Raw genomic sequence first — 144179 nt, 5'->3', positions numbered from 1 at the left:
TGCTTTATTATGTCTCACTGTATCGGAATGTAATTTGTAACCATAGGTTTGTTTTGGTTGGTGGTTTTTTGGTTTTTTTTTTTAACCCTGCAATTGCTGGGCCTGTTTCCTCAGACTTGCATAGTCTTCTGCAGGGCACAGCCAAGCAGCAAGCCTTAGAGATGTAAATCCTTCAAAGCGGTGATGCTCTGGCAGCAGAAATCTGGTTATCTTCTTAGCAGTAGTATCTACAGTCTGTTAATGCTGCCCTGCAACAAGTGATACTTAACAGGAGAGAAACACAGCCAGTGTGAGTAAGAACATCCGGATTCAACCCATCACTGGCAGTGGTTGTCTGCAAAGGGACATCTGCCCTTTACAGTGACCTTGCTTTCTTCTCTGAATAAGTTTCTGTCCTAGCATATATCTATGCTTTCAGTAAAGGGTTCAAAATAAGCTGGAATACCTGTCACAGCATTATAGTAATCTGCCTAGGCCAGTTTAGGTTCCTTCTTGAGCTTGCTAATACAGTTATGTTGATTTTTGGCACTGTAGTATGAACATGTTTTCTGCGCTCTTTGCAATGGCTGGATTCTTTCTCCTCTAGCTTCTAGTCACCTTTTCCCCACTGCAAATAAACCCTTTCTGACAATTAGCTTGTTTAGCTGTCTGTCTGTTGGAAATGAGTTTTGAAAACTGGTTTGTCTGAAGAAGTATCCATCTTTGTCCATCTGAATCGGTGATCTTTGGTGCTTGGGGATTCTTGTGGTGTTAGAGTACCAATTCAACCAAACACAGCCATGTAGAAAAGGAGATAAAGAATAAAACTCACAGGAAATATAGATGAACAGAATTTATTAGCCTACTTGAAACCTGGCCATAAAGCTGGGACAAAGTCTCTTATTACACACAGACACTTTTTTCTTTATGTACTTAGTGTGTCTATTTTGTAGATAAGAAAGGATTTTACATCAACACTTAGGCATGGAAGAAGAAATTAAAAATGTTTGTGAAGACCTCAAATGCAGCTTCTTTTTTGATCTAAATCAGTTTCACTTCAACAACTGCTGGAGTCTCATTGAATCAGAAACACCAGAATCTCATTGCATCAAATGGCTAATCAGGGGAACCTTTTCACAGTCATTTTTATTATGGCAGTTAGCTCTTTATAGGCTCTTCAGAGAGGCTAACTACATGCTCATGTAATTAGAGAGAAGGTGCTCAACATTGAAAGCTGAAATCACTCAAACTTAATCAGAGATGAGGGATTATGGTTGAGAAGTTTGGATTGTTCTAACATTAACTAATTTGTCAAAGAAAATGCTAACTGTCCTGTGCTCATTTCCTTGATGAGTTTGAATGATGGTGTTGTAATTCACTGTGCTACCTTATGTTTAATTAGTTTAACTTGTCTGGATTTCTTTGGTATTTATGGATGTCTTTGCTATCATTTAACTCAAGCATATTTTTTTCCCTCTAGTCTTTCCAAAAGATATGGCTTGAGAGAAATTCTAATGAGTCCCAGTGATTTGTAATAGTCCCAGCACTCTGTAGTTAGTGCTTCTGCTTTCCTGACCTTCAAATGGGCTCTCAGAATGAAATAGTTTCCCTACCAGTTCATGGTTTTTTTCATTGTGAATAAAGAAAAACATTTAAATTTAGTTAGTTTTCCTCCTCAAGGTCGAGTCTCTTTTGTCTCATTTCCCATCCAGAACAGACTCTTTTTTTTATGGTCATGATAAAGGGAAAATTATGTTAGCTTATATGTGCATAATTGTGAGATAATGTTGTCAGGTTGCTTGTAGTGGATGCTTGTATGTAAATACAAGCTATTGGAGTTAGAGTCAGTAGGAAGCCTTTATTTTAGGGTTACTGCACTCCTTGCCTTCATATTGCCAAAATTTAACTATGTTGACAGAAACTTTTTCCATGGCTGATCTCTGTTCTAGCTTGGCTTTATTTTGAAAGCTGATGGAAAGCTCTCCACTGGTTCCTGTCTTGAACCCTTATTTTGGTTGCGTGAAATAAGGACAACTATTTATTTTTGCCCCCCTGTGTCAATTTGTTTCTATTTGAAGTTTTTGACAAAAGTTCTGTCATCCAATATTGGTTTGCGTTCTTAATATCTAGAAGTAATCAGAAGGAAGATTTATTTGACTGGCAGACAGTTACACAAGTCTATTCTTTCTAGAATTCTATCTAGTTGTTCACACCTTGGATACTACTCAATGGAGTAATAGTTTGTCTTAGGTGACAGTGGTTTGGTTTGAACCATTCATTCAACTTCAGTTAAGGTGCATGTTGGAAAATATTATTGCTGCATATGAAAAATATGTAATTTTCATTACCAATAAAACACATGGAAATATGCACATGTAAAAGATGAAGGTTACAAAGCAAAATGAGAATTAAGAAATACTGTAAGTGGAAAGCTCAGGCCACAGGGCTCCATCATGTGTAACAATTACTTGGGAAGACAAAACACCATAACTCTGAACATCCCCCTTTCGTTCTTCTTCCCCCAGCTGCTTATTAATGAGCGTGGCGTCATATGGTATGGAACATCCCTTCGGTCAGTTGGGGTCAGCTGTCCTGGTCGTGTCCCCTCCCAACCTCTTGCCCACCCCCAGCCTACTCACTGGCAGGGCAGTGTGAGAAGCAGAAAGGGCCTTGACCCTGTGTAAGCACTGCTCAGCAATAACTAAAACATCCCTGTATTATCAACACTGTTTCCAGCACAAATCCAAAACATAGCCCCATACTAGCTACTATGAAGAAAATTAACTCTGTCCCAGCCAAAACCAGCACATTCTCCACCCCTTATTCCATACCATGTACATCATGCTCAGGTCCCACATTATCCAATACATCCTCATTAACCACCACCCCCTTCCCATTCTTTGATACAATACACAGGTATCATTCCCTTAGTCTATGGACCACCCCTGTGAAATGTCTGTAAAAGGTCCATAAACATCCACAAATGTCCACAAAATGTCCATTGGGTTCATTTACTCCGTGACTTTGGGCTCCATCTGTGATGGTGGTCACTCAGGACAGGAGAGGTGGTGTGTTGTATGGAGTTATTGGGCACCAAAGCCAGCTCAGGTCGGGTCACTGCTGCACTTGCACTGCTTCTTGTAAGGCTTGTCCTCCATTGGTTCAGGTGGTTCCTGCTATGGTAATTCTTATAACATGCAACTCAAATCCCGGGTTACAACAATTTAAAGGTATTTCCATTACAATCTCCACCCCTGGTCCCTTTGGACCAGACCATTGGGTTTAACACTGCAATGGACTCCTCCCCTTGCCCCTGCTCCGGCTTGGACTTATCCACAGACTGCAGCCCCTTAGGGATTTGCCTGCTCCAAGTGGAGCCTTATCCATGAGCCACAGTCTCTCCAGGGGCATTCCTGCTGCAGCATAGACTTATCCACAGCCACAGTCACTTAGAGGTGCACCTGTTCCAGCATGGCCTTCTCTATGGGCCACAATGCCTTCAGGGATATACTTGCTCCAGCATGGCCTTACCCACAGCCACAGTCTCTTCAGAAGTAAACCTGCTCCAACATGGCCTTACCCATGGCTGCAGTCCCTCCAGGGGAGTGCCTGCTCTGTTGTGGGCTTACCCATGGCCACACGCTTTGAGGTGCTCCAGCATGACCTCATGCACAGCCACAGATGCTTCGAGGTGTGCCTTCTCCAGCGTGGACTTATCCTTGGGCCACAATCCCTTCAGATGTATACCTGCTGCGGCACAGACATAACCACATCCACAGACGCTTCGAGATGTACTTGCTCTGGCATGGGCTTATCCACGTCCACAGACGCTTCGGGGTGTCCTGCTCCTGCATGGACTCATCCACAGGTCACAGTCCCTTCGACTCGAGTTCACACTGGAGTTCCAGCCTGTCCAGTACAGCAGCACAGAAACAGCAGTGATGCCCTGGCCATCGGCTATCCCAGGCGCATGGCAATTGCTGTTATCAAAACGTTCCCAGGCACAGCAGAGTAAGATGATAAGCAGTACAGCAAGCAGCAAAAGCAAAAAGCAGCCACTAACGAGCACTAGACTCTAATATACATTAAGGCAAGCAAGTGCCATGGCAAGCACAGAAGCCTGGCAATTAATAGCTAAACAGCAATAACAGCTATAAATTCCATCTAGCACATTCCAATTAAATCCGTCATTATCTCGAATCCTTCGAGACCCACGTTGGGTGCCAAAAAGGACTGTTGTGGTTTAACCCCAGCTAGCAACTAAGCACCACACAGCCGCTTGCTCACTCCCCCTCCAGTGAGATGAGGGAGAGAATCGGAAGGGTAAAAGTGAGAAAACTCATGGGTTGAGATAAAGACAGTTTAATAGGTAAAGCAAAAGCCGCGCGCACAAGCAAAGCAAAACAAGGCATTCATTTACTACTTCCCATCGGCAGGCAGGTGTTCAGCCATCTCCAGGAAAGCAGGGCTCCATCACGCGTAACGGTTACTTGGGAAGACAAACGCCACCACTCTGAACGTCCCCCCCTTCCTTCTTCTTCCCCCAGTTTATATACTGAGCATGATGTCATATGGTATGGAATAGCCCTTTGGCCAGTCTGGGTCAGCTGTCCTGGCTGTGCCCCCTCCCAGCTTCTTTTGCACCTGGCAGAGCATGGGAAGCTGAAAAGTCCTTGACTAGTGTAAATTCTACTCAGCAAGAACAAAAACATCAGTGTATTAACAACATGATTCTCATCCTAAAGCCAATACACAGCACTATGCTAGCTACTAGGAAGAAAAATAACTCTATCCCAGATGAAACCAGGACATTATGATTCTATAAGACAGCAGAAGAGGTTTTTGAGAAAGGGAAGAAAATAGTCCAAATCCTTCTGGAGGCTGGCTTTGCCATAAAACAAAGTAAGGTCAAGCGACCTGCACAGGAGATCCAGTTTTTAGGAAGAAAAATGGCAAGATGGACGTCGTCAGATCCCAATGGATGTAATCAACAAAATAACAGCCATGTCTCCACCAACCAGCAAAAAAGAAGCACAAACTTTCTTGGGCGTTGTGGGTTTTTGGAGAATACATATTCCAAATTACAGTCTGATCATAAGCCCTCTCTATCAAGTGACCCAGAAGAAGAACGATTTCAAATGGGGCCCTGAGCAACGACAAGCCTTTGAACAAATTAAACAGGAGATAGTCCATGCAGTAGCCCTTGGGCCAGTCCGGGCAGGACAAGATGTACAAAAATGTGCTCTACACTGCAGCTGGGGAGAACGGCCCTACCTGGAGCCTCTGGCAGAAAGCACCAGGGGAGACTCGAGGTCGACCCCTAGGGTTTTGGAGGGATACAGAGGATCCAAGGCCCACTATACTCCAACTGAAAAAGAGATATTGGCGGCATATGAAGGGGTTCGAGCCCCTTTGGAAGTGGTTGGTACTGAAGCACAGCTCCTCCTGGCACCCCGACTGCCAGTGCTGGGCTGGATGTTCAAAGGGAGGATCCCCTCTACACATCAGGCAACTGATGCTACGTGGAGTAAAGTGGGTTGCACTAATCACAAAACAGGCTCGAATAGGAAACCCCAGTCGCCCAGGAATCTTGGAAGTGATCATGGACTGGCCAGAAGGCAAAGATTTCGGAATATCGCCAGAGGAGGAGGTGACGCATGCTGAGGAGGCCCCACTGTATAATAAACTGCCAGAAAATGAGAAGCAATATGCCCTGTTCACTGATGGGTCCTGTCGTCTTGTGGGGAAGCATTGGAGGTGGAAAGCTGCTGTATGGAATCCTGTATGACAAGTTGCAGAAACTGCTGAAGGAGAAGGTGAATGGAGTCAGTTTGCAGAGGTGAAAGCCATCCAGCTGGCTTTAGATATTGCTGAATGAGAAAAGTGGCCAATGCTCTATCTCTGTACTGACTCATGGATGGTGGCAAATTCCCTGTGGGGGTGGTTACAGCAATGGAAGCAGAGGCAAACCATCTGGGCTGCTGCATTGTGGCAGGATATTGCTGCCTGGAGAGAGAACCTGGTTGTAAAAGTACGTCACATAGATGCTCACGTACCCAAGAGTCGGGCCACTGAAGAACATCTAAACAACCAGCAGGTGGATCAGGCTGCTAAGATTGAAGTGGCTCAGGTGGATCTGGACTGGCAACATAAGGGTGAATTATTTCTAGTTCAGTGGGCCCATGACACCTCAGGCCATCAAGGAAGAGATGCAACATATAGATGGGCTCGTGATCGAGGGGTGGACCTGACCATGGACACTATTGCACAAGTCATCCATGAATGCGAGACATGCGCTGCAATCAAGTGAGCCAAGTGGTTCAAGCCTCTCTGGTATGGAGGTCGATGGCTGAAATATCAATATGGGGAGGCCTGGCAGATTGATTATATCACACTCCCACAAACCCACCAAGGCAAGTGCCATGTGCTTACAATGGTGGAAGCAACTACCAGATGGCTGGAAACATATCCCGTGCCCCATGCCACCGCCCGGAACACTATCCTGGGCCTTGAAAAGCAAGTCCTATGGTGACATGGCACCCCAGAAAGAATTGAGTCAGACAACGGGACTCATTTCCGAAACAGCCTCATAGGCACCTGGGCCAAAGAGCATGGCATTGAGTGGGTATATCACATCCCCTATCATGCACCAGCCTCCGGGAAAATCGAATGATACAATGGTCTGTTAAAGACTACACTGAGAGCAATGGGTGGTGGGACATTCTAACATTGGGATACACATTTAGCAAAGGCCACCTGGTTAGTCAACACTAGAGGATCTGCCAGTCGAGCTGGCCCTGCCCAATCATAACTATTACATACTGTAGAGGGGGATAAAGTCCCTGTAGTGCACCTAAAAAATATGACGGGGAAGACAGTCTGGGTTACTCCTGCCTCAGGCAAAGGAAAACCCATTTGTGAGATTGCTTTTGCTCAAGGACCTGGGTGCATTTGGTGGATGATGCGGGAGGATGGGGAAGTCCGATGTGTACCTCAAGGGGATTTGATTTTGGGTGAGAATAGCCAATGAACTGAATTGTATAATGTTAATTGCTATATAATGCTGTATGTCATCACTTCTATGGTGGCTATATGCCATATCAACAGTATTACAGTAAGAATCACTGAAACTAATGAAGAATGAACTTTGAGGAAACCGAGCAAAGTGCAGCGGTAACGAAACCAGAACTGGCTTCAGCATACAATAATTCAACACCACACACCATCTCTCCTGCCCTGAAAGACTGTTATGACAGATGAAGCTCAAAGTCATGGACTAAATGAACTCAGTGGATGTTTTAGAGGGATGGCCCATAGACTTAGGGAATGATATCTGTGTGTATATCTCAAAAGACTGGAAAAGTGGTGGTGATTAATTGGAATGTATTGGAAAATGTAAGACCTGGGCATGATGTAGATGGTATGGAATAAGGGGTGAATACTGTCCTGGTTTCAGCTGGGATAGAGTTAATTTTCTTCCTAGTAGCTGGTATAGTGCTGTGTTTTGGATTTAGGATGAGAATAATGTTGATAACACGCTGATGTTTTAGTTGTTGCTAAGTAGTGCTTACACCAGTCAAGGACTTTTCAGCTTCCCATGCTCTGCCAGGTGCACAAGAAGCTGGGAGGGGGCACAGCCAGGACAGCTGACCCAGACTGGCCAAAGGGCTATTCCATACCGTATGACATCATGCTCAGTATATAAACTGGGGAGAGTTGGCCGGGGGGCAGCGATCGCTGCTTGGGGACGTGCTGGGCATCGGTCGGTTGGTGGTGAGCAATTGTATAGTGTATCACTTGCTTTGTATATTATTATTGTATTATTATATTATTATTACTACAGCTACTATTCTATTTAATTTTACTTCAATTATTAAACTGTTCTTATCTCAACCCATGAGTTTTCTGACTTTCACTCTTCCAATTCTCTCCCCCATCTCACCTGGGTGGGGGGAGTGAGCGAGCGGCTGTGTGGTGCTTAGTTGCTGGCTGGGGTTAAACCACGACACTAACCATTCTATTTTTAAAAGCTTAGACAAGACCTTTGTATAGACATGGAACAGTTTGGCTACTTGATGAAGCTTCAACTCTGTATCAGGAAGTAGCATCTCACACTCAGAAACCTTATGTTACCTCTACCATGTTTCAAGCCTCTCAGTGAGTCCAAGACAGTTATGGGTAAGGATCATAAGCAAAACTGATCACTTTCTTTGTCCTTTGGAGCCTTTTCACCACTCCGAAAAGAAAATCTATCCCCCTTCCATTCCTGCAAAAAGCATATTTAGTCATTAAGACAGTAGGGATCATTTTCATATTTGTTTTGGCAACAGATTGCATTTTCAACTCTAATATCTTAAACAAGCCACTAGCAAATATATGCATCCTTGTTGTAGGTGATGCAGGCAGAGAGGGCTGGAACCTGGTATATAACTTAAATATCAGCCTAATTTCTTGGTCGTGACAGTAGGGCACTATGTTCAGCAGAAATATGTATTAATCTTTATTAGCAACTGAGCATGCAGTTTGAGTGACTACCATACTGAAATATGTTACTGATCTCGAAGGAAGGTCCATGAAGTTTGGAGTTATGCTATCCATTTGTATAACTTTGATAAAACCAGCTTCCTGATCCTGAATATAATGCAGTTTCAGAATAATCTGAGCACCTTGAAAATGTTCCAAATGTGCTACACAAAACATGATTCTGCAGTTGAGTGTCTATGTTCCTTGTTGAATTCTTTTGACATCACATGGATACTGCATAAGGTCAAACTTCTCCTTTAGGACTTTGGTTGATGTTGTGGTAAAGATAAGTGTATCCTTTGTCTACATTTTATGTCTGCTCTCTGGTTAAACCACAGACAGAAGGTAACACTAGACCACCATTTGAAAACCATTAATGTGGAGTGATTGTTCTGATCCTGCAATTCTAACACCAGCAATTGTTGCAAACTGGGTTTTATATATAAGGCACACATAGTATTTCTAAATAGTTCTTTTGTTACCATTGTTCTGTATGGTGTTGGAAAGCAAGAATTCATTATAAAAAAGGTAGAGAAGGAAATAACCCATACTTTGGAGAAATCTGGTTTTAAACAGGTTAGGGCTGTAACCCATTTCCCCCCACCCTAATGGAAGCATTTTGCCTGCCTCCATTCTGTAGCTCCATATCTGTCCCATTACCGTTCTCATGTTTCAGCACTCATCCTTCACATCTCATCAGTCTCATAGGTCTATCCTTCACTAGTTTGCCACATGGAGGAGCCTGCCTACTTCTGCACACAGACCTGCACATCACACTGGTTTGGTTGTTTGCTGTGGCACTGTGCAGTGATCTAGCAGCTTTTTAGATATCTGACAGTTCAAATCAAATGCCCACCATATATGCACAAAGCATCCCTATAGTGCATATGTTGTAACATTCAGTGAGGCCCATGTTAGTCATGCTGTCTGCAACATAGATCTCACTCACATATCAGCTGTTCTGGAATAGTAAAGAGACTGTTTTGGAAGCACCTATCAACAAAACTTGACTAAAAAAGCCGAGAAAATGGAAAATTCTACATGAGTTTTTGTTGAAATTTCATTTTCAGCTAATCTTTCAAAATGTAGTAAAAAAGTAATTGCACAGGCACAATATGTATAAACTTTCCAGCCAATTCTAGACAGGTTCTCACAGGGCTGGTATTTGCCTTGTACCTGCAGGAAATATTTCTGCTCTAAGTGTGTTTCTATCTATCTACTTTGCCTATGGGGTAGAACTAAAAATAGTTATCAAAGACAGTTTGTTAAGGCAAAATTGATTGCTTCAGCCTTACCCCTGAGTGTTCACATGCAGCAAAATTAACCATTTTTTTCTCTTCTTTTCCCAATAGAAGTCACTCAGCTCTCCACTGTTCATTCATCAGGGATCTATTTTGTGCTGGTTCTTAGACAATTCTATATAAAACAAAACATCTTTGTGAATCTACAACATCTTGATCTTTCAGGTGAAGCTTTACAATGACATTTATATAAGACCATGCATAACTTTCAACTAAACCCTTAAACTATCATTCTGTCTGAAAACTGAGGGTACATCTTAACCATTGACAGCAGCATTGTCTGGAATCACCAAAGCCAGCATTAACAATGATAGTCCAGATAGCAAAAGCAGCCTAATTTCAACAATTCATCTGGATTCATCTGGAGCAAGGTTATAAATGAGTCAGCACTGAACTCCATATTCCTGACATGAGCTTGCTTGGTTCACAAGTATTTGTCATAGAACTTCTTACCTACAGTACAGTGCAATTAGCTGAGATTACCTTAATGTAAACAATTTTCATGCAACCATGATTTCCCCCCATGTCACTCCTTTCTTCCTCTGCCTTGATTTTCAGCACTGACACACAATCAAAACAAAAAGTGTTCTCACTGGTGTAAATGTACAGTCAGTAGCACTTCAAACTAGTGTAATTTTCTACTTTCAGGAGCCCCACAATTCAAGATCTCTATTTTCTAGTGGCAGATCTCCAAACACTTTCCCATTCAATAAAACATGCTTCAACAAAGAATGGAGCACAGCCCAAGCCAGCTTTCCATAAGTTTTGCTTGTAATAGTTTAAGAAATTATCCTGTGGTAAACATTAAGCATCAACTTTTGCTCTTAAAAATCAAACCAAATCATCTTGAAGACATTTTCTTGGCTCAAGAAAGTTTAGGCCACCAAGCGTGTTCTGGGTTAGTGTCCTGGTTTCAGCTGGGATAGAGTTAATTTTCTTCTTAGTAGCTGGTATAGTGCTATGTTTTGAGTTTAGGATGAGAACAATGTTGCTGTTTTGGTTCTTGCTAAGTAGTGCTAAGCTGTTGCTAAATAGTTGCTAAATAGTTGCTAAGTAGTGCTCACACTGGTCAAGGACTTTTCAGCTTCCCATGCTTTGCCGGGTGTAGGGGGGGGGGGGTGTGCGCTGGGAGGGGGCACAGCCAGGACAGCTGACCCAGACTGGCCAAAGGGCTATTCCATACCATATGACGTCACGCTCAGTATATAAGCTGAGGGAAGAAGTAGGAAGGGGGGGGATGTTTGGCGCGATGGCGTTAGTCTTCCCAAGTAACCGTTACGCATGATGGAGCCCTGCTTTCCTGAGGATAGCTGAACACCTGCCTGCCGATGGGAAGTAGTGAATGAATTCCTTGTTTTGCTTTGTTTGTGTGCGCACGGCTTTTGCTTTACCTATTTAACTGTTCTATTTCATTTTACTTCAATTATTAAACTGTTCTTATCTCAACCCACGAGTTTTCTCACTTTCACTCTTCTGATTCTCTCCCCCATCCCACCGGTGGGGGGGAGTGACCAAGCGGCTGTGTGGTGCTTAGTTGCTGGCTAGGGTTAAACCACGACAGTTAGAAGCACAGACTATAAAACGGCCTTTAATTTGGCAGGAATGGTAAAGAAAGATCAACACCATTAAACATTAAAGTATTTTTCTTATATAAATTCTTTGGCAAAAGAGCAACTGTATTACTCAGAATCGAACTAATCCTGTGTTGATTAAGTTTGGTTTCAGACTTAACTATACATTAATAGTTAAACTTCATTGAAGAACTTAATTTTAGAGAGACACTTATGGATATATTATCTAAAATAAATGAAAAATATCCTGAGGAATCATACACTTCGAAAAAATGTGATTTCAATAGTCTTGGAACTGTTTCCAAAATTGCAAAGTATTTTTCATGGGAAAAGAGAATTTAAGGGATAGTTAAACAAAAAGAAGAGTAACGATTATGCAGCGATTAGAATTGAGTCTTACACCAAAGATCCATAGGAGGCCAGGTAAGGAGAAAGAGGAATGAAGTAACTTTGTGCACAGTATTTGCGTACAAAACTGTGTATGCTAAAACGCATAGTTTACAAGAATGCTCTTTCTGTTCCACATTGTTTTCCATCAGATGAAGCAAGCCAAATGTTTTTGGTGCTGCCCTTACCCAATTACACTGGGCTGAAGAAACTTTTACCTCCTATTATCATTTGGCCAGAACAGATGCTTCTGTAGAAAGCAGTTCAAAAGAGCGGGGATAAGGGTTTGGGTTTTTCTCTCTTCTGCTCAGCCAACCTCAGACAAGTCACATTAGTATACAAGTATATATTAATGATACAAAAATTCACGGATGCTTCTTCTCACAGTCTGAATCCCCCCAAGGGAGAAACGGAGTATTCAGAGAGTCCCTGAAATGAAACTCAATAGCAACGAAGTTACTATTAAGCAGGTATTCTTTATTGCAGCCCTGGGCAGCACTGGGGATTTCTCCACCATAAGTGCTCCACCGATTTGGTGGACTTTCAGAGATTATACACTATAAAATCCTACATATTCACAGGATTTCTGAGAAATCATTTACATAAACATGAGATTTCCTGGAACTCATTAACATATGCAAATGTCCAATCCGCATGCGCAGTCATCTCCCATGGTGGTCTTCAGGTGGTCTTTGGGGGTCTTCAGATGAAGGCTCATAGTCTTCTTCACTGTGTTCGCTGATTGACCTTTGCTTCTGCGCAAACTCAGTCCTAGGATCACATAAACGGTGTCCTTCAGGGCTGTTGTCGTCATTCTTTTGTGACCTCCTATCTTCCATGCATTTGTTCTCCCAAGGCCCAGTTGTCTGAGATGGGATTATCCTGGAGCCCCCTTATCTTACAACCATTCTAACTACTCCCTAAGTCACAAAGGCCTTTCTTTTGTTTAGTTAAGTGACTAAGATATTTAAATATCCTCCTTGCCCCTAGGCTTTTCAGGAGGCATTTTGATGCAGTGGCTTTGTCTATCTTGGCTTTAACCCTTTCAGTCTTGCATGTCTCCTCACCTCAACATGCTCTGATTCTTTGCTCTTAGTGTTTGTAATTAGTACCTATCACTTGGTGTTCCACATGCACCTGCAGAGAGTTACTGGTTGCTCCCCTGCCTTTGGTAAAAGGGAACTTTTTGGAGGAACAAGTTAGGAGGCTTCTTTTAAATATTTACTCTTTAGTAACAATTAATTTCTATATCTAGAAATTAGGTTCACATACCTAATTACTGACAAGGCCTGTCATTCTTCAAACAGTTTTTGTTCATATCCTATGATATGGTCTGACATAAAATGGAAAAAAACAAGGGTCACATGATTTATGCTACTTCAGCAAAGGATCAAAGCTTGTTTTATGGCTTATAATTAATTAACCAATTCTAATCTAATGTAAAAAAAAGCTACTGTAAATACGGAAAGAACTTTGCAGCAAGCCAGTGTTTTATGGAAATGGACACCTATTTTGCAATAAATGATACTGTTTCTAGAAAACAAAATTTTTCATTTCTGTAGTGCAAGAGCATACTTAACCTGGAGGTGGATGTAAATTAATTTTCCTGTCCTGAAAAACATTTTGAATTTCAATAATATATCTCCTTTGCCATCTTTTTTTCTGCATGATGAAACGAAGACCTTTGGAAGATTTTCATGAACATGACAGAAGGAGTGCATCCAGCCAAAGGGGTAACAGTTCTTTTGGACAGTAACATAGCCATGAATGCCCTCAGCTGGTACACAGAGAATGAAGCCAAGGCATGGCTTTGCCTGATCCCATGTGCCAAATTTCTGAAGAAACTCCCAAAGTAGGCCACAGTAGGCCAGCTATGCCTACCAGAGCTGTTCATTAACTATTCAGTAACCAAGAGAAAGAATGATTCAATATGCCAAAGGTGAATTTTCCTGCAACACTGGGGAACCAGATCTCTGTTTTAAGAGATGCCTGACAATTCAAATGCAGCAAAGAACAAAGAAAATGCTCTTACAATCCCATAGCTTAGTGTAGTAACCTCCATCCTGGAAAGATGACAGCTGAGGTTTCTATGCCAGATAAAAGAGTGACTTGAACTTCTGTCACTCACAGCCTAAATTAATGTTGTAAGTACTGGTCTGCCTACCCAGAGTAATGGGCACAGCAGTTTTGGCCAGAGATGCCTCCAGAGCGCTGAGAGTTTTCAGAGGAGGTTAACAGGAACTCGCCATTTTAATGATTTGTCATCTTCTGAAAAACAATGCATTTTATCACAAAGTTACCAACTACCTCAGGAGACTCAGCTAGAATTCCTGCTTCCAGCAGGTGCTCCACTTGGAGGACTAGGAAGGCAGCAACCCACCAGGCTTGGCTACACTGCAGAAGTGGGGCAGCCACAAAGGTCGTTCTCTGGAAGGATCACTCACCCAGGCTGTGCAAAGGGCAGGTCTGGTGGAGCAGATGCTTGTGCAGCCAGATACACCCTCTGGAGCCGGTGCGCAGTGGCCAGTACACTGCCAACCACGCCTGACAGGTTGTCCTCAGGTAGTCCTTGGGCTTTTCACAGATGATAGGCAGAGCTCCTTCTGCTCCTGGACACTTTGAAGACTGTCTGTGGGCAGAAGAAACACAGACATAGCTTGCATCTCTACTGATGCTTAAATTAAAAACTTCTCCACCTCAAGAAAACAATTTCAACATGACGAGTTCTTTCAATGTGAAAACAATTCTGTATGATGATCTGCATGGTCTCCCCAGTACAATGAGTCTCAGCTCTGACGTGCCTCCACACTAGAAGGTTCAATTTGACTCAGTTATGTTTAAGTGCTGCATATGAAGTGTGTCAAGTTTAGAACGTTTTTTCCTATTGTGCTCATCTCTGCAGGATGTGCTTGTGTGACACAAATACCAGTACATATACTTCCTGATAGATTAGTCATCTTTGTGCAGATGTTCAATCCGGTTGTTAATTGAACAAGACTTTATTTATTTTCATATCAGTTCACTTCCATCAGGAAATACTCAGTTGTTTTTTTTCCCCACTTCTCTGCATTGTAAACAATATACTTACACTCATTTTATCAGTACATCTATTTCTTTGAGAGTTTGAGAACTCTGTGTGTACTATCTCTCTCACTATTGGCAGGTCAGCTGCTCGTTGGTTTCACAAGAACATTTTTTAACACTGCAATAGCCCACAACAAGAGGAGAATAGAAAATACAGCAAAAGCAGATTTATCTTAAGCCTGGGAAAAAAAGTTATGCTCCTAATAGCACCCAAGATCCTACTTTGGTCTATCACAAATATCACTACAAAGCATATGTCCAAGTCAGTATGGCATAAGTCTTACCAAACCAACATTTTCATCCTTGTTCAGCCACAAGTAAAATGGAAACTAGGCCTTTTACAGTCTAAACTCTGGCCAAATACAAAGTAGTATTGGGAATATATTTCCAAATGCATCATATTTCCTTGGAAACATGGAAATTTGGGTTTGATGATTTGGAGTATCATTAGAACTGCTGGTGCAACCAGACTGACAGGTCTGCAGGTCACCTGGCCACTGTGTCAGTCTGCCTGCTTGCCTGCCAGCCACTCAGCCGGACAGCCAAGGGGCAGCTCTGCCAGCCCTTGATCTCCCAGACACCCAGAGCTGCTCAGTCCCCAAGCACTGGGGCTCTGCAGACACCCCTTTCTGTTGGCGTCTATAGGGCAAACTGGATTTTGATTCCTTTTCAAGAACCACATTGAAGACCACTCTCACTGTGAGAATCAAGCTTCTCTCAGACTAAATTTACTCTGATGTCACAGTATTGGCAACCAACAGGTTATTCTGGGTTTAGGACTGATATAATGGGAATGTATGGCATAGCCAGACTGCTGGGCGAAGCTGGGAATAGATTTAAATTAAGATATAAATGTTACAGAGTAGATGCACACAATCTGCCCTCCTTCCTTTACCTATCCATGCACATGCTTACTACTTTCATCTGCTCAAATAAACTGATTTGCAGAAGAGACAGGACTTGGATGGGTTCTCAACATAAATTCTCAAAGAGGGAAAGGGACACCAACCAAAATGATCACATTGTGCCATATTTGGTAATTATATATCTGCTGCCTTAGAATAAACATTCCCCAAATACTGCCCATAATACAATTTACTCTGTCAAAAAAACATCTGAGCTCCTGCCAAAAATAATTTACAAGGCTATCAATCAGCTCCTAACATCTCCCCCAGATCTCTCCCTAACAGGCTTTTATGCCAGGACATGGGACTAAGGCAAAATTTACTGGTGTATTTCATAATCATAGAATCACAGAATCATAGAATCGTTAAGGTTGGAAAAGACCCTTGAGATCACCGAGTCCAACCGTTAACCTAGCACTACCAAGTCTACCACTAAACTATGTCCTCAAGCACCACGTCTACCCGTCTTTTAAATACCTCCAGGGATGGGGACTCAACCACTTCCCTGGGCAGCCTGGTCCAATGCCCGACTACCCTTTTGGTGAAGAAGTTTTTCCTAATATCCAACCTAAACTTCCCCTGGTGCAGCTTGAGGCCGTTTCCTCTTGTCCTATCACTTGTTACTTGGGAGAAAAGACTGACCCCCACCTCGCTACAACCTCCTTTCAGGTAGTTGTAGAGAGCAATAAGGTCTCCCCTCAGCCTCCTCTTCTCCAGACTAAACAACCCCAGCTCCCTGAGCTGCTCCTCATAAGACTTATTCTCTAGACCCTTCACCAGCTTCATTGCCCTTCTCTGGACACGCTCCAGCACCTCAATGTCCTTCTTGTAGTGAGGGGCCCAAAACTGAATTTCTTACCTGGGCAGGTCATAACATGCAATAAGATCATAAAAGCCATTGCTGGAGGAAAAATGCCTTGAAAGTTTTATTACAATCTTGTATAAAGAAATGTGGTTCCCCAGCTCACCACACATCTTTAAGCTTCCAGTGTCACATTACAAATTAAATGAGTGTTAATGTTGACACTGGTATATTTCTTATTTTTACTTTTAGAGTCAATACAGTGTGGAAAGTGCAAAAAATATTGCTTCAAATAAAGCATCACCACTATTAAACACCCAGAGGGGACTATCTCTTCTGTCTAGATAGAGATGGAGCCATATACTGCCTGCTGGACTTCTAAGATTTGATACTATTGATGATTTTTAAAATACCTCTGCTGTGCTTCAAATTAAAAAAATAAAAAAAAGGAATAAATGGAAATATCCTGAAATGGTTTAGGCCAGGTCCTTCAGATTGAAATAATCTGATCCCCTGCCAAAAACCTACATCTGCTCTATATGAAGCCATTGAGAGAGTGGACAAGAAGTGACTGGATACAGCAAAACCGGAGACCTGCAAGTTGTGGAGATTCAAGAGCACCTTGAAACACTCCTCAGAAAGGCAGGAAGGGGAAACGTGGTTTCTCCTTCCATAGTCTCTGTACTGGGGCTTTTTCTTCTGGGCAGGTATGATCTGGCATCGCACCAGTATAAGGGTCTGCTTTTAAAACGTGAAGTTCTACACCTTCAATAAAAACTTTTACAAAATCATAAGGATAGAGACTGTGCCAGAGAACTGCAGATGGCACCAGGCAGGTTTAAGAAGAACAATGATACATAGTGATGCTGTGATCAAGCTCTGAGGCTGTGACAGCCTGAGCTGGTGCAGCCTATGACCCAATGACAAGGCAATAAAGTGGCCACCCAGGAGCAATGCAAAACCCATGTCAAAATGGCCTTGCAGATAGAATAGAATAGAATAGAATAGAATAGAATAGAATAGAATAGAATAGAATAGAATAGAATAGAATAGAATAGAATAGAACAGAACAGAACAGAACAGAACAGAACAGAACAGAACAGAACAGGAAATGAGGTTGTTTAGCCTGGAGAAAAGGAGGCTCAGGGGAGACCTTATCACTCTCTACAACTACCTGAAAGGAGGTTGTGGCAAGGTGGGTGTCGGTCTCTTTTCCCACATAACATAACAAGTGATAGGACAAGAGGAAACGGCCTCAAGTTATGCCAGGGGAGGTTTAGATTGGATATTAGGAAAAATTTCTTCACTGAAAGGGTTATCAAGCACTGGAACAGGCTGCCCGGGGAAGTGGTTGAGTCCCCATCCCTGGAGGTATTTAAAAGACGGGTAGACGTGGCTCTTAGGGCCATGGTTTAGTGGTGGACTTGGTAGTGTTAGGTTTATGGTTGGCATCGATCTTAAAGGTCTTTTCCAACCTAAATGATTCTATGAATACCTTAACATCCTTCTTAAATTGAGGGGCCCAGAACTGCAAACAGTACTCTAGGTGAGGCTGCACCAACACTGAATACAGCAGGATAATCACCTCTTTGGACCAGCTGGTTATACTGTGTTTAATGCACGCCAGGATGCAGTTTGCCCTCTTGGCTGCCAGGGCACACTGCTGACTCATATTGAGCCTACTATCGATCAGCAACCCCAGATCCCTTTCTGCAGGGCTGCTCTCCAGCCTCTCCTCTCCCAATCTATACTTGTGTCCAGCGTTACTCAGTCCCAGGTGCAGAATCCAGCACTTGGACTTGTTAAATTTCATGCCATTGATGATTGCCCAGTGCTCCAATCTATCTAGATCCCTCTGCAAGGCCTCTTGTCCCACAAGAGAGTCAACAGCACCTCCCAGTTTGGTATCAGCAAACTTGCTAATGGTGCATTCAACTCCTGCATTCAGATCGTTGATAAAAATATTGAACAGAACCAGCCCTAGGATTGAGCCCTGAGGAACACCGCTGGTGACTGGTCGCCAGCCAGACGTAGCTCCATTCACTACAACCCTTTGAGCCCTGACATTCAGCCAGTTCTTCGCCCAGCGCAGTGAACCCACTCATCCCACAGTTGGACAACTTGTCCAGAAGGATGCTGTGAGGGACAGTATCAAAAGCCTTACTAAAATCCAGAAAAACTACATCTACCACCTTCCCTTCATCCACTAGGCAGGTGACCTTATCATAGAAGGATATCAAATTAAACAAGTCTTTCCCTTTGTGAACCCATGTTGACTGCGCCTGATGATTGCACTGTCCTTTAAATGCCTTTCAGTAGTATCCAGTATAATCTTCTCCATAATTTTTCCAGGAACTGAGGTTAGACTGACAGGTCTGTAGTTCCCTGGGTCTTCCCTCACGCCCTTCTTGTAAATTGGAATAACATTGGCTAGCTTCCAGTCAGCAGGGACCTCCGCAGACTCCCAAGACCTTTGGTAGATGATCAAGAGAGGTCCTGCCATAACATCTGCTAGCTCCTTCAGTACTCTGGGATGAACCCCATCAGGCCCCATGGACTTGTGAACATTCAGCTGATACAGCTGGTCCCTTACAATTTCAGTGTCCACAAATGGAAAGTCACTGCTCCCACACTCGTGGTCCTCCGACTCAGGGGACCAGGCAGCCCAAGGTCTACCAGTATTATTAAAGACTGTGGCAAAAAAAGCATTGAATGCCTCTGCTTTTTCTTCATACCTATTTGTCAGGTGACCATCTTCATCAAGTATCGGTCCAATGTTTTCCTTAGAACTCCTCTTGCTATTAAGGTACTTAAAAAAGCCCTTCTTGTTGTCTGACACAACACTGGCCAGTTTCAACTCTAATTGAGCTTTGGCCTTTTGTGTCTTCTCCCTGCATATATGAACCACGGCTCTGTAATCCTCCTGCGAAGCCTGACCTCGCTTCTAGAGGTCATACAATTTCTTTTTCCTCCTGAGCTCCACGAGGAGTTCCCCATTCAGCTAAGCTTGTCTTCTGCCCTGCTTGCTTGACTTTCAACACAATGGGATTGCCTGCTCCTGTGCTTCTAAAAGGTGGTTCTTAAAAACTGACCAGCACTCGTGGACTCCTAAGGCCTCAAAAGCAGATTCCCAGGTATCACATCCCACCTGGGGAGGAGGGGAGAGGAGTGACAAAGATTCGCAAATCCTCTCGGTGTGGATTAAGGTGGGCCAACACTCAAGGTCCGTACACAAACAGCAGCTTTAATAGAAAGCTTCTATAGAGACAAATATTAAGTACAAATATTTGATACCCGCCAACCCTCTCACAGTTATATTCACCCCAGCTATGCAGTTTTACAGAAAATCAAGGTAGGCTATGCAGTACTTGACTTCAGTTTAACAACTTTAACAACTTAATCACCTTAGGAAAAGTGAAACAAAGAGAGAGGGGGGGGGGGGGGGAGAGGGGGGGGAAGAGAGAGAGAATCACCAGTCCTGGATCCAGCGTTGGTCCTGCCAACAAGGGTATTTCAGTGAGGGAAGAAGATTCTTATAGAGATGTTAATTCTGCACAGGGTGCTCGGTGAGAATAATTCCACAAATCACACATGCACAAGCATGAGCACGAACGTAAACACGAGTACCGGTACACACACGAGCGCACAACACACACAAACTACAGCACATTTATCAGCTACATGATTAGTATAAACCCACCTAAATTTACACTTACTGGTTAGTGATTAACATTTCGTACGCTATTGGTTTACTGTATTTAAATTAGCCTCGCTTGCTATGTGAATTAGCACGCATGCTCCTTTCAGGTGGGGGGGGGGCAAGTCTTTTCGGTCCTGAATTGAGTCGGTGGTCGTGATCTCACCTCGCCACATTTACCTTTCACCTACTTTCTGCAGTTTTATCTTCTCTGGCCACTGTCCAGTCTTTGGTGCCAAGATGGTCACTTTTGTCGGCTTGTTAGCTCTTCTTCAAGGTCAGAGCCGTTAGTTTTCCACAATTTGCTATCTTTTAGCTCCCTCCCAAATTCCTTTCCCAAGGCACAAGTGGTTAGTAGTTTTGCTAATTGGAAAATTACATCAGCGACCAGTCAAAACCAAGAGGAGTGATACCAGGACTGTCCCCCAGGCAGTAGGTGTGTGTGGGGGGAATAAGACGCTTCACAGACCACGGGGAATGGGGCCGAGGCAAGGCCGCCCTGTCTCCACAGGGCTCCCTCCCTCACCCCCACTCCAGGGTACTGTCCGGTCCTGGGTCCTAGCGACCGTCACTCTGCATTGTGGTTTTAGCACCAGGCTGTTTGAGACATCTTGTTGTTTTACATTAGCAGTTCTCTACACCAGGGTACTCTGCTAAATAGCTCCCTGAATAGCTTAAAGTTTGCTCTCCTGAAGTCCAGGCTAGCAACTCAGCTGTCTTTTTTTCTCATTACACTGAAAATTTTAAACTCAACCATTTCACGATCACTGTGGCCAAGCTGAACCGCTCATGTCTGTCTCTCAGCTGGGTAAATTTGCTCAGCAGTGGTGCCATACCACTTCTCCAAACTGCTTCCCATTCCCCAGCTTAGGCTATTTCCACTATCATCTCATATGTCTCTGCTGAGTTGTGGAGAAGCCCCCAGTGCTTCTTCAGCAGGGAAAGCAAGCTGAGAAGACAGGGAAATATCCCATATGCAACCAAGGGTCAAATTCTTCCTGAATTGTTTACAGTCAGCTAACATCAGGGAAAAATCTGTCACTCTTTCCATCCAAACTGTTTTTTATAATGTTGCTGAGAAGCACATCTAGCCGTTACATAACAAATGGTCTTTTCCATCATTAAAAAGCGTATTTAAAAAACACAGCAAAGCTCCTTTCTGGATATATTATTACACAAGCATGCAATTTGTTTTTCAAAAGCTAAGAGATAAACTAGATTACTTCCTACATATTTTTGAAAGTCATAGGCTTATCAGCATAAGACTAATCAAAAGAAAGAAAAGAAGTTTGTAATATTTTGAAAAGTGCACAATGTGTCAGTGAGGCGGGTAGTTTCTTATGCACAAGTTTGCCAAAGCACAGGCTGCAGTTACCAGGGAAGACAAAACAAACTCCAAACAGAAAAGCATGTCTAGTTAGTAAATTGCATTATTAATAGGAACAGCACTGGAATAGCAGGCAGAACTCCATGTACAATGTTGCTTGGGAAGTCACAGCAGTTCCCACCAGAGCGCTCTTCTGTTTTAAAGTATTATGCCAGGACAGCAGTCAAATGCAGTTTTGTAAGGAATTAGGATGAGCTAATATTAGAATATTAGTTGTTTGCATTGCAGGGCATGTGTAACCAGACAAACGTAGACAGATGCAAGTCCATTTTCCCATGTTCTAAATTGGATAGCTGTGGTCCAGGTCTGGTCTGTTCAGCCAGATCTAGTCCAAATGATGTACAGCCATGTTAGCATCAACCCTTTCCCAATTAATATAGCCTGCTCCTTTGCATAGAATCATAGAATCGTTAAGGTTGGAAAGGACCTCTGAGATCATCGAGCCCAACCGTTAACCTAACTGCCAGTTCCACCTCTAAACCATGTCCCTAAGCACCACATCCACACATTTTTTGAATACTTCCAGGGACTGTGATTGTACCACTTCCCTGGGCAGTCTGTTCCAATGCCTAACCACTCTCTCTGTGAAGAAATTTTTCCTAATATCTAATCTAAATCTGCTCTGCATATTGCTTATAAGCTCCTTGCTTAATACCAAAGATCTTTTTTGAGGTAGATCTTCACTCATCTGGATTGGGAGCATTTACTTGCAAGTATTCCCCTTACTTGGGATACATGCTTTGGATAGTTTTTGTGCCTTTGACTTAGAGAAATTACAGCCACCTTTTACATTCATATCTTAGAAGTCCTCAGTATAGTCAGCCCAAACTAGATCCTTTTGAAATCAAGAACTTCTGTTGCAGATATATTTTTGTTTATCTTTCCATGAATCTACTCATGATCCAAGATATTACTCCCTAGCTTGCTGTTCTAGCCTATCACTATTCACCTGAAGTAATTTAAATGCATTGCTTTAATGATGAGGCTATCAGAGAAGAGCAGGAATGTGGCTTTAAATGTCCTTGCTGGGGAACAGATGTCATAATTTGTAGTGGCAGGTTTTTTTCTCTCCAATACTACCCCATCACATCAATCTACCTTTCTGTCTTTCCTGGTCAGTACTATTCAGGGCTGATTTTCCAGCTATAATAACAGTTTCACTAGGCTATTATGTCTTTGGTGCCTTTTCAGAGTTAATGAATTATTTTTCAGTTAATTCAAATTCCTTCTTTTTTCCTTTCATATCCCTGCACTAGTAAACATTTTGGTTCTTACTGACTACACCCAATTTTCTATTCTGAATTGGTACACATTTCTTTCTTAACTGCAGCATTTTCCAAGAAATGTGATATTAGCATTTCTTTTTCTTTACTGTGCATTCTGCTGTCCCTCAATATTTCTCTGTCTCATGCCAAATCCTCCTTTACTCAGTCTTCCCATTCCTGTATTTAATGCCATCGGTGAAGTTTATAGAAGCAATCTACTTGCTTCCACCATTTCTTTCAAAACTCTCCTTTTCTGTTCCAGACAGTCCAGGATGACTGGTTTCTGGGCAGCGTTCTTCACCAACTCTTTAATTTTTTACCGTATGCCAGGAGTTTTGCCTGACAGCAGGAATTCCTGGAGGAATTCTGGTTAACTGGAATAAAACAACTGTGGAGATACAGAACTGAATGGTAAACTACTCTGTGTGGAAGGAAAAAGATTAGAACATTGTGAAATATCCCAGTTTAAGATTAGGTATGGATCTCAATACATTATTTTCTTTAAAGGTACATATATAATCTGGTGGTTTGTTATGTGTCTTTTTCTTCCATAAGACTATAGAAAGATTCCTGATTTGTACTCCATGCAAAAAAAAAAAAAAAAAATCCTATCCTACAGTGACAGGCAATGGTGAGAAAAGTTTTTGTCCACAATCTAAGTTCTGCCAAGATAATATCATGGCACTGGACAATGCGGATCTACACAATGTGACCATTCTTCCTCTTTCTTTGATCAGAAATAAAATAATTGGATTTCAACCACCATGATTAGAATTTAATGTTAGCATCGCTACATAAACACAGTGGGAACTATTTGCTTTTTTTCTTTCTGTTATTTTGGACTATCTACAGAACTGAGCACATGCTTAATTTTTAGCTCATGTTCTGAATATCCTCACAATACAGATGAAAGATGATTTCCCAGCCATTCCACATTCCTAGCAAAATCATCCATATAACGGACCCTCTCTGCAGACCAACTAAATCACCCTCTGTCTGTACAAATGTGATTCACTTTTTCTTCTGTTTTCTCAGCGTGCAAGTATTCTGGTCCCCACACTGAGTGCACAGATCAGGCAGAGCTCACTCAGGCTCTTATGTAAAAGGAGCTGCCTGCGAGGGGACAGCTCGTGAGTGATTGTGGAGGGGAATTGCCTCTGGGAACATGGTCTGTGGAGAAGGGGACTCACTGCAGTGTGGCCAGGGGAATGACAAGCCTCTCCGCCAAGACTGTTATTCCTGACTACTGGAACAAATCTTTGGGGCTTTGTCACTGAGTCTATGTTTAAGCACTATTTGAGCAAATCTATTTTGAATTGGAAACTGGACCCATTCCTAGTCCATCTTTGTAACCCAGGTTACAAAGATATGCCAAAGATACACTTACCCACCCCAGGAGTACCAGATACAGATTAGGAAGAGCACAGGATGTTTTAACCTCATGGTTACGTAGCAGGCTTTCAAACGCATCTCTCTTTAAATATTTGTCATATAGCACAATCTAATTCCTGTACCCAGAGACAATGAATATGCAGCTTAGATCATTAACAGCAAAATCCATCTTGCAGCTGAAAGGCAATTAGGTATTTCTGGATCATTCCACCCTTTAACTTTGCCAAGATAAACACGTCACAGTGGGGAAATCCATACGTTGTTTACACTGTATAGAACGCACCTCTTTGGCTGAGCAGGACCACTGGAAAGATATGATTGTCAAGATAAATCTATTTAAAATGAACAGAGTGGTATATTTTCATTCTTTTCATCTTTTTCTATCTATCATATCAAGCATCTATGTTATACTGAGCAAGGAAATGTGACATTATTAAAAAATAGAAGTTTCCACTTTTATGGTTACGATTTTATGTACTAAGAGAAATTAAAATAAGACCATTATTGAAAAAGTTTTCTGTTTGTAAGCATACTTTGTTTAATTGAACTCACTGACATTAAGTCCTCTTTCTTAGAGGAATAGTATTCATGTAGGCATAATACCATCACCATAAAAAGTAAATGGAGTCACACATCTGTGTTGTTTCTTTTTTCAGTTGACATGTCACCCTAAATCAAGTGGACAGAAAACATTGAAGGCTTTTTCCTTTCTCCCCACAATTAATTGACTTAATACAGCAAAGCATCAATGCAGAGACCTGCATGAATTTTAGATTGGGCAAATCCTTGTGAAGTTAAGAGGTGCACAGCTCTGCACTGGGGCAGAATTACTCTGTGCGTTGGTGCAGGCTGACAGTGACAGGCTGAATAGCAGACCCACTCAAAACAACATGGGGACTGAGCAAAGCCCTAAGCAACCTGTGACTTTTCTATGGAAAAGGAAATAAAATATTTGTTGGCTATATCACCTCAGTGAGGTTCGCATACATACTTTTTGTGCAGATGCCAGAAAGTACAATAAGTGTTTACGCAAAGGTTTTTTCACAGTCTCACTTCTAACAGTAGTTATACGGAGTTTCTATATTTTTTAGGTTCCTTCTGCTTAGGGTTAATGAGGTTTTAATATCAATCTCTATGACAGAAAGACAGAACTGAGTATTTTTCCTTCATTTATTGGGACAAACAAAAGTGACTATGGCAGAATCTGACAGCTTTGCCAGGGCTCTCAGACTTTCTTCAATGAAATGCATCAGTCAATTCTACTTATTTCTCTGATTCATCCTTATCTTTCACACACATTTCAATATTCCAATCTCATATCATTAAAAGATGAAAAAGCTTAGCAAAAGTTTATTTTTCGATAAGTACTTCTGACTCAATGAAAATCTCTTAGCCAAACATCTAGCTTGAATGGAATGATATCATCTCTGTACTTGACATGTTTTTGCTATTAGTTTGAAGTATTTCTATCATGACAGAAAATACAGTAAAATTCCATTACTGCAAACCAAATCCTCAGGTCCTTTCTTAATTGTTATCTGACAATGAGTGTGACTAAGTGCAAAATGATAAAAATCCTCAGGAATTTAAAAGTTATATTTATTTAAATAATAGAGTATAAGTTATTGTTAATGTACCGCACTGTATTTTATCTGTGCATGCATTTTATTTGTGGAGTATATGTATGTAACAATGCGGCAAAAGCTCAGATTCATGTGATTATACTATTTACTTATTACTGTTGTTACTTAGTAATAAAGATGGTGCAAAGAATCCACTTTTACTGCTTTGCAAATCTGTAAATAATTGTCGTGGTTTAACCCCAGCCAGCAACTATGAACCACACAGCCGCTCACTCACTCCCCCCCAGTGGGGTGGGGGAGAGAATTGGAAGGGTGAAAGTCAGACAACTCCTGGGTTGAGATAAGAACAGTTTAATAATTGAAGTAAAATGAAATAGAATGATAGTAGTAGTGGTAGTAATAATAATAATAATATAATACAATAATAATGTACCAAGCAAGTGATATACGACACAATTGCTCACCACCCCCTGACTGATGCCCAGCCTGTTCCCGAGCAGCAATCCCTTCCCCCCCCCCGGCCAACTCACCCCAGTTATATACTGAGCATGACGTCATATGGTGTGGAATAGCCCTGTGGCCAATGTGGGTCAGGCCCCCTGGCTGTGCCCCCTCCCAGCTTCTTGTACGCCATGCAGAGCATGGGAAGCTGAAAAGTCCTTGACTGGTGTAAGCACTACTTAGCAACAACTAAAACATCAGTGTGTTATCAACATTATTCTCATCCTAAATCCAAAACACAGCACTATACCAGCTACTAGGAAGAAAATTAACTCTATCCCAGCTGAAACCAGGACAATAATATAATGTAATTTAGTTCTCATTGCTTCTATCTTATGGTATGCATGCATTTTTTTTTTTTAATTGTCCCAATTCAGTGGCTAATGCATTACTTGGTTCAAAGAGGGGAATATTCTGAAAAAAGTATTTTCTTAATCTTTCTTTAAACAAAAGGGGGTATGGAGACTGAAATATAACTAATCCTTGCTATGCATTTGAGACAGTGAATGTTGAGAGTTTATGATCTCCAGTGTGTAACAGAGAATTTAATGGTGTCTTATCTTTCCATTCCTCCTTTTTATCCAAGATGAACATGAAGAAGTATTACTGTACATACAAACTATGTCCAGTAAACAATAAGAAATATTGTTAGACCTACAAATCCAGGAACAATACAGCAAAAACATATCAGCACTTTACATGCACACACAGATCTCCCTTTGATCTCTAGAACACTTCGGTAACATCGCCTGTCCTACACTGAAATACCCATTCATTACATCAGTCCCAGGCTACAGTCCAAGAGTTGTATTAGGACACACTGTGAATGATGGAGCAGGTATGCAGAGTTAGAAGCTACCTTAACTTTGTTTTCTCATAAAACATCTTGAAACTTATTCCACTTCACACATCTGAATTTGGCCATTGCTCTTTCACTTATTGACTTAATACACAAGGGATTGAGCCCTGGCTGTAGGAGTTTGAGGCACATTGCCCATACAGATTTTTCAGGTTTGAAGGAAATTTTTTGACATGTCACATTTCCCTACCGTGGGTATATCTTGAAATAAACCCCCATGTAGCGTTTCAGTAGACCCCAAGTCCACATGATGTGGTTTCTTAGGAGGTCCCCTCTACTACAGTACCTCTAGCTACTGGTCCAAATACTGAAGTCAAAGCTGCTTATTAATATGGCCACTGGCTTACAAAAGAGCTTCTATTCAGTGGTGGCACATTTGACACATCCATGCAAGCTACAGCATTTACCCTTTCCAGCATCACAGCACAAATGGCTGTAGCATCCCCAGTGGCCTGATGGGGATTTGAACACAGCAACAGCAGCCTTAAAGGAAGCCATTCATGGGATGGAAAAGAAGGAATCTAGCTGTTTGCACAGTTGATTCCCCAGCTGTGGACCAGGCCAGCTACCTACTAGCTTCAACTTAATATTCCTTCTCACACTGTAGAGACACTGCAGAAGTGCACAAGGCTCAGGAGCACCCAGAGAAGCACAGGGAAGCTCAGACACAAAGCTGAGGAAATACCCTCCAGTGGGAAGGCAGCAGCCGGCAATGGAGCTGTCTGGACATGCTGCTTCATACCATTTACCGGAGAGCACTGACATTCAAGATTCCCACTTTGATGTCAGTCCCACATTTGGAGATGATCCCAAAGGAAAAAGCAGCTGAAAACAACACACTATCCAGGCTTAGCTAAATATGGCAGCTGGTAGGTGAATTCTGCTCTCTGCTAACATTGGTGAAATCCTCTTCTCCTCTACAAACAGTCCTCTTTGATGAGTTAGTTTGGGTTTTATAGCTGCTATACAAGTGTAAAGTTTAAACCTTTATGTTTGTCGTGGTTTAACCCCAGCCGGCAACTAAGCACCACACAGCCGCTCGCTCACTGCCCCCCACCGGTGGGATGGGGGAGAGAATCAGAAGAGTGAAAGGGAGAAAACTCGTGGGTTGAGATAAGAACAGTTTAATAATTGAAGTAAAATGAAATAGAACAATTAAATAGGTAAAGCAAAAGCTGCGCGCACAAGCAAAGCAAAACAAGGAATTAATTCACTACTTCCCATCGGCAGGCAGGTGTTCAGCCATCTCCAGGAAAGCAGGGCTCCATCACGCGTAACGGTTACTTGTGAAGACAAACGCCATTACGCCCAATGTCCCACCCTTCCTTCTTCTTCCCCCAGCTTATATACTGAGCATGACGTCATATGGTATGGAATAACCCTTTGGCCAGTCTGGGTCAGCTGTCCTGGCTGTGCTCCCTCCCAGCGCCCACCCCCCCACCCCGTGCACCCGGCAGAGCATGGGAAGCTGAAAAGTCCTTGACCAGTGTGAGCACTACTTAGCAACTATTTAGCAACAGCTTAGCACTACTTAGCAAGAACCAAAGCATCAGTGTATCATCAACATTGTTCTCATCCTAAACCCAAAACACAGCCCCATACCGGCTACCAAGAAGAAAATTAACTCTATCCCAGCTGAAACCAGGACAATGTTTAACCTGAAATGACATTTATAGCTGGGAGCAGCTGCATAAACTCTGTTTACTTGCCACTCCTACAATAATGCATTCGTTCTGCAACTGCTGCTCTTCTGTTAATGCCCTTTTGTCCACCTGAGAGTTAAAAGAATATCCAGACACCTGCACCACAGGTACGTTGACTCAGTCCAAGCACAGGCAACATGGGGAGAAAATACTACTCGCCATAGTACGTCAGCTTTTGAGTGCCACAAGGCAAGGCTGGAAGCAACAGCATCCCAAGAGAGGCATCTAGGAGAAGCAACAGCTCCTAACTCCCAAATCCAGTGGGAGTTTCAAGCTGCTGTTTTGAAAAAAGGAAAAGTACACTGATAGCATGATCACCTTGATTCTTTGCTATGCTGCCTCTCCCAGCCCCATCTAACTTTTAATCACATGCTTCACTTCTAAGTCACGAAAAAAAACCAAAAAACAACATAATCTAGCAACCCCTAAGAAGACTGCCTGCATTGGCCTGGTGGCCCATGCATTGCCATCATTCTGCAGTACACCAACACTTTCCAGAACCATAAACCTCATAATACTTCCAGGCACAAAGGGAGAGTTCCGGGGCAATAAAATCTTCCTCAGACTCTGCAAAGGGAACCTGTTAAAAAAAACATCAAGTGACTTCAGAAAAAATTTGCTCAACCTTTGAGGAAAGTCATTCAATCACACAGGACATATTGCTAAGTGCTTTCATCAATTCTTTCAACTCACGTGCTAATTATCTCACTTTCTCTGGGGTTCTGTGGTACTGAATGTTTCCCACTCAAGTAATGCAGTAAACCTATTCCCTCTGCAGCTCAACTTCCCCATTTCAAGGGTGTTGAAAACTAATCTCTGTTCTTCAGTGTGTGCATGAGTTCTGCTTTTGGCTTTCTGATGTTTCCATCCCTGCTGGGTACTGTGAAACATTTTCTTCTAGCTCTTTCCCTGTCAGTTTGGCTATTGCATTAAACTGTTATTATTAAACCACTAATAACACAGCTGTTAAATTATTAACAGATATCTTGATTTCTTTTTACTCTTTGAACCTGTCCCATACTGTCCCATTTGCCTTTCTGAGCTGTTTAAGGATGATATGGGGGTTATTTACAAAACAGGCCCGCTAATATTTGCATGCACCAATGCAGAGCTCCACTGCACATCTGGCCCTGTGTCAGCCTGAATCCAAAATCAGAGCAGACCCTGGAAACAAGCCTTCCTGGCCATCACAGACCTGCCAAAGACAGGCACAGCTTTCCTGTGGCACTTCAGCAGCATGAGCAGACAGCTGCAGGAATTAAAACATTTGAAGCAAAGCCCTCAAAACAGCATAGAGGCATCTCCTCCACAGAGATAAATAAGAAATTGCCAGGGGAAATGTGCAATCCCAAAGTGGGACAGCATTTAAGGAGGACAAACTGCAGGCAGATGGCTGTGGTACAGATAGTGTGAGGGCAATCAATAAAGACCAAATCCTCCAACTTACTCCCAGAAGAATGAAGACCAATAAAGAGCCTATAGGTAGCAGCCTGGGGAAGCCACAAGGTGGCCAGACTGGACTGAAGTATATCTGTCAGCTCTTGGGACAGTGGAGAGATTTCTCACACTGTTTGGAATGGCTAACTTAAAGGGTCCAGGCTCTTCCTACTAGCTTATGTAAACCAGAAATCATAGAATCGTTAAGGTTGGAAAAGACCCTTAAGATCATCGAGTCCAACCGTTAACCTATCACTGCCGAGTCCACCACTAAACCATGTCCTCAAGCACCACGTCTACCCATCTTTTAAATACCTCCAGGGATGGAGACTCAACCACTTCCCTGGGCAGCCTGGTCCAGAGCCTCACTACCCTTTCGGTGAAGAAGATTTTCCTAATATCCAACCTAAACTTCCCCTGGCGCAGCTTGAGGCCGTTTCCTCTCATCCTATCACTTGCTACTTGGGAAAAGAGACTGACCCCCACCTCGCTACAACCTCCTTTCAGGTAGCTGCAGAGAGCAATAAGGTCTCCCCTCAGCCTCCTCTTCTCCACACTAAACAACCCCAGCTCCCTGAGCTGCTCCTCATAAGACCTGTTCTCTAGACCCTTCACCATTTTTGTTTCCCTTCTCTGGACACGCTCCAGCACCTCAGTGTCCTTCTTGTAGTGAGGGGCCCAAAAATGAACACAGTACTCGAGGTGCGGCCCCACCAGGGCCGAGTACAGGGGCACTATCACCTCCCTGGTCCTGCTGGCCACACTATTCCTGATACAAGCCAGGATGCCATTGGCCCTCTTGACCACCTGGGCACACGGCTGTCAACCAACACCCCCAGGTCCTTTTCTGCCAGGCAGCTCTCCAGCCACTCCTCCCCCAGCCTGTAGCGTTGCATGGGGTTGTTGTGACCCAAGTGCAGGACCCAGCACTTAGCCTTGTTGAACCTCATACAATTGGCCTCAGCCCACTGATCCAGCCTGTCCAGGTCCCTCTGTAGCGCCTTCCTATCCTCCAGCAGATCGACACTCCCACCCAACTTGGTGTCATCTGCAAACTTACTGAGGGTGCACTCAATCCCCTCATGCAGATCATCAATGAAGATATTGAACAGGACTGGCCCCAACACTGAGCCCTGGGGAACACCACTCGTGACCGGCCGCCAACTGGATTTGACTCCATTCACCACCACTCTCTGGGCTCGGCCATCCAGCCGGTTTTTAACCCAGTGCAGAGTGCACTTATCCAAGCCGTGAGCAACCAGCTTCTCCAGGAGAATGCTGTGGGAGACAGTGTCAAAGGCCTTACTAAAGTCCAAGTAGACAACATCCACAGCCTTCCCCTCATCCACTAAGCGGGTCACCTTGTCATAGAACGAGACCAGGTTAGTCAAGCAGGACCTCCCTTTCATAAACCCATGCTGGCTGAGCCTGATCCCCTGGTTGTCCCGCACTTGCTGCATAATGGCACTCAGGATGATCTGCTCCATGACCTTCCCCAGCACCGAGGTCAGGCTGACAGGCCTGTAGTTCCCCGGATCCTCCTTCCGACCCTTCTTGTGGATGGGTGTCACATTTGCTAACTTCCAGTCATCTGGGACCTCCCCGGTTGAGCAGGATTGCTGGTAAGTGATGGAGAGTGGCTTGGCAAGCTCCTCTGCCAGCTCCCTCAGTATCCTAGGGTGGATCCCATCTGGCCCCATGGACTTGTGCGCATCCAGGTGGAGGAGCAGGTCAGTGACTGCCACCTCTTTGACAACCGGGGCTTCATTCTGCTTCCTATCTCCATCTCCCAGCTCAGGGGCCTGAAAACCCCGAGGATGACCAGTCTGACTATTAAAGACTGAGGCAAAGAAGGCATTAAGTACCTCAGCCTTCTCCTCATACTTCGTGGCAGTGTTTCCCTCTGCATCCAACAAAGGATGGAGATTCTTCCCGGCCCTCCTTTTGTCGCTGATATATTTGTAAAACATTTTTTTTTATCTTTAACGGCGGTGGCCAGTTTAAGTTCTAGCTGGGCCTTCGCCTTTCTAATTTTCTCCCTGCATAACCTCACAACATCCTTGTAGTCCTCCTGAGTTGCCTGCCCCTTCTTCCAAAAGTCATAAATTTTTTTTTTTTTTTTTCTTTCTTTCTTCCCCCCCCCCCCCCCCCCCCCCCCCCGAGTTCCAGCCACAGCTCTCTGTTCAGCCAGGCCAGTCTTCTCCCCCACCTGCTCATCTTTCAGCACATGGAGGCAGCCTGCTCCTGCTCCTTTGAGATTTCCTCCTTGAATAACATCCAGCCTTCCTGGACTCCTTTGCCCTTCAGGACTGCCTCCCAAGGGACTCTCTCAACCAGATTCCTAAACAAGCCAAAGTTTGCCTTTCTAAAGTCCAAGGTAGTGTTTTTGCTGACCCCCCTCCTTACTCCTCCAAAGAATTGAAAACTCTATCATTTCATGGTCACTGAGCCCAAGACAGCCTCTGACCACCACATCACCCACCAGGCCTTCTCTGTTCACAAACAGCAGGTCCAGCAGGGCACCTCCCCTGGTTGGCTCACTTAACTTCCTGACGCAGCTGATATCTCCCACACACTCCAGGAACCTGCTAGACTGCTTCCTCTCTGCTGTGCTGTATTTCCAGCAGATATCTGGTAAGTTGAAGTCTCCCGCGATAACAAGGGCTAGGGATTGTGAGACTTCAGCCAACCGCTTGTAGAATACTTCGTCTGTTTCCTCGTCCTGGTTGGGTGGTCTATAACAGACTCCCACCAGGATATCTGCCTTGTTAGCCTTCCCTCTGATCTTTACCCATAAGCACTCAACCTTATCATTACTGTCGTTGAGTTCTAGACAGTCAAAACTCTAACATACAGGGCTACCCCTCCACCTCTCCTTCCTTGCCCATCTCTTCTGAAGAGCTTGTAGCCATCCATTGCAGCACTCCAGTTGTGTGAGTCATCCCACCATGTTTCCTTGATGGCAACCACATCATAGTTTTCCTGCTGCACAATGGCTTCCAGCTCCTCCTGTTTATTGCCCATGCTGCGTGCATTGGTGTAAATGCACTTCAGTTGGGCTATAGATCTCTTCTCCAACACAGGCATGCCACCCCTAGGCTCATCCCCAGCAAGCCTGGTTTCATCCCCTTCCCCCTTCACATCTAGTTTAAAGCTCTCTCAATGAAGCCTGCTAACTCCTGAGCCAGAACCCTTTTCCCCCTTTGTGACAGGTGAACCCCATCTGTCTCCAGCAGGCCTGGTGCCACGTAAACCACACCATGGTCAAAAAACCCAAAATTCCACTGCTGGCACCAGCCTCTGAATCACATGTTAATGAGATGGGTCTTCCTGTTCCTTTCCGTATGCCTCCTGCCTACTGACAGGATGGAGGAAAACACTGTCTACGCTCCTGATCCTTCAAGCAATCACCCCAGTTCTCTAAAAGCCCTTTTTCACTGTCTTTGTGCCTCTATCAGCTACCTCATCACTGCCAACCTGAACAACCAATAGCGGATAATAATCGGAAGCTTTCACCAGCCTGGGGAGCTTCCTGGTAACATTTCTTATCCTTGCCCCAGGGAGGCAGCAGACTTCCCTATGGGATGGGTCCGGTCAGCATATCAGGCCCTCTGTTCCACTCAGAAGGGAGTCACCTACGACAATTACCCTTCTTTTTTTCTTACCAGTGGCCGTTGTAATGCGTGAGGCTGACTGGCTCCCCCTAGTCAACCCCTTGGATGGATCACTGTCCGTATCTTCATCCTCCTGGCCCTCGAGTTCCAGAGCCTCATAACTATTGTGTAAGGGCACCTGGGGGGGGGTGAGGTCGGCCAGGAAAGGGTTCGCCTGCTGCGCCGAGCAGGGATCTGCATCCATCCTCCTCCATCTCTTGGGTCCCCTCCCTCCGCCTGGTGGCACGAGGGCAGGGGAGCCTCTCCTTCTCTTGATGCTTCCATCTGGCTTGCTCGTCTCAGACTGGTGAAGCCACTCCCTACCATCCCTATCTCCCTCTCACACTCCCTGATACTCCTCAGTCTTGCTGCTACTTCTTTCAGCTCTGCCACCATGCTGAGCAGATCCTCCACCTGCTTGCACCTCACGCAGGTGTTGTCTCGGCAGCCCTCCATCACCAGAGCAAGGCTCTGGCACTCCCTGCAGCCAGAGACCTGGGTGGCTGCATGTTTGAGTGGGAGCTCCGTCTGCGTCGCCACATCCCTTCTATCCCTTCTGGCGATGGCGCTTGCCTGAGTGGAGACCATGGTTAAATCTCTTCCGGGAGGGCATAGACCACAAGGAGAGCTCGCCACCTGCCTGCTCGCTCTGCCTGCGCAAACTGCCACGCCACGCCCTGTTTGCCCTTCCTGTTTGCTGCGCTCCTGGTCGCTCACACTCCCCAGGGGCCCGTTTAAATCTCCCGCGGCTGCCCCAGCAACGCCCAAGCCCCGTCTGCCTCGCTCACGAGAGCAGCTGGTTTTTCTTTATAATATATATAACACTTTATTCTTTGTAATATAAATTATAAAAACACTTTATATTCTTTATAATATAAACAACACTGCTGATACTTGTATTTCCTGTGTATTTCATAATTACAGTTGTTACAAAATGAACTCTTATAGCAGCAGGATGGGCAGTTTTATGAAATCCAAGCAACAATTTAGGCTCATAACTTGAGTCAGACAGTACTAACCCAATACTCTCAAGAAAGCAGGTCTGTCTGGCTGTCTCAGACAGCAGACATTCATGGGCGAAATCGGTACCACCTCATACATCAGCATCTCTTCTGATGGCTGGTGTCTCTCCAGGAAAACGCCAGTTATTTCAGTTCTGTGCTATTCTCACACAGGAGAATGTGCCTATCATGGCCTGCCATGCTGCAGCCCCCAAAGACGTATTAGGGAGAAGTCCTACCCTACCACAGGTTTGAAGCTCCTCTCCAGGATTCAGAAACAAGCATGAAACCCATCTCTGCCAGTGCCCTATAGCTTGGCCTCTGTGGAGGCTTTGGAGCCTCCAGACACGCTCCAAATCAAAAAAATAGGGGCTGTGCCTTCTTTCATTCACCACCATTGCTGTTATTGCTGCCAGGGAGAATAAATATCTGTTGCTTCTACAGAGAATCACAGAACGATTGAGGTTGGAAGGGACCCCTGGAGGTCATCTTGTCCAACACCCCTGCTCAAGCAGGGCCACCCAGAGCAGGTTGCCCAGAACCACATCCAGATGGATTTTGAATATTGTCTCTTGTCCTGTCACTGGGCATCACTGGAGCCTGGCTCCATTGTCTTTGTGCCCTCCCTTCAGGTATTTATACACATTGATAAGATCTCCCCTGAGTGCAAGGGCTGCATGCAGATAGTTGTCTTCTCTACCAAAACCTCACCAGGTAATGAGAACAGTCTGCCCTAATGGCAGACAGTGTTTTCCCCTCATTTATTTTTCTCTAATCTTCACTCACAGGAATTTTGAGGGAGTATGTATACCAGCTTTATTTGCTTATCCTTCTAGCCTACTTTAATTACTTATTAAGACCATTCTACCAGTCCTGCTCTCTTCAGTGAATAAACTGGCCATGACATCATCTTATACTCACTGAGCATGGAAGATAAATTTCTTAGTGGTTTTTCTCTTTAAGTTGCCACCTGAAACACCTCTAGCCTGCAGCAACCTCTCCCCAGGGTTGCGAAGGGCTGCCCAGCCAGGGTATGACTCTACAGGTCCTCATTCTCCAAAGTCACCTTCTCTTCCAGAGCCCCTAAGGACTGCTCCCCCTCTCAGCCCCAGGAAAGGGCAATAGCAAGGAAAACCATGCAAGAAATCCCTGGAATAGCAAAGAAATTAGTTGATGTACTCTGTGATGGCAACAAGTAACAAGCCTTGTTATGGGCCAGAGACGTGATTTTGGAGGTGCCCATCTAAGTAGCTGTAATTCTCTCAGGACTAAAACCAAAGGCATATGGATTGCCACATATCACAAAGACATTTAGAAAAAGGATGTACCAGGTATCAAATGCTTAAACTGTGGAAACTGCATATGCGGCACATGCATTGGAATACCAATGCAGACAGCTTTCAAAGCATCTCAATACAGCAGCTTTGCTTCTGAGAGACAGAGTGGTATTTGCATTCTTAAGAGGGCAGGATAATTGAGATGAATCTCTACAAAATAATAGGATATCTAAAGTGCCACTAGAGATTTTTACCTTCAGCTAACTGCATCACGAGTCCAGGACCGGTTTCCACTCTTTCAAGACTTGCCACAGTCTGTACGTCAAGGGTGATGGTGGCAGGATTTGCTGACACCAAGGCAATGCAAATCTTGAAATTAATGGAGGAGAGAATATGGACTTTAATGATAGAGGGCCTGGGATGCAATACGAACTCTTCCATTCCTCCTCTGAGTTACCATGTTGAGTACAATCATTGTTTCCTGTTAATGCTGCCTAGCTTGGGAATAAACCAGCTTTTTAACTTCTCAGCAACTGGCGAGTGCTCACTTATTTTTGTATCAGGTTTGAGTAGTCTGACTTAGTTATTTTTCTTACGCTCTTCCCAGAATGCACACTGCTTCTGGGAGTACTGAAAGACTGATGAAAGAAGAGATAAAGCATTACTACCAGTCACAGTAAGGCCCTAGCTGACTAAAACCTAAGGCTTCTGGCAAAATGAATTTTGGCAGTGTTTTGAAGATCCTTCTCACTTCCCAACAAGTATTTATATCTGATGCTGTGTAGAACAGAAGTAAAATAATAAATAGCATATTTCTTATTCAGTATTGCTCACTTTCATCACTTCCATGTATGTGGGTTTTTTTAGTTACTAAAAAACCACTAGTAATTAAAATATTTTCTAGAGTTTGCATAAGAAAAAAATATGTTCATACTGTATGCTGTCTTTCAAATAGTTACATACAAACTTTGCTAGCTGACTAAGGAAATCACGTATATAGGAAACACCTACCAAGCAACAGAAAAGCAGCTTAGATGTTCTTAAACTATGCCCTAAAAAATCCTTTCATTTATAATGGACTGTTTATAGTAATTGAAGAAATGAGCTTTTTCACTTCTTCCTTTGGACCCTACTTCTCTAGGTTACATCATAGTGATCAACATACATAAACACATCTACTGACTTCAGGATGGCTTCCCTTGAGTTTAAGGGTTCACCAGTGCTAGGTATATGGGAAATGGTGTTTTGAGTGGAATGAATTCTTGGGAAGACAAGTCTACAGGAACAGAATTTTATAGTTGCATATATAATCTATAACAGAAAGGTAACTTGAGCCTGATTTAGTGTTGCACATAGTACAAGTAATTATATAGATTATGTTTGCATGATATACAACAATCATAGGAAAAGGAGACCAGAAGAGACCACTGTCTAAATCTAATCTCTTGCACAGTACGCATCCTAAATTTAATCCAATTTTTAGAGCTTTTTGTTTTCCCCCCACAAAAAGGACATTTAATCTTGATTGCCAAAGATCCATCAACACCATAAGTTCTTCCAATGATTACTTAACCTTTAAGTCAAATATTTTTTTTTCCTCTAAATATCAAGATCCAACTTACAGCTCCTGGATTTTGTGTCTAATAGATAGAAGAGCCCTCTATTACCAAATTTATGTTCCAGAAGCAAATACTTATTCATACATACTAATAAATTATTCATTATTCAACCTTTTTTAAAAGAAAAAGGGCAGAGCTTCTGGGAGGTCACATTCAGCTGAAGAGTCACTAGAACCCTCAAGTTCTTTTCATGCGTCATGGCTTCTCAAAATCAGACTCTTCATCTTTTATGTATGGTCTACATCCCTTCTACTTAATTCTACAATTTGAACCTAAGATATATAGGGCTATAAAACTACCCATATTCAAACTAGATTACAGTTACCTTGTACAGAGCATTCTTTATTGGTATTAATTTCATGTTTTATTTCAGTTCAGTACTCCAGATCATAAAAATGCTAACAATTATTCAATGGATAAGTGTATTGTGGTGGGTCCTTCCACCTACACATCATCCCACTGATTTCCAGTCACTCAAACACCATTAGGAGGCTGTATTGAACACTGAGTTCATCCTGAACACCAGAACAGTCAGAAGCAGATTATGGTAGAACATGAATAAAAGCAAGTTACCTTAATAAGATGGAAAACTTTTTAATGCCACTCCAGAACTAATTTTAGATTAATAAGTGCAGAATTTTATCAAGCTAGCATTAGTTATCAAAGTATCTGTGCAAAAAATACCATAGAAATAAGAAATGAATAAAGTTTCTCCTGTCTTTATTTGATAAATTGTCATACTTTGTACTCCCACAAGCGATGTTTATGAATTCATTTGGATTCTTACAGAAAAAGTGATTTACTAAACAGAATTATTCTTGTGCATAACTGTGTAAATAGCTTTGTAAGAGTGCAAGTCAGATGAACCATTTTACAGGACAAGGAAGAAAACAACAGCTAGGTCAAACTTAGTTTGTTCTGCCATGCATCTCTTGCTTGCTACATGTTCCTTGAGATTTATGCTTCTGCCTCCCATCTAGCTGTTCTAGGAGCAGGGGCTATGAAGTCATCTTGGTTAGAACCCAGCAAAAAAAGTGAAGATGCTGATCCAGTAACTAAGTCTTATTTGTTAAGCAGAGTACCTAGGCAGATGTTACTGAAAGTGGAAGTTCTTCAAAGAAGAAATCATGGGAATATTCATGTTTCCACAGCACACAATACAATCATAGAATACCAGGTTGGAAGGGACCTCAAGGATCATCTGGTCCAACCTTTCTAGGCAAGAGCACAATCTAGACCAGATGGCCCAGCACCACCTCCAGCTGAGTCTTAAATGTGTTCAGCATAGCTGAGTCAACCACTTCCCTGGGGAGATTATTCCAATGGTTGACTGTTCTCATCATTGTGAAAAATTTACCTCTCATTGTCCAATTGGAATCTCCCTGGGAGTAACTTGTACCCGTTACCCCTTGTCCTCACCATGCAACTCCTTGTAAAAAGGGAGTCTCCATCTTCTTTGTAGCTCCCCTTTCAGTACCGGTACATGGTGATGAGATCACCTCTAAGCCTCCTTTTCTCAAGGCTGAACAAGCCCAGCTCTCTCAGCCTATCCTCATACGGCAGGCTTCCCAGACCCTTGATCATCTTGGTGGCCCTTCTCTGGACCCCCTCCAGCCTGTCCACACAAAGATGTCTCAATCCTGATCAGATATTCAAAGAACGGCCATATGTTAATTAAATGATGAGTAACATTGTAACGGCATAGCTATTATGTGATTTCTATAATCTCCTTTCTAGCTTTTTTTTCCTTTTATCTGCCCAATCTTTTCTCTTTACCTAGTTCTACCCATGCCTCAATACCCAGTCTTGGCTATCTAACACATAAATGAAACGTTTATTGCTAGTGTTTACAATGCTTCTAGCTGCCTGGAATAGCAACGACATTAATTATAAGTGATGAATCAGAGATGAGATGTTAGTAAAAAAATTCTCCTGCTATCTGCAGAGCAATATTGGTCTAAAGTCTAACTTGCTCATTTCCTGCCTGGTGGTAATGAAACATCTGAACCTTGGATGAACTTCTGGATAACTGTCTAAGCATAAGCAGAGCAAATCAAAATGGTATACTAGGTGGGAAGTTGGTTTGAGCAGGAAGACAATGTTGTTGAACTGACAGGGAAGTCTTAGGTGAGAATGCAGCAGAGCTGAGTTGCTCTGGCATGTAAGGGTAAGAAGCCATGTAGTCTGACAGATGACACAGCAGCTTAGAAACCACTCACGGTCTGGTCCCACCTCTGCTATTTTAGGTGAATTGTGGTTTTGTTTTCCTGTTTCTTTCTTAACTGTTGTCCTCAAAGGTGTTTGTTTAAAGGGAAATTAGCCAGCTAAGGAGATTTGGGGATATGAGATTGACACATTAAGTTTCACACACCAATAGCGGCAATCAACAATATCAAATTGGTAATAAAACAGTCTTAGTGTAGGCAAATCACAAAGCTAGGGTGGCTATTTTATATAGAAATAGAGACAAAAAGCTTATAAAGTAATCGATAGTTGTTTTACCCATCATTTTATCAAATTTATGCCTGATGCTTCATTACAGAAAAATATGGCAAGTAAATTCAGCCACTGTAACTGTAAGATATTTAGCAGTTACAAGAAGCTTAATAAAGCCTCTCTGCATATAAAATGAATTAAATACATTTTCCAGGAAACTGTCAAATACTTTATCCCTGGCTGCCATGTTGTGCAGCACTATTGCTCCAAATGTTTTTTGTCAATATGACATAATTTCCTCCTCTCCTAGAGAAACAAAAGAACAAATGTGTGTTTGTCACATTTGTGTCCCTTGTGTGAGGGGAGAGGGTGGTGGCCACAGCACTTCTTTGCTTAGTCTGTTCTCTGGATACTTTAAAACACTATTTTTAAACTGCATTTATACTTTATTCTTCTCTAGAAAAACAAACAAACAACCCCCATCCTAATCTCTGACCAATTTAAATACAGCACAGCACACGCACGGCCTGCAGGCTTGAGTCTTGTCTTTGAGGAAACCAGCCCTCTGAGCTAAGGCTGCTCCTTCTGTTGCTCCTCTCATTGCTGCCTGGCTGCAGGGTTCTGCACAGCATTTCCCAAGGCTGCAGGCCCCGCTGAAGATTCCCAGCAAGTTCCTCTGTCTTCCCTGACAACCTCCTCCTTCAAGTAGCCTCTGCTAGCTCAAGTCATGCTGGTTATCTGGGAACTAGTGCTGATTGTCAAGGTGTAATCCTGCTTTCCGATACTGGCCAGGCTCTTTGCCCTTGCAGTTTCACAAACAGGCCTACCTGCAGGCTGTCCCCACTATGAGCTCCTATCCTCTGCTCATGTGAACTCTCATACCCACATACTGAATGGAGAGACAGACTAACACATCCATTGAACAGTAACTATTTTTTCTGGCAATTTCTCAGTTTATTGATTTGACCAAAATCAACTCAGCCCTCAACAGCACAAGGTTTAGAGCTTATGCAAGGGGAATGGTAGCACTTCCTTCAGAGGGAGCATCTCACCTTACCTTCAGCCCACCAGCCTCCTTGTTTGAAGTTTGGGAGGAGACTGATGAGTAAAACTTACACGTGGTAAGTGTAAATATCAAGAAATCAAGTTCCAGTAGGGCTTTCACAGAGTGTTAAGTTGAAGAACTATCTTCTGCTTTAAAGAACAAAAGGTGATCACTCTCTTAAGTTGTTACCCTGTCCTTACTGCATAATGGGGGTTATTCCTTCAGCTCAGTCTCAACAAGGTGAGGACATTCAGTATAAAAGCACCGAGACTGGCACACACAACAGAGCCCATCAAAGCTTCCCACTTAAGAAGCAGAACTTAAGCTCAAAGTAGGAGCATATATCAATCTGGACATGCTAAGAAAAATTCTTCTTATGAACTTCAGTAATATAATACATGGAAAGAGGAAGGAAAAGTTATCAGGGCACTACAACCTTAGTAGCAGCCAAGAGCAAATGTCCTCTGTAGAATAGGTAATGAAGTATCATGAAAGAGAAAGAAGCAAACGCAGGAACTAGGAAATACTAGTGAGGCTTCACTGAATGCTACTTACAGGGCCAGTCACTTGTGTTTAAGGGAGGTGGCTTCAAATCTAACCAATACATTAGAAAGCTCTCCACCTCCTCTCGTACATCCTTCCTGGAGAAAGGAAATAAAAAAACTTTTCCCTTTGTCTTAAAGCTACAAGATAGGACAGAAAATTTAAGATGATCATGAATAAGCCTGGGTCAGAAATTTGATGGGGAATTTAGCCATCAAATCATTGTGCTTCAGCATAGAACTTGATAACTTTGTCATGAACTCCAATGTTTCAGGGGGCTAAGGACATGTGTCAGTACAATTCAAAAGTGTGTCTCTCAGACTGTCTATATCCTCCCACTGACATACTTCAAGGTAAATGAAAATCATATAATTGGTGCCAGCATCACACAAACTTAAAGATAACATGCATCTCGGTAGGGATCCCCCTCAAAAATCTTAAGTTTCTTCACTTATTTATGTCTATATCTAATCCTCAAGAATCAGAGCAGATCTCCAATTCGCCTCTTACTGAATTACATTTACAAGGCCTCCTTAAGTCTGGAAAACGCCAGAACTCTTATAAAAAAAATATGCAATATGTACTCATACAGTGCCCCAATTCAGACCAAGAGTACCACCAAGCTCATTATACTATGGCTAGTAAGTCATGCTTAGGGAAGGACTAAGAATCACTGAAATGGTCCCCCTTTCCCCCCCCAAAGGTTGGTTGGTGTTGATTTCCCCCCCCCCCCCCCCCTCCCCTCAGCCTCTAGCACTTTGTGGCTCTAGAACTGCTTGAGCTGGAAGTACTATATCTGTGCTTAAAAAGCAAGAGGGTTTTTTTTCTGCTATTAGGAAGATACTTTTGTACACACTTTGTTCAAAGCTGCTCATCAGATGAATGTTTGCAAACATCCATTGCTCCCCACTATTAACAACAAAATAGCAGGCTTGTTGGGTAAAAATCCTGGTCTGGAAAAGTGACTGCTCCATTCCCAAGCACTGCTCTTATCTGCCTTTTTTTTTTTTTTAAAAAAAAAAAAAAAACACAAATAACATTCCCCTCACATTTCCTCTGTATAGTTGCTTGTCCTCATAGTACTTCCAAAGCATCAAGAAAAGTTTTTAAAAGAAATTAGAGTTTCTGTGATAATTGCTCTTGGGGAAACACATAGAAAACAAGCCATACTACCTTTTTGTAATGATTTTGCTAGGAGATTTTTTATTCCTCACTTTTTCACAGATAACCTCCTTTAAGAGTTTTGTGAGACTGAATAGAACCAATTGTTGGGGGGAGGCTTGAAGCCCAATTGGGTTACAAAGTGTGTGAGAGGTAGGCAGTTAACATGGCTATTGATTTATGACTGATTATTTTTTAATTATCTCACAGAGCTCCAAGGAGAACAGTACAATCCCAAAACGTTTAAGGGAAAGCAGAAAATAAAGCTGCCCTTGACAAGACCAAGAACATTGGATATTTCACACAAGAGAGATGAAGAAAAAAAAAAAAAAAAAATCACAGACATGTGACAGATGAGGTCTGAAGCCAGCAGAAGCCAGACAAGCATAGTGGCATTTAGCCATTGAAACAACCAGTTTCCCCATAAGAAGTATTTTTGTTATTTCTTACTAGAATTTGCTCCTCATCCTACTAGCCCAACAGATCCCATTATTACTTGAGCATCAGGGCATATTGCCAGATCAACTTTCCTAGGCTTTTCTAAGAGAGGTTACTTCCTGCTCTTTTCAAGTCCTAACAAGCAGAAGATAAAGTGTATCTGCTTAAAATAATTAAAGGTGTTTTATTATTATTATTTTAAAGCTTAAAGCTATCAAAGAATGTTTTTTTTTTTAATTTAAAGTTAGATTGTACTCATCTGATCATTAACTACATAAATTATTCCACTGTGAATGTGCATTATCCATAACAGGGCCACGTCACCCAATAGGACAATTATCTATCCATATTTAACAGTGTCAAATGAAGTACCCTATTTATTAAGCTCCTGAAGAAAGAGCTGTATTTAAAAAAACAAAACAAAACACACATACACAAAAAAACCCAACAAAAAAAAACCCAAACACAATCCTTTTTAAGCTTACCAGCACTTATAATAAGGATTGGATGAACACCTATGCTACTTTGTGTGCTAACTGAGACTGGAGAATATGTTCTAGCAAACTTGTCATAGAAAAAAAAAAATATTGCTGTCAGTCCTCAAATGAAAAATCCTACCCTAACAAGAGGGTGTTATCTTCAGGGCCAGCCCTGAAGGAATGTTACTTATAATCTACGTTGATTTTAATCAACTAAATCTGGCCAGAGGTCATTCCCTTGATTTTTAAAACAACATCACAGAGCTTCCTTTTGATATAGTATTTGTTTCAAAATTCACCCATTTTAAAGAATATAAGACAAAGGAATTTTGAAAGGAATTAACCAACACAAATTTACTTGAGCAAATCCTTGCTGCTTCACCTTTTTCAAGTGGTTATCTGTGGTGGGTCAACACTGGCTGGACAGGGGAGGAAAAATATAACAAATAGCTCATGGGTCAAGATAAGGGCAGGGAGAGATCACTCACCAATTACCATCACAGGCAAAACAGACTCGACTTGGGGAAATTAATTTATTACCAATCCAATCAGAGTAGGATAATGAGAAATAAAAACCAAATCTTAAAACACCTTCCCCCCCCACCCCTCCCTTCTTCCTGGGCTCAACTTCACACCCAATTTCTCTACCACCTCTCACCAAGAGACACAGGGGGACAGGGAATAGGGGTTGCAGTCAGTTCATCACACAATGTCTCTGCTGCTCCTTCCTCCTCAGGGGGAGGACTCCTCACACTCTTCCCCTGCTCCAGCATGGGGTCACTCTCACACAAGACAGTCCTCCACAAACTGCTCCAGCATGGGTCCCTTCCACAGGGTCACAGGTCCTGCCAGCAAACCTGCTCCAGCACGGGCTCCTCTCTCCACAGGGTCACAGATCCTGCCAGGAGCCTGCTCCATTGCAGGCTTCCTACAGCATCACAGCCTCCTTCAGGCATCCACCTGCTCTGGTGCGGGGTCCTCCACAAGCTGCAGATGGATATGTGCTCCACTGTTAACCTCCATGGGCTGCAGGAGGACAGCCTGCCTTACCATGGTCTTCTCCACAGGCTCCAGGGGAATCTCTGCTCTGGTGCCTGGAGCACCTCCTCCCCCTCCCCTTCTTCACTGACCTTGGTGTCTGCAGAGTTTTCTCTTGCATATTCTCACTCCTCTCTCCAGCTGCAGTTGCACAGGGTTTTTTTTTTTTTCTTCCACCCTTCTTAAATGTTATCACAGAGGCACTACCACCATCACTGGTTGGCTCAGCCTTGGCCAACGGTGGGTCCATCTTGGAACCAGCTGGCATTGGCTCTATTGGATATAGGGGAAGCTTCTAGCAGCTTCTCACAGAAGCCACCCCTGCAGCTCCCCCCACTACCAAAACCTTGCCATGCAAACCCAATACAGTATCAAACTCAAAGAGCAATTGTTTGCTCTTTTCCTCACTATAGCATACAATAACCACCTTCTCCCTCCCCTGCAGTCTGACTCAGGGTCCCTATACAGTCATATGCTTCTTCCTGAAGCACCTTCACCTCTGCTTTCTCCCATCCATTGGGCCCTCTACTTCTTCTTCCGAGTGAAACCTCAGCTCTGCGTTTCATTGCTCCCTCCATTTGGGAGCTCCTTAGCTAGTCACACAAGAAAGCAGAAGGTATCAGATAGCACTCAAGTTAGTCTTCAGAATAGCAGGGTCTGTTACTTTGGCAGTTAGCAGCCGATTTCGTTTGTAATTTAGCCATTAAATACTAACTAAACACTGACCTAAAAAGAAAACGTGCCTGAAGGAGACAATGATTCTTGGGATCTCCCAGCTGTAATATGTTAGTGGCATTATGACTCAGTTTATCCTCACTGGATACAGTAAATGAACTAAAAGCATTAATATAGCATTTCAAGCTCAAACCACTATTAAATTGGCATTGCAAATTTCATCACCTTGCTGCCATGTAATCTGTTGAAGACACTGCATCACCCTTCACTGCCCTTTGAAGTCACGTAACGTAGCAAACCTTTCAGGAACTCTTCCAAACATATTACAGCAACTCAGATCTGCACACCAAACAAACAGCAATAACTGCCTTTAGAATCTTCCCCCCCCCCCCATGTATTTCAGAATCTGGAAGTGCTTGAATATTCATTGTTTTCTGGTACTTGTGTTCTCATTTAGTAGCATCCTAGTATACAAGTTGATAAACTAATATTAAAAGAGCCTAAATACAATAATTTGTCATAATTAAGAGCAAAATTATTAACTCTGTGCTAAGGGTGGTTTGTTTTGTTGTTGTTTTTTTTTTTTAACATGGCCCTTTGGATGATAAAGAACTGGATTTAGCAAAAAGTTTTAAATTTTAAAATCATCTGAATACAATGATTATCTCGAGTATGACTTTGGGAAAAATGCCAGCACTACAATTTGTCAAATTTAAGTTTACTAGGTTTGTCTGGGACAAGCCCTTGTAGGTCATGTGAAATATTTCCTTTCCAGCTTAGGCTGCTGGAAGCAGCCATTATTTTCCCTGTCATTTTCTAACAATGCAAGCAAGCAACATGAATTATACTCTGGTTGCAATAGTATCCCCTGTGCCCCATGCCGAAATTTTTTCTTTTGGCTATTTCATATTGTTGGACAACAAATCATAGGAACTTCAAATTACAGAAATTCTTATGGTTTATTTGCATTAAAGCCTTTTGCTCCAGTGACTTGAGGTCTGCTGTTTTACACTACAAGTCATTCCCAGTTCTCAAGCCTGCTGACTCACTGATTCATACTGAATCATATCCAGTGGTTCCAACTGGTTTTCACCTTTATGTACTACTACTTTGCCTGTGAGCCAATTTGTTTTCTTTGTACAGAATGCTTGAGAAAGACTGCTGCATGTGAACGTGACCAGGATGCATACTTACCTTACCTATCCACATTCAGTTCCTTTCCCCCAGAAAGAGAGGTTGATTTGAACACACGAAAAACCTCTGCTACCACAGTAGTGTCTATCCATGTCCCTCTCCCCCTTTTTTTTTAAACCCTACCCCATCAACTTTGACACCCTCTCTTTCTTTTGATCTGCCCAGAATAAAAGTAGCCATTAGCACACTAACACTCTGGAATATAAACTATAACTCTTGATTTCTTATAACATCAAACTGTTAAGGAAACACTGAATGATGTTACTTCATTTTGTGAAAAACTTGGAAATCGAATGTTTATAGGAACAGTGACTGTAACAACAGTTTCAGCCAAACGCAGTGCTGGTTGGAACCACACAAGGCTTTCTGCAGAGCATGCAACTCCTGAAACTCTCTACTTGCCCTTCCCAAGTAGGTCCTGCCAGATGTGACAAACTGTTTAGTTAGAGTAGGGAATCTACATTTGTTGGAAGTTCAGAGTGGAGGCGACAACAGGGTAGAAAACACAGCCTCAGACCTCATAGGATCACGGTTAGAAAGTCCCTCCACGTTCTGTGCTTTCTTCTCTTTCTCTAAATGAGAGCAGAAGGAAAATTGTGCACCATGCACAAACACACCCTGTTGCTGACACTGGCTTTTAAGGACATCTTCCACTGGGGGACCATTCAGTGCTCTTGCAGGACCACCTTTTATATCCTGCCAATGTATTCAGCTAGAAATGCTAAAGAACCTAATCTGAAGCAGGTGACGAGCAAATTTTTCCAGAGATTAGAAGATCAGAATTTTCTTCCTTTCTCAGAATGGAGAGAAAAAGAAGTTGCTGTTTCTGATAATATTTGAAAGCACCCTACTTCAGAAAAGAGTTTCCCTCAGCGTATGGATTTGTTCTTCCAGGATATTGCCTAATTCTCCTCTGGCCAACATTAGTTCAAATCACACCAAACTCAACTTAGTATTTACAACACCACTTAACTCTCCGAATGTAATCCTTTACACATCACCATCACTTATTTCAATGCTCTTTAACAAAGTCGTCGTAAAGAAGCATAATTACTATATCCATTACAATTAAGAAAAGAAGCAGCATCAAGTAAACCATGAAGACTGGACACAATGCCTAGAGAGCTGAATGGAAAGATACCACTATGGATGCACCAGACTGAGTCATCCCTGTTCCTATCAATCTACCACAGCATGAAAACCCACAGGTTTCTAGTACAGCAGTTTTATCTCTCCAAATTCCTGACACATATGCCTGCATAGAGAGCTAGAAAACACAGAAAGGATTAAAGAAATATCAGTTTGGAGGGACCTCTGGAGTTCTCTAGTCCAACCTCCTGCTAAATGTGGGATTATTACCAACAACATATCAGATCAGCCATAATCCAAAAATCTCCAACAATGGAGATCCAGAAGCTCTTTTGATTGGTAACCTGTTCCAGAATTGCACTACCTTCCTACTGGAAAAGTTTTACTGAATATCCAAGCAGAACCTGCCAAGCTGTAATTTGCTGTCCCTGCCCCTTGTTGCCTCATCTAGTACTGCCAAGTTTAGTTCTATCATCTTTACCTGAGAAGGGAGCTATCAGATAACCCCTTAGTATTCCCCTCACCAGATAAAAAAAATCCAGCTCCCTCAAACTCTGAACATGAACTTGCTCTAGACATGTCCAACTTACTGCCCCCTCTACCAACTTCTGTACCCCTCACCCCATTCCTCTAAAAACAGGGGCCCAAGCCAGGCACTATTCTAGCTGGGCCTCCCCAACAACAGGAGTGAGAGCAGAGCCAGGGAATATGATTTTTCACTCCCACAGTCCCACAATAATACAGGGCTGCGCTCACATTACAGACCCAGTGGAGGGGACAGGAGGCTTTGAGTCCTCTCCCCAGCCTCAGAGGTGTATCAATAGAGCTTACTTCCACAGACATTGATTCAGGCCAAAATATATCATCACGGGCAATTAGTTAATCATCTCGGACATCTTTAATCCCTTTTTGTTCTTCTCTTTCCTTCACAGAGATACCACTTCACAGATTATTTTCCCCTTCTAGCATGGAAATCCATTCCCAGAGAATTAAGGGAAACAAATTACCATCTATTACAACATTGCAGTTCCTAACCACAGGATTCAGCATCAAGAAGTAAAGAACAATTATCGGAACATCAGAGTTTAACTAAACATTTCAGTATTTGGCAAGGCATCCTTTGAACTGACAGGGAAACAGACAACCATGCATAATGTGCTCATACTTGGTAGCTATCATATAATTTGAACAGTGCTTTAGGACTTTGAATTTTAGTAACATTATACTGGCTTTTAGCATAGGTGCTGTGATACCAAAGTGAAACACCTCAAAAATTAAATATTAAGTAATTTCCTATTGTTAAAGCACACACTAGTATAGAGTTCATGCTTTACATGGATCTTCACAATAGTTCATGACATTTTTTGACTGACAAGATCTTTATCAGTCACCCTGGAAACCATGCTCAGAGAGAAACAGAAGTGCTGGCCCAGAGACCAGCTGATATCTCTTCCCATTGAGCAGAGCGGGAGAAAGCCTCAAGTACTGAAGATACAAATCCCATTTGCAAGATTCAGATATCAGCCTGCACTCTCTTGGTTAGCCCAGAATAGGCCAAGCTTCAGAAGCCAATTCAAGCTTTCTCAAGAGAAGGCACTAGCTTTTGATGGAACAAAAGGTTTAGTGCCTCTTAAAAAAAGCAGAAATGCGGTGTCCTTTTGAATACAAAAGGTCAGAGTGTTCAGAAAGAGAAGTCAGTTTTGAAACCATAGAAATTAAAAAAATCACATAAAACTTGGATTTGTCAACATAGGAGATAAAATTCATTGATGTTTACAAGCTGTGAAGTTCCCAGACTGAAAGAATATGTAAATGCAGAAACCACATATGAAATACAACAGATAAAAATCTCATCCCCATTACTGTTTTTTCAGTGTATCACCAAGTTTACCACCTTTTTAATATTTAACCATCCATAATGTTTGTACAGGCTAGAAATCATTAACAAGCAGCCACTGTGTTTCAGATCTACAGAGCAGATGAGACTTCTCACAAGGAGTCACTGGCCCTGCAGCACTGCCACTCTCCCAAGAGACACTCCTCTTTTTGCAGCCTGACTTCATGGTGCAGAAGAGGTTTCCAATACCCCTTGCCTTCTTATAATGAAAACACACAGCCCTTGAGGGCTGGCCAGCTTTTGACTTCTCTGCCACAAATCCAAGAGAGAGGAAGCATTACAGTCACACTTCATGCTAAAACCTTTCCTATGTTGTCTATTCAGCCACAAGAGACAGAATTGAAGCCTCACTCATAAGCAAGTCCCAGACCAGGCTTTCCTGTACTAGCCACAGCTCCACTCCCTCTTTAGAAGACCTGTCCCACAGCAGCAAAGCCCCAGGACCCTATCTGCAGCCTTACCTCCACACCCTGACTGCTCTTATCTTCCTGCCCAAGCTTCTGCAGGGGCAAACCAACATCTTACACACAAGAAAGCTTTTCTGTTTTCACTCTACCACTTCCCCTCATCCAAAATGAATACAAAAAACCCCACTATAGTCTCCTTTTTCTGATCTGCAAGACACCACCTCCCCCCCAAGCTGAAGTAAACACAGCAGCCCAGTCCCACCACCTACCAACATGATCCTATTACTATTCAGGCAGAAACAGCTACTGCCTCAAAGTTTCTACTTTCCTCTCTCCTAAGCCTACCTGCCTCCAAGAAAGCTTTGAGATTCAACAGTTACAGAGATACAAAAAGAGAAGAGACTTCTACCCCACCAAGCTGCTCTCTGCTCCTCTCCTACAGGGTAAGGATGCTCAAGGAAATTTTTCTATATCTTCCTTCTTCACAGAAAGGCAATCACACTTCCCTTCCCTCCAGCCCATCTTGTGACCCCCTCCCAGCTGTGTCTAATAGGGCTAAGTGGTTTTCAGCTGGTGCAGATTAACTCAAGGGGCAGCTGCTGATCTATGGCAGACCAGCTGGGGCTGGCTCTGCAGGAAGAGCCAGCCCGCTAGCCTGTGAGGTCTCAACAGCACCAGGCCGAGCACAGCTTGTGTGGCTGGTGAAACCAACAAAAAATATTTTGTTTAGCATGACAGGTACATATAAACAGCAGTGTATTAAATCAACCATTCAAACCAGCCTTCAGTAGCACAGACAGATGTATCCCTCTCCAGTGTATGACCAGATTTTTGGTGTCTACAGGAACGAGTGATTAGGTGACCAATTAAACCTCTCAAAACAGAGTGTTTCCAATTAGAATAATTAAGAAAAAATAATAAAGTATTCAATAAATAACAGCAAGTCCTCTATAGGAGTCATCACTGAAATTGATTTGCTGTCCTGACTTTAGTAGAAGACAGATTTTGGTATTTCTCTCACCCTGTTTCCAGCAGAGATGTGGTTTACACTGTCAAAAGGGTTACTTAAACCAATTTCCTAAGAGGAACAAATTGTGCAGTAAAAATGATCAATTCCATAGGCATAGCTCCCCAAACTATTTGCCATCAGAACAACATTCACCAGAAGCAAAGTTTTAAGCACAGACCACATTACAGTTTCCACCAATTTCATCACTATCTAGGTAATACTGGAAGAGAATCAGATTCACATGGTCTCAGCCAGCTGCAAACTCCTACTGAGTCCACCAGGTTTTCCAAGTCTGATCCATCCTGCTTCTGTGCTCTCAAAGACCAGAGTTAACTCATTACAGCTCTAGCATCTTCTTTACCTAACCCCTTGCATGCCGTGACCAGTAGTCACTGGTTGGCTCTAAGCAGTCAAAGAGCAGGTGCTAAAGGCACCCCTGAGAGTGTGAGGTGTCTAACTGTGGTTTGGGGTGAGCAGAGCCTGGAGTGGCTGCTGAAGTCATTGCTTTCCTGCCCTTCACAAAGCAGCAGTTGAACCATCTTAATTTACCATGAGGTCTCTTACAGTAAAACCAATCACCAGTTTTGGCTTGCCTCAAAATACTGCACTGCAAATTGCAAATGAGAACTTGCAACTCAGCTGCCTATATGTTAGGGCATAGCTGACACTTTAAGGTTGTAATCTCATCAGTCTCTGCAAGGCATCTCCACACGTGAATCAGAGCACTAACAAAGCATTTTAGAAATCAAATACACAGAATTTGTTTAAAGTAATAGATAAGCAAACCTTACTGCATTCCCTGACATTTGTCACTGACCTATTTGACCCACTGTCATGTAAATACTTTGGATTTTTTCTACACCCACAACCTAGGATTTATGTTTCCTGGCATTCAGATTACTGTACTTTCTTTAAATGGTACTATTCTCTAAAGTGTTAATTTTCAATCATAGAATCAATCATAGAATCATAGAATCATAGAATCATAGAATACCAGGTTGGAAGGGACCTCAAGGATCATCTGGTCCAACCTTTCTAGGCAAGAGCACAATCTAGACCAGATGGCCCAGCACCACCTCCAGCTGAGTCTTAAATGTGTTCAGCATAGCTGAGTCAACCACTTCCCTGGGGAGATTATTCCAATGGTTGACTGTTCTCATCATTGTGAAAAATTTACCTCTCATTGTCCAATCGGAATCTCCCTGGGAGTAACTTGTACCTGTTACCCCTTGTCCTCACCATGCAACTCCTTGTAAAAAGGGAGTCTCCATCTTCTTTGTAGCTCCCCTTTCAGTACCGGTACATGGTGATGAGATCACCTCTAAGCCTCCTTTTCTCAAGGCTGAACAAGCCCAGCTCTCTCAGCCTATCCTCATACGGCAGGCTTCCCAGACCCTTGATCATCTTGGTGGCCCTTCTCTGGACCCCCCTCCAGCCTGTCCACATCTTTTTTGTATAACGGGGACCAGAACTGTACACAGTATTCCAGGTGTGGCCTGACAAGCGCCGAGTAGAGAGGGATAATGACTTCTTTATCTCTGCTGGTGATGCCCTTTTTGATGCAACCCAGCATCCTATTGGATTGAGTGCACCCTCAGTAAGTTTGCAGATGACACCAGGTTGGGTGGAAGTGTTGATCTGCCTGAAGGTAGGAAGGCCCTACAGAGGGACCTGGACAGGCTGGATCGATGGGCCGAGGCCAACTGTATGAGGTTCAACAAGGCTAAGTGCCGGGTCCTGCACTTGGGTCACAACAACCCCATGCAACGCTACAGGCTTGGGGAAGAGTGGCTGGAGAGCTGCCTGGCAGAAAAGGACCTGGGGGTGCTGGTTGACAGCCGCCTGAACATGAGCCAGCAGTGTGCCCAGGTGGCCAAGAAGGCCAATGGCATCCTGGCTTGTATCAGGAATAGTGTGGCCAGCAGGACCAGGGAGGTGATAGTGCCCCTGTACTCGGCCCTGGTGAGGCCGCACCTCGAGTACTGTGTTCATTTTTGGGCCCCTCACTACAAGAAGGACATCGAGGTGCTGGAGTGTGTCCAAAGAAGGGCAATGAAGCTGGTGAAGGGTCTAGAGAACAGGTCTTATGAGGAGCAGCTCAGGGAGCTGGGGTTGTTTAGTCTGGAGAAGAGGAGGCTGAGGGGAGACCTTATTGCTCTCTACAACTACCTGAAAGGAGGTTGTAGTGAGGTGGGTGTCAGTCTCTTCTGCCAAGTAAGAAGTGATAGGACGAGAGGAAATGGCCTCAAGTTGTGCCAGGGGAGATTTAGACTAGATATTAGGAAAAATTTCTTCACGGAGAGAGTGGTTAGGCATTGGAACAGACTGCCCAGGGAAGTGGTACAATCACAGTCCCTGGAAGTATTCAAAAACGTGTGGATGTGTTGCTTAGGGACATGGTTTAGAGGCAGACCAGGCAGTTAGGTTAACAGGTTGGGCTCAATGATCTCAGAGGTCCTTTCCAACCTTAATGATTCTATGATTCTATGATTCTTGGCCACAGCAGCACACTGTTCACTCATATTGAGGACAGTATACAGCAATTTGAAATACTCTTTCACTCAGATGGAGAAAGGGCTGTCTATGCATTGGCTGCAGGTGCTTCAAAACAGCTGCTTCTATCTACCATCCTAATCACTTACTGTCTCAAATAGAGCTTTAGGAAGCTGTTTTACATACAGTGCTAATCTCTTATAGGATTATGACTGCTGGAAACTTCCCTTTCTAATAAAATATTGGGTTTAGTTGCTTACACACTTGCCAGACTTCGTCCATGGAGGCTGAAATTTCCCATATCAACAATGAATATTTTGGCAAAATTTCACCCATGAAACATTGAATGAAACAAGGAAAAATATGTTTTGCCCTTCTAAAAATATGGGCAGCTCTTCTGTGAAAAAGCCTTGCAACCTTAATTATTAGAGGGACTGCTAAGGAAGTTGTCAGCCTTTATTCAAGACAGATTTGTTTGTTTTTTTCTGTGAAAACACACCTGTATTTGAGAAAAGCCTCTGAAGAATCTCAATTCATATACACCCAGAAGTTTCTATAAGGTTTCTACCTGTGCCTTGTAGTCTCTTCTCACCAGAACATGCATTCACCATTTCCAAAGGTCAAGAATATAAGGCTCCTTCCAGCTTCTTTGGGCAGAGTGCAAATACTGAAAGCAGCAAATTTCTTCTGTGCACACTAAGTCCTCTCTTCTGGCAAATGGATGAAGAAGCTGATTCAAATGCCAAAGGAACATTTGAAGGTGCTAAAATGCCAGTGAACTAGACTGCAGAATTCTTGATTTTTACACAGAGGCAGGGAGAGAGGGAATGGGAGACACACAACTTGGGTGAACCCCAGAAAAACATGACATGTAATCCTTGATCCCAGATGACTAATTTTGCATTTGGCTGTATGAAAAAAAAAAAAGTCTTTTTTTAATAGGTGTTCATTATCAAGCAATCCAGATTGCATCATGCAACAGTTCTGCTCTTGCTGTTATATATTATTTGCCTAAGTTTATAAAATATCTGCAAAGATTTTGAATGGTGGGTTTGTGGTTACTTTCAGATCTTTGGTGAAAATGTTGAACCTGACAGAATTCACATCAAACCAGACAGAGCCCTCTCAGAAATGCTTTGATCAGGTGAGGTATCCACACTGATACCTACTCCTGGAGATGGTCAGTTTGTCAGTTGTTAATCAATTTATTCTGTGCTTGATTAATACTCATTAGGATTTTTTTTATTGTAATGTCATAATGTATTAAATAAATCAGTATCCACACCATGAGAAAAATAGATGTTCCATGGGAAACCTTAATTCTGGCTTTTCCTATTATTTCTTCAGCATTTTCCAATAATTCTTCATTATTATTAATATTAATATTATTATTATTACTATTATTATTACTACAAATTACCATGCCTTATTAAGCAACAATAGGGAAGTTATTATCTTTGGCTCATTTCCTTTTAATAAAGAGAGAGACAATCCTTTAAAATCCTGTCTGCCATTTTATTTTGTTGGTCTTTCAATAGGCACAGAGGAACAAAAACAATCAGATCAGATTTTTAGCACTCTTTTAAGATTATCACTATCATAAGTACATGTTATTGCCAGTATTGACCTTGGTAGGAAGGCTATGAAATGTTTGTTAAGTATAATTTATTGTTGACAAAAACAATGCCTGTTGTTTACTGGCCAATTAACTGCTACAAATCCAAGCTCAAACATTTTCTTGTTTTGCCATGCATGTTACCAGCTGATTTGAAAGACTCTGAAAAGTGTTCTGGGAATAGCATGTGTCAAAATACCCTTTAAACACCACGATCAGTCTTATGAAGCCACGGGATTAAGAAAAGCAAGGAAAAACAAGTTTCCCATTTTGTGTTTAACCTGAGAAATTTTCTCTGCTTTCTCTATAGAGCATCTTCAAATAGAACACTACTAACATTTCAAAGACAAAAGAGATGAAGAGCAGGGAAGTGTCATTTAAAAAGTGTAGCGTTCGTTACATATCAAGGTTATACCGGCGGATCTCCAGCCGACCCGGGCTGGGGAAGGAACAGTCAGCACACACAGTGTGGGTGTTCAGCTTCCCCGTTTATTGCGCAGTAGTTTACCTTTATACTCCCAACAGTAGGCGTGTCATGTTATAAGGGGCGGGGACAAAGGAGGGTCAACCTTTCACTCTTTCCGTACAGCGCATGATCTTCCGGTCGCCAGCCCTTATCTTACTACATTTCCCCCTCCCTTAGCTCCAGTAGCTCTGTATCTCACTGGGGAAGCTACGCGTAAAATAATCGATATATGGTGAGACTTCTTAATATACAACTCCTAGACTACCTAATTAAGCGTAATAGACAGGATAATAGCATAGCAAGGATAAGAACAAATAACAAGATTATGAGACCAGTTATCTATGTGGCAGCAACTGTCCCCCTTATTGCTAATGAAGTAGGGGGGTGAACAATAGACAGGTAGAGGCTTGTCCAATAGCCGGCATATACAGACACGCATCCATTACGTTCATGGATTTTGCCCAATCCAGCCAGTAGTTCATCGCGGCTCCCTCATTGCTCCCCCACACCATCAGGATGCATAGGGAAATGGTAACCTGTCAAGATAAGACTCAATAAATTGATTAATGTTTATACGGTCGAATATTTAGACTGGGTACCCATTCTAGCGTCCCTTTCTCGGTTTGCACACATGCATACCCACGTCCCAGGCAACGGAGGGAATACGGGCCCCTCCATTCACGGGTTTGCAGGTCCCGTACTTGAACCAAAGGGTAAGGCCCTTCGTTCTCATCGAGCCGGAAATGTGCCTGGGTTGCAGTCTGGGTTTTATAGGTGTTCCCTCGAATGGTATGATTTAAGGTAATTAGTGCCATCGTCAACAGACGCTGTGCCCGAAATAAGGGAGGGTCAAGGGGAGGGGGAACCCCTGTTCCTGGGCTTATCTTTTCCCCCTCCCTAAGTCGGTCGAGTAACCCTTTTAATGTGCGATGAGCGCGTTCTACAATGCTTTGGCCCGTACTGTTGTAGGGAATGCCATGACTCAACTGAATATCCCAGCGCGCGCAAAAGTCCTTTGTCTTCTTGCTGACATATGCCGCTCCATTATCTGTTTTAATTTTTTGTGGGATGCCAAGTTGCGCCATACAGTCCTGCCAATGTAAAATAACTACGAGAGCATTTTGTTTAGCATGCATAGTGGCTAAAATAACTCCACTGCAGGTATCAACTGTGACATGCAGATACTTAGGTGGATTAAAGGGTTCATAAATTGTAACATCAGACTGCCATATTTGGTTGGGCTGCAACCCTCGAGGGTTTACCCCTGCCTCCCAGAGGGGACCTTTGGAACACACAGGATAAGCAACAATCACAGAGCGAGCACCTTGCAAAGTAATACCAGTTCGCTTTCCCACTGCCCCAGGGGTAAGGGGTCCCTCTGGTAGCTCAGGTATCACTGGCAGTGCCGGGGGAGCCCTACCACCCCCCCTAGATGTCGTCAGCCGTGACACTGGTTCTCCTTGTTCCTCAGATCTTTTCCTGCGCTCTGCTCTCTGTGTGTCCAGCACCCGTCGATCACTGGGATGCAACGGGGCGTCCTCAGAAGGTGATGGTGTCTTGCCCTCCTTTTCTCCTTCCCGCCATCTTCCTTCACGTAGTTCGCAATACCGCTGGGATCCCACATTGGCCCCCGGGACCCAATCCAGCAACCTATCAGTCAGCTCCCTTTCCACACATTGTTGCAACTCGCCCCAGGGGTATTGAGTAGGTGGCGGATCCGCTGGTGCAGAAGGTGCCGAAGGTTCCGTGGGTGGCTGCTCTAGACTCCCCACTCGTAACGGGAACACCTTTCCTTTGTTCCCGCTGTGCCATAGCCTCCCTGCGCCTCCCCTTCCTCCGTTGGCTCAGTCCCCAGTAATGACGGCCCCGTCTGTGCCCCACAGGCCACCCCTTCAACTCGAGTTCACACTGGAGTTCCAGCCTGTCCAGCACAGCAGTACAGAAAAACAGCAGAGATGCCCTGGCCATCTGCCAGCCCAGGCACATAGCCATTGCTGTTATCAAAATGTTCCCAGGCACAGCAGAGTAAGATGATAAGCAGTACAACAAGCAGCGAAAGCAAAAAGCAGCCACTAACGAGCAGTAGACTCTAATATACAGTAAGGCAAGCAAGCCCCGTGGCAAGCACATAAACCTGCCGATTAATAGCTAAACAGCAATACCTGCTATAACTTCGATCTAGCACATTCCAATTAAATCTGTCGTTATCTCGAACGCTTTGTACCCTATATTGGGCACCAAAAAAAACTGTCGTGGTTTAACCCCAGCTAGCAACTAAGCACCACACAGCCGCTTGCTCACTCCCCCCCGGTGGGTTGGGGGAGAGAATCAGAAGAGTAAAAGGGAGAAAACTCATGGCTTGAGATAAAGACAGTTTAATGGGTAAAGCAGAAGCCGCGCGCGCAAGCAAAGCAAAGCAAGGAATTCATTCACTACTTCCCATAGGCAAGCAGGTGTTCAGCCATCCTCAGGAAAGCAGGGCTCCATCATGCGTAAACGGTTACTTGGGAAGACAAACGCCATCACTCCAAACGTCCCCCCCTTCCTTTTTCTTCCCCCAGCTTTATATGCTGAGCATGATGTCATATGGTATGGAATAACCCTTTGGCCAGTCTGGGTCAGCCCCCCCTGGCTGTGCTCCCTCCCAGCCAGCCTGTGTCCCCTCCGAGACTAAACCCGTTGGCTTTTCGTTCCCAGGAACTTCATGCCCCATCAGCGCGCTACGTGCGGCAAGCCAGCACCGCTTTGCCGCAAACCCCTTCTTGAGCACCCTTTCTTCTGTTCCCCAGGCACGAAGCCGGTCACTGGCTCCTCCAACATTGCTTATGATCGCTTCTGTCAGCTCGTTGCGTATTTTCCCCCAATTTGGGGTGTCCAAAACTTCTGTGGGAGCGCCGAGCACTCCCCGGCGTAGCATCCATTGGATGCAGTCGCCCGTGGGCCTTTTCCTTATCGCCCCATCCTCGCCCACCTCCGTCGCTACCGACTTTAGTACCTTTACGAGTTCTGCGAGCTCCATCGCTGCTACCTGCAGCCGATCACGTCGGGGTCACCACTATGTAGCGTTCGTTACATATCAAGGTTATACCGGCGGATCTCCAGCCGACCCGGGCTGGGGAAGGAACAGTCAGCACACACAGTGTGGGTGTTCAGCTTCCCCGTTTATTGCGCAGTAGTTTACCTTTATACTCCCAACAGTAGGCATGTCATGTTATAAGGGGCGGGGACAAAGGAGGGTCGACCTACAGCGCGTGATCTTCCGGTCGCCAGCCCTTATCTTTACTACAAAAAAGGAAATGTATCTTGGGATTTAGGAAGTGCCAGGCAAGTTACAGAAAAATGGGCAGCAGAAGTAAAGGAGCAGCTGGAACCCACAATGAACGAAGCCAGTGGAGAGGTATAAAATAAGGAGCAGACAGCCAGGAGGTCAGAAGGAAATTCAATAACAGCCTGTAGTAGAGTTCTGATGCTCAGTTTAGAGACCTCCAGGAATTCAGGATAGGGCTCATGGGACTCCACCTCCTGGACCGTCCTGGGTTGGAGCTTCTGTACTCCTTAAACTTAACAAATATGGCATTGGTAGGAATGATAGCAAAGGATAGACATAGTGATTAAAGGTGTGAATTCAGCAGAAGTAAAAAAAAAATTCAAAGGCAAGGACAAAGGATGTTTCTGCACAAGCAGATGTGATTAGAAACGTCCTTGATTAGTAATGTCCTTGCTAGCACCTGAACTGCTTTAATTGTTCTCTAAGAGACCAGCACAATTATGCTTTACTTTTTAGTTAAAGTTCTCATTTTCAGCTCTGCAACGTTGATATATATCATGGCAATAGTCATACTGCACCCAAGCAATATCGCATGGTTTAGGCATATTGTGGTTCTTTCAATGGCTGGTTCCCACTGATTCACTGTTTACTAAAATTTGATTTCTATCATTGTTCCAGAGTGATTTTCAGAACAGCAATTGTAAGGAATACTTGTAAAATAACCAGCTTCCATTTATTTGTGTGATGAACTCTTGCAGCAGCCAATATCCAGTAACATGAAATACTAGAAGAAAATGAAGGCATTCCAGGGCTCACTTTCACAGCCTAGGCTATGGTATGAACTACTAGTAAGCATCCTTTGGCGGAGAATCATCTCTATCTCCATTCTAAGGTATATCATAGGCTAATCACACTTATATTTGTATGAAAAGATACTTTTCCTGGAATTTCCTTGAGTTCTCCACCCTTAAAAATTCCTAATCTCACTGAAGTCACATTTAAAATTTAAATTACATTAAATTACATTTACATTAAATTAAAAAAATTAATATTTAAAAATTAACTTTAAATTACATTAAATTACATTACATTTTATTTTTAAATTATTTGAATTACATCACATTTAAAATCATACAATTAATTATTGAGGGTGTTTTCTGTGGAAATTTTGAAATATTCTTATTATATCATTTTATAGAACTGCATAATATAGAACAAAAGGATATTAGTCTTAATAACAGATTTGTCCCACACAAAATGTGAAGGTGTTTGTATAAAACTTCAGAAAAGCAAATAAGAAATTTTCTTTTCTCGCTTCTAGAGATTTAGAAAACATGGAATTATTATTACAATCGTGATGAGAAAAGATTTTAATACAGTTTTCTGATTTCTCACTTTTAAGCAAATGTTACTGAATAAAAATTTTTTTTACTTTGTAACAAACATTGTAAGTTTTCCCAAGCTTTTGGGGCAAAACATGTAATGTATTATTATCTGAAACACCAGCTCTGAAAGCAATGAGAAGCCACTGACTTAATCAGAAATAATATACTTAAATATCATTTGTACAACTGGAAAAAGGAAATTCGGATGTAATCTTTCCTTGGACAAAGGTAAAAACAATAGGAAATTTTCCATGGAAATGTTGTCAAGTGACCCAGTCCTATATCCCATCTTGCTTTAACTGTAGGTCACACTTCTGAAAAGACACAAATAGTCAACAAAACAAAGTGTTCTTAATGACACACTTAATAGTCACATTTTAATTTTAGTTCAGTAACTACTTAACAGAGATTAGAGAGAAATAGGGCATCTGGTCCAAATATTCTTGAAAAATATTTATGATTTGCTCATTCAGAACTCAGAGTGATATTTTAGTTGCACTCAAAGACAAGGGATGATTTTAGTATTATTACAATGACAGCAGTATGTTAGCATAATCATATTTGTATTGCTTCTAACTCCAAAGTAACATTAAGATAGCCTTTGTTTCACCATCTGCTTAGAAAGCACAGGCTACAAATATATTGGACAGTTTGCCTCTCCTCTGATCATCTTATAAATTGCTTCTATACAAACACCCACACCTACACCCATGCTTCTTATCTGTGCAGTTATCACACCTTGATCAAATGTCATGGTAGCGTAAAACACGTCTCATGGTGAACATCAGAAATATTCTTGGTTTATTTGGCTTATACTCACACAATCTGCTCTCAGATCTGCTTACTTTTGAATGGATGAATGAATACTTACAAAAGTAACATTGTTATGTGCCTAATGAGCTGGAAATACATTCACTTTGCACTCCACTTGCAGTGCAAACATTAAACAGCCATCCAAACCCATACTCTTAGACAGACATTTATCAAAATAAACCTTAAACAGAGATTAAACACGATTTATCTCAGCCTTATTAGATGCTGTCTTTTTTTCTTATTTATATTGTTCTTTAGCTCCTAGACAAAACAGTATAAGCTCAAAGATAACCGGCAAATGAGTAAGTGGTAAGGGGATTTAACAATAATAGGAAGTACCCGGAGAAAGGGAAAACACTGTATAACTCAGACATTACTTAATGAAACTAAAAGCCATGTAATCCACTTGAACCAAAGCTTACAAGTTCACTTCAGTGGCATGTCACACAATTGGTAATGACAACAATTTGGGGATTATATCTGGTATCCTAGCTGCATGCATCCAGCAACATCAGGTTTACTGCTGTAGACACTTTTGAGAGTTGTTTCAGGAAACCGGTCACCGTTTAGACCATTTTGGCTTCTTTAGCAGAGTGAGTTGGCATCACTACATTATGCCCATGTTCAGAGAGCTCTCCATCTTCTTCAAATCATAATCATTGCATATCCTTGCATGGTTTGGACTTGGGAACTTTGAAGCAGAAGTTTCTACTCTAAAAAGTCTGTACTCACCCAAGAAAGTTGGCAACATTCCCATCCCGTCGCTTACCCAGTCTCAGCCCTGAAGTGCAGTGGCAGTACTGCACCCAAGTATCTGTATCAGAACTAACTCAGGTGTCCCGGAGTCATAACTGGACCTGTCATGGAGCTAATGAAATGTCAGCAGAACTTATCAATAGGAATCCATGTCTCATCAATAATAAACTCCCAAAAATTTACTTAGTCCCTCAGTAACAGCCTAACTTTACCATGTTGTGAGCAGTAGTAATGCTGAAGCTTGTAGTCCAAGGCCGCTGTATATTCATTTACATGCTGTTCATATAGCAAAGCTTCCCATTGTACTCAGTTTTGAAGGGCATTTTATGTCTCAAGCTGTTTGTTTCATGCCCTGCCAAATCACATGAACAACTGAAACTGCCCAGGCAAATAACTCTTTGTGCAAGACACTGAGCTAGAACCAAGACCTTAAGGCTGGGATTCATGTCACTTGAGATGTCTGCAACATCTGATAGCTGTCCTCAGCTCCCAGGTGGAGTGATTCAGCTTACCTATTTCTAGACATCTGCTTTAGGGTAAGATGACTTAAGCCCCAGAAGTGTTATCTGTCCCTCCACTGAGTATAAAGGAAGTGCAAGGTGACTAACTCAGTGGGGGACGTTGACATTATCAGATGTTTTCTCCAGCAAGCCTTCTGAAGTCAGCTCTTCCACTCACTCCCATTTGATAAAACACATTTTGACAGGAACTACTACATCTTTTCTTTTTCCCTTCTTTCTAGAACAGGTCACACTTGGGTCATCACGACCCCATGCAACCCTACAGGCTTGGGGAAGAGTGGCTGGAAAGCTGCCTGGCAGAAAAGGACCTGGGGGTGTTGGTCGACAGCCAGCTGAACATGAGCCAGCAGTGTGCTCAGGTGCCCAAGAGGGCCAATGGCATCCTGGCTTGTATCAGAAACAGTGTGGCCAGCAGGACTAGGGAGGTGATAGTGCCCTTGTACTTGGCACTGGTGAGGTCTCACCTCGAATACTGTGTTCACTTTTGGGCCCCTCACTACAAGAAGGACATTGAGGTACTAGAGCGTGCCCAAAGAAGGGCAACGAAGTTGGTGAAGGGTCTAGAGCACAAGTCTTATGAGGAGCAGCTCAGGGAGCTGGGGTTGTTTAGTCTGGAGAAGAGGAGGCTGAGGGGAGACCTTATTGCTCTCTACAACTACCTGAAAGGAGGTTGTAGTGAGGTGGGGGTCGGTCTCTTCTCCCTAGTAACAAGGGATAGGACAAGAGGAAATGGCCTCAAGTTGTGCCAGGGGAAGTTTAGGTTGGATATTAAGAAAAACTTCTTCACCGAAAGGGTAGTCAGGCACTGGAACAGGCTGCCCAGGGAAGTGGTTGAGTCCCCATCCCTGGAGGTATTTAAAAGACGTGTAGACGTGGCTCTTAGGGACATGGTTTAGTGGTGGACTTGGCAGTGTTAGGTTAATGGTTGGACTTGATGATCTTAAGGGTCTTTTCCAACCTAAATGATTCTATGATTTACGTTCAGTTACTCCTGCACTGAGCAGTCATTTCTCCCAGACTAAACCAGATCTCCAGAAAAACAGCTAGTCTCTTCTATTTGTCTACAATATTCCAAGTTGTTTTTATTGAGTGATGTCTTCCACCACTACCATAGGTTTGTTGTTCTTACTCATCTTCATCTCCTTTTCCAAATAAGTGGTTCACATGGTGACAGGTAAAGAAAATGCAAGTACCATCTTCCTCCTGTCTCCAGTAAGGTAAACTACTTAGCCACACTGACTTTCAGGAAGACTACCTCTGTCCTAAAAAAGCTACCCATCATATTTACATCCCATGTTTTAACCAGTGGCTCCTACATTGCCAGAATCACAGCCCGGCATAACTGATCTCCAATATTCTTCTGTTTAGATATGAATCCAGCTATAAGATACAGGAGGAATCTAGATAATATGCTGCTACTGGTCTTATTAAAATTTCCCTGGGATGTTAAGGATGGTTGAACATTTTGGTTGAAAAGGGATGTGAGATTTTTAGACTGAACACAAATAGCCACGACAGCCTAACATCTATCCTAATGCAATTCTAGCTCTTTTTGCATTCATTCCCTCCTCTGGAACTTGTCAGTGAGTAGTAGCTATACATTATCCAACTCAGTTACGGATACTGTGAAGGGCAAATGTACAGAGACTAGGAAGAGAGCAGGCTGTTCTGCTTAGACTAGGAACATACAGACCTGGACGGGACATGCTGGGACATCAAGTTCAGTTTCTTGTAACTGAAGGCAATCATGTCTCATAATCCCTCTAATATACTCAGTCATATTTGTTAGACTCTTTCTAGACTGAAAAGAAAACAAAGCTAAAGCTTAAAGCCACAAGAATTCTTCAATTTCAGAAACAATCTCTATCTGTGCTGGACACATGAGCCTAAAGAAAACAAGCGTCTCTTCGTTTCCATAAGTCTATTGCTCAAATTAATTACATATACTACCCAGCTGTCTCTCTTTATCCTAATCTTGATATGATTTAATCTATTCTTAGAGATACTGGTATAAGCAGACACACAAAAAAAATGCCAAATCCCAACACAAAATGATAGGATCATACATTTGTGTTAGCAGCATGAAATTTACTGAAGGGCATGATTTCTAATGATGAGAATTAATCACACAGGGGAAAGTATGTTCCAACTTCAATGGCCGTTACACTGTCTGGTTTTCATTATTTTAGAGAAGCACTTAACATCAGGTGAAGGCCAACAGCTCATAAATCTAGAAAGAAATAAAAGTTACATTTCCTTTGTGCAAAAATAGCATTTTAGTATTCTTCAAATACTGTTTCATATTTGTTTTATGTTATCACTATTTTCCTAGTGTTTACAAGCAAAACCCATTGTAAAAGAATTTTTTTAACATGATGGAAAATGGTAGGTAAGGAAAAGAGGACAGGTTTATCAGACTATAGATCTTTATATGCATTTAAAGGAAATAAATGCATATTAAAGTTACTTATACTGATAAAGATGAAAATGCAAAGCATTTCAGCTACAGGCGAGAGAGACTGTAGATTGAGGGCATGGTTTTTCTAACTACTATTCATTCAAAAATTACTCTAAAACTTACTCAAGACTATATTTTTCATAGAAGTGAAAGGTGGCAAAACGGAAGATAGCCATCACTTTTGGATTTATCACCACAATGAAATCTAAAAATTGGAGATTTGTGTAAGAAATAACAAGAACACAAGTATTGCACTATAGGAATTGTATTTCAAAGCTATATTGTATTGTCTGAGCAGAAGTCTGGGAAGAACTATATTTCTCACAATGCTACATAGCCCTCTGATCCGTTTCTGTGAGATGTTTGTCCTTTATTACATTCATTCATAAAGAACGTGAAAGTGCAGTTCTTTGTCTTTGGAATGCTAATACTCTCCTGAAATGTACCTGAGGAATATACCAGGAAAAGCATGCCTAAATATTATCTTGTGAACACATTCATTGTCCTAGACTTCCAGTCCTAAGAGTCCTGAAGCCATCTTCAGTACTTTGGAGAAGACCTGTTATCAGAAATGTCTTTACTATACCACCATGCTTGGAATAAGAAGAAAAGTCACAACACAGGAATTACAATTAAGAAGGAAGCTTTATAATTGGTTCTAACTTGTGATTTAGATTTTAGATAATATGTTATTTTCAGGTTATAAATCAACAGCTAGTTTTGTAGTGAAAGAGATGCCAGAATACTAATCCATCTGACTGAAAACAGATATGGTATTCGGGGACCCTCTTGATACAAAATTAATCCTAGTTATACCAATTACAAGTCATCAATTAGACTGGCTTTAGTCCACATCTTTAGCTGGGTAATAGACCCCAAAACCCTGAGATCTTCTAGAATGCGTGAGGACGGACTATTTTTTATTTAATCTAATTATTTAATTTGAAGATTTAATTCCAGTCTAGTATTGAGGAAAAACTGTTGGTTTATAGTTTTGATATTATGTAAATTCAATCTCAGTTTTATTTAATATAAAACAGTATTTTTTTTTTCCATTTCATTTTAGTTGCTGTCAATTTCCTTAATTCACAATACTGATCCAGAACATCAGAGGATCTAACAGGGTACCACCTTCTACACCTACATGCCCAGCCAGCTGTACATAATTTACCCTTGGTTCATTTCTGGGAATGGGAAAAAGCATCCAATAAAGATGACCTTTAAAAGGAGAAGACAAGAAATAACATGAAAGAAGGAAGAAAGCAAAAAGGAAACAGCTAAAATCAAGAGAAAAGATCTGATAATTGTGCAACAAAAATCACGGGGCTGAGGAAGAAAAGAGGGATTGGTTAGTCATTAGCAACAAGTCTGAAGCAAAGCAAACTTTGTAGATACAAATATTTCAGGCACAACCTAGCTTCTCCTCTGTGCCACTCCTCTTTCCTAGTGCAATCTCGTGAAATATCATTCCAGATAAAGAGCAGCTTCAGAGTCAAGCATGAGAACATGATGAAAAATCAATGGTAAATACAGACTCATCTACTTTGCCAATATGACACACTTAAGCAATATCTCCCTGAACTCACAGACATCATATATTTTATCGTCAGTTGGTAAACTAATACAGATAAAAAAGCTACTTAAGGGTTTTTTTGACTTGGTAAATTTTCCCAAATGTTTTCAAATTTGGGATAATTTTTTCGTGGTCTTGTATGCCCATGATTCTCCATAATGAGGATAGCAGAGTCCCGACCTGTTCTCAAATTCACAGCTACTGAAGGAAGTTACTAGAAGTCACACTTCACATTTGCTTAGAACCATCAGATCTCAAGAACCAACAATGTATTTCCACACTGAAACAAATGCATTGTCATTCTGTTATACATCAAAAGCATACAAACAACTCTAGTGGGTCAAATCAGAAGACTCAGTCTCCAGAAGTGAATGTCTAGAGAACACAGAATAACAGAGCAAACACATAGTGATACTTCCCATGAATACTTTCCCAGGCTACAAAGCTTGAAAATTTCCCACCCATTTATAAATACTGCTTTTAGCACCCCTGACAATATGATAATTTCTTATTTGAACACTCTATTAAGAGCACTGACAGTTGGAAAAGTGGTTGTCAGATTCAGATTAACCAAACTTGTTTATTCACAACTTTCAGCTTGTTATCTTTAGAGTACACACGGACTTTCTGTTTTTCTAAGCAACTCCCTATCAGTTAAGGAACTGATTTATTTACATACATGAGCAACTTTGCTCATATGGGGAAGAGCACTTAATGGGAGATGGGTAATACTATTTATTAAGTAGTAATGACTTATGTGTGCTGTCAAGTAAAGATAACATTGTCATTATTATCCTGTATATTCTTACTTCAATGGCAGTCAGCAGTAAACTCAATCTTATTGTTGCATATAAATTACAGTAGAAACCATGTGCTCACATTTACTCTACTGACAGTGATCCTGCTGGATGCAACAGAACTAATATTAAGTAAAAATATTCAGTATCATCAGATTCTGGCATGGCAGTCACATAAAACCGGTAAGAAAACAACTTGTTTACTCAGCGAGAAAAACAATGGGACTTCCACACTTCATTCTTTTCATCTTACCATTAGTTTCTGTCAAACCCCCTGAACTCCTTTTCTGAACTGCCCCTAGAGACACACCTGTCCTGTTTAGCACAGGTAACAATGAGGTCTGTCTTGTTGACCTGTCCTGTTTCCCATAATCTATGAGTCTGATTCCCCCAGTACCTCTTCTGATGATGCATTGACTGTCTTTCTATGGTGTGTTTGTTGGTGTATAACAGAATAGGTTCCCTGTGTAAGAACAGAAATCCACAGCCACTGCTGAACAACTGGTCAAATCCATATTTAACACCAGCTGAAGCACTAAGTGAAAAACGGTTACCTCTTAGCAGCATATTCTCAAAGTACATCTTTGGGGAGTTCAGAAAACAGGAAAAGACATAGCCATAACTGGACAATGAAGAAAAATGAATGACAGCATATTATTCTGTCCACGTGATCCAAAAAGATTCCAAAACAGGCAGTGCTGGAGCAAGGAAGGAAAGGAAACTCTACACTCACCTCATCTGCCCTAATAATTCCTTGACTGGGGAAGATAACACTCACAATGATTAAAATATTTGCCCCGAATGTGCCAGCAAACCTACTGCAGTCAAAAATTGACCTTGATCTCTTCAATCCGAAACCAGTAGTCTATCCACTAGGCCACGCTACACCTGCTTAGTCCAGCAGGGTGGTTTCAGATTTAATCCAAAACACATGGAAGACAATAGGAGTCTCTTTCTTGACATCAGTGGCCAGCAGATGCTTGGCACTATGGTCACAAAACTTACACAGATCTCAGTGGCAGAAGAAAGGTGTTACACAATGAAATAAAGGCAAATAAAGACCCATCTACAAGAAGGGTCGGAAGGAGGATCCGGGGAACTACAGGCCTGTCAGCCTGACCTCGGTGCCGGGGAAGGTCATGGAGCAGATCATCCTGAGTGCCATTACGCAGCATGTGCGGGACAATCAGGGGATCAGGCTCAGCCAGCATGGGTTCATGAAAGGCAGGTCCTGCTTCATTAACCTGGTCTCCTTCCATGACAAGGTGACCAGCTTAGTGGATGAGGGGAAGGCTGTGGATGTTGTCTGCTTGGACTTTAGTAAGGCCTTTGACACTGTCTCCCACAGCATTCTCCTGGAGAAGCTGGCTGCTCATGGCTTGGATAAGTGCACTCTGTGCTGGGTTTAAAAACCGGTTGGACGGCCGAGCCCAGAGAGTGGTGGTGAATGGAGTCAAATCCAGTTGGCGGCCGGTCATGAGTGGTGTTCCCCAGGGCTCAGTACTGGGGCCAGTCCTGTTCAATATCTTCATTGATGATCTGGATGAGGGAATTGAGTGCACCCTCAGGAAGTTTGCAGATGACACCAAGTTGGGTGGAAGTGTTGATCTGCTGGAGGGCAGGAAGGCCCTACAGAGGGACCTGGACAGGCTGGATCGATGGGCCAGGGCCAACTGCATGAGATTCAACAAGGCTAAGTGCCGCATCCTGCACTGGGGTCACAACAACCCCATGCAACGCTACAGGCTGGGGGAGGAGTGGCTGGAGAGCTGCCTGGCAGAAAAGGACCTGGGGGTGTTGGTCGACAGCTGGCTGAACATGAGCCAGCAGCATGCCCAGGTAGCCAAGAAGGCCAATGGCGTCCTGGCTTGTATCAGGAATAGTGTGGCCAGCAGGACCGGGGAGGTGATAGTGCCCCTGTACTCGGCCCTGGTGAGGCCGCACCTCGAGTACTGTGTTCACTTTTGGGCCCCTCACTACAAGAAGGACATCGAAGTGCTGGAGCGTGTCCAGAGAATGGCAACGAAGCTGGTGAAGGGTCTAGAGAACAAGTCTTATGAGGAGCGGCTGAGGGAGCTGGGGTTGTTTAGTCTGGAGAAGAGGAGGCTGAGGGGAGACCTTATTGCTCTCTACAACTACCTGAAAGGAGGTTGTAGTGAGGTGTGTGTCAGTCTCTTCTCCCTAGTAACAAGTGATAGGACGAGAGGAAATGGCCTCAAGCTGCACCAGGGGAAGTTTAGGTTGGATATTAGGAATAACTTCTTCACCGAAAGGGTAGTCAGGCACTGGAACAGGCTGCCCAGGGAAGTGGTTGAGTCTCCATCCCTGGAGGTATTTAAAAGATGGGTAGACGTGGTGCTTGAGGACATGGACTCGGCAGTGCTAGGTTAACGGCCTCGGCAGTGATAGGTTGACGGTTGGACTCGATGATCTTAAGGGTCTTTTCCAACCTTAATGATTCTATGAATCTATGAATTAACCTGGATGCCTCTCCCACAAGAGTTTGCAGGGTCTCCTACAATTTTTTCGCAAATGCTGAGAAATGATTTGAGAGAGATAAAATTACTGGGCGAATTGGCTCTTGTACAATATGTAGATGATTTGCTAATAGCGAGTAAAGATGAGGACATAGAATTCTATGATTCTATGATTCAAATATTCCCTTTGTCAGAGGCGAGTTTGAGCAATTCCATCAACCAGTCAACATAAAAGTTCTCTCTCATATCTTTAAAGTACATAGGTGTCCCCATTTAAACAAGCACAATGAAAAGAAGAGGCTCCGCAGATCCAGTCTCTGGGCACAGGTTACTGGACAAATCAAACTTGTCTCAGACTGAAAGATAAAGGCTCTTCTGCCATCACCAAGTCTAGGTCAGATCAAAACAGGTTTTGACAACAATCCCCATAAATGCTATGAATTTTTCTGTGGGCTGCAAGTGCTTGGTTCTTCAAAAACAAGCATTGGTGCTGTTATCTGACTATTTTTTGCAGTTCCTGTTGTCTTCTTTAATCTGCTATAAACCGTTTTGCCCTCCAGTCTCTGTTTGACACATTGCATCTGGCAATGCAGTAGGACTGGCAACTTGTCGTTAATGGGCATGTTATTTAGGAAATTAGTGGATGCTTTTAAGATGAAGGAAAAAATATACCTCATTCTTGTAATGTTTTCATAGACAAATGTGTCTTTGAGGCTTGGAGCTGAGCTAATTTTCTTTTAATAAATGGAGGAGGAATATAGTACATATACCTGGTAAAATGCAAAAAAGTTGGAACCAGAAAGTGCTGGAGGGTTTTGCAAGGAATGAGGCTACATCACCAGTGTGTGCAAAAAGCCAGCTCCTCCTCCCATGCCTACGTGCTCCCACCCCATGTGTGGAGAAGCTGCAGGAGGACTACGGGATAGAGAACACATGTTAACACGGGTTTGGGCTTTGATGTCATTAGAGAACTATAAACCGTATGATTTCTTTGGCTGTTCTTTGCAGTGCTATAAAAGTTATCATGAATATCATAGCGAAGGCAAAAGAGACCAATTCAGATCAAAACTGAAACCATATAGAACAGGAATAAACCTGTGGCAGATGATCTTCAGCTACTGCAAGCTGATGGTGTTGTATTTAGTCCATTACTTGTGATGAATTTACTCTGCATTTAAACTGATGAAAATTAAATCATGATCTACTCTTAATGTAAGTGTACAGAAAAAAAGTCTTTCCCTCTCTCAAATACTCTTCTATTTTTTTTTTCATATTTTTACTTGTGTTCATCAGCTGAAACAGGCAAAGCTTATGAAAACCACCAGAATAGAACTCAAAAATTTACAAATGTTTATTGACATTCATTTAGAATATACTAAAAGTAGTACTTTACTTCAACTTCCAACTGCATAATTTGTGTGCACACTTCTCACTTAAGTTACTACTCTGTACATCCAGGTATAATAGCTGCACAGAAAAACACTTTCATGGCAAAACCCCTTTTCCTTGTAACAATATATTTTTATACAATATAGAAAAATGGTGCTGATATGCTATTATTAAATATACATCAGGAATTGGGGTGAGTACTAGGACTGCAGTTTATACAATAAATAGGGTCACAGGTGACCTGATGTGATCCAATCTTTACAGGCAATGCTGTTCCCCTTATGGGCACAGAACTGGATGTGTCTTATCCAAGCCCATCTGAGGGGCTTCCTACCTGTGGAGTGAATCCTTGATATTGGTGCCAGTGCCAATTTATGACAACTGAGAATATGATCACTATTCTATAGCAAGCAGTAATTTTAACTGTAACAGAATTCTTAGAAGCTGAAGGAGAGCGTGACACAAGCAGCATGACAGAGATCACTGCTGCCAAAGACACTAGCTTCTCTGTTTTCTAACTTATGATGACATTAGTATGGAATATATGCACTGTGTAAATACAGTAGTAGGGGTGTGTTGTGGTTTAACCCCAGCCAGCAACTAAGCACCACGTAGCCGCTCACTCACTCCCCCCTCCAGCAGGATGGGAGAAGAGAATTGGAAGGGTAAAAGTGAGAAAACTCATGGGTTGAGATAAGAACAGTTTAATAATTGAAGTAAAATGAAATACTACTACTAATAATAAAAAAATTTTCATGAAAAGGAAAACAACAAAGAGAGAGAAATAAAACCCAAGAAAGACAAGTGATGCAAACGAAAACAATTGCTCACCACCAACCGACCGATGCCCAGCCAGTCCCTGAGCAGCAGCCCCCCCCACCAACCTCCCCCCTAGTTTTATTGCTGAGCGTGACATCATATGGTATGGAATGTCCCTTTGGTCAGCTGGGGTCAGCTGTCCCAGCTGTGTCCCCTCCCAACTTCTTGTGCACCCCCAGCCTACTCACTGGTGGGGTGGTGTGAGACGCAGAAAAGGCCTTGACTCTGTGTAAGCCCTGCTCAGCAATAACGAAAACATCCCTGTATTATCAACATTTTTTCCAGCACAAATCCAAAACAGCCCCATACTAACTACTATGAAGAAATTTAACTCTACCCCAGCCAAAACCAGCACATCCTTGAACAGAAAAAGGCTGACTCTTAATAGCTGAGACCTTGGTTGGAGTGCATGAGGAAGACCTATCCTTCTCAGCTTGCTCAGACAATTTTTGGGTCAGTCTGTCCACAGCCGAGACACAGGCCAACATGGAGGAAGCGAGATTATCTTCATATTCTCAGAGTTGTCTGGCCAGTTCATCTATAGTTGGTGCCTCTGTGTCTGTCCAGCTCATTATTGCCAGGGTGTTGGCGTATGATGTCAGTGCATTTTGTACAAACTTGCGCTGCATGGACCACGTGCACCGGATTTCATCCGGGTCTTTGGATGCCTTGTCATCATCCAGGTTGTTATAGATTACCTCCACCATGCCTAATTCCCTCAGATACTGGATACCTCCCTCGATGTTGGTCCATTTGCTTCGGGAATTTGCAAGTTCTTCCTTGAAGCGATACCTGTCCTTCACACTTGACGGGAGTCGCTGCCAAAGACTGAGGACTCCTGCCTTTTTTCCAATCCCTTTGTCAATGGCCTTATCCTTAGCAAGGGATCCTAGCTGCCAGGCTTCCTTACCCTCTAATTCCTATTGGCCCTGATTGATATCCCAGCATTGGAGTAACCAGCTGAGAATTAGCTCACCTGGTTGATGGCTAAAATCTTTTCATATATCTCGCAGCTCACTTAGGGATAAGGGTCGGGTGGTTTCTGTCTCATTTATGATTTCAGTCTCTTCCTCCTCCTGTTCTTGTGACTGCTCTGCTGCAGAACAGGCTGCCTCTTCTGATTCTTTCTCCTTCTCCCTCTTAGGAGAAGCTTCTTCATCCCTTACTAAATGAGTTGACTTCCGCTTCCATTGTTTCTTTTTAGTTATAGGGGTAACTGATATAGTGTCTGGTTTAGCCACAGCGTCTGTTGGTTTGTTTTCCCTCTCTTCTCCTTGAGAGTGCTGAATAGTATTGAGCAGTGTTTGGTAGGTGCTGGCCAGGTGTCGCAAATGGGTGATTTAGAACGCTTAAGGAATCATCAACAAAGGTATTAGCAAAAGTGGGTTTAATATGATGTTGTAAAAGTGCAACTTAACAAAGTTCGATGGCAAGGTTCACTCTATTAATTACTGCATGGAAGAATCATACAAAGGAAAATTGAGTTACACTCGAGTTAGAATGATTCACAGAGAGACCAGAGATGCAAAGAGTAAGGAAGACTCTCCCGTTGAATCACAAGGTTCAGAGCAGGCCCCCTTGCTTTCTAAACTCCTGATGGAGCTTAGGTGTGGCTAGGTCCAATCTTAGTCTCAGATTTGGACAACGGTTTACGTCTAAGGGACTGTACATGCAAAGTTTATATAACGTTTCATTAGCATCAATTCAGCATGCAAAGTTACCAAGACAAAATCAAAGTTGCCATACTACAAGGTTATGTGTGATATCGGTCACTTACCAAAGATCTGTCGTTGGTAAAAGGTCTCTCTGCCTCGAGGAGCAACCTTGAGAGGTGTCCCAGCTCAAGGGGAGATCACCACCATGCAGCCACGCTGCCTAGCAGGGAGAGCTCAAAGAAGGCTCACTTAGGCTATCATATTTATAGAATCATAGAATCATAGAATGCTTTGGGATGGAAGGGACCTTTAAAGGTCATCTCGTCCATCCCCCCTGCAATTGGCAGGGACATCTACAACTAGATCAGGTTGCTCAGAGCCCCATCCAGTCTGGCCTTGAATGTTTCCAAGGATGGGGCATCTGCAGCCTCTCTGGGCAACCTGTTCCAGTGTTTCACTACCCTCATTGTAAAAAATTTCTTCCTTATATCTAGTCTGAAACTATCCTCTTTTAGTTTAAAACCATCACCCCTTGTCTTATCGCTACAGGCCCTGCTAAAAAGTCTGTCCCCATCTTTCTTATAAGCCCCCTTTAAGTATTGAAAGGCTGCAATAAGGTCTTCCTGCAGCCTTCTCTTCTCCAGGCTGAACAACCCCAGCTCTTTCAGCCTTTCCTCATAGAAGAGGTGTTCTAGCCCTCTGATCATTTTTGTGGCCCTCCTCTGGACCCTCTCCAACAGGTCCATGTCCTTCCTGTGCTGAGGACCCCAGAGCTGGATGCAGTACTCCAGGTGGGGTCTCACCAGAGCAGAGTAGAGGGGCAGAATCACCTCCCTCGACCTGCTGGCCACGCTTCTTTTGATGCAGGCCAGGATATGGTTGGCTTTCTGGGCTGCGAGAGCACATTGCCGGCTCATGTCCAGCTTTTCCTCCACCAGTACCCCCAAGTCCTTCTCCTCAGGGCTGCTCTCAATCCCTTCATCCCCCAGCCTGTATTGATACTGGGGGTTGCCCCAACCCAGGTGTGGGACCTTGCACTTGTCCTTGTTGAACCTCATGAGGTTCACACAGGCCCATTTCTCCAGCTTGTCCAGGTCCCTCTGGATGGCATCCCACCCCTCAGGCGTGTCGACTGCACCGCTCAGCTTGGTGTCATTTGCAAACTTGCTGAGGATGCACTCAGTCCCGCTGTCTATGTCATTGATGAAGATATTGAACAGCACTGGCACCAGTATGGACCCCTGAGGGACACCACTTGTCACTGTTCTCCATCTGGACATCGAGCCATTGACCACTACTCTCTGGATGCGACCATCCAGCCATTTAGCTATCCACCGAACAGTCCGCCCATCAAATCCATATCCTTCCGATTTAGAGAGGAGCATATTGTGGGGGACCATGTCAAAGGCCTTACAGGAGTCCAGATAGATGACATCTGTAGCTCTTCCCTCATCCACTAGTGCAGTTACTTCATCATAGAAGGCCACTAGGTTGGTCAGGCAGGATTTGCCCTTGGTGAAGCTGTGGTAGGATAAAGTGGTTGGCTTGTAGTCAAATTACATGCAATGATAGAAAAGCTATGCTGGAGACTCCTTGTACCCACAACTTACTTTGTTCCTTGATAAATAAGTCACTCTGCTCCTTTGTGGGTTTTCATAGAACAGATTGAAACTAGAGGAGTTCACAGCCTGGCTACAGCTCAGGCCTTTAGCTCTTCCAGAGCCTGCACCAAACCACCACCAAACCACCACCAGTCTGGTCAAGGGGTCAAGCGCATCTGTCACACCGGGCCCAGCATAGTGCCTTAAGTTGTGCCTCTTTGGAATAGCCAGAACATTTTTTTTTTTTCAAACATTTTGTCACTTCATCAGGATCCTGCAGTTGTTCAGGAGTGAAGTTCCAGACCATTGGAGGTGAGAGGCTCTCTAGATACCTGCCCATATTCTCCCACATGCCTTGCCACCCATGACCATTCTCTCACAGAGCCTGGGTCATATTCCTAAATTGCTTGTTAACCTTAGAAAAAGCTGAAACAATATTCCTAAGAAATACCAATAGAAGTATTTTAACTACCCAAGGATGTTCAAGATACTGAGAAGTTGTTGCCATGAGGGAGAAAACATCACAGAAGAAGGTAGTAAAGGTGCCATTCTGTATTTCCTCCTGTCCTGGTTTCAGCTGGGATAGAGTTAATTTTCTTCCTAGTAGCTGGTATAGCGCTGTGGTTTGGATTTAGGATGAGAATAATGTTGATAACACACTGATGTTTTAGTTGTTGCTAAGTAGTGCTTACACTAGTCAAGGACTTTTCAGCTTCCCATGCTCTGCCAGGTGCACAAGAAGCTGGGAGGGGGCACAGCCAGGACAGCTGACCCAGACTGGCCAAAGGGCTATTCCATACCATATGACATCATGCTCAGTATATAAACTGGAAAAGTTGGCTGGGGGGCAGTGATCGCTGCTCGGGACATTGGTCGGTGGGTGGTGAGCAATTATATAGTGTATCACTTGCTTTGTATATTATTATTGTATTATTATATTATTACTACTACTACTACTACTGTTTCATTATATTTTACTTCGGTTATTAAACTGTTCTTATCTCAATCCACGAGTTTTCTCCCTTTTACCCTTCCAATTCTCTCCCCCATCCCACTGGGGCAGGGGGGAGTGAGCGAGCAGCTGTGTGGTGCTTAGTTGCTGGCTGGGGTTAAACCACGACAGTAACACAGAGACAACATTCTTGGACTTACGATAAGGTGTTTGACTTGGTACTGCACAACATTCTGTTTAAGAACAACACTATGCAATATCATTAACATGCCAAATAAGCAGTTTAAGAAAGCTGGCTGATAGACATCGAAGTAGATGTCACTGAGAATAAACATGGAATGGGGATGTTTTTAGTTGACTACAAGGACTGGGGTTCTCCAGTGATAATCAGACTTTTTATTAATAATCTGGATGCAAATACAAAAGTTTCTACAAATAAAAGCACGTTCTCATAAAGATGAGTGCACTCGTAATAATGTTTAGCTGCAACCCAGTAATGTTTTACTCCACTTGCCAAAGTGCAAACCACTGTGTCACCCTGAGACCACAGGTGTAAGGAATCTTGGAAATGAGATTAACAGGGTCAGAAGGCTTTGTTCTGCAGCTCTGCGAGTTTGCTCTGACACTGGGATGTCACCCTTCCAACTTGTGGCGGTGTGCTCCCCCTGTACCCTCCTGCCTTCCCCCCCCATCTGACCTTTTCCCATGGCCCTGCTCAAGTGATAATCACCAATGGCAGTTGTGATGGATGCATCCAGCTCGGAGTGGATTCGGGGGAGATAGATAACAACACAACAGCCAAGGGCTAATTTATGGCAATGTCTCTACCTAACCACAGTGCTGGTCAGTGTCCAACTCAAGCTAGATTTGGAAGAAACTAACATACGGAGTTGGTATGTAAATACGACTATGAGTTAATCATCTTGCCCCCATAAATAGTGAGCAGCCCAAGAGTCCTTTGAGCTCTCCTGCACGGCAGCGGGCTGCACGCCAGGATCTCCCCTTGAGTAGGGACGCCTCTCAAGGTTACTCCTCGAGGTTGAGAGATTCCTTGCTGCAACAGATCCTCGGTAAGTGACTAATAGCATGCTAAACTTTGAAATCTTAGCTAAGAGATATAAAGGATTGATTGCGTATATATAATCCTTTAGACATAAACCGTTGACCAAGTCTGGGACTAGGATTGGATCCAGCCGCACCTAGACTCCTCTCTGAGAAGGAGTTTAGAAAGCAAGGGGGTCCTCTCTGAACCTCATGACTCAACGGGAGGGTCTTCCTGACAGTCTTGTCTGACCCTGTCCTCTATGCAGTAAATAATCAAGTGTATCTTGCTATTGAATCTCGTTAAACCACTGTTGCATTTATTATCAAACTTTGTTATCAATAAACATATTGCTCTTACAAGTGCACTCTCGCTCCATCCGAGTCTGCAACACAACTATTCCCCACAGCAACTGGGAGATGCGGCAAGACACATTTCTCTGTTGCCACAACTTGACTTTTTATGATGGGAGGAGCTACTGTAACTAAGGTTGCTTTTTGGACCATCACATGTGGGAAAAGTACCCAGAAGTCTACTATTCCTCCTCAGATCAGTCTAAGGAATTTGATATATCACTTCTGTTAATATTTCAGACCGTTTTGAAAATCTAGAGGTTCAACACACAAATGAATTATCTCAAAGAGTAACAAGTTACTGCACATTAGCTGTCTACCTCCTTTGAGCTACAGCCTGAACTTTAAAGATTGGCATCTGTAACTATCCTATAATCAGGACAATCTTAAGGTCTGCAATTAAGCAGTGTCAGACTTTAAGGGCCCAGTATTTTTAGCCCAAGATAGCTAGCATTTTTCATAGATGTCTTCCTGAGATGGGGGACTGTACCTTTTATTTCTAGGAGAGAAAAGGCATTAAGGGAGGAAGAAAACAAGCCACATATCTTGTTCATTAGAGGTCAATAAAAGCAAAAAGGCAAACATACTTTTCCAGACTTTACTGTTAGGCACCTTTTCTGATTGGCTGCCTCATGCTGACAAGCCAGACTACATCCTCTCCCACAGGCCGTGTCTCCTCACTGCAAACAACGGGTTTGGAATTTGCTTTATGAATAGAATAGAATAGAATAGAATAGAATAGAATAGAATAGAATATTTTCAGTTGGAAGGGACCTATAACGATCATCTAGTCCAACTGCCTGACCACTTCAGGGCTGACCAAAAGTTAAAGCATGTTATTAAGTGCATTGTCCAAATGCCTCTTAAACACTGACAGGCTTGGGGCATCGACCACCTCTCTAGGAAGCCTGTTCCAGTGTTTGACCACCCTCTCGGTAAAGAAATGCTTCCTAATGTCCAGTCTAAACCTCCCCTGATGCAGCTTTGAGCCATTCCCACGCGTTCTGTCACTGGATACCAGGGAGGAGAGATCAGCACCTCCACTTCCCCTCCTCAGGAAGCTGTAGAGAGCAATGAGGTCACCCCTCAGCCTCCCTCTCTCCAAACTAGATAAACCCAGAGTCCTCAGCAGCTCCTCACAGGACATGCCTTCCAGCCCTTTCACCAGCTTTGTTGCCCTCCTCTGGACACATTCAAGGACCTTAACATCCTTCTTAAATTGTGGGGCCTAGAAGTGCACACAGTACTCAAGGTGAGGCCGTACAAATGCTGAATACAGCAGGATAATCACCTCTTTTGAAGACTTCGGCATGTGTTTTGGCTAACTATTTTTAAAACAAACCTTTCTAACTGCCAACTCTTAAAAATGCAATGTCTCAAACAAGCTAATGAGAATGATAGCTTTATTTTATCAAACATATTTTAGAAAAAGGTGTAATTTCTGGCTATGTCCTATAGTTTGTAGAAAACAGGCCTGTGAGTGGATGTCTTATTACCTCACTAGTATTTCACTTGTAAGGTAAGGAGTGAGCGAGCGGCTGCGTGGTGCTTAGTTGCTGGCTGGGGTTAAACCACGACATATGGGCAAGTACCTAGGACGGTGGGCCCCTCCAGTATTTTGGAACTTCACCCCTGAACAAGTGCACAATCCTGAAAAATTAGTAGAATATTTGGAAAAAGTATGCTGTCACCCTGGAAATTCTAGGGAGACGCTAATCATCACAATATGCTGGGGCCTGGCCCATGCCTACCGAGCCCTATTCAACACTATTCAGAAATCTCAAGGGGAAGAGAAGGTCTCTGGATCTGACGACAAAATGACAGACTCTGCGGCTACGCCAGCCCCGGCGACAGGCACTGCGGCTACACCAGAGAACTAACCCGTACCAGTATCAGTCACCCCTATACAGAAGAAAAAATACACAAGAAAATCAGTTCATTTAGTAAGGGCTGATGATGAACCAGGACCATCACGAGAACAGGAGGAGGAAGAGACAGAACACATAAATGAGATGGTAACCACCGGATCCCTGAGTGAGCTGCGAGATATGCGAAAAGATTTCAGTCGTCGTCCAGGCGAGCACATCGTCACCTGGCTGCTCCGATGCTGGGATAATGGGGTCAACAGCCTGGAATTAGAGGGTAGGGAAGCCAAGCAGCTGGGATCCCTTTCTAGAATCATAGAATCATAGAATACCAGGTTGGAAGGGACCTCAAGGATCATCTGGTCCAAACTTTCTAGCACAATCTAGACGAGATGGCCCAGCACCACCTCCATCTGAGTCTTAAATGTGTTCAGCATAGCTGAGTCAACCACTTCCCTGGGGAGATTATTCCAATGGTTGACTGTTCTCATCATTGTGAAAAATTTACCTCTCGTGTCCAATTGGAATCTCCCTGGGAGTAACTTGTACCCATTACCCCTTGTCCTCACCATGCAACTCCTTGTGAAAAGGGAGTCTCCATCTTCTTTGTAGCTCCCCTTTCAGTACTGGTACATGGTGATGAGATCACCTCTAAGCCTCCTTTTCTCAAGGCTGAACAAACCCAGCTCTCTCAGCCTATCCTCATACGGCAGGCTTCCCAGACCCTTGATCATCTTGGTGGCCCTTCTCTGGACCCCCCTCCAGCCTGTCCACATCTTTTTTGTATAACGGGGACCAGAACTGTACACAGTATTCCAGGTGTGGCCTGACAAGCGCCGAGTAGAGAGGGATAATGACTTCTTTATCTCTGCTGGTGATGCCCTTTTTGATGCAACCCAGCATCCTATTGGCCTTCTTGGCCGCAGCAGCACACTGCTCACTCATGTTGAGCTTCCTGTCCACCAGGACCCCCAGGTCCCTTTCCACAGAGCTACTCTCTAGCCAGGTGGATCCCAGTCTGAGCTGCACTCCTGGATTATGTTTTCCCAGGTGCAAGACCTTACACTTGTCCTTGTTAAACTTCATAAGGTTCCTGTTAGCCCACTCTTCCAGCCTATCCAGATCTTCCTGCAGGGTGGCTCTCCCTTCCAGAGTGTCTACTTCCCCACTCAGTTTGGTGTCATCTGCAAACTTCATCAGGCTACACTTGATCCCGTTATCCAGATCACTTATGAAGATATTGAATAGCATTGGGCCCAACATCGATCCCTGGGAGACCCCACTTGTGATGGGTTGCCAGTTTGAAAAAGAGCCATTTACCCAAAAGAGCTTTGGGTGTGGCCCACCAGCCAATTCCTCACCCACTGCACAGACCACTTGTCTAGGCCATAACACATCAGTTTCTCCAGGAGGAGGCCGTGGGGAACTGTATCGAAAGCTTTGGAGAAGTCCAGGTAGACAACATCCACCGCTCGCCCCATGTCAACCGAACAGGTCACTTTATCATAGAATGCCACCAGATTTGTCAGGCACGATCTGCCCTTGGTGAAGCCGTGTTGGCTTTTCCCAATCACGTGCTTCATTTGACTCGTGATGGCCCCCAGGAGGATCCATTCCATAACTTTCCCAGGGATTGAAGAAAGACTGATGGGCCTATAATTACCCGGATCCTCCCTTGAGCCCTTCTTGTAGATAGGGGTAACATTCGCCTTCCTCCAGTCCTCTGGGGCATCCCCCAATCTCCATGACTTCTCAAAGATTATAGAGAGTGGCCCCACAATGACATCATTTCTAGGGAAGGGGGCATTGACAAAGCGAGTGGAAAAGATGCAAAATCCCTCAGCCTCTGGAGGCGACTCCTGTCAGGCATGAAGGGAAGGTATCCCTTCAAGGAAGATGTTATATGTCACCCAGGCAAGTGGACCACCATGGAGAGAGGTATCCAGTACCTGAGGGAATTAGCTGGAGGTGATTTATAATGACCTGAACAATGAGCAGTTATCCAAAGATCCTGATGAAGTCAGGTGCATACGATCCACATGGCGGAAGTTTGTATGGAGCGCACCATCATCGTACATAAACTCTTTGGCAATAATGACCTGGACAGATAAAGAGGAACCAACGGTGGATGAAATGGCTGGCCAACTCTGCCAATACGAAGAAAGTCTCCCTTCCTCCCTATGTGTAGGAATACGTGAGATTGTGTTTTACTTTGACGAGATGCAGCTGTGCCCTTGAGGCTTGTTACAGGTTCACAGGAATGCAGCTGTGGCCTTGAGGCTTGTTACAAACAAGTTTGTGAAACTTAGAGGCAGAAAAATAAGGATGAGATTGGATACATCCCTGAAAGAGGAATTCGCATGCACCAGCTTGAAGAACCAATAAGTAACGCTGAAGAGACGCGTGGACGAAAGACAGTAGCCAATGAAACAGGTATTGCTTCCTCGTGAACACTAGATCATATTATAAAAGGGATAGATTGTAAAAATAAAGGGTCTTCGCTTGTCTTCACCTGAACTCATATGCAGAGTCCGTGTCTCATTCCCTTCACCTATGGGCCTGCATCTCAGCTGTGGAGAAACTGCCTGACGTGCTAGCTGAGAAATTATCCCGGGAGTTCCAGTGATTCAAAGAGAATATGTCCTACTCCCCACCCGTATGGACCAGTATCTCAGCCATTAGGAGTAAGCATCCCTCTGCTCAAGAGAGAGGATATAGTGGATACACACCACGGGCCACCCTGTGGTTTTATCTGCGTGACCACGGAGAGGACATGAGGAAGTGGGATGGAAAATCTAGCTCGACCCTAGAGGCACGGGTATGTGAGTTGCAAGGAAAAACAATCAAAAAAGGGGGTTCTCCCAGGAAAATTGCTGCTCCAGTTTCAAGTGAGCAGTTCCCCAGACAGAGCAGAAGGGTGATTTTACTTCCGATCTTAATAAAGGGACAACTGGGTGTACTGGACTGTGTGGATTCGATGGCCTGGCACATCAGACCCACAGGAGTATAAGGCTCTAGTGGACACCGGTGCACAGTGTACCCTAATGCCATCAAGCTATGAAGGGGCAGAACCCATCTGTATTTCTGGAGTCACAGGGGGATCCCAACAGCTGACTGTATTGGAGGCTGAAGTGAGCCTAACCAAGAATGAGTGGCAGAAGCACCCCATTGTGACTGGCCCAGAGGCTCCGTGCATCCTTGGCATAGACTACCTCAGGAGAGGGTATTTCAAGGACCCAAAAGGGTACCGGTGGGCTTCTGGCATAGCTGCCTTGAGTATGGAGAAGATTAAACAGCTGTCTAGCTTGCCTGGTCTCGCAGAGGATCAGTCTGTAGTGGGGTTGCTGAGGGTCAAAGAACAACAGGTGTCGCCACCACAATGGTGCACCAGCAGCTATATCGCACCAACAGAGACTCCCTGATTCCCATCCATAAGCTGATTCGTCGACTGGAGAGCCAAGGAGTGATCAGCAAGACTCGCTCACCCTTTAACAGTCCCATAGGGCCAGTGCAAAAGTCTAATGGAGAGTAGAGACTAACAGTAGACTATCAGGGCCTGAAGGAAGTCCCGCCACCACTGATCGCTGCCATGCCGGACGTGCTAGAACTTCAATACGAACTGGAGTCAAAGGCAGCCAAGTGGTATGCCACAACTGACATCGCCAATGCGTTTTTCTCAGTCCCTTTGGCAGCAGAGTGCAGGCCACAGTTTGCTTTCGCTTGGAGGGGCGTCCAGTACACCTGGAACCGACTGCCCCAGGGGTGGAAACACAGCCCCACCATTTGCATTTGCATTTTACCTGGTTGTAAAAGTACGTCACGTAGATGCTCACGTACCCAAGAGTCGGGCCACTGAGGAACATCAAAACAGCCAGCAGGTGGATCAGGCTGCTAAGATTGAAGTGGCTCAGGCGGATCTGGACTGGCAACATAAGGGTGAATTATTTCTAGCTCGGTGGGCCCATGACACCTCAGGCCATCAAGGAAGAGATGCAACATAGAGATGGGCTCGTGATCGAGGGGTGGACTTGACCATGGACACTATTGCACAGGCTATCCATGAATGTGAAACATGCGCTGCAATCAAGTGAGCCAAGTGGTTCAAGCCTCTCTGGTATGGAGGACGATGGCTGAAATATCAATATGGAGAGGCCTGGCAGATTGATTATATCACACTCCCACAAACCCGCCAAGGCAAGCCCCATGTGCTTACAGTGGTGGAAGCAACCACCGGATGCCTGGAAACATATCCTGTGCCCCATGCCACCTCCCGGAACACTATCCTGGGTCTTGAAAAGCAAGTCCTATGGCGACATGGCACCCCGGAAAGAATTGAGTCAGATAATGGGACTCATTTCCAGAAGAACCTCATAGGCACCTGGGCCAAAGAGCATGGCATTGAGTGGGTATATCACATCCCCTATCATGCACCAGCCTCTGGGAAAATCAAATGATACAATGGACTGTTAAAAAAATACACTGAGAGCCATGGGTGGTGGGACATTCAAACATTGGGATACACATTTAGCAAAGGCCACCTGGTTAGTCAACACTAGGGGATCTGCCAGTCGAGCTGGCCCTGCCCAATCAAGACTTTTACGTACTGTAGAAGGGGATAAAATCCCTGTAGTGCACATAAAAAATATGCTGGGGAAGACAGTCTGGGTTACTCCTGCCTCAGGCAAAGGCAAACCCATTTGTGGGATTGCTTTTGCTCAAGGACCTGGGTGCACTTGGTGGGTGATGCGGGAGGATGGGGAAGTCCGATGTGTACCTCAAGGGGATTTGATTTTGGGCAAAAATAGCCAATGAACTGAATTGTATAATGTTAATTGCTATATAATGCTGTATGTCATCACTTCTATGGTGGCTATATGCCATATCAACAGTATTACAGTAAGAATCACCCAGATTAATGAAGAATGAACTTTGATGAAACCGAGCAAAGTGCAGCAATGATAGAACCAGACAAGCACAGCAGTGATGGAACCAGAACTGGCTTCAGCATGCAACAATCCAACACCACACACCATCTCTCCTGCCCTGAAAGACTCTTATGACAAATGGAGCCCCAAGTCATGGACTAGATGAACTCAACGAACGTTTTAGAGGGATGCCCATAGACTAAGGAAAAGATATCTATGTGTAATATCAAAAGACAGGAAAAGTGGTGGTGATTAATTGGAATGTATTGGAAAGGGTAGGACCTGGACATGACGTAGATGATATGGAATAAGGGGTGGATACTGTCCTGGTTTCATCTGGGAGAGAGTTAATTTTCTTCCTAGGAGCTGGTATAGTGCTGTGTTTGGGATTTAGAATGAGAATTATGTTGATAATGCACTGATGTTTTAGTTGTTGCTAAGGAGTGCTTACACTAGTCAAGGACTTTTCAGCTTCCCCTGCCCTGCCAGCAAGAAGCTGGGAGGGGGCACAGCCAGGACAGCTGACCCAGACTGGCCAAAGGGCTATTCCATACCATATGACATCATGCATAGTATATAAATTCGGGGAGTTGGCTGGGGGACAGCGATCACTGCTCGGGGACAGCCTGGGCATCAGTCGGTGGGTAGTGAGCAATTGTAGTGTATCACTTGCTTTGTATATTATTATATTATTATATTATTATTATTACTACTATTCTATTTTATTTTACTTCAATTATTAAACTGTTCTTATCTCAACCCACAAGGTTTCTCACTTTTACCCTTCCAATTTTCTCCCCCATCCCACCAGGGCAGGGGGGAATGAGCGAGCAGCTGTGTGGTGCTTAGTTGCTGGCTGGGGTTAAACTACGACAGACAGAAATTTGCCAGAGCCACAATGCAACAGGGCGTATGGAACAGGAGTGTGTTGCTTTAGCTGAGATCAGAGCACCACTCTCTGGACAAATATTTGCAGCGTTTTCTTACCACTACACAGTACTTATTCCTGTGCAATTGTTCTTTAATATACCACATCATTTCCAGAATTGCTGAAGAGTGATGTCATATTTTCAGCACCAGCTACTTTTCTTCCAAATCTGCTTACTTTATGCAGCAACGATCTCAAGGCAGAGATCAGCAGGACTGGTAAAAACCACTGTCTTTAATTAGCCAAGCTTTTTCTGGATGTTTAGTGCTATGAGAATGATTATAGCATCTGAAAGTCTTGGCAGTTAGAGTAGAAATTTGAAAGGGAAAAGAATGCTTTTCCTTCTCACCCTTGGAGAATGACAAATTGTCGTTAGTAGAAGCAAAATGTTTTCCTTTCTCAGACTGATCCTGGAATATATTAAAAACAAATCAGAATGCAGCCATAGGTGTTGAATGGTGTACTTCTGATGTTTTCCTACATATATACATTTACTGCTGAAATGTGTGGGGAAAAAAACCCAAACAAACCAACAACTAAGCTTCACTTCTCCAGCAGTACTGCTAGTGGCACTTTTTATGACCTACCTTGAGAAAAACGATAAGATCAACAATGAAGGAATAGCACAAAGTAAAGTGGAAATCAGTTTAAAACTCAGGCTTTCTGTAGAATGAGATTTCTGCTGCACTGGATAAAGCTACTGAACTATTTGTGCATGAAGAACAGTGGTGCAACAAGTGTTCCCATGAGTACCACAGCAGTGTTTTGGAACAGAAACTTTCTTTTCAAGGATGAAAAATATGGAGGAGCAATGATGTGTTATGGGTAGCAATGCAGTACTACATCATCATGAATAGGCAATAGGAAACACATAAAAGAAGACATGGAAATAGGAGAGAGAGTCAATGAGCACACTATGATTGAGTTCATCCCATGACATGGGATGGTTTGGGAACAAAAGAAGATAATGCAGCAGTTCTTTAGTCACTGAAAAGTCATATAATCTCATTACAGTCAAGGGATGTATAACAGTTCTCCTCCTCTAATGACCTCACCCAGGATGTAAAACAGATTGTATGAGACAAAGCCTTGAACACAAAACGAAGAGCTTAAAGTTGATGTATGGTTCAGTGGATGGACAGTCAACAAGCCTGCTGGAAGTGGGGAAGTAGCATGTGCAAGCAACAGAGAAAACCTGTCTCTTTCTCTCAAGAAGACAGCAGCCATATAGGTCCATTTTAGTGCATTCCTCTGCCACACAAGCAGTAGAAAACCAATGCTGTAAGTACTGTGCATAAATGGTAACATGAGGCATGTTTTCCATCAAGCATGGCAGGCAGCAATACTGAACAGATATAATTTCATTTTCTCTTTTCTTGACAACAAGAAGCATGAAAAATGTCTTATAACCCAAGGAACATTAGCACATGTTCAATAGGACAACTGACGTATTCCAGCTGTTTATGATTACCACCTCCAAACCCTGCCCTGGTCTCATCACATAGGGTTTTACTGAAGTACTTGAAAATTTGTAGACTGGTTTCATAGGGAGACTTTTGAAGTCAATGAGGACATAAGTAAACAATGGAGGAGAAGCCATTTACCTCTGAAGATTATAAAAGAGCATATGAACAACAAGGGGCTTAAAATAACAAAACAGTATTGAAATAGGGGGGTTTTGTTGGGGGTTTTTTTGGTTGTTTTTTTTTTTTGTGCTTGTTGGGTTTGGTTTGTTGTGGGTTTTTTTGTTTCGGTAAAATTAAAGCTCATTCAAATCTCTCTCTTGGCAGTTTTTACTTTTGTACAACACAGAAGTAATGAAAAAATATTTATTCATATGTGTACCAACTGGTATGTTTTGTTTTCTTTTAAGCATAACAGAAATTTGATTCAATCTTTCTGCCTCTCTGATGAGTTTAGAAATCCTAGTTATGTAATTTTTTTGTGAGTTAACAAATTTACATGTTCCATTGTTCTCTTAGAGCTACTTTAATGTTCTGGAGCTGTATGTGAAAGGTGACCAAATCTCTTGGGATTAAGTACCCTTAGCCCCTTCTCCTCCAGCTGAATTTACCTATATGAATGAGGATCTAGCATCGCACTCCTCTCTGTCTCAGAGCTGAATCTCAGGTATTCTCAAAGCTCAGACCAGAACTGCCGAATAGATTACCCCTTTTCCCTTTCACTTTTCAGAAGAACTAAAAAAACCTTCTTGAAAAAAAGGTAACTCCATTAATAACTTAAACCTGAGGCCTGGGAAGAAAGAGTTAAAAAGATTGTAAAGGAAACACACAAACAGAAACAGACTGCAGCTGAAGCAGAATTATCTAACTTCAAACAGCAGTACCAGCTAGGTTGGATGAGACTTCTTGTAATGGCAAAAGGAACAAAACAGTACTGGTTTACCAAGAAAAGAGAGGTCCTTTCATGAGTATATGTATGGAAGCCCATGCTGCTGTGTTGTTACCCTTCCCATGTATGAAGTCTCGCTGATGCTGGAGTTTAGATGTCAGTTCCTCCCCTGTCTTCTGGAAGCTCCAAAAAGGGAGGTCCTCATGCTGTTTGACTCCTTAGGTATTTGCATTGTATATGTTTAAATGGCATAATTTTGGCCTGTGCCAGTTAGCTCTTTCCCACATTTCCCATGCAAACCATTCCAGGCCAGTGTTATAAATATCCTTACAGAGCACCCAATCTCTTGAAGCACACATTGCCCCATGAAAATTTGAGTTTTGATCATAAGAGAAATACAGGTTTTGTCTCTTAGAAGACATTTATATTGTAGGCAGAGTAAAATAAATATCCCGTAGCTAAATGTTCTTATTATTGATTTGGAAACTGAGCAAAATCTGTAAGCAAATACAATTTCATTCACTGCAACAGAGCTCTTGTCCACCCATGCTATTGGTATACTTGGACCACTGAGTCATGACCTTTAAGAAAAGAGTTTTCATGTAACCTTTTTAATTAATAATTTTAATTTAGCCATCTTTATGCAGTGTAATACAATTCCTCAAAGCAGAGAGAAATTATTTGAGATATAATTTTGGACATTGGCTCACTACAGAGCAACTTTTAAAATTCTTTATGGTAGGAAAAATTACCTGCCAGAAGAGCTAGCAAATTAACTGAAACACTAAATCCTGGGAGCTGTTAAGCTTCTCCAAGCATCACTGTGAGTCCACACCAGCTATGGATGCTTATGAAGTATTCCACATCTCACAAACTGAATTCATAGAAGGCTGGCACTGGCAATATCCCATACCAGTCTGTCACTCAGCCTCCTGTCTCCTTTTATCAGAAACTCAGCTCTCATTTAAAATGCGAGTTTCTGGCTATTTTGATTGCAAGGAAAATCCATGAAATATTATGATGTGCATAAGCCTAATTCACATAATGTGCAAGTGTAATTCAGAGACTTTGAGGTGTTTATTCAGCAACATAACACATTGATGTGTCAGTACTGTCTGTTTCTATTTTCCACAGATAAGGCAAGAAAAAAAAGGGATGTATGACAGATTACACACTTAACCATGAATATCCCATGTCATTACATGGGAGGGGAAAGTGTGACAGGTAGCATTTCCATAAAAAGAAACCAAATCTAAGGAGCTTTATAGAACCAGGGGAATATTCAATTCCCATCAAGGAGAGGCTTGACGGTGTGGGACACCAGCCTAACTGGAGTATGCTCAGTCTTACTTTGAAGACCTGCTGAAAAAATGCAAACAGAAACTCAGTTAAGTTCACATGTATGAACTCTATTTTGGGAGAATTATTTGGGGATAAGTACTTCCTTGAATGTTTTATCATATTTTACCTCCTGACATCCCTCCAAGCCAACAGCTGTTTGACATAAACATAAAGCACCTAATGTCTTTTACAGAATATTTAGTGCATGGCTGTACTTCTCCCTGAGTAGCTTCAACAAAAAAATATGACTCCCCAGCACATATATTGGAAATTGGCTGTAAAATTAAAAGCATAAACAAAGATAAAAACACAATAACAGCAGGTCAGATCTTGAAAATGCTTCTTCAGGGGAACAGTCTGAATCAATAGCAAAACAGCACTGCATTCAGTGATTTACTGATCACTAGGGCTTTGCCAGTGCCAGGTTAGAAAGGACGCTTGGACCAGACTTCAGAAGATATCTTCCCTGTCAAAAAATTTTCTCTGTGCTATAGAGTTCCTTTGACACTAAGTACATCTCTAAAATATATCATATTTGTTACCTCTGGTTTTAATGTGTTTTCACCTTACAAGACAGTTGAGAGCAGACAAAAGTTCTAGCTGTGACCTTGGAAAAACATTTGAAATGCATCTTATTAAGACCTCAGAATTTGTGAGCACAATATTATTGGGCACTGAAACCTGTGAACAGAGTATATCTAAGCACTGGACATACATACCCACAACACTCACCACCAAAAAAAACCCCAACCAACCCAAAACCCCACCCCCACCCCCCAAAAAAACCAAATCAACCAACCAACCAAACGATCTTAACAGAAGCAAGTCATGCAGTCGTTCCCTGCCACAAGAGTATTTGACTACTTCCAGACCTCCTGGGAGGTGCCTTTGCAATACATGTGGACATACACGAAGCAGCATCTCTCTTAGCTAGAGAAAGTTGGTACCAGTTAAGCTTCAGCAACACTAGTCACAGAGCTTAAGTTTCAAGCCTAAACAGAAGTGGGTAAAGATTTTCTCATTGAGGCACCATAGCTTCACGGTACTGCTAGGTTAAAGTTAGCCCAGATGTGTCCAATTCTGTTCCTCTTTTTTTTGTAGTGTGACTCAGCTGTGTTCAAGGGGCCAAGCTAGCATTTAGGAATTAAAAAAAAAAAACTAATACCAGACCTCTGATATGAAAGATATAGTAAAGAATAATAATTTATTTATTTCTTTAAACAACCTTTTTATACCTTTCCTCCAAAAGGCAGCACGTGAATGGATATAAAGATGCAAAAAGGGAATTAAAGATTATTTTTGTTTCTTCTTAAAAGCACAAATAATTCTTAGGTAACCACCACCCACCCCACACTTGCATGCATGTGAAAACCCTGGCCACAGTTCAGGCGGTGCTGTACTTGTTCCCAGAAACATCATATTGGCATAATATGAAAAGCCCGGCAAGCTTCCAAAACCCTGCCAGATCCCATAAGGTTTTTTAACTAGTAGCACAAATCTGTTAATGTGTTTAAAAGTATCCTAGGATGTTTGGTCTTTGTATTCTTATTGTGGATGCTTTTATAGCATCATCAGGAATGTTTTGGTGTTTGTTCAAGTTGTAATACTATACACAGAGCCTGACTGGGCTTCTACAGACTAAGAGGAAAAAGCAAAATTTGGCAGCAGCCCTCCTCCCCACGCAAAGGAAACCCAGCACGCACCACGGAGCATGCTGCAGTGTTCTAGGAAATGCTCCATCAAAGGATTCCTTGACATAGGACTGCTCATTTCCACAGTTTTCCCCAGGGAGCTGAGAGGTTTTTGTTACCTCTAGGGTATATTTCCAGTAAACACAAAAAAAGAGGTAGTCTTCTGACCATGTTTTCAAAACCAGCAAATGACACTGAGGTTTTTAAAGAATGACTTATCAGTTCTTATCAAGAAAAAAATAAAAATAAAAATAATAAGACATCTATAGATGGTCTTGGTGCTCCAACTCACTAGCTCCTTTTCATATTTAATTTATTTACCTAAGATGCTACAGCTAAATTAATCTTAACTAACTTTATTTAAACTCCCAACAAAAATACTAAGCCCTATTATTCCAGACAATACTTTGTCAGCCTCTCAGACTACACCAGTCAGCCCGCTGCTTTACTCCTTTGGGACACATGCTTTGCAATCCTGTTGTGCTGCACATATCATCACAGAGGCAGCGGGAGAGCCAGAAAGGTGTAAAGGGACCAAATGAAGCTGCCAGAATCATAAAGCTCAGACTTGAGGAAACAGAGCAGACTACTTGTCCTAGTTTCATCTGGGATAGAGTTAATTTTCTTCCTAGTAGCTGGTATAGTGCTGTGTTTTGGATTTAGGATGAGAATCATGTTGATAACACGCTGATGTTTTAGTTGTTGCTAAGGAGTGTTTATACTAGTCAAGGACTTCTCAGCTTCCCATGCTCTGCCAGGTGCACAAGAAGCTGGGAGGAGGCACAGCCAGGACAGCTGACCCAGACTGGCCAAAGGGCTATTCCATACCATATGACATCATGCTCAGTATATAAACTGGGGGAAGAAGAAGGAAGGGGGGGACGTTCGGAGTGATGGCGTTTGTCTTCCCAAGTAACCGTTGCGTGTGATGGAGCCCTGCTTTCCTGGGGATGGCCGAACACCTGCTTGCCAATAGGAAGTAGTGAATGAATTCCTTGCTTTGCTTGTGTGCGTGGCTTTTGCTTTATTTATTAAACTGTCTTTATCTCATCCCATGAGTTTTCTCCCTTTTACTCTTCCGATTCTCTACCCCATCCCACCAGGGCAGGGGGGAGTGAGCAAGCGGCTGTGTGGTGCTTAGTTGCTGGCTGGGGTTAAACCACAACACTACCCAAATACATTAACAGAAAGCTGTAACTGATCAAATTAAATAAAAGGAGAGGAGATAAAAAAATATTTTTAAAGCATAAGTCAGTAGGGTGCCAATAAGCAGCAGGTAGAGACAACCAGTCATATCTTAGGAGGTTGTAGAATATGCAGAAGTGCTGCTTCTTCCTTTTGGAGACAGGCAGGCCTCAGTAAGGTATCCGTTTGACATTTTTCTTGAATGTTAAGCTGATATTAAACATCACTTTTATACAGGTTGCCTTTAGAGCAAAATGAGCAACAGGAATGGTGTAATGCCATGTGCTAGGAGGAGGGAGCAGTGCTAATGTAGCAGTGCTAGAATAGAATAGAATAGAATAGAATAGAATAGAATAGAATAGAATAGAATAGAATAGAATAGAATAGAAGGCATAGACCCTCGGGAACGAGGAGAACCCACTGCTATTCCTATACGATCATTAAGCGAACTTTCTACTGCTGTAACAAAAGCAGCCTGTCTTCAAGCTATGAATGATAGGGGTGAACACGGCAACTACCCTGTCTCAGCTCCTGTAGACCCCCAATCTCATAAATCCCCTGATGAAAGCTTATCAATTGGATAACACAGACGGCCCTCACATTTATGTCCCAGTCGGCCCTCAAAGACAACTAGCAAAATTTTTTAATGGACACAGGAGCTCAAATTTCAATAATCTCAAGTTTGGATGCCCAAAGAACTTATGTTAAGCCCGGCCAATGGAGGATTAAAATAACAGGATTTACCAGCAAAAGTAAGATATGCCCTGTGACTAAAGTAAACTTGTTATTAACAGGAGAGAAAAGGATATCAAGGCACTGATTAGCGGTAGCTTCAGTGAAACAAAATGTGTTAGGCTTTGATGTATTACAAGGACGGGACTGGAAATTACTGGATGGTAGTGTTTGGTCATTTGGCCGCCTGGAGTGTCCTTGGTTAGCTGAGAGAAAATTAGCAGCTACCAGTGGGCGTCAGTTAACTGGCGTAATTCGCTTGCTGCGAGCTGCACCCATGCTGCCTGACTCAAAAATAACTAATGTCCCTCAGTATCCTATCTCTGCCGCTACTCAGACGGGTATTGCAGAGGCTCAAAACTGGGCCAAACAGAACAGAATCCAATGGGTATTCCATACTCTTTACTACCCTCAATCAAACGGAATGGTAGAAAGAGCCAATGGTTTATTGAAATGGTATTTAAAACCCCATGAATCTCATTGGGAAACTCGAGTGTGGAAAGTAGTTCAGCAACTAAATAACAGGTATGGTCCAACTGGTAGTCCAGTTGCTCGCGCATTCCTTCCCAGCGTGATGGCACCCTATGACGCTTGTAGTAAAGATAAGGGCTGGCGACCGGAAGATCACGTGCTGTACGGAAAGAGTTAAGGGTCGACCCTCCCTTGTCTCCGCCCCTTATAACATGACACACCTACTGCTGGGGGTATAAAGCCCCGGGTCGGCTGGAGATCTGGTGGGATAATCTTGATGTGTAGTGTTTGCTACACAGTGGTGACCCCGACGTGATCAGGCAACAGCGATGGAGCTCGCGGAACTCATAAAGGTACTAAAGTCGGTAACGACAAGGGTGCTCAAGCGGGGGTTTGCGGCAAGGCGGCGCCGACCTGCTGCACGTGGTGTGCTGATGGGGCTGGAATCTCCTGGGAACGAAAAGTCAACAAGTTTAGTTTCGGAGGGGACACAGGCTGGCTGGGAAGGAGTGGCCTGTGGGACACAGATGGAACCGTCGTTACTGGGGGCTGAGCCAACGGAGGAAGGGGAGGTGCAGGGAGACTATGGTGCAGCGGGAACAAAGGAGTCGGGAAAGGTGTTCCCGATACAAGTGGGGAGTTTAGAGCGGCCGCCCACGGAACCTTCGGCACCTCCTGCACCGGCGGATCTGCCACTTCCTCAATACCCCTGGGGCGAGTTGCAACAATGTGTGGAAAGGGAGCTGACTGATAGGTTGCTGGATTGGGTCCCGGGGGCCGATGTGGGATCCCAGCAGTATCGTGAACTATGTGAAGGAAGATGGCGGGAAGGAGAAAAAGAAGGCAAAACACCTGAGGACGCCCCATTGTATCCCAGTGATCGACGAGTGCTGGACACACAGAGAGCGGAGCGCAGGACATCGAAGGGGAGTGGTAGGGCTCCCCCGGCACTGTCAGTGATACCTGAGCCACCAGAGGGAACCCCTATCCCTGGGGCAATGGGAAATCAAACTGGTATTCCCTCACAGCGGAGGGAGCCTGTACATGATTACCCCATGAGCTCTGATAGCAGTGAGGGCGAAGGGGGTGACGAGGGATCCTCGATTGTTGCTCATCCGCCCCCGCTTCCAAGACGGACTAACGAGGTTTCAAGGGAACTCGAGGCATTGATCAGCCGATTGAGAGGGGTGGTGGCAAATGCGGAAAGTCTTATGCCAGGGGGAATGCCGAAAGAGAGGGCAAACGGGACGGATTGGCAGATGATTGCAAAAAATTGTGTCTTGGAAGGAGTGCGATTCCAGGCCACTCCGATTCAAGCATTTCCTATCCGAGCAGCCCCAGGTGGAGGATATGAGTGGCAACCGTTAGATGCAAAGTTGGTGAAAGAATTGGTCACAACGGTGAAAAGTCATGGATTAAATTCCCCAGAAACCCAAGTCCTACTAGACTGTGTTTTTGCAACGCCGCTTGCACCTTTTGATATCATTCAGTTGATGCGGGCCGTATTGACCCCCTCGATGATGGTATTGTTTAGGGAGGAGTGGAGGAATCGGTGCACCCAAGTTGTTATCGAGGCGCAACAGGCCAACCATCCCATGGCAGGAGTGACTTTAGAGCAGCTGATGGGTGAAGGGCAGTTCGCAACTCCTCAGGCACAGGCTCAGCGAATGCGGGGGCGCGATTTTGCTGCATCTTCGAAAGCTGCCCAGGAAGTGATACGCATCATCGCGGCTCTTGATAAAAGGGAGCCTCCATGGGTCCAAATACGGCAATCGTTAAGTGAGCCCTTCACAAAGTTTTTAGACCGGCTGCAAGCGGCGCTCCAGGTTGCTCGACTTCCTGAGCAGGCTAAGGAGGCGATATTGCTTGACTGTGCACGTACGCAAGCAAACCCACAAACTGCAGTGTTGCTAAGACAGTTACCCATAGGGACCACGCTTTCACAGATGATTCGTTATGTGCTGGAACAGGCGCAAAGTATGCAACCGGTAGTGGCTGCGGTCCATGCGGCCTGCCGCGGCGCACGACTTATGTGCCCTAAGTGTGGGGGGCAAGGACACATGGCGTGACAACGCCCTTCAAAAATAAACACCCCCGGAACAGGGGAAGGAGAGAGAGACCTACGATGCTGGCGCTGTGGGCGACTAGGCCACAGAGCTCGACAGTGCAAATCGGGGAGTCAGCAAAGGAGACCGGGCTGGGGAAACGAGAAGAGGGGATGGCTGAGGGCCGTGCCATCCCCACCTGCCCCAGTGATCAGCTCAACAGGCCCGACGACAGCAGCGCGATGTGTGGCACAGGTAGTCTCTCCTTCCCCGGGACCAGCACAGTCACCTGCGGTTCCAATGATGCAATATCCAACTCAGCTGCCTTGGGGAGATGGGAGCGCGCAATAGAGGAGGCTGGGGATAGAGCCTCCTTGTATGTGGCACTCACCCTAAACATGACCACACGACCAGAAGTAGATATTATAGTTACCCCATGGCTCCCAGAGTTGGGGGGAACACCACGCCTCGTGTTAAGAGCCCTTTTGAGATACAGGAGCGGATGTTACAGTAATCCCATCACATCTATGGCCAGATGATTGGCCACTCGAACCGAGAGGTTCGCTGCAAGGCGTGGGAGGCATGCAGACCTCGCATCAAAGCAGGAACCCAATGCAAATTATGTTGAAGGATCCGGAATCCGGACAAGCTAGGGTAGCATGGTGTAACCCCGTCATTGCTGAGTTACCCATTGTCATCTTGGGACGATGTTGCTTGCAGAAGATGAATATAGTGCTGCGTACAAATTTATCATAATGGCCACTGCCTGTGTCCGCCCATTAAAACTCACCTGGTTGACAGATAAACCAGTGTGGGTAGAGCAGTGGCCATTGACAGAGGAAAAGAGGGCGGCTGTTCGACAATTGGTACAACGAGAACTTGACGCAGGACACATCGAACCCTCTACAAGTCCCTGGAACACCCCCATTTTCGTGATAAAGAAAAAATCGGGAGCGTGGCGACTGCTACATGATCTACGCGCAGTTAATGCATGCATACAAGACATGGGTCCGCTACAAGCGGGCCTCCCTTCTCCGGCCATGATTCCACCTGACTATCAAATAGTGGTTATAGATATTAGAGATTGCTTTTTTAGTGTTCCCTTGCATGAAGAAGATAGAGTACGCTTTGCCTTTACTGTTCCTGAGCCTAACAATCAACACCCGTGCGCCAGATATCAATGGAAGGTGTTACCCCAGGGCATGAAAAACTCACCAGTCTTGTGTCAAATTGCTGTAGCCGCTGCGATACGCCCTATTCGAGAAAATTTCCCTACGGTCATCATTTTCCATTACATGGATGACGTGTTATTGGCATCCAGCCAAGAAGAGTTACTGGAAAAGGCACGCGTGCAGCTGATAGTCAGTTTGGAGCGACATGGGTTACACATTGAGCCTCGGAAAACACAGGTAGGGCGTGCAGTAAAGTATTTAGGTACTCAACTGATGCCACGAAGCATGACAGCACAATCATTTGAAATTCGGACTACAGTGACAACACTCCATGAGGCACAAAAATTAATTGGACAACTATTGTGGCTTAGAAACTTTATTCCAATATCTGAGGCAGAAATGACTACCTTATATCAACTCCTGAAAGGAGGAGATTCCCCCCTAGCTCCAAGGACTCTTTCAAGAAACCATCAGGAGATTCTTAGGACAATTATGGAGCGAGCCCAGCATTGGGGTCTCGCTCGATTTACACCTGAACAACCGGTCACTGCCCTGATTTACATGACCGATACTGCTGGCCATGGTTTACTAATTCAAAATAATGGTGAAAAAGGCTGGCCTTTTGCTTGGTTGTATCAAGGCAAACCAAAGACGGCTTTAATTTCTTGGCCAACATTATTATCCCAGCTTATTCTCCGCTGTCGGAGGCAAACTCAACACTTAACAGGGAAGGACCCGGAGGTCATCGCATTGCCCTGTTCTTTGGCACAGTGGGAGTTGGTACTTCCACAAGTGGGGCTCCTGCAAGCGGCGATAGCTGAATTTACAGGTCGTATTGAAGGTCTAAGACCACACCCCTGTGGGGAGATAATCCAGGTACTCCATTTTTTGCCAGCTAGTGCCATAGTTGAACAACCCACCGGAGGCCGCACGGTTTTTACCGACGCGTCATCGATTACTGGGAAAGCTGTCGCTACATGGCAGGAGGATGGTCAGTGGACCCACATTAGTTATCAAGATCAAGGGCAATCCGTGCAGTATCTTGAGGCCAAAGCGGTATGGATGGCTCTCACTCAATGGCCCGAAGAGGCCTTGGATCTAATCACAGACTCTTGCTATGTATATAAGTTACTGAAGAAGTGCCGATGGGCACTTGGGGCAATGTCAGAGATTGCCAGAATGTTGCTCACCGCACTGCAAATGAGAACCGCTCCTGTCTGTCCCATCCATGTTAATAGTCATAGTTCCATACCGAGTTTTCTTTCTGCTGGGAATGAAATAGCGGACAGCTTAGCAAAGAGCGTACTGGCGGTTGAAGAAACTTCTAACCTAAGGCGAGCTTTCCGCCTGCATGAGCTCCTCCACTGTGGAGCTCGCGGTTTAGCTAGGCTCGCTGGCATTACATTGCAAGATGCTCGCTCTATGATTGCTGCTTGTCCTGTGTGTTCCAAAGGTCCCCTCTGAGAGGCAGGGGTAAACCCTCGAGGGTTGCAGCCCAACCAAATATGGCAGTCTGATGTTACGATTTATGAACCCTTTAATCCGCGTAAGTATCTGCATGTCACAGTTGATACCTGCAGTGGAGTTATTTTAGCCACTATGCATGCTAAACAAAATGCTCTCTCAGTTATTTTACATTGGCAGGACTGTATGGCGCAACTTGGCATCCCACAAAAAATTAAAACAGATAATGGAGCGGCATATGTCAGCAAGAAGACAAAGGACTTTTGCGCGCGCTGGGATATTCAGTTGAGTCATGGCATTCCCTATAACAGTACGGGCCAAAGCATTGTAGAACGCGCGCACCGCACATTAAAAGAGTTACTCGACCGACTTAGGGAGGGGGAAAAGATAAGCCCAGGAACAGGGGTTTCCCCTCCCCTTGACCCTCCCTTATTTCGGGCACAGCGTCTGTTGACGACGGCACTAATTACCTTAAATCATACCATTCGAGGGAACACCTATAAAACCCACACTGCAACCCAGGCACATTTCCGTCTCGATGAGAACGAAGGGCCTTACCCTTTGGTTCAAGTACGGGACCTGCAAACCCGTGAATGGGGGGGGCCTTATTCCCTCCGTTGCTTGGGACGTGGGTATGCGTGTGTGCAAACCGAGAAAGGGACGCTAGAATGGGTACCCAGTCGAAATATTCGACCGTATAGACATTAATCAATCTATTGAGTCTTATCTTGACAGGTTACCATTTCCCTATGCATCCTGATGGTGTGGGGGAGTAATGAGGGAGCCGCGACGAACTACTGGCTGGACTGGGCAAAATCCATGAACGTAACGGATGCGTGTCTGTATAAGTCTTACCATATATCGATTATTTTACACGCAGCTTCCCCAGCAAGATCCAGAACTACTGGAGCTAAGGGAGGGGGAAATGTAGTAAAGATAAGGGCTGGCGACCGGAAGATCACGTGCTGTACGGAAAGAGTTAAGGGTCGACCCTCCCTTGTCTCCGCCCCTTATAACATGACACACCTACTGCTGGGGGTATAAAGCCTGTGTCGGCTGGAGATCTGGTGGGATAACCTTGACGTGTAGTGTTTGCTACAGACGCTCTTCCCACAGATGGTAAAAAAATTCCCCGTGACCTTTCAACCAGGGCAACCTGTCATGGTCAAACTACCCCAAATAGGCATAGTACCAGTGATCTTGACTGAACCTCGTGGCTCTCTGGCCTAGAAGGCAAAAGATAGTAGTGGCACTGAACATCGTATTAATACTAGATGGATATATCCCAGTTATTGAACATAACGGGGTAACTGGTCCAGACATGCCCTGCTGAGACTATTGTTCTTCTCTCTTGCAGGTATAATGAATAATACCACTGTAGAGATACACAATTGCTCAAATAATACCTGTATTTGTAATTTTACTAAAATTATGGGATGCGACTTTAACTATTCAGCTCCTGTCACAACCCACCAATTGCTACAATCTAACTACACATTGTATCAAGATTTATTACCTATCCCCATTGGAATGAATCTCACATTGGGAAGAAAACTGTTGCATCATGATGACCTGTGTCAGTTGCTAAAACAAGTTCAAAACAATGGACAAAGAACCCCAATTACTGTCCATCATGATGCAGAGGAGATATACCACATTCTAGAAAGAGTAAAGAAAGATGGAGAGCATCACTGGTGGGAAACTCTGCTTGGATGGTCACCAACAGCAACTGGAGCTTTGAATTTGATGTTACACCCAATTGTAGTCTTGTTAATCTTTGTAGTTTTGTGTTTATTGTTAATCCTTTGTTTATATGTCAAATTATGGTGCTTATCTCAACGTATAATAGCTATGAGTGAACATGTCGATATTAAAGAATCAGCAAATCTGATATATCAACTTATTTACCAGCCTATTGAAAAGGTAATGTCTTTACTGCCCTATATTTATGGCACAGAGGCAAGAGGTGACCGTACCATCACTCTGTGAAGTGAATTGACTGTAGTCATGGGGTGGAGAGTGTGACAGATGCACTCCTCCTGTTTGAACTAACTGAACTTTGGTCCAGGCAGATGCTCAGCAAGTAGGCCTAACCAAAGTTAATCCTATTGTGAGGCTATCAGTGAGAACTCAGCACCAAAACCAAAAAACTGGTTTGGCTGGAGACTGGGCTGATAAGTGGCCGAAACTGCATGAACACAGCAGAAAATCTGACTACAAATCAACCACTTTACGCTATAAATATCTGCAGCCATCAGAGTCCATTGAGCATTCCCTCCACAGCAGCTGACTGCACGGCGGCGATCTCCCCTTGAGTAGGGATGTCTGTCAAGGTTATCCCTCAAGGCTGAGAGATCCCTTACCTGACACCAGACACTGATGGGTTGGTAAGTGACATGTTTTGCATGCATGTCACATTTAAGATATGTATAGTAAGCTTACGTGATAATCTTTGTATCCCATACTAACTTTAAGTGTAGTAAATAGTAGAGTATTGACCGCCAATCCATCTGTACTTATTAAATATTTTACATACCTAAATTTACTGATTAGAACTCAATAAACTATCTGAGTGATCTCTGACTCTTCTCCTGTGACAAATAGAATACTTTCAGTTGGAAGGGACCTACAACGATCATCTAGTCCAACTGCCTGACCAATTCAGGGCTGACCAAAAGTTAAAGCATGTTATTAAGTGCATTGTCCAAACGCCTCTTAAACACTGACAGGCTTGGGGCATCGACCACTCTCCAGGAAGCCTGTTCCAGTGTTTGACCACCCTCTCGGTAAAGAAATGCTTCCTAATGTCCAGTCTAAACCTCCCCTGATGCAGCTTTGAGCCATTCCCACGCGTTCTGTCACTGGATACCAGGGAGAAGAGATCAGCACCTCCCTCTCCAATTCCCCTCCTCAGGAAGCTGTAGAGAGCAATGAGGTCACCCCTCAGCCTCCTTTTCTCCAAATAGCAGGACCTGTTTTGTTAAGTGTCTCCTTGTTCTGGAAAAAAAAGATACCTCAGGAAATTTACCTCAGGAAAAATACCTCAGGCCGCACATGCGATAGCAGTGCTAAAGTAACATGTCCTGGCTCATTCTTCTTGAATTGGGACCAGGCACCAAATAAAGACTACCTTGTACAAGTGCTGCAGAACAATGCATTGGCTCCCACACTGAAACTTTCCTACTTTACTTACAGCATCCTTGGAGATATTAAAAACCTGACTGGACATGGACCTGAGCAATGTGCTGTAGTTGACCCTGCTTTGAGCATGGTGGTTGGATCAGACAATCTCCAAAGACCCCATCCAATCTCAATGATTTTTCTGTGAAAATATTGTTTTAACTGACATTTCTCTTAAAACCTCACTACCTGGCATCATGTGGTTATACAAAACTCACCATTTTCATGTTCAGTACTGTTCTCATACCCCTAATGAGACAGAACAGTTTGAAAAAGAAATTAAAATTCACTTTCATGAGTCAAGAACCTGAAAAAATTAAAATTATTAAAAAAATAAAATTTTGTTAAATTTTATGATTTAAGATTACAAGGTTTCTGACTCAAGATTTCTGAAATCTTAAGATTCACAACATTAGTACTAAGGCAAATTTCCCCTTAACTAGTATAGACACAAATCAGAAATTTTACTTAAGACTGAATAGAGGAGACAATTACATAAAAAAGTGTGTAAAACAGATGTAGGATACTCCAAAGCCTAAATGGGAGCAGATGTTTTAAACAATGCCTGATTATATGAGATTTGTTGTCCCTTATGTTAGACTGTCCTCTGTTCTTGGACAATCTGTAAACACTAGCCTTTTTTTAATATTAGCTTTTAAGAAGAAAAGGGAATAAATACACAGATGATTAGGACCTGTACAACAGCAACACTTGCTTGTTATTTAAAGATGGAAGTTCCACATCTGTTTGACAGCTGTCCTGCTCTTCTGTTTACTTGAAAAGCATGTACATTTGACAGTCATTCACAGACTGCTGCCTAAAGAAGAGTATCCTAGGGGATTTCAAACTGCCTCTTTATTCTGACATAGGGCTTTGCAATTCTTTACAAGCAGGTTACTTCAGCTTAGAAGCAGCTTGTAGAACCTGCGGTGTCAAGGTAAGAGAAGGATATGCTCTACAACAGTAGATAAATTCATGAGTTAGAAAAGGCTTTGTGAGAAAAATTAACTACTAGTTATCAAAAGCAGTTAATTCAAACCCTTAAGCACCAAAGGTGCTCTTTGTCTTTGTTCCCATTGAATTTAGTAACTCAGAGACTACAAACAGCATGATAAATAGCTAATAGAGGGGTGTCCATCTTCTCTTCTTTGTGTTTGGAAGAGTAGCATTTTATCTTTAGTGGTCAGATAGAAAGCAGGAAAGTGTCAAATACCATCAGCTAATCTCAGGTGTTCAAACATCATATGACCCCAGAACAGGTGCCCATCTTCTAGATTTAAGATTCTAGGAATTACATTTTCTAGTTTTCTTCCACAAGCCTTGTGATTTAGAGGGGTCTGTCTTTTGCTTTTGTTTTTTGATTGCAATAACCATGCCTTCCCCCTTTTTTCACTCTCAGCCACTGCAGCTGGCCTGCCCAAGGAACAAAACCCTTACAAAATTCTGCAAGGTTGAAGATAAGACTGTAGTGGGATAGATTCCAGTTAGTTCCACCTTCTCAAGTCCTCAACCTGTTTTTCAGCCAGCAACAACAAAGCCATTCAGCCCAAGGCAAGGTAATATCTTTTCTGCTAAAGGCCACAAATTGTATTGAGCGTGGTAGGACTCAACAACTGTTTTACTTACAAATATGTTAATAACATTATAAAATTTCTCTTATTCTTTTTCCCCTAAACATTGCTGCTTCCCACAGTCACTCTCCCAGCAGTACTTCAGCTGCTTAGATTTCTCAATTTTCTGTTTCCTTTCTAGAAAGCCAGATGTCTTATTAAACTAACAGATGCAACACAGTCTTTTCAGCTGGTAGCATCACATGCATGGTAGGTAGCTTGGACTAAATGATGCTCAAGGACAGTCATCAGAGCTACCATATCAAGAATCTAAAAAGAATTGTACTATTTGTGTGTCATTTGGACCACAACTACTAAAGCCAATGGTTATCACAGTTTCTCATTTCTCTGTGTAGGAAACATTTCTTCTTTCTTCCAGGAGTCCCTACTCCTGGATCCAAAAAGACAACCTCTGCTCATATAAGAGATTATGCAGACATCTCCCACTGTAGCATTGCTCCTCTTTGAGAAACAGGGTCTTTAAATCAGTTTGGAGACCTGTGAGTAAGTGGGAAATGAGCTGTGGTCCAGAGACTTACCTTAATACCTTCTGCTTCTACTAATTCTGAAGAGAATGAATCCATCAGAACTTACATAACATTTTTCAGAGTTCACTGTGCTCAAGACATGTCTTTGAAGGCAGAAATACCAGATGAGTCACCTAGGCCATCAGTATACTAATGGGACCAGATCATGTGGAAAATAAAACATGTCTACAGATCCAGGCTGTTCACCTGACATCCCACTGATCATTCTGATGAATCAGATGAGTTTTAGGAAGTCTGTTGTATTAATTTGTCTAATTTTAGTTTCTGTGAATTTTGATTAAAGTAAAAAACTTGAGATAAAATGCAGGCATACAATATATATCACACAAGTTTGTATAATGACTTGTTTATGAAGTAAACAAAGTAATCATTTAAGCTCCCAATAGCTACTGCTCTGATGTCATCTCATTACTTAAAACACTTAAACCAGTTGCAAAACATTTCTTGTAACATCAATCAATTAATAATAAATACTTATAATCCTTTCCAAATTACAGTGCCAGAAAGTTAAAGACAAAGTTAAAGTTAGCTTCTTCATTCATGTCTAGAGACATAATGAATAAAGGGCTTTTAAGAGTTAATAAAGAAATCAGAGAGGGAAACTGTAGCTCTGCAAGCTATTTCACCATTTCCCCTCCCCTCATCTGGATTGGATTGTATTAGTGTATGAGTCAGCTAATTATGAAAGACTTCTCTGAAAGGAATTAGATGAACCCAGCTGTTAACAGAAACAGATCTTGTGACCTGGCAGAGTTCCCATCATGGTCCAAATAAAGCCCACTCAGATGTGACCACTTCCTTTACTGTAACTCAAAAAACAGAGCAAAACATCAGCTAAGCATCTTTCCAGTGTTCCTGATGGACAGGGAAGTAACCTTTCCAGTTTATCATTTGCTACTCTGATGAATCAAATCATATGTGGCACTAGACCGAGAGATAAACTAGTTTTATATTATTGAGATCAAAGTTATGGTTTTGCATTAAAATATGATTTTCATATGTCTGTTTACTATTGTCTTCAAAAAATGACCAGGACCTCTCTCAGATGGACTAAGTAGGGATTTTAAAGTGGCAAGTCTGATGATGAAGTTACCTGAGAGCACCTCAGCTGGACATTAAGGGTTGTAAGGTTGTCTGAAGGCACTATTATCCCAAACCTGCTTTCCAGCTTTAGGATTTTTGAAACTAAATGCACCTGGTGCACTTCACCACCTGGTGAAATGATTCTGCACTTTGGTTACTGGATCTGATCTCAGATTCTTTCATGTTAGTTTCTAGATTCTGCTGACTTCAGTCACCATTGAACTGAAATCACGCTATAGTTCAGTGCTTTGCAAGAACGACTGGAAAAATATGAAGCTTTAGTTGGTTTTGTCTCTGTGAGTCAAGCCAGTAGCCTTAGAGATTAGCTTCACAATAAACCCAAGCTATGCTATAGCTCAATCACAGATTTGCAAACCTAACTCCCTGAGGCTGAGATTGAGGTCATATAAGTTGTAACCTGCACACTAAATAAGCATTTAATTAATTTAGCAAGTCAGATGTGTCAGCAGAACTGGCCAGTTATCTGTACAGACAAGTTATATCACTCACACCTGGTTAACATCAAGTAAAAGAGCTTGGGGAGGAAACAAAGTGAGAAGTAGAGGTAGAAACAAACTCCAGGCATCAACAGCTAAGCCAAAGCATCTTTTCACAAACCACTCCAAAGCTATCAGAGCAAAAGAAGATACACCTCTCTAGCCTATATAGCTACTTATCCTGAATTAACTATATAGCTTAATGTATTATTAGTGGACCTTTGGCCTATTAAAATTCAAAGTAGACAAGGCTAAATTGGTCACACGGATCTCTAGAAATCTTGCTGGGAAGTTCATTTTTGGAAACTGAGATCTTCTATTTAGAGGAAATAAGTGGTTTTAATGCACTGTTTTTGCAGTGGGACCCAACAGTGTGAGAATATGGAAATCAATTAACTCTCTCTTAGTAATTCAGATTACAAACTGACTTTCAAAGCCTGAAGGATTAGCTTTACTTATAGTACTAAACATATGGCCAAATTCTCCTCTTTCTTATGCTAGTGAAAAAAAAAATCAACAAGTACTATAAAGGAAGGCAAAAATTGACTTCTTACAGGACTCAGAAAATAAAAGCTATTTTAAAAGATTCAGTGTATCCTTACTAGTCTGTAATCATGTTCACCTATATTAGTATTGCTAAGTGGGGGGGGGTGGGGGTGGTGTTTTTTTAATTTTGTTTTTTAACTTGACCATTTAATAGTTTCCCTTATCTTTTTAACCTTTTTCTTACCTACCTACCAAGTTGGTCTACTCTATTTAAATTTTCCAGCAGATTTCACATATATTTATTGAGCTCTTTAGTTACATTTGACCTAATATATATATTTTCTTTCTGTTATTTCAAGTGATACCCCCCCATGAGATTAACTGATGTGATGATTTACTTACATTTGGTTAAATGTCTATTTCCCTGGCCTTGAAATTATCCAGGAGAATGATGCATTTTCATTGTTAGGTCATGATTTCTAGTGAAGACACTGAATAACATGTCTCCTATTTATTTCATTGATTTTCTGCAACTAAATCTAAATTAATGCCTGTTAGTGCTCTCCAAAGTGTACTTAGAATCAGGTAGTGTTTTCTGATGTTTACTTTTCAATATGTGCAATAAATTTATTGCTGTAAAATTCTATTTATATTGAAAAATACTATTTATCCTTTATGTTTGTATTATAGCAAGTTCCTGTGAGGGAATGCTCCCTGGTAAACCAAACCAGAGACAGAGTTGGAATCAAAGCAGTTTCAAATCTGATAAACATCTGTCACTTTTACTATTAAGTGTAGTGAGCCTTGTAAACAATTTATTGCTTTTCATTTGTTGGAGGAAATAAAATTCATTATTAAAATGTTCTTATTCAACCTAAAATGAGTTTCTACCAAAAATTATGAGAGAAAAAAAGGTTTAAAAGTTTATTTTGGATAGAATCTAATGAAATGAGTAGTCTCACTTCAGGATCTTTCTGTGTGAAAGTTCAGTTTCCCAGTGGGTCCCTGGAGGATGTATTGGCTGTACCTAGCTCGTGCCTGTATTAGGTTTGCGTGGCAAGGTTTTGGTAGTGGGGGGACTACAGGGGTGGCTTCTGTGAGAAGCTGCTAGAAGCTTCTCCCATGTCCAATAGAGCCAGTGCCAACCAGCTCCAAGACAGACCCACTGCTGACCAAGGCTGATCCAATCAGCGACGGTGGTAGCACCTCTGTGATAACATATTTAAGAAGGGGAAAAAACTGCTGCGCAACAGCAGCCAGAACAACTCTGCAGACACCAGGGTCAGTGAAGAAGGAGGAGGAGGAGGAGCTCCAGGCACCAGAGCAGAGATTCCCCTGCAGCCTGTGGTGAAGACCATGGTGATGCAGGTTGTCCCCCTGCAGCCCATGGAGGTTAATGGTGGAGCAGATATCCACCTGCAGCACGTGGAGGACCCCACGCCGGAGTAGGTGGGTACGCCCGAAGGAAACTATGACCCCGTGGGAAGCCTGCGCTGGAGCAGGCTCCTGGCAGGACCTGTGGACCCATGGAGAGAGGAGCCCATGCTGGAGCAGGTTTGCTGGCAGGACCTGTGACCCCGTGGGGGACCCATGCTGGAGCAGTCTGTTCCTGAAGGACCACACCCCGTGGAAAGGACCCGCGCTGGAGCAGTTCATGAAGAACTGTAGCCCGTGGGAAGGACCCACATTGGAGAAGTTCGTGGAAGACTGTCTTCCGTGTGAGGGACCCCACGCTGGAGCAGGGGAAGAGTGTGAGGAGGAAAGAGTGGCAGAGACAACGTGTGATGAACTGACCGCAACCCCCATTCCCCGTCCCCCTGTGCAGTTCGTGGGGGAGGAGGTAGAGAATTTGGGAGTGAAGTTGAGCCCAGGAAGAAGGGAGGGGTGGGGGTGTTTTAAGATTTGGTTTTATTTCTCATTATCCTACTCTGATTGGATTGGTAATAAATTAAACTAATTTCCCCAAGTCGAGTCTGTTTTGCCCATGATGGTAATTGCTGAGTGATCCCCCTTGTCCTTATCTGGACCCACAAGCCTTTTGTCATATTTTTTCTCCCCTTGTCCAGCTGAGGAGGGGGAGTGATAGAACAGCTTGGTGGGCACCTGGCATCTAGCCAAGGTCAACCCACTGCATAGCACATAGCCACACAGCACTTTCTGAGCAATGGGATATATTGTTTTCAAGCCCTCTGATTCAGAGGATTTGAATAACTGGTCTCCAAGAGACCTCTCAGGATGCTGCTAACCACAAGCATTCTAGAGCACAAGGATCGGTGCAAGAACCATCTTCTGCTAAACTTTGTAAATTTCTTTACAAAGGTCTTAAGTTTTCATATTTTATCACCTTAGGCAAGGCCCAAACTCTCATAGCCAATTTCTTCAGCTTATACCACAAAAGGCAATTGACAACTGCTAGTATAATAACAAACACCAATAATATCAAGAGTGGGTGGACTAGAACATTCAAAGTTTTCTCTGCAGAGGGTGAGTATCCCAAAAAGATATCCCACCAATGATGGGAGGTATCATCTTTAATTTGACTAGACAGTCCAACAAGTTTGTCCTTAGTTATTATTGGTTCAAGATTTTGTTTAATTTTTCCAGAGATATGTTTGCACGACTTATATTTAAGCCAAAACATTGCCACTTGTTCTTCTGTATATGCGAACACATAAAGGGAGTGATTAGGTGATATTCTTCAACTACCGATGAGTTATTAGTCACTAAACACACACGTCTGGCATTAATTTCTACAAACATTTCAAACACATCAGGAAACAGGATCATCCATTTGCAATTGTTAACAGAATGTTCTAATAAGCATGGTTCGTATAATTGAGACTGTTGTCCACATAAGATACCGTCAGAGGTGGTTTCACAAAGATCTAAATCATATGTTTGTCTCAGGTAGTGGCAAAGATTTTTCAGGAATTATACTTAATACCTCACCTTGTTCCGCAGCTCGTCTTGCCTCGTAATCAGCCAATTTATTTCCCACTTCCCTGTCAGTGTTACCTTTCTGATGCCCTTTGCAGTGCATAATCGCCACTGGTGACGGAAGTTGTACAGCATCTAAAAGTCGCAAAATTATATCAGCATGTTTTATACCTTTCCCTTGAGCAGTTAAGAGTCCTCGTTCCAAATTACTCCATGGGCATGGACTACACCAAAGGCCAAATATTCACTCGCAGCCCTTCGGCCAGCTCCAACGCTCTCACTAGGGCAATTATTTCAGCTCGTTGTGCAGATGTGCCCTTAGGGGGTGACTTTGCTTCCACCAGTCGGTCTGTGGTGGTTCCAGCATATCCTGCCATTCGAACTCCACTCTTTACGAAACTGCTCCCATCAGTATACCACCTTCAGTTGGCTTCCTCCAGCGGCTCCTCCTTCAGGTCTGGTCTGCTTGCACATACAGTTTCAATAGTTTCTCATCTAAAACGGAGGTTACAATGTGGGAAGTGTGTACAATCATCTTTTGTCCCAAAGTAAATTTTCAAGCTTCTTGGATAATCAAAACAATGGCAGCCACTGCCCAAAGGCATCCCGGCCATCCTTTGCTTACTCCATCCAATTGTTTAGAGAAGTATGCTACAGCTCGTTTATAAGGACCCAGCTTCTGGGCCAGAATTCCCAGAGCCACTCCTTGCCTTTCATATGAGAACAGCCAGAAAGGTTTCCTTACATCTGGTAGGCCCAAAGCTGGAGCCTTCATTAGCTCCAGTTTCACTTCCTGGAATGCCCTCTTAGCTTCATCAGTCCATATTAATTGTGTCTGGCTATTTTCAACAGTTCATATAGAGGTTTAACCAAAAGTCCACAATTATAGATCCATAATTGGCACCAACCTGTCATTCCCCAAAAGGTTCGAAGCTCTTTTACCGTGGTCGGTTCTGGAGTTCTGCAGATAGCTTCCTTTCAGTCATTCCTGAGCTGTCTTTGTCCCTTGGAAATCATGAATCCCAGGTATATTACTTCCTTCTTCAAGATTTGGGCTTTCTGTAATGAGACTCGATAACCACTTAATCCCAGAAAATTCAACAAGCTCACAGTCCATTCCTTGCACTCTTCATCCTTTTCTGTGGCTATTAAGATATCATCCACATATTGCAAAAGAATCCCGTTTCCTGGGGGCCTCTCCCAGGTCTCCAATTCCTTAGCTAATTGATTTCCAAAAATGGTAGGGCTGTTTTTAAATCCTTGGGGTAACACTGTCCAGGTCAGTTGGGTTTTTCGTCCTGTATCAGGGTTTTCCCATTCAAAGGCAAATAAATTGCAGCTTTCTGGAGCCAAGGTAAGGCAAAAGAATGCATCCTTTAAATCTAACACAGTAAACCATTCATAGGTTTCCTTTAAACCAGTCAGCAGAGTATATGGGTTTGCCACTACTGGATACAAATCTTCAACTATTTATTACCCGCAAATCTTGCACCAATTGATAAGTTTTGCCATCAGGCTTTTTGACGGGCAAAATGGGAGTCTTATATTCTGAAGAGCATTCAATTAGTAGTCCAAATTTTATAAACTCTTCTATAATACTTTTTGCCCCTCGCCTATCTTCCAATTTCAAGGGGTATTGCTTTATCTTAACAGGTCGTGCCCCTGCTTTGAGTTTAACAACCACCAATTCAGCATTTTTAGCCTTTCCAGGTATTCCTGAGGCCCACGCTCCTGGGTATACCTGGTCGTTTATTTCTTGTATAATTTCTTCTTCTCTAATTTGGGGTTCAGTAAGAACCAAGCTTAAAATTCCAATGTGATTTTTGTCTGGTATTTTAAACTCAATTTCCCCATTTCTAAATTTTATGTCGGGATTTAGTTGTTCTAATAGGTCCCTTCCCAGTGATGGTCTAGGAGCCTCAGGCAGGTAGAGAAATTTGTGAATCCCCACACTCTTCCCAATTCTAAATTTTAATGGTTTCAAGAAAAAAGCTTTTTCAACCTGCCCAGTTGCTCCCACAACATTAACATTTTGTTTACTTATAGGTAACAAGGTTTGATTCAATACAGAGAATGTGGCTAACGCAGCCACTATCTCCTTTCCCAGTTTCCTTCTGTCCTCCCCCTCCCCATTCCGATATACTCTCCACGCTTCCTCCAGCAACTTTTCTAAATTCCTTATATCTGGTTCCCTAAGTTTCTGAAGTTTCTTTCTGGTATCATTAGTGGATTGTCCCAGAAACAGAGATACCAGCTGCTGCGTGGCAGCTTCTGACTCCGGTTCCATAGTAGTAAATCTTCTCACAGCAGCCCATAAGTGATCTAAAAACTCCGTGGGCGTTTCAGTGCCCCTGCTTGATAGCATACAGAGCAGACCAGTTAACTGCCTTTGGGATCGCATGTTCTATTCCCAATTTGATCCAGGTTCGGTATGGTTGCAACAAACAGTACTGAGCTGGATCATTAGGGTCCCAACCCAGGTCCCTGGAGGGCACATGATCTTCGGCTGTGCCCTGTAACACTCATCCCTCAATCTATGTTTCTACATGAGCTTGGGCTGCCTTTAATACAAGCTGCTTCTCAGTTTCAGTCATAGCATCTAGCATAAGATCCACATCTTTCCAATCCGGGTCCAAATTCTTAGTAATCCACTCAAACCTTTTCGCAATCCCACTTGGGTCCTCCCTAGACCTCTTAACTGCATCCTTCCACTTATCCACATCATCCATCTGGAAAGGCACTTTTCTTCTGCCTTTCTGGGTCTCTCTTTCACCTTCAAACACCTCTGTCCAATACTACATGCTGAACAACATCGCTTCAACTTCCCTAACTCTTTCTGATTTTCCTTTTCCAAAGCCAACGCCATGGGATCTTGGGGAGCAAAATTAAAACCACAATCTTTCTGCCACTCAGGGTGATTTTGGAGGGTGAAAAACATATCTGCATACATAGCTTCGTCCCATTTTCCCTCCTTCCTTAAAAATAACAGGAGTTGCAGCAAGGCATTATACTTCAGAGTCCCATTCACAGGCCACTTTTCTTCATCATCTAATTTATACAATGGCCATCACTGATTACAATACTTAATTAGAGTTTTCTTATTCACATTTCCTCCAGGAGGACCCCCTATGTCCTTCCAGTGATATAAAATGCAACCTAATGGAGATTTCTTTGGTATCTCTTTACTTTGCTGTGACCCTCCCATTTTATTGGTCCCAGTTCTCTCCTGTATTCCCGCAGTATCTTAACTGTGAGTTCCACGGTCCACACTTTACCACTTAGAGGGTTACAGAATTACTGGTTTACATCCTTACAATCTTTTTCTTTTGCTTCGTTGCTTCGTCCGTCTCCGGCCGTTTCCCTCGCGGGACAAAGAAACGGCGGATCAGGACTCCGCACTCCCTTCGTACTAAGAGTACGACTCATTCACACACACACAGGACAGCATACACACTTTTGACGACAAAACACTCAAATACCAAGTACGTCTCATTCACACACGCTCAGGACAGTATAGACACTTTCGACAACAGAAATACTCACATACCAATACAATGAACAAAAATCCTAAAAGCAAACACAGAGCAACTACTTGTCCTTCTAACATGCCAAACACAATCCCAAAATCAAATAACCGAGTTCCAAAGCCAAGATCCAATATACCCAAATGCAAGAGTTCCAAATGAGCACCAAAGTGCCTCTAAATGGGCACCGAAGTGCCCCCAGATGAGCACTGAAGTGCCCCCATGTGTTTACCTTTAAGGCGCTAGCAGCCCGGTATACTCCACCAAGCGTGAACCACTCACAGCTTACAGGGGTTTCCAACAAATGACTAGTCCAAACCAAATTTAAGAAAGAATACCTTTTTCCAAAGACGGTCCTTGTCTGCTCCCGCAGCGATCCGATTGAGGCAAGGAGTCCCTCCGGAAATTTTCCGGGGGTACCCTAGGGAGTCCCGTTCTCAACGGGTCCTGCAGCCGAGCAGAGAGGGTCCCACCTGGGTCGCCAAAAGTGATACAAAAATTCACGGATGCTTCTCCTCACAGTTAAGGTCGACCCTTAACTCTTTCCGTACAGCGCGTGATCTTCCGGTCGCCAGCCCTTATCTTTACTACATTTCCCCCTCCCTTAGCTCCAGTAGCTCTGGATCTCGCTGGGGAAGCTGCGCGTAAAATTGCCCAATCCAGCCAGTAGTTCGTCGCAGCTCCCTCATTGCTCCTCCACACCATCAGGATGCATAGGGAAATGGTAACCTGTCAAGATAAGACTCAATAGATTGATTAATGTCTATACGGTCGAATATTTCGACTTGGTACCCATTCTAGCGTCCCTTTCTCGGTTTGCACACACGCATACCCACGTCCCAGGCAACGGAGGGAATAAGGCCCCCCCCCCCCATTCACGGGTTTGCAGGTCCCGTACTTGAACCAAAGGGTAAGGCCCTTCATTCTCATCGAGCCGGAAATGTGCCTGGGTTGCAGTCTGGGTTTTATAGGTGTTCCCTCGAATGGTATGATTTAAGGTAATTAGTGCCGTCATCAACAGACGCTGTGCCCGAAATAAGGGAGGGTCAAGGGGAGGGGGAACCCCTGTTCCTGGGCTTATCTTTTCCCCCTCCCTAAGTTGGTCGAGTAACTCTTTTAATGTGCGGCGCACGCGTTCTACAATGCTTTGGCCCGTACTGTTATAGGGAATGCCATGACTCAACTGAATATCCCAGCGCGCGCAAAAGTCCTTTGTCTTCTTGCTGACATATGCCGCTCCATTATCTGTTTTAATTTTTTGTGGGATGCCAAGTTGCGCCATACAGTCCTGCCAATGTAAAATAACTGCGAGAGCATTTTGTTTAGCATGCATAGTGGCTAAAATAACTCCACTGCAGGTATCAACTGTGACATGCAGATACTTACGCGGATTAAAGGGTTCATAAATCGTAACATCAGACTGCCATATTTGGTTGGGCTGCAACCCTCGAGGGTTTACCCCTGCCTCTCAGAGGGGACCTTTGGAACACACAGGACAAGCAGCAATCACAGAGCGAGCATCTTGCAACGTAATGCCAGCGAGCCTAGCTAAACCGCGAGCTCCACAGTGGAGCAGCTCATGCAGGCGGAAAGCTCGCCTTAGGTTAGAAGTTTCTTCAACCGCCAGTATGCTCCTTGCTAAGCTGTCCGCTACTTCGTTCCCGGCAGAAAGAAAACTCGGTATGGAACTATGACTATTAACATGGATGGGACAGACAGGAGCGGTTCTCATTTGCAGTGTGGTGAGCAACATTCCTGCAATCTCCGACGTTGCCCCAAGTGCCCATCAGCACTTCTTCAGTAACTTATATACATAGCAAGAGTCTGTGATTAGATCCAAGGCCTCTTCGGGCCATTGAGTGAGAGCCATCCATACCGCCTTGGCCTCAAGATACTGCACGGATTGCCCTTGATCTTGATAACTAATGTGGGTCCACTGACCATCCTCCTGCCATGTAGCGACAGCTTTCCCAGTAATCGATGACGCGTCAGTAAAAACCGTGCGGCCTCTGGCGGGATAACCTCGATGTGTAGCATTCGCTACACAGTGGTGACCCCGACGTGATCAGGCAACAGCGATGGAGCTCGCGGAACTCATAAAGGTACTAAAGTCGGTAACGACAAGGGTGCTCAAGAGGGGGTTTGCGGCAAGGCGGCGCCGGCCTGCCGCACACAGCGCGCTGATGGGGCATAAATCTCCTGGGAACGAAAAGCCAACAAGTTTAGTTTCGGAGGGGACACAGGCTGGCTGGGAAGGAGTGGCCTGTGGGACACAGACGGAACCGTCGTTACTGGGGGCTGAGCCAACGGAGGAAGGGGAGGCGCTGGGAGACTATGGCGCAGCGGGAACAAAGGAGTCGGGAAAGGTGTTCCCGATACGAGTGGGGAGTTTAGAGCGGCCGCCCACGGAACCTTCGGCACCTCCTGCACCGGCGGATCTGCCACTTCCTCAATACCCCTGGGGCGAGTTGCAACAATGTGTGGAAAGGGAGCTGACTGATAGGTTGCTGGATTGGGTCCCGGGGGCCGATGTGGGATCCCAGCGGTATCGCGAACTATGTGAAGGAAGATGGCGGGAAGGAGAAAAGGAAGGCAAAACACCTGAGGACGCCCCATTGTATCCCAGTGATCGACGAGTGCTGGACACAGAGAGCGGAGCGCAGGACATCGGGGGGGGGGGGGGGAGGGCTCCCCCGGCACTGCCAGTGATACCTGAGCCACCAGAGGGAACCCCTATCCCTGGGGCAGTGGGAAATCAAACTGGTATTCCCTCACAGTGGAGGGAGCCTGTACATGATTGCCCCATGAGCTCTGATAGCAGTGAGGGCGAAGGGGGTGACGAGGGATCCTCGATTGTTGCTCATCCGCCCCCCGCATCCGAGATGGACTAACGAGGTTTCAAGGGAACTCGAGGCATTGATCAGCCGATTGAGAAGGGTGGTGGCAAATGCGGAAAGTCTTATGCCAGGGGGAATGCTGAAAGAGAGGGCAAACGGGACGGATTGGCGGATGATTGCAAAAAATTGTGTCTTCCAGGCTGTCCTCATTCTGTTGTGACTTCCTATCTTCCATGCATTTGTTCTCCCAAGGCCCAGTTGTCTGAGATGGGATTATCCCAGAGCCCCCTTATCTTACAACCATTCTAACTACTCCCTAAGTCACAAAGGCCTTTCTTTTGTTTAGTTAAGTGACTAAGATATTTACAATATCCTCCTTGCCCCTAGGCTTTAATTCTTTGTGGAGGCATTTTGATGCAGTGGCTTTGTCTATCTTGGCTTTAACCCCTTCACTTTTACTATTTTGGCAAAGGTTTAATTTCTACTTAATCTGGTTCCTATTAGTTCCACACAGTGTTTACTCCTCTTATATGATTTATTATTAATCTCAACCCCCTTTTCTTGTTTAAGAAGAACCACCTTCCCACATCCTCTGTAATTCTGCTATTTAAATTATTGTTATTATTATGCTATTAATTCTGCTATCATGGGATGGTGGCTTTTTTTTTTCCCCAAAAGAATCATCCTATACAGCCCCAGCAGTTTTTAAAATTAAAATTAGTCAAAAGTTAACTTGAAAATATCATTGTTTTGGCTAAATCACTCTGTCAAACAATCACCACCAAGACAACGATGATTTTATTCTGATCACATTTATGCTTGTATCCAACTTTATCCCAGTATCCCACTGGAATTTCATTACCAGGGCACACAGCTAGAGACTGCCTTGTGCAGCAGACTGCAAGGTACAACATATTGACAATTCTACATGCGTATGGCTAGGTGTCTAGCCTGAACAGCTGCCTGTCTGCACAGCCCCTGTTCTTACTCTTCTTGCCAGAGAGTCAGAGCTTGCATCATTTTTCAGCTCCCAGAAGAGACAGTATCTATCTTTTGCAAGGCAAGGGGAGGATTAGTAAGTTTGTTTCTCTGGGACTTCCCTCCAGCTGTGTCCCAGACCAGCCCTCTCTCCTATTCCCCTGAAACAGGAGGAAGACCTGCTAGTAGAAGAAGAGGTGAATATAGGCAGCTATAAGGTGCTTGTGAATGCCAAATACAAGGCAAATGAGAAGGTAGGTAGGGAACCTGCAGAAGAAATAGATTCACAGAAAAGAGAGAGAATATACACCCCTATCCTTCCTCTTGAGGATCTCTGAAACCACCCAGTATATTCCAAATCTCTAATGACTGCCCTTACAGTCCCTTCTCCCAGGCTTTCCTGTCTCTCCAACAAAACCCACCATGTCACTAGCACAGGATTGATTTTGCCTGCTGAGAAGTTCTGAGCCAGCTCTGAGCTTGAAAAAGAGAGCATGTCACTTGATCCTGCCTTGGTACAATGCTGGCCACAGCCAGTCCAGAATCTAGAGCCCTGGTTTGTAAAGGAGAATCATCCAGTCTTCAAAAGAATCAGCAATGGCATGGGTCCCCAACAAAAATGACAGCAGAAATCTATTCTAAAGAGAGAAATAGGGTACAAGAAAAAAGTCCAATACTTCTATTCACAATCTGGTGCACTCCCACCAGTGCACTCCTACATCTTATCTGTAGGAGGACACTGGCAGAACCCACTTCATATTGTGACTCTGGATATGAATAACCTTCTGAGATGATAGAGCATTGAACTTCTGTAGAGCAGTCTACAGACTCAAGCAGGTAGCATTTCCTTACACTAGGCTTGTTTGTTCTAACAACAAAACCATAATGATTAGAATTTTGCATTTTCTTAAGTGCAAAATAGGGTTCTGATTCAATTCGGGTACAGAGCTCTAAACATGTAGCTAGTATTTATGCATGAACCCAAATTTGATTCTGTGCTTGTTTCTGGAAATTGATTTTGCCACCTTTTTCTCCTCAAGCTTGCCTGATATGATAAAAGTTATGGTTCCAGCTGTTTTTTGGCATAAGAACACTTAACTATGCACCTAACACCTGTTCTGTACTAGTCATTTCTTGTCCAGTTTTTCATGGCTGAGACATAAAAAATACACAGCTATTCTTTTGGTGATTATAGCTTGGTGTCATGGCCACCTTCACAACAAATAGTTGTGCCAGCCAAAAGCACATATATAATTATGAATATATTGAGGTTTGCCATAATGGAACATACCCCAGCAATCTATTCATCTGTGGCCTCCAGGCTCCCTTCTTTTAAACAGTGAATGCTTGTGCTGTGAAATAGAGATCAAATTTGGGCACGTGTGTAGTAAAGATAAGGGCTGGCGACCGGAAGATCACGCGCTGTACGGAAAGAGTTAAGGGTCGACCCTCCCTTGTCTCCGCCCCTTATAACATGACACGCCTACTGCTGGGGGTATAAAGCCCGGGTCGGCTGGCGATCGGGAGGGGGGAATAGTTTTGATATGTAACGAGCGCTATGTAGTGGTGACCCCGATGTGATCGGCTGCAGGCAGCAGTGATGGAGCTCGCGGAACTCGTAAAGGTATTAAGGCTTCGCGCCTGGGGATCAGTAGAAAGGGTGCTCAAGAAGGGGTTTGCGGCAAAGCGGTGCTGGCTTGCTGCACGTGGCGCGCTGATGGGACATGAATCTCCTGGGAACGAAAAACCAACGGGTTTAGTCTCGGAGGGGACACGGGCTGGCTGGGAAGGAGTGGCCTGTGGGACACAGACGGAACCGTCGTTACTGGGGGCTGAGCCAACGGAGGAAGGGGAGGCGCAGGGAGACTATAACGTAGCGGGAACAAAGGAGTCGGGAAAGGTGTTCCCGTTACAAGTGGGGAGTCTAGAGCAGTCGCCCACGGAACCTTCGGCGCCCCCTGCACCGGCGGATCCGCCACTTCCTCAATACCCCTGGGGCGAGTTGCAACAATGTGTGGAAAGGGAGCTGACAGCAGCGCGACGTGTGGTACAGGGAGTCTCTCCTTCCCCGGGACCAGCACAGTTGCCTGCGGTTCCAATGACGCAATATCCAACTCAGCTGCCTTGGGGAGATGGGAGCGCGCAATAGAAGAGGCTGGGGATAGAGCCTCGCTGTATGTGGCACTCACCCTAAACATGACCACACGACCAGAAGTAGATATTATAGTTACCCCATGGCTCCCAGAGTTGCGGGGACCACCACGCCTCGTATTAAGAGCCCTTTTGGATACAGGAGCGGATGTTACAGTAATCCCATCACATCTATGACCAGATGATTGGCCACTCGAACCGAGAGGTTCGCTGCAAGGCGTGGGAGGCATGCAGACCTCGCATCAAAGCAGGAACCCAATGCAAATTATGTTGAAGGATCCGGAATCCGGACAAGCTAGGGTAGCATGGTGTAACCCCGTCATTGCTGAGTTACCCATTGTCATCTTGGGACGATGTTGCTTGCAGAAGATGAATATAGTGCTGCGTACAAATTTATCATAATGGCCACTGCCTGTGTCCGCCCATTAAAACTCACCTGGTTGACAGATAAGCCAGCGTGGGTAGAGCAGTGGCCATTGACAGAGGAAAAGAGGGCGGCTGTTCGACAATTGGTACAACGAGAACTTGACGCAGGACAGATCGAACCCTCTACAAGTCCCTGGAACACCCCCATTTTCGTGATAAAGAAAAAATCGGGGGCATGGCGACTGCTACGTGATCTACGCGCAGTTAATGCATGTATACAAGACATGGGCCCGTTACAAGCGGGCCTTCCTTCTCCGGCCACGATTCCACCTGACTATCAAATAGTGGTTATAGATATTAGAGATTGCTTTTTTAGTGTTCCCTTGCATGAAGAAGATAGAGTACGCTTTGCCTTTACTGTTCCTGAGCCTAACACTCAACACCCATGCGCCAGATATCAATGGAAGGTGTTACCCCAGGGCATGAAAAACCTCACCAGTCTTGTGTCAAATTGCTGTAGCCGCTGCGATACGCCCTATTCGAGAAAATTTCCCTATGGTCATCATTTTCCATTACATGGATGACGTTTTATTGGCGTCCAACCAAGAAGAGTTACTGGAAAAGGCACGCGTGCAGCTGATAGTCAGTTTGGAGCGACATGGGTTACACATTGAGCCTCAGAAAACGCAGGTAGGGCGTGCAGTAAAGTATCTAGGTACTCAACTGATGCCACGAAGCGTGACAGCACAATCATTTGAAATTCGGACTACAGTGACAACACTCCATGAGGCGCAAAAATTAATTGGACAACTATTGTGGCTTAGGAACTTTATTCCAAAATCCGAGGCAGAAATGACTACCTTATATCAACTCCTGAAAGGAGGAGATTCCCCCCTAGCTCCAAGGACTCTTTCAAGAAACCATCAGGAGATTCTTAGGACAATTATGGAGCGGGCCCAGCATTGGGGTCTCGCTCGATTTACACCTGAACAACCGGTCACTGCCTGTAGCGAACACTACACATCAAGGTTATCCCACCAGATCTCCAGACGACCCGGGCTTTATACCCCCAGCAGTAGGCATGTCATGTTATAAGGGGTAGAGACAAGGGAGGGTCGACCCTTAACTCTTTCCATACAGCACGTGATCTTCCGGTCGCCAGCCCTTATCTTTACTACATTTCCCCCTCCCTTAGCTCCAGTAGTTCTGGATCTTCCTGGGGAAGCTGCGTGTAAAATAATCGATATATGGTAAGACTTATACAGACACCCATCCGTTACATTCATGGATTTTGCCCAATCCAGCCAGTAGTTCGTCGCGGCTCCCTCATTGCTCCCCCACACCATCAGGATGCATAGGGAAATGGTAACTTGTCAAGATAAGACTCAATAGATTGATTAATGTCTATACGGTCGAATATTTCGACTTGGTACCCATTCTAGCGTCCCTTTCTCGGTTTGCACACACGCATACCCACGTCCCAGGCAACGGAGGGAATAAGGCCCCCCCCCTCCCCCCCCCCTTCACGGGTTTGCAGGTCCCGTACTTGAACCAAAGGGTAAGGCCCTTCGTTCTCATCGAGACGGAAATGTGCCTGGGTTGCAGTCTGGGTTTTATAGGTGTTCCCTCGAATGGTATGATTTAAGGTAATTAGTGCCATCGTCAACAGACGCTGTGCCCGAAATAAGGGAGGGTCAAGGGGAGGGGGAACCCCTGTTCCTGGGCTTATCTTTTCCCCCTCCCTAAGTTGGTCGAGTAACTCTTTTAATGTGCGGCGCACGCGTTCTACAATGCTTTGGCCCGTACTGTTATAGGGAATGCCATGACTCAACTGAATATCCCAGCGCGCGCAAAAGTCCTTTGTCTTCTTGCTGACATATGCCGCTCCATTATCTGTTTTAATTTTTTGTGGGATGCCAAGTTGCGCCATACAGTCCTGCCAATGTAAAATAACTGCGAGAGCATTTTGTTTAGCATGCATAGTGGCTAAAATAACTCCACTGCAGGTATCAACTGTGACATGCAGATACTTACGCGGATTAAAGGGTTCATAAATCGTAACATCAGACTGCCATATTTGGTTGGGCTGCAACCCTCGAGGGTTTACCCCTGCCTCTCAGAGGGGACCTTTGGAACACACAGGACAAGCAGCAATCACAGAGCGAGCATCTTGCAACGTAATGCCAGCGAGCCTAGCTAAACCGTGAGCTCCACAGTGGAGCAGCTCATGCAGGCGGAAAGCTCGCCTTAGGTTAGAAGTTTCTTCAACCGCCAGTATGCTCTTTGCTAAGCTGTCTGCTACTTCGTTCCCGGCAGAAAGAAAACTCGGTATGGAACTATGACTATTAACATGGATGGGACAGACAGGAGCGGTTCTCATTTGCAGTGTGGTGAGCAACATTCCTGCAGTCTCCGACGTTGCCCCAAGTGCCCATCGGCACTTCTTCAGTAACTTATATACATAGCAAGAGTCTGTGATTAGATCCAAGGCCTCTTCGGGCCATTGAGTGAGAGCCATCCATACCGCCTTGGCCTCAAGATACTGCACGGATTGCCCTTGATCTTGATAACTAATGTGGGTCCACTGACCATCCTCCTGCCATGTAGCGACAGCTTTCCCAGTAATCGATGATGCGTCAGTAAAAACCGTGCGGCCTCTGGTGGGTGGTTCAACTATGGCACTAGCTGGCAAAAAATGGAGTACCTGGATTATCTCCCCACAGGGGTGTGGTCTTAGACCTTCAATACGACCCGTAAATTCAGCTATCGCCGCTTGCAGGAGCCCCACTTGTGGAAGTACCAACTCCCACTGTGCCAAAGAACAGGGCAATGCGATGACCTCCGGGTCCTTCCCTGTTAAATGTTGAGTTTGCCTCCAACAGTGGAGAATAAGCTGGGATAATAAAGTTGGCCAAGAAATTAAAGCCGTCTTTGGTTTGCCTTGATACAACCAAGCAAAAGGCCAGCCTTTTTCACCATTATTTTGAATTAGTAAACCATGGCCAGCGGTATCGGTCATGTAAATCAGGGCAGTGACCGGTTGTTCAGGTGTAAATCGAGCGAGACCCCAATGCTGGGCCCGCTCCATAATTGTCCTAAGAATCTCCTGATGGTTTCTTGAAAGAGTCCTTGGAGCTAGGGGGAATCTCCTCCTTTCAGGAGTTGATATAAGGTAGTCATTTCTGCCTCGGATTTTGGAATAAAGTTCCTAAGCCACAATAGTTGTCCAATTAATTTTTGCGCCTCATGGAGTGTTGTCACTGTAGTCCGAATTTCAAATGATTGTGCTGTCACGCTTCGTGGCATCAGTTGAGTACCTAGATACTTTACTGCACGCCCTACCTGCGTTTTCTGAGGCTCAATGTGTAACCCATGTCGCTCCAAACTGACTATCAGCTGCACGCGTGCCTTTTCCAGTAACTCTTCTTGGTTGGACGCCAATAAAACGTCATCCATGTAATGGAAAATGATGACCATAGGGAAATTTTCTCGAATAGGGCGTATCGCAGCGGCTACAGCAATTTGACACAAGACTGGTGAGGTTTTTCATGCCCTGGGGTAACACCTTCCATTGATATCTGGCGCATGGGTGTTGAGTGTTAGGCTCAGGAACAGTAAAGGCAAAGCGTACTCTATCTTCTTCATGCAAGGGAACACTAAAAAAGCAATCTCTAATATCTATAACCACTATTTGATAGTCAGGTGGAATCGTGGCCGGAGAAGGAAGGCCCGCTTGTAACGGGCCCATGTCTTGTATACATGCATTAACTGCGCGTAGATCACGTAGCAGTCGCCATGCCCCCGATTTTTTCTTTATCACGAAAATGGGGGTGTTCCAGGGACTTGTAGAGGGTTCGATCTGTCCTGCGTCAAGTTCTCGTTGTACCAATTGTCGAACAGCCGCCCTCTTTTCCTCTGTCAATGGCCACTGCTCTACCCACGCTGGCTTATCTGTCAACCAGGTGAGTTTTAATGGGCGGACACAGGCAGTGGCCATTATGATAAATTTGTACGCAGCACTATATTCATCTTCTGCAAGCAACGTCGTCCCAAGATGACAATGGGTAACTCAGCAATGACGGGGTTACACCATGCTACCCTAGCTTGTCCGGATTCCGGATCCTTCAACATAATTTGCATTGGGTTCCTGCTTTGATGCGAGGTCTGCATGCCTCCCACGCCTTGCAGCGAACCTCTCGGTTCGAGTGGCCAATCATCTGGTCATAGATGTGATGGGATTACTGTAACATCCGCTCCTGTATCCAAAAGGGCTCTTAATACGAGGCGTGGTGGTCCCCGCAACTCTGGGAGCCATGGGGTAACTATAATATCTACTTCTGGTCGTGTGGTCATGTTTAGGGTGAGTGCCACATACAGCGAGGCTCTATCCCCAGCCTCTTCTATTGCGCGCTCCCATCTCCCCAAGGCAGCTGAGTTGGATATTGCGTCATTGGAACCGCAGGCAACTGTGCTGGTCCCGGGGAAGGAGAGACTCCCTGTACCACACGTCGCGCTGCTGTCAGCTCCCTTTCCACACATTGTTGCAACTCGCCCCAGGGGTATTGAGGAAGTGGCGGATCCGCCGGTGCAGGGGGCGCCGAAGGTTCCGTGGGCGACTGCTCTAGACTCCCCACTTGTAACGGGAACACCTTTCCCGACTCCTTTGTTCCCGCTGCGCCATAGTCTCCCTGCACCTCCCCTTCCTCCGTTGGCTCAGCCCCCAGTAACGACGGTTCCGTCTGTGTCCCACAGGCCACTCCTTCCCAGCCAGCCTGTGTCCCCTCCGAGACTAAACCCGTTGGTTTTTCGTTCCCAGGAGATTCATGTCCCATCAGCGCGCCACGTGCAGCAAGCCAGCACCGCTTTGCCGCAAACCCCTTCTTGAGCACCCTTTCTACTGATCCCCAGGCGCGAAGCCTTAATACCTTTACGAGTTCCGCGAGCTCCATCACTGCTGCCTGCAGCCGATCACATCGGGGTCACCACTACATAGCGCTCGTTACATATCAAAACTATTCCCCCCTCCCGATCGCCAGCCGACCCGGGCTTTATACCCCCAGCAGTAGGCGTGTCATGTTATAAGGGGCGGAGACAAGGGAGGGTCGACCCTTAACTCTTTCCGTACAGCGCGTGATCTTCCGGTCGCCAGCCCTTATCTTTACTACACACGTGCCCAAATTTGATCTCTATTTCACAGCACAAGCATTCACTGTTTAAAAGAAGGGAGCCTGGAGGCCACAGATGAATAGATTGCTGGGGTATGTTCCATTATGGCAAACCTCAATATATTCATAATTATATATGTGCTTTTGGCTGGCACAACTATTTGTTGTGAAGGTGGCCATGACACCAAGCTATAATCACCAAAAGAATAGCTGTGTATTTTTTATGTCTCAGCCATGAAAAACTGGACAAGAAATGACTAGTACAGAACAGGTGTTAGGTGCATAGTTAAGTGTTCTTATGCCAAAAAACAGCTGGAACCATAACTTTTATCATATCAGGCAAGCTTGAGGAGAAAAAGGTGGCAAAATCAATTTCCAGAAACAAGCACAGAATCAAATTTGGGTTCATGCATAAATACTAGCTACATGTTTAGAGCTCTGTACCCGAATTGAATCAGAACCCTATTTTGCACTTAAGAAAATGCAAAATTCTAATCATTATGGTTTTGTTGTTAGAACAAACAAGCCTAGTGTAAGGAAATGCTACCTGCTTGAGTCTGTAGACTGCTCTACAGAAGTTCAATGCTCTATCATCTCAGAAGGTTATTCATATCCAGAGTCACAATATGAAGTGGGTTCTGCCAGTGTCCTCCTACAGATAAGATGTAGGAGTGCACTGGTGGGAGTGCACCAGATTGTGAATAGAAGTATTGGACTTTTTTCTTGTACCCTATTTCTCTCTTTAGAATAGATTTCTGCTGTCATTTTTGTTGGGGACCCATGCCATTGCTGATTCTTTTGAAGACTGGATGATTCTCCTTTACAAACCAGGGCTCTAGATTCTGGACTGGCTGTGGCCAGCATTGTACCAAGGCAGGATCAAGTGACATGCTCTCTTTTTCAAGCTCAGAGCTGGCTCAGAACTTCTCAGCAGGCAAAATCAATCCTGTGCTAGTGACATGGTGGGTTTTGTTGGAGAGACAGGAAAGCCTGGGAGAAGGGACTGTAAGGGCAGTCATTAGAGATTTGGAATATACTGGGTGGTTTCAGAGATCCTCAAGAGGAAGGATAGGGGTGTATATTCTCTCTCTTTTCTGTGAATCTATTTCTTCTGCAGGTTCCCTACCTACCTTCTCATTTGCCTTGTATTTGGCATTCACAAGCACCTTATAGCTGCCTATATTCACCTCTTCTTCTACTAGCAGGTCTTCCTCCTGTTTCAGGGGAATAGGAGAGAGGGCTGGTCTGGGACACAGCTGGAGGGAAGTCCCAGAGAAACAAACTTACTAATCCTCCCCTTGCCTTGCAAAAGATAGATACTGTCTCTTCTGGGAGCTGAAAAATGATGCAAGCTCTGACTCTCTGGCAAGAAGAGTAAGAACAGGGGCTGTGCAGACAGGCAGCTGTTCAGGCTAGACACCTAGCCATACGCATGTAGAATTGTCAATATGTTGTACCTTGCAGTCTGCTGCACAAGGCAGTCTCTAGCTGTGTGCCCTGGTAATGAAATTCCAGTGGGATACTGGGATAAAGTTGGATACAAGCATAAATGTGATCAGAATAAAATCATCGTTGTCTTGGTGGTGATTGTTTGACAGAGTGATTTAGCCAAAACAATGATATTTTCAAGTTAACTTTTGACTAATTTTAATTTTAAAAACTGCTGGGGCTGTATAGGATGATTCTTTTGGGGAAAAAAAAAAGCCACCATCCCATGATAGCAGAATTAATAGCATAATAATAACAATAATTTAAATAGCAGAATTACAGAGGATGTGGGAAGGTGGTTCTTCTTAAACAAGAAAAGGGGGTTGAGATTAATAATAAATCATATAAGAGGAGTAAACACTGTGTGGAACTAATAGGAACCAGATTAAGTAGAAATTAAACCTTTGCCAAAATAGTAAAAGTGAAGGGGTTAAAGCCAAGATAGACAAAGCCACTGCATCAAAATGCCTCCACAAAGAATTAAAGCCTAGGGGCAAGGAGGATATTGTAAATATCTTAGTCACTTAACTAAACAAAAGAAAGGCCTTTGTGACTTAGGGAGTAGTTAGAATGGTTGTAAGATAAGGGGGCTCTGGGATAATCCCATCTCAGACAACTGGGCCTTGGGAGAACAAATGCATGGAAGATAGGAAGTCACAACAGAATGAGGACAGCCTGGAAGACACAATTTTTTGCAATCATCCGCCAATCCGTCCCGTTTGCCCTCTCTTTCAGCATTCCCCCTGGCATAAGACTTTCCGCATTTGCCACCACCCTTCTCAATCGGCTGATCAATGCCTCGAGTTCCCTTGAAACCTCGTTAGTCCATCTCGGATGCGGGGGGCGGATGAGCAACAATCGAGGATCCCTCGTCACCCCCTTCGCCCTCACTGCTATCAGAGCTCATGGGGCAATCATGTACAGGCTCCCTCCACTGTGAGGGAATACCAGTTTGATTTCCCACTGCCCCAGGGATAGGGGTTCCCTCTGGTGGCTCAGGTATCACTGGCAGTGCCGGGGGAGCCCTACCCCCCCCCCCCCGATGTCCTGCGCTCCGCTCTCTGTGTCCAGCACTCGTCGATCACTGGGATACAATGGGGCGTCCTCAGGTGTTTTGCCTTCCTTTTCTCCTTCCCGCCATCTTCCTTCACATAGTTCGCGATACCGCTGGGATCCCACATCGGCCCCCGGGACCCAATCCAGCAACCTATCAGTCAGCTCCCTTTCCACACATTGTTGCAACTCGCCCCAGGGGTATTGAGGAAGTGGCAGATCCGCCGGTGCAGGAGGTGCCGAAGGTTCCGTGGGCGGCCGCTCTAAACTCCCCACTCGTATCGGGAACACCTTTCCCGACTCCTTTGTTCCCGCTGCGCCATAGTCTCCCAGCGCCTCCCCTTCCTCCGTTGGCTCAGCCCCCAGTAACGACGGTTCCGTCTGTGTCCCACAGGCCACTCCTTCCCAGCCAGCCTGTGTCCCCTCCGAAACTAAACTTGTTGGCTTTTCGTTCCCAGGAGATTTATGCCCCATCAGCGCGCTGTGTGCGGCAGGCCGGCGCCGCCTTGCCGCAAACCCCCTCTTGAGCACCCTTGTCGTTACCGACTTTAGTACCTTTATGAGTTCCGCGAGCTCCATCGCTGTTGCCTGATCACGTCGGGGTCACCACTGTGTAGCGAATGCTACACATCGAGGTTATCCCGCCAGAGGCCGCACGGTTTTTACTGACGCGTCATCGATTACTGGGAAAGCTGTTGCTACATGGCAGGAGGATGGTCAGTGGACCCACATTAGTTATCAAGATCAAGGGCAATCCGTGCAGTATCTTGAGGCCAAGGCGGTATGGATGGCTCTCACTCAATGGCCCGAAGAGGCCTTGGATCTAATCACAGACTCTTGCTATGTATATAAGTTACTGAAGAAGTGCTGATGGGCACTTGGGGCAACGTCGGAGATTGCAGGAATGTTGCTCACCACACTGCAAATGAGAACCGCTCCTGTCTGTCCCATCCATGTTAATAGTCATAGTTCCATACCGAGTTTTCTTTCTGCCGGGAACGAAGTAGCGGACAGCTTAGCAAGGAGCATACTGGCGGTTGAAGAAACTTCTAACCTAAGGCGAGCTTTCCGCCTGCATGAGCTGCTCCACTGTGGAGCTCGCGGTTTAGCTAGGCTCGCTGGCATTACGTTGCAAGATGCTCGCTCTGTGATTGCTGCTTGTCCTGTGTGTTCCAAAGGTCCCCTCTGAGAGGCAGGGGTAAACCCTCGAGGGTTGCAGCCCAACCAAATATGGCAGTCTGATGTTACGATTTATGAACCCTTTAATCCGCGTAAGTATCTGCATGTCACAGTTGATACCTGCAGTGGAGTTATTTTAGCCACTATGCATGCTAAACAAAATGCTCTCGCAGTTATTTTACATTGGCAGGACTGTATGGCGCAACTTGGCATCCCACAAAAAATTAAAACAGATAATGGAGCGGCATATGTCAGCAAGAAGACAAAGGACTTTTGCGCGCGCTGGGATATTCAGTTGAGTCATGGCATTCCCTATAACAGTACGGGCCAAAGCATTGTAGAACGCGTGCGCCGCACATTAAAAGAGTTACTCGACCAACTTAGGGAGGGGGAAAAGATAAGCCCAGGAACAGGGGTTCCCCCTCCCCTTGACCCTCCCTTATTTCGGGCACAGCGTCTGTTGATGACGGCACTAATTACCTTAAATCATACCATTCGAGGGAACACCTATAAAACCCAGACTGCAACCCAGGCACATTTCCGGCTCGATGAGAATGAAGGGCCTTACCCTTTGGTTCAAGTACGGGACCTGCAAACCCGTGAATGGGGGGGGCGCTTATTCCGTCCGTTGCCTGGGACGTGGGTATGCGTGTGTGCAAACCGAGAAAGGGACGCTAGAATGGGTACCAAGTCGAAATATTCGACCGTATAGACATTAATCAATCTATTGAGTCTTATCTTGACAGGTTACCATTTCCCTATGCATCCTGATGGTGTGGAGGAGCAATGAGGGAGCTGCGACGAACTACTGGCTGGATTGGGCAATTTTACGCGCAGCTTCCCCAGCGAGATCCAGAGCTACTGGAGCTAAGGGAGGGGGAAATGTAGTAAAGATAAGGGCTGGCGACCGGAAGATCACGCGCTGTACGGAAAGAGTTAAGGGTCGACCCTCCCTTGTCTCCACCCCTTATAACATGACATGCCTACTGCTGGGAGTATAAAGCCCAGGTCAGCTGGAGATCCGGGGGGATAACCTTGATATGTAACGAACGCTAACGAACGCTACACATGTGCATAAAGGCATGCTCAACCTCATTTTTAGAACCCAAGTCTAAAATTTCAATCCTTAGACTTACCATTTAGTTGACATCCAATCTGGAAAGAACCTAAATTACCTGGGCATCTATTCACCTGCCACAAGAACACCCTTATGCAAATGTAATGGTTCAGGCAGTGATATCAAATCCTGAAGTCACCAACTCAGTGTATAATAATACACTCATCTCTGTTGATTGCAAATATTGATTTGTTAGTGGGAAAAAATGGGTTTGATCCACCTTTTACTCAACAGCATAGTAGCTCCAGGGATCCTCTATGTAGAAAAGACACAGGTTCAAATTCTCCTTTTCTAAATAGAACAGACACTTGAACCTAGTTTTCCACTGTCCTGGTTTCAGCTGGGATAGAGTTAATTTTCTTCCTAGTAGCTGGTATAGTGCTGTGTTTTGGATTTAGGATGAGAATCATGTTGATAACACGCTGATGTTTTGGTTCTTGCTGAGCAGAGTTTACACTAGTCAAGGACTTTTCAGCTTCTTGTGCTCTGCCAGGTGCACAAGAAGCTGGGAGGGAGCATAGCTAGGACAGCTGACCCAGACTGGCCAAAGGGCTATTCCATACCATATGACGTCATGCTCAGTATATAAGCTGGGGGAAGAAGAAGGAAGGGGGGGACGTTCGACGTGATGGCGTTTGTCTTCCCAAGTAACCGTTACGCGTGATGGAGCCCTGCTTTCCTGAGGATGGCTGAACACCTGCCTGCCGATGGGAAGTAGTGAATGAATTCCTTGCTTTGCTTTGCTTGCGCGCGCGGCTTTTGCTTTACCCATTAAACTGTCTTTATCTCAACCCATGAGTTTTCTCACTTTTACTCTTCCGATTCTCTCCCCCATCCCACCGGGGGGGAGTGAGCGAGCGGCTGTGTGGTGCTTAGTTGCTGGCTGGGGTTAAACCACGACATCCACACAGACAGGAAGGGTGAGCTAACCTTTAGGCTATTGAGTGTTCAGATGTAGGACTCTCATCTACAACATATAGACATAAAGGAATGAGTCCAACGGAGGACCACTAAGATGGTCAAGGGCTAGAGCACACAAAATATGAGGAGAAGCTGAGAGAACTGGGTTGATTTGGCTTTCAGAAGGGAAGGCTAAAGGGAGACCATATCACTGTCTATAACAACCTGATCAGAAGACATGGAGAAGACAGAGACAGACTCTTCTTCTCAGAGGTGCACGGTGATAGGATGTGAGACCACAGACTCAGGTTAGAGCGTGGGAAATTCCAACTAGATATAAGGATTTATTTTTTGTTTAAACCAGGGGGGTGGACAAATATTTCAACAGTCTCTCTGGGCCATGTTGCATCTCCATCCCCGGAAATGTTCAGGACTAACCTGGACGCAGTCCTGATCTCATCAGACCTGCTCTGAGCAGGGGGTTGGCTGGCTGACCTCCAGAGGTCCCTTCCAACCTAACTTATTCTATGGTTCAGATCCCAGGCTGACAAAAATGGGGTAAAGCTGGGACTTTTTCTCCTAGGCAGGCTCTCCCTCCACCTCGAGCCCCCTTTCCTCCCCTCTGAAAACCAAGCACTCCCTGTTTTAACCACTTTTAACTGGGCCAATTCGCCCCACCTCAGGTCCATAGCCCCTTCCAGCTTTCTGAGGTTTGTCCTTGTCACAGGCCTTTCAAAATTGAATGCTCAGAAGTTTCTCTTCTCATCTTCAGCTGTAATGGAAGACATTTATATGAATTGTTTCAGGGCCCTGAGGGCACTTCTAGGCCTTACTGTCCTGACCAGCTGCCCCTGGGGCCTCCCCAATGGGCCCAAGACCCTACCTCAGCCCCCTCCCCCCCCAGGGCCATCAGTCCCTGCCCCAGAAATACCACAGCAGGGCTGTTCTCCAGCTCCTCACAGCCCAGCCATAGGCCCTGCGGAGCCAGGCCCACCCACAGGCTGATGTCCCAGCCCAGCCTTGGCCTGGCCCTGTCCTCAGGGAGGTGGCTGATGCCCAAGGCTGGGGGTGCTTACCTATTAAACTGTCTATCTCAACCCATGAGTTCTCTCACTTTTACCCTTCCGATTCTCTCCCCCATCTGACCAGGAGGGGAGTGAGCAAGCAGCTGTGTGGTGCTTAGTTGCCAGCTGGGGTTAAACAACGGCAGTCCTTTTTGGTGCTGTGGGCCTCGAAGGGTTCGAGATAATGACAGGTTTGATTGGAATGTGCTAGATCGAATTTATAGCTGTTATTGCTGTTTAGCTATTAATCACCAGGCTTCTGTACTTGCCACGGGGCTTGCTTGCCTTCCTGTATATTAGAGTCTAGTGCTCGTTAGTGGCTGCTTTTTGCTTTTGCTGCTTGCTGTACTGCTTATCATCTTACTCTGCTGTGCCTGGGAACATTTTGATAACAGCAATGGCCATGCGCCTGGGCTGGCAGATGGCCAGGGCATCGCTGCTGTTTCTGTGCTGCTGTACTGGACAGGCTGGAACTCCAGTGTGAACTCGAGTCGAAGGGACTGTGACCTGTGGATGAGTCCACGCAGGAGCGGGACACCCTGAAGCGTCTGTGGCCGTGGATAAGCCCATGCCAGAGCAAGTACATCTCGAAGCGTCTGTGGATGTGGTTATGTCTGTGCCGCAGCAGGTATACATCTGAAGGGATTGTGGCCCAAGGATAAGTCCACGCTGGAGAAGGCACACCTCGAAGCATCTGTGGCTGTGCATGAGGTCATGCTGGAGCACCTCAAAGCGTGTGGCCATGGGTAAGCCCACAACAGAGCAGGCACTCCCCTGGAGGGACTGCAGCCATGGGTAAGGCCATGTTGGAGCAGGTTTACTTCTGAAGAGACTGTGGCTGTGGGTAAGGCCATGCTGGAGCAAGTATATCCCTGAAGGCATTGTGGCCCATAGAGAAGGCCATGCTGGAACAGGTGCACCTCTAAGTGACTGTGGCTGTGGATAAGTCTATGCTGCAGCAGGAATGCCCCTGGAGAGACTGTGGCTCATGGATAAGGCTCCACTTGGAGCAGGCAAATCCCTAAGGGGCTGCAGTCTGTGGATAAGTCCAAGCCGGAGCAGGGGCAAGGGGAGGAGTCCATTGCAGTGTTAAACCCAATGGTCTGGTCCAAAGGGACCAGGGGTGGAGATTGTAATGGAAATACCTTTAAATTGTTGTAACCCGGGATTTGAGTTGCATGTTATAAGAATTACCATAGCAGGAACCACCTGAACCAATGGAGGACAAGCCTTACAAGAAGCAGTGCAAGTGCAGCAGTGACCCGACCTGAGCTGGCTTTGGTGCCCAATAACTCCATACAACACACCACCTCTCCTGTCCTGAGTGACCACCATCACAGATGGAGCCCAAAGTCACGGAGTAAATGAACCCAATGGACATTTTGTGGACATTTGTGGATGTTTATGGACCTTTTACAGACATTTCACAGGGGTGGTCCATAGACTAAGGGAATGATACCTGTGTATTGTATCAAAGAATGGGAAGGGGGTGGTGGTTAATGAGGATGTATTGGATAATGTGGGACCTGAGCATGATGTACATGGTATGGAATAAGGGGTGGAGAATGTGCTGGTTTTGGCTGGGACAGAGTTAATTTTCTTCATAGTAGCTAGTATGGGGCTATGTTTTGGATTTGTGCTGGAAACAGTGTTGATAATACAGGGATGTTTTAGTTATTGCTGAGCAGTGCTTACACAGGGTCAAGGCCCTTTCTGCTTCTCACACTGCCCTGCCAGTGAGTAGGCTGGGGGTGGGCAAGAGGTTGGGAGGGGACACGACCAGGACAGCTGACCCCAACTGACCGAAGGGATGTTCCATACCATATGACGCCACGCTCATTAATAAGCAGCTGGGGGAAGAAGAACGAAAGAGGGATGTTCAGAGTTATGGTGTTTTGTCTTCCCAAGTAATTGTTACACATGATGGAGCCCTGTGGCCTGAGCTTTCCACTTACAGTATTTCTTAATTCTCATTTTGCTTTGTAACCTTCATCTTTTACATGTGCATATTTCCATGTGTTTTATTGGTAATGAAAATTACATATTTTTCATATGCAGCAATAATATTTTCCAACATGCACCTTAACTGAAGTTGAATGAATGGTTCAAACCAAACCACTGTCACCTAAGACAAACTATTACTCCATTGAGTAGTATCCAAGGTGTGAACAACTAGATAGAATTCTAGAAAGAATAGACTTGTGTAACTGTCTGCCAGTCAAATAAATCTTCCTTCTGATTACTTCTAGATATTAAGAACGCAAACCAATATTGGATGACAGAACTTTTGTCAAAAACTTCAAATAGAAACAAATTGACACAGGGGGGCAAAAATAAATAGTTGTCCTTATTTCACGCAACCAAAATAAGGGTTCAAGACAGGAACCAGTGGAGAGCTTTCCATCAGCTTTCAAAATAAAGCCAAGCTAGAACAGAGATCAGCCATGGAAAAAGTTTCTGTCAACATAGTTAAATTTTGGCAATATGAAGGCAAGGAGTGCAGTAACCCTAAAATAAAGGCTTCCTACTGACTCTAACTCCAATAGCTTGTATTTACATACAAGCATCCACTACAAGCAACCTGACAACATTATCTCACAATTATGCACATATAAGCTAACATAATTTTCCCTTTATCATGACCATAAAAAAAAAGAGTCTGTTCTGGATGGGAAATGAGACAAAAGAGACTCGACCTTGAGGAGGAAAACTAACTAAATTTAAATGTTTTTCTTTATTCACAATGAAAAAAACCATGAACTGGTAGGGAAACTATTTCATTCTGAGAGCCCATTTGAAGGTCAGGAAAGCAGAAGCACTAACTACAGAGTGCTGGGACTATTACAAATCACTGGGACTCATTAGAATTTCTCTCAAGCCATATCTTTTGGAAAGACTAGAGGGAAAAAAATATGCTTGAGTTAAATGATAGCAAAGACATCCATAAATACCAAAGAAATCCAGACAAGTTAAACTAATTAAACATAAGGTAGCACAGTGAATTACAACACCATCATTCAAACTCATCAAGGAAATGAGCACAGGACAGTTAGCATTTTCTTTGACAAATTAGTTAATGTTAGAACAATCCAAACTTCTCAACCATAATCCCTCATCTCTGATTAAGTTTGAGTGATTTCAGCTTTCAATGTTGAGCACCTTCTCTCTAATTACATGAGCATGTAGTTAGCCTCTCTGAAGAGCCTATAAAGAGCTAACTGCCATAATAAAAATGACTGTGAAAAGGTTCCCCTGATTAGCCATTTGATGCAATGAGATTCTGGTGTTTCTGATTCAATGAGACTCCAGCAGTTGTTGAAGTGAAACTGATTTAGATCAAAAAAGAAGCTGCATTTGAGGTCTTCACAAACATTTTTAATTTCTTCTTCCATGCCTAAGTGTTGATGTAAAATCCTTTCTTATCTACAAAATAGACACACTAAGTACATAAAGAAAAAAGTGTCTGTGTGTAATAAGAGACTTTGTCCCAGCTTTATGGCCAGGTTTCAAGTAGGCTAATAAATTCTGTTCATCTATATTTCCTGTGAGTTTTATTCTTTATCTCCTTTTCTACATGGCTGTGTTTGGTTGAATTGGTACTCTAACACCACAAGAATCCCCAAGCACCAAAGATCACCGATTCAGATGGACAAAGATGGATACTTCTTCAGACAAACCAGTTTTCAAAACTCATTTCCAACAGACAGACAGCTAAACAAGCTAATTGTCAGAAAGGGTTTATTTGCAGTGGGGAAAAGGTGACTAGAAGCTAGAGGAGAAAGAATCCAGCCATTGCAAAGAGCGCAGAAAACATGTTCATACTACAGTGCCAAAAATCAACATAACTGTATTAGCAAGCTCAAGAAGGAACCTAAACTGGCCTAGGCAGATTACTATAATGCTGTGACAGGTATTCCAGCTTATTTTGAACCCTTTACTGAAAGCATAGATATATGCTAGGACAGAAACTTATTCAGAGAAGAAAGCAAGGTCACTGTAAAGGGCAGATGTCCCTTTGCAGACAACCACTGCCAGTGATGGGTTGAATCCGGATGTTCTTACTCACACTGGCTGTGTTTCTCTCCTGTTAAGTATCACTTGTTGCAGGGCAGCATTAACAGACTGTAGATACTACTGCTAAGAAGATAACCAGATTTCTGCTGCCAGAGCATCACCGCTTTGAAGGATTTACATCTCTAAGGCTTGCTGCTTGGCTGTGCCCTGCAGAAGACTATGCAAGTCTGAGGAAACAGGCCCAGCAATTGCAGGGTTAAAAAAAAAAACCAAAAAACCACCAACCAAAACAAACCTATGGTTACAAATTACATTCCGATACAGTGAGACATAATAAAGCATTCTTACCAAGAAATTAATTAAAGACTATTCTGCACCTTACTACCATCTCAGCTATGGTAGACTAAGTCAGGTTTGATCTGCTGACTTAAAAATGTAAGTCAGCTGAAAGCTTTGTAATAGTATAGGTAAGTCACAAGTACAAGAGTTTAATTTTTTTTCTTCCACAGGAAGAAGAGCAGGGCAGGGGAAGAAAGGGTAAACAGAGCAAGTCAAGTCAGCACAGAGCAGCCTTAGAAGTGCACACTACTTCCTGAAGGCAACCGTGGAGCCACTGAACGCCATCTGGTGTTGCTTTGCTCAGAGGTGTATCAGAACCAGCATCCCCTCCATCAACCTCCCATCTCCTGCTGAGGTGAATGGCCAGATTGGCCAAGGTGAGGAAGAGGTCCCATGGCTTGGTAGGGCACCAGGTAGGGAGGGTTTAATTTAAAAGGTGTGAGAAAAAGCTTAGCAAGAATCTCAATACAAGGTTCTGCAACCTGGCACATTTGGTATACCTGTGTCATGTCAATGGACTGGATTGAAAGGACATATTTTTGCATAACATTTGTTAGTGTTGTTAGCTTCCAAAAGGGTGAGGGGTTTTTGGGGTGTTTTTTGGGTTTTTTTGGTTTTTGGGTGGGTTTTTTGGGGGGGGGGGGGTGTTTGGTTTTTGGTTTGGTGGTTTTTTTGTTGTTTTTGTGTTTTTACTAGCCTTACACATAAATAGAGAATATATTCAGGCACTTTATCTACTACTTTTTAAGTAGTCACAGAACTACAACTGTTTCAAGACATGTACATAATTGCAGGTAGTGGTAAGAATGCAGCCAGCCCTAAAATTTTCAGGGTAAAGAAAGCAGGTTATTTTTGAAGGAAATGTTGACATAAGCTACTGTTAATAATTTCTCCCGCACCATAAGTTCTACCTCATCTCTGTGCAAGAACGACAGATACTTTTCCAAAATTCAAGCACAAATCCACATTCTAATCTATTTGCATATCTATCTATTCTAATGCCATTTCTTTCAAGCAAATTAAATAGCAAGGCACGTGTCTAACAAAATTACTGCTTTTGTACAAAAAAAGGGCTGCTCTCATGTATTTTCTTAATAAAGTTATCACTGCAAGTTACCCATCAAACCAACATTCACAGCCCCAGGAACTTAGGGTGCATTTATACTGGTTTATACTCCCCCCCTTTTTTTTTTTTTTTTGGCTTGGTGATTTTGGTTGATATTTTCCCTGGACTAAAACCAGGAAGATAAGAAAATACAAGGTTTAACATCAGCTAGTGGCTCAAATTCAAGCTAATAGAGGACATTTGGGTGAAACTGAATTTCTTTGTTGCTTGCTGTACACAAGTTTTGGCCAACCTAAGCTAAGAACTCCTCCCTCCACTTTTTAGCTCAGACATACCCAAATATATCAACATCCCCAAACTGTTCCCATTCCTGAACTCAGCAGCTAGCTCCTGGGGCCTTTTAGATAGTGGAGGGATAAACAGCAGGGCACCCAGCTCTGAAAGCCTATTGTGCAACTGCATATAGCCCTGCTATTTCAAGAAGCTCTCCACCCCCACAGATAAACAGAGCTCCCAGCCTAATCAAAGCTCTGTTGCCATAAGCACTTTCTAACAATAATGTACTACAGCCTCATCCAGTCTTTTAATTCAAGACCTCAGAGAACAGACAGTCACAGAAACATGTTTTCCCCCTTCATCTGCTTATTATGGCCAATATACATTTTTGAAACCCCACATAAGACCAGAAAAGAAAGCCAGTCTTGGGGCTGTTGCCAGTACAGATTAGAGTGTTGTTCATAAATGTTCTCTATGTAGAAGAGGTCCTGTTTCCAGTCAAGGCAACTGAGAAAACTTAATGATACAAACCCTTGCATATTTGAATTCTTAGGGCAGAAGACTTAGTATTTACATGCAAAAATTTCCAAGATCTAAAACTTGCTTTGGCCAGATGGAATTAACAACTACTACTACTACTTTGCTCAGCAGTTGGTACAAACCACAAAATGCAGTGTACACTATTGGTGATGAAACACTTATATTACACTTAAAAATAAGCGTTATTTTGAAAGAGCCACATCTGTGAAGTCCACACTGCAAGAAGAATGAAGAGATTGTCCAAAGCGAGGGGGAAAAAAGTATAAACAAATCATTATCAACTTAAGTCTGTCTCAATTTCACTGAAAAAAGGACTTTTGAACTCCTGTTTAAATGAAGTGATGGGCAATGGGAAATACTTGCTTTTTTTTATTTGCTCCTTCGACTTTTTTTTTTTAACAGGGCCAGGAAAAGTCATATGAGCAACTTTTAAATCATGCAAACATTTATTTAAAACATTATTAGCATTTTATTATTAACATTTTTAAAATAAACCTTCATTTATACCTATTTATTCTATTCCCATTTTTATAGCTTGGGCACAGAGCAGTTAACTTTACAACAACCTCATTAAAACTTCAGCTTCTAGTAAGGCAAAAGCAAGTATTCCTTAGAGCTCTGTTTGGAAATAAGAAATTCAGAAATATCTAAAGCCTTTCTCAATACTATACTGTTATCAGGGGCCTCAGACAAGAATGCACCCAAGGACATGACTTTCCAACTGTGACTGTCATATCCTGGGGGAGTGCAGATAAACCCATTGAAACCAAGACAAGGAACCGAAGAAGACAAGACCACATCTGGAAGAAAAGACTCAGAGTTCATGAAAAGAACACTAAGAGACACCTCTTCAATAACCACTAGGAACCACCAGGGACTATCGAAGACCCCCCATGGAAGCCCTTGGAGACTCAGGCCGCATGTGTAAAGACTATGCAAATATGATAATTAGTTCCAGGAAATAGAATGAATATGTATAATAATTCTGGGAAATCCAATGCATATGTATGTAACAGGGGGATATAAGCTTTGACTGATGCAACATACAGCATGCACACATTAGGTGGAACTACCACCGTACATCCAGCCTTGCAATTGAAAGGGTTAAAGCCAAGATAGACAAAGCCACTGCATCAAAATGCCTCCTGAAAAGCCTAGGGGCAAGGAGAATATTTAAATATCTTAGTCACTTAACTAAACAAAAGAAAGGCCTTTGTGACTTAGGGAGTAGTTAGAATGGTTGTAAGATAAGGGGGCTCTGGGATAATCCCATCTCAGACAACTGGGCCTTGGGAGAACAAATGCATGGAAGATAGGAAGTCACAACAGAATGAGGACAGCCTTGAAGGACACAGTTTACGTGATGCTGGGACTGAGTTTGCGCAGAAGTAGAGGTCAGTCAGCGAGCACAGTGAAGAAGACTATGAGCCTTCATCTGAAGACCCCCAAAGACCACCTGAAGACCACCACGGGAGACAACTGCGCATGCGGATCGTACATTTGCAGATGTTAATGAGTTCTAGGAAATCTCATGTTTATGTAAATGATTTCTCGGAAATCCTGTGAATATGTAGGATTTTATAGTATATAATCTCTGAAAGTCCACCAAATCGGTGGAGCACTTATGGTGGAGAATCCCCAGTGCTGCCCAGGGCTGCAATAAAGAATACCTGCTTAATAGTAACTTCATTGCTATTGAGTTTCATTTCAGGGACTCTCTGAATACTCCGTTTCTCCCTTGGGGGATTCGGACTGTGAGGAGAAGCATCCGTGAATTTTTGTATCACAATAAAGAGAATGCCTGCTTCTTAATGCCACGGTGGTGTTAAGAGGTTTATTCCTGATTTTGGTGACAATACCAGTTATGACTAATCACAAAAGAGAAGGCAGGCAAATATATTTTTGTAACCAGTTCTGTTAGCATTGGTATGCACATTAAAGCTTTCTCATATTCGTTATTGACCCATCACTCTGGAATTAGAGCAAGTCAAAATATAAGCCTTGATTCCTCTTGACAGTCTTACCTTTTCAAGTGCCTGCAAGCATCTTATTTGTGCAATTCCCCAATAAGAACAAAGTGCTTTTAAAAACTTAGAGGTGAGGGGGAATTCACTTCTCCTTTTGTAGCTTAAAAAAAACAAAACCCAAAACAACTTTCTCTTTCTGAAAAAAATCACTCAGAACCAGCTAACACAGTATGATAAATAAGAGCCAATATGCAAGGTACACTAGCATCCCTGACAAGGATTAGTGAAAAAAAATAAAAAAAAATTACCTTTCTGCTTTAAGTACAAGCACGTACACTTTTAGCTAGCAAAGGTTAGATCTTCACTGTTTTGTGGAGTTTGACTATTTCAGTAATCAACAAAATATGCTGGAGATACCAAATTTGCAGAAGTTGCACATATATTCGATTGACTTTAATTAGCCTAGGATTTTGCCCTCTGAAAAATTCCACTGACATGAATGAAACTAAGCAGTAAGAATAAAAGGGCAAAAACTCTCAAAGAATGATGATTTTATTATTAATATATACATCTGCCAGTCTCCATAGGATTTGGCTCTACATCCTCCTCAGTTATTTTCCAAAAGCTCTTACTCTGTAGGACTACAAGGAAAATATTAAAATTATGAGATGAGTGAACTACTGTCAAATTACAGAACAAAAACGCAGATCCCAGTGTCTGCAATGATTGTGGTACCATCTAGTGGAATAACAATAGTTATACAAGCAGTGACTGCAATCTCAATCTGTAGCTATGCTATTTGTATCCATCCAGCAAAGGAAAGTTCACAGCAGAAGCGTATTTTAGAAGCTCCATGGGATTTCTGACAGCAGTCACATTACAGCACTAAACTGATGGCACCCAAGAGAAGGATGATTTCCATGCCAAAGAGGTGTTAAGTATCAATGCAGTTTCAAGGAAGGGAGGGGGGGAAAATAATCCACCCCACCACCCCTACTTCACCCCCAAAAGATTTGAACAAACATGCTGCTGATGAATGCCAATCAACATATTACAAAACGAAAAACTGCTCTGCTAGTCCAAACTTGGCAGTTTTAAGAGTTTTAAATCAAAGTTTGAAAGGGAAGCTTGTAGATAATTGAAAACTGGAATAGAATTCAATATGGACTGATTGGAAGAGGATTGTGCCAGATTGATCTGGTAACTGGGTTCCCATACAAAATAAATGCAAAGATTTAGTCTATCAAGTCTTCAGTAAAACGCGTGATACATACTGCATAGGAAATTACCATTGCTGGAGAAAACAGGCATTGACATAAGAATTATAAAATGGATTTAGACCTGGAAACAAGAGAGAACAATTTCTGTTGAAAGAAAAAGGTTGGGTTTTAGTTTCAATCTTCAAACTTTTTCACAAAAAGGGTGATTATACTAATGAAACTTGGTAATAACACAACTGTATGCAGATCTTCAAGTTTTCACAGAACTGATGCCTTGCAGACAGCACTATCACTGTAGAGGAAGACTGGAATATGAGAAAGGAAGTTGCATGATCTCCAAAGTTGAACCGGTGGAAATGGGCTAAGTTAAACAAGATTTGCAGTGAAGACCCACCCCCACGCGCAAAAAAAAAAAAAAAAAAGGCAGGAGAATCATCAACTAGAACTGACCAAGAAAGAAAATACACAAAGGATAACTAAACCACCGTGGTGCAGCACGGAAGATGGCAAATTTGTTTTCAGAGATGGTAGAGTGCACAATATTCAAAACAGTGAAAGGCATTGGTAGAAATTCATTTGAAAAGCTGCATACAATCCTGACCACTGCATTCAAGAACACACCAATTTAGTCTGGAACAGGTGCTACTAGGATGATGTCAGAAGTAGAAATAAATAGTAGTATCAAAAATAACAGTATTATAGGGTATAGTAGCTCTTTAAGAATATGTCAGAGGCATAAAAACCTGGAAGGAAGAAAAGCTGTTGTGAAGCTGAGTGAAGGACAACGATGGCAAGTAATCAAATAGGTATAAACCACTCATGAGTGCATTATGAGCTGTGAAAAAGAATAGGTCTAACCCTCGGAAGACTGGGGTTGCAGACAGCCTTCCCATAGGAGCGGAATGAGAAACAACCTAACTTGCTCTAAAATGGAGCTGGAAATGCTCATGTAATAATAGCTGTCCATTACATATGGAGGTTGGAACTGCTGATCCAGGAAGTCTCTTCTCTTTATGTGTTCTATTTCCAGATCCTTCATTCATTCTAGATTTGCAATTCATCTCTAAGCAAGGCCTCAGAAGGAGTAATTCCATTTACAGAGACTGAATGTGAACAGGTCCTACAGCAAGCATATAAATCCCTGTTTCTGCTTATTAACTTCCAGGCAGCCATTGATTTTTATAACGCATTTGATTTTCTCTCTGCTGAAATTGTTTTAAAGAAAAAGAAATTCAACTGCTTAAATTAGTAGCAGCCTACCTTCAACATAGCATAACCTGGTTATTTCTCAGACATCAACAGCACTGACCTCAAACTTGCATCCTTAAAAAAAATCAGCCTCTCAATCTGCATATAAATCATGCTCTGTATCACCTGGGAAAGCAGCAAGCTTAGTGGAGCCTTTGCATTTTTACTACAGGGAAAAAAAATCCCTATCTGCAGCATGTGGAATCTGTAAATGAATCATTCCACAGGTGCCACAGTGGGACAGACCTGTAAGAATATTTAGGGACTGTGAGAGAAGTACTCTTCAAAACATTATAGCAGCTATTGTAATTGCCTAAAGATATACACAGAGAGATGTACTAGAATTCTCAAAAAACTTCAGAGATCTGAGCACCCCCTCACGCCACTCTCACAGGAAGTTTGAGGGCTACAAAAGTGAGGGAGTAAGTAGAGAGGTAGTGTAACTCAGCCTCCCCCAGCAAGCAGCTGGGAAAGAGCATTGCAAAGTATCTCTGGCCTTCAAACACTCCTGTTGGGGCTGGGAAGAACTAATAAGTGTAGCAAGCATGACCTCTCCCACCCACTGCTTCAGACAGGGCTGGAAAAAAGAGAAGTGCTGGGTCGCTGCATGGTGCTTGCTGGTTTGAAGGAATCACAGAAAGAAGTAGAGAGGTTAACATGGACACGGAGGCCACAGCTACACCATGGAGCACAACTTGTCTGCTAGTCAGCTACAGGATTATGCAGCTATCAGTTGTTATAGGATTTCTAGTTCTAAAAGTGCTACTCTCCACAGGCATGCCCGTGGTCAGCATCTCTGCATTGCAAAAAGGACATACTTAGCATATGGCAAGGGGCAATGCCTACACTCTCAGCCTGAGCACAAGCATCCAGACAGTTGGGACTTACCCCATAGTTAGCACAATGGAGACAGACCTAAAATGTCCCATTTGGTGACAAGTGCCTGCTGCTGAGAAACTGTTTTCCCTAATTCAGTAAAGTGGTTTGAAGTGTTTACTAAATATGCAGAGGAGGCAGCTGGAGCTTGTAGACAGTAGGGTAATGTGTGTGTACCAACAGGTGCTTGCCTTTAAAGGTCAGCTGCAAGTAGATAAGCTCAGCAAGCCACACTCTTGGCTGAAAATAAAGCAGTAGAACAAAGCAAGTGACCCTGGTAATTTCAGCACTGATTTCTACTGGAATAGTCAAATACTTAGATTTTATATAACTGGATTACCTGACTTTTGAAACTCTCAGGAGATGCCATGTCTTACAGCTGGCTCTGTCTAGGTAAATGCTATTGCATTATGGAGCTCTTGGTAAAGGCCTCAAGTAACTCCTGTATCCACACAGGACATAGTAGCCTGACTTCAACTTGCACATAACTATATAATGCTCACCAAGTACTTGTGTTTATTAGTATTTACCTATAAAATATATCTCCATTCCAAGCAATGTTTTTTATCTTGAATTAGATTTTGGTAAAGATGATCTTATCAGTTAAATAGCTTAACTAGGCACTGATGAATTAACACCTGGATTAGTTACACCTAAACAAAACACTATATTAATTAACCATGAGCTCCTTTGCTGTTTTAGCACCAGAGTTAACAGGATGAGGGTCAGCTAATAAGCTCTTAATTGTTTTCAAGCCTAGACTCCTTTAAAATTAAAACAAATCCACTGTTCCTGTAAGAAGTTGAAGGTTCTTGCAAGTCAGCTACAAAGACAACACTGAGGATGTGTTTGCAAGCCTAACCAAAGACTGGGGATTCAGAGCTTGGTCTGATTAGGTCCTTAGTGATGCTGTCTCTTTTCAGGACAGAACCAGCATCTGTTAAAATCAAATTCTGGCTTTTATATTTGGGCCATCTCACAGAGACCATGTTTCAATCCATCACTGAAAAATTTGACCTTAGCCCTTACTATGCCTTAGGCGGGCAGCCAGCAGCTGAAGCAGTGATCAAAGTCACTGACCTTGACAGGTAGGAGAGATGGGCTGACAGAAACCTCATGAAGTTCAACAAAGTGAAATGCAAAGTCCTGCATCTAGGATGCAATAGCCCACACAATAGTACAGGCTGGCTGGAGACTGACTGGATAGAAAACAGGTTCTCAGAGCAGGACTTGCGAGTCGCGGTGGACAAAGAGCTGAACGTGAGTCAGTGGTGTGCCCTTGCAGAAAATAAGGCTAACTGCATACTGGGCTGTATGAGCAAGCATGCAGTCAGTAGGCCGAGGAAGTGATTATTCTCCTCATTCAGGCCACACCTGCAGTACTGAAGAGCCCAAAACTGGAGACAGTACAAGACAGACATTGACATCTTGAAGCAAGTCCAGCAAACAGCTATCAAGATGATGGGAGCTGGAACACATGACATACAAAGAGAGGCTGAGAGAGATGTGTTTGTCCAGCCTTGAGAAAGCTCAGTCTGGCTCTTCGTGTTGTCTACAGCTCCCTAATAGGAAGGTGTAGAGAAGATTGTTTGACTCTTCTCAGGGACAGAACAAAAGGCAAGGGACACAAGATAATACAAATTCTGTATTTCTATTCCATGTAAGGTACTAGCATTTTTGGTCTAACTGGGACCAATTTTTTTACTTGAATTTCTTCAGTATTAGCAACAAAATTTGTAGTATAAAGATACCACTCAGCAAGAGTAAGGCAACCAGAACCTGATCCTTGATTGAAGAACACTATTTATTGTAATTACAGTTAGCTTATTTTTTTATGAAGCACAAAATCAATGAAGAGAAGTTTCATACAAGCTCGTGATAACATTCACATAGAAAGGACAACTCAGTCCAGTTGGATTTATGAAGTTATCACAGTTTAATTAAGCTCTGGTCAAATGTAGCTATTACTCAACTAAATTAAAGGGTAGATCTGAAATCAATTTTTTCCTAAAAATGATTCATTCCATCTGCAAGAAAGAGACCTTGTTAAACAATAGTGGGCTCATATACAGCAATCAATCACATCTATATCGCAAGGATACTATTACTTTGGAATGCAAAGCAGAAAAGCCTGATTTTAAAGCCACATCATGTATGCACACAGAACAAAAAAGGGATGACCTTCAATACGTCTCTGTACAAGAATAGCTTCCAAGACCAAGGAAACACTGTTGAACCATCTTACTAGGAGCTCCTATGAACTCTTCCTTCAAGTAATAAGCTTTATCATTGACAGAAGGAAATAGGAAGCACATCTACGAATGCTTTGGCTCTCCTGATAACTATGCAGATGTCTGGGGTCCACCTGGCACAAAATAAAATTATGTTTTGATCCTCTGCACTAACTCTGATCATGGGTTTGCTCTAACATCCTGTGTATGTGATCCATTAGAGCTCCATTTCTCTCCCTCACATGACCCAAAGAGCTTCCTCCTGAAAACAACAGATCTTTCCATATGGCGATGTGTA

The 144179-nt window shown here is 43.7% G+C and overlaps 2 protein-coding genes and 1 long non-coding RNA gene across 8 annotated transcripts; all 3 read right to left on the bottom strand.

Annotated features, from left to right (window-relative positions):
• Nucleotides 1–12246: 12246 nt before the first annotated feature.
• LOC148054080 (uncharacterized) lies at nt 12247–20538 on the bottom strand. Its single transcript, XR_015707654.1, has 3 exons — nt 20430–20538; nt 14206–14390; nt 12247–14029 (listed from the first exon to the last, which is right to left on the bottom strand). It is a non-coding gene; the product is annotated as an uncharacterized LOC148054080 (long non-coding RNA).
• A 34816-nt stretch (nt 20539–55354) lies between these two features.
• On the bottom strand, nt 55355–123087 carry LOC148054078 (uncharacterized). Of its 3 annotated transcripts, none has more exons than XR_015707652.1 (3): nt 58907–59137; nt 56899–57832; nt 55355–56447 (listed from the first exon to the last, which is right to left on the bottom strand). XR_015707652.1 is itself a non-coding variant. In XM_087770874.1 (3 exons), the coding sequence occupies exons 1-3, from the start codon at nt 123085–123087 to the stop codon at nt 56404–56406; spliced, it is 1170 nt and encodes a 389-aa protein (XP_087627000.1). In that variant the 3' UTR covers nt 55355–56403. The 3 variants fall into 3 exon arrangements, 2 of the variants coding, with proteins under 2 accessions (XP_087627000.1, XP_087627001.1); XM_087770874.1 differs by lacking the exon at nt 58907–59137 and adding an exon at nt 122788–123087 and having other exon boundaries at nt 56873–57698; XM_087770875.1 differs by lacking the exon at nt 58907–59137 and adding an exon at nt 122788–123087 and having other exon boundaries at nt 56899–57698.
• Nucleotides 107762–119778, bottom strand: LOC148054079 (uncharacterized). 4 transcript variants are annotated; one of them, XR_015707713.1, is made up of 2 exons: nt 109191–119772; nt 107762–108777 (listed from the first exon to the last, which is right to left on the bottom strand). XR_015707713.1 is itself a non-coding variant. In XM_087770950.1 (2 exons), the coding sequence occupies exon 2, from the start codon at nt 110681–110683 to the stop codon at nt 109745–109747; it is 939 nt and encodes a 312-aa protein (XP_087627076.1). In that variant the 5' UTR covers nt 110684–114782; nt 116913–119778; the 3' UTR covers nt 107762–109744. The 4 variants fall into 4 exon arrangements, 3 of the variants coding, with proteins under 3 accessions (XP_087627076.1, XP_087627074.1, XP_087627073.1); XM_087770950.1 differs by having other exon boundaries at nt 107762–114782; nt 116913–119778; XM_087770948.1 differs by having other exon boundaries at nt 107762–116259; nt 116913–119776.
• Nucleotides 123088–144179: the final 21092 nt, after the last annotated feature.

Source organism: Nipponia nippon, unplaced genomic scaffold, assembly GCF_047370975.1.
Source record: "Nipponia nippon isolate SJK-2023a ecotype South Korea unplaced genomic scaffold, ASM4737097v1 scaffold_34, whole genome shotgun sequence".
Taxonomy (NCBI): Eukaryota; Metazoa; Chordata; class Aves; order Pelecaniformes; family Threskiornithidae; genus Nipponia; species Nipponia nippon.
The sequence above is the reverse complement of the archived record's forward strand: the minus strand, read 5'-3'. Positions and strand labels throughout refer to the sequence as shown.

Excerpts from the sequence above, each read along its gene's own strand:
- LOC148054078 (XM_087770874.1), bottom strand. The coding sequence starts at position 123,087 with ATGGAGCTCGCGGAACTCGTAAAGGTATTAAGGCTTCGCGCCTGGGGA. Across the intron at positions 57,699-122,787 it reads GAACAAAGGAGTCGGGAAAG|GTGTTCCCGTTACGAGTGGG; the intron begins GTGTTCCCGTTA and ends AACAAAGGAAAG. Across the intron at positions 56,448-56,872 it reads TCATGGCATTCCCTACAACA|GTTACCATTTCCCTATGCAT; the intron begins GTACGGGCCAAA and ends TTATCTTGACAG.
- LOC148054079 (XM_087770950.1), bottom strand. The coding sequence starts at position 110,683 with ATGCGATCCCAAAGGCAGTTAACTGGTCTGCTCTGTATGCTATCAAGC.